At 38.3% G+C, this 121,896-nt stretch overlaps 3 protein-coding genes across 3 annotated transcripts; 2 read left to right on the forward strand and 1 right to left on the reverse strand.

The window, feature by feature from the left end:
* Nucleotides 1-31,573: 31,573 nt before the first annotated feature.
* On the forward strand, nt 31,574-35,848 carry LOC127657356 (potassium channel subfamily K member 13-like). Its single transcript, XM_052146100.1, has 2 exons — nt 31,574-31,910; nt 34,947-35,848. Exons 1-2 carry the CDS (start codon nt 31,574-31,576, stop codon nt 35,846-35,848), a joined length of 1,239 nt encoding a protein of 412 aa, XP_052002060.1.
* A 4,867-nt stretch (nt 35,849-40,715) lies between these two features.
* On the forward strand, nt 40,716-58,690 carry LOC127657354 (homeobox-containing protein 1-like). The gene is made up of 10 exons (XM_052146097.1): nt 40,716-40,842; nt 49,742-50,284; nt 50,428-50,513; nt 51,495-51,605; nt 53,773-53,929; nt 54,980-55,062; nt 55,166-55,261; nt 56,348-56,469; nt 56,666-56,722; nt 57,833-58,690. The coding sequence occupies exons 2-10, from the start codon at nt 49,743-49,745 to the stop codon at nt 57,974-57,976; spliced, it is 1,398 nt and encodes a 465-aa protein (XP_052002057.1). The 5' UTR covers nt 40,716-40,842; nt 49,742; the 3' UTR covers nt 57,977-58,690.
* A 12,245-nt stretch (nt 58,691-70,935) lies between these two features.
* LOC127657351 (kinesin-like protein KIF13B) lies at nt 70,936-121,361 on the reverse strand. Its single transcript, XM_052146095.1, has 40 exons — nt 121,130-121,361; nt 115,852-115,936; nt 102,565-102,580; nt 102,389-102,449; nt 100,875-100,967; nt 99,433-99,613; nt 99,253-99,340; nt 98,986-99,120; nt 92,864-92,976; nt 92,108-92,219; nt 91,526-91,738; nt 91,315-91,425; nt 91,079-91,213; nt 90,539-90,669; nt 90,153-90,239; nt 89,847-90,034; nt 89,260-89,518; nt 88,911-89,073; nt 88,685-88,831; nt 86,842-86,991; nt 86,449-86,574; nt 85,903-86,076; nt 85,596-85,753; nt 84,960-85,092; nt 84,514-84,660; nt 84,391-84,420; nt 83,901-84,000; nt 83,543-83,669; nt 83,180-83,235; nt 82,727-82,851; nt 82,438-82,614; nt 81,744-81,836; nt 80,414-80,566; nt 79,382-79,459; nt 79,216-79,269; nt 79,004-79,124; nt 77,245-77,342; nt 75,743-75,793; nt 74,744-75,473; nt 70,936-73,238 (listed from the first exon to the last, which is right to left on the reverse strand). Exons 1-40 carry the CDS (start codon nt 121,197-121,199, stop codon nt 73,030-73,032), a joined length of 5,478 nt encoding a protein of 1,825 aa, XP_052002055.1. The 5' UTR covers nt 121,200-121,361; the 3' UTR covers nt 70,936-73,029.
* Nucleotides 121,362-121,896: the final 535 nt, after the last annotated feature.

A 121,896-nucleotide genomic window follows, 5' to 3' on the forward strand; every position in this document is an offset into this window, starting at 1 on the left:
TGTAAGTCCATTCTATGCCCTTTTGTTGCAGAGCAACTTGGAGTTTGTTGCTTTGGTTCCATTCCTTTATGGCATTCTTTAGTTCACAATCAGCTGAAGTCAGGTTAGTTCCATTGTCGGATCTTATTTGCCGTAATTGCCCTCGTCTGCTTATAAATCTGCGGATAGCGTTGATACAGGAATCAGTGTCAAGTGAATTGGCTATTTCCAAATGTATTGCTCGAGTTGTGAAACATGTAAAAATGACACCATATCTTTTCGCTTCACTGCGTCCTCTTTTTACTATAATTGGACCGAAGAAGTCTACACCAACAAAGGTAAATGGTGGTAAATCTGGTGTTATTCTTTCCTTTGGCAAGTCTGCCATTTTTTGTTCTCCTAAATTTGAATGTAGGCGTCTACAGAACACACACTCAGACCGTATTTTTCTAGCAAGGGAAATTGCTGCTGGAATCCAGTATTGCTGTCGTAGTTTGGCCAACATATGGTTCCTTCCACAGTGACCTAGTTGTTCATGAATGTGTTTCAACACCAGTTTGGACACATGATGGTGTTTTGGAAGAATCATAGGATGTTTTCGATCCTCTGGCATAGCCATTCTGCTTAATCTCCCTCCTGTACGAAGTAATCCATTTTGCAGAATAGGATCAAGCCTACGAAGGTGGCTCTGATGACTGACATGAGCGTGTTCCTTTTGCAAGGTTTCGATTTCTTCTGGATATGCCTCCATTTGAGTGAAGCGTACAATTGCATTTTCTGCCTTTTTCACATCTTCTAAAGTAATCTGTTGTACGTTCATGCATTTTTTGACCGCTTGCATTTTTCTTTCCATCAGACGTTGTTTCTCTGCATTGGAGTTCTTAATACTCATGTTGGTAAGTATTTCCTTTCTTTTCAGACTTAATTGCAAGAGAACGTCTTTTAGCTTAAGTAGCCATGCTACTGCTCTGGTTAGATTATTCCAATTTGAGTGATAGTGTATGAATGTGTGAGTAGGATTTTGCTCTTCCTTTACAATTATGTTCATGATGAGAACATCCTTCTTCACTTCCACATCATCATCATCTTCTTCTTCATGTGTTTGTATGGCAATGTCAGAATTTGTCCATTCGGATTCCTGACATTTGAGAAATTCTGGACCATTCAGCCAAACCTTTGAATTCAGAAGAGCTCTGGCTTTGAGACCACGAGATGCGCAATCTGCTGGATTTTGTTTAGTGTTTATGTATCTCCATTGTTTTACTTTGCTCATTTCTCTGATGGTGTTCACCCTATTAGCCACGAATGTTTTAAATCTTTTGTTCTCATTCTGAATGTACTTCAACGTTGATGTACTATCAGTCCAGAAAATGGAGTTCTCGAGAGCAAGTTGTAACTCTGCTTTGATCAGTCTATCCATTCGTACTCGAGTACTGCTGCAGTGAGTTCCATTCTTGGCATTGTAGTTTGTTTCAGTGGTGCAACTCGTGATTTCCCCATTATAAATGAGGTGTGCACTTCATGTTCTAAATTTGTGAGACGAAGGTACGTGACACAGCCATAACCACTTTCGGACGCATCACTAAAGTGGTGTAGCTCTGCCGATGTTATCAGATCAAATCCCTTTGGCTTGAGACATCTGTTGACACTGAGCTCTCTAATGCAACTTAGACGTGCCGTCCATTCATGCCACAGCTGTATGTAGGGGTCTGGTAAGGCTTTGTCCCAGGCATAATTCAGCTTGCAAAGATCTCGCAGAATGTTCTTAGCAGTAAGGACGAATGGAGAGATGAAACCAAGAGGATCGTATACTGAGGATATGATGGACAGTATTCCCCTTCGAGTACATGGCTGATGTTTCAGACTTACTGCAAAGCTGAGTTTGTCTCTTTCTATGTGCCATTGTATGCCAAGAGTTCTTTCTGTAGGAAGATCACTGTATTCCAAGTTAAGGTCTTTGACCTCCTTTGCTCTGGCTGCTTGTGGGATGGACATTAGGACTGTTCTGCTGTTACTTATCCATTTGTGCAAACGAAAGCCTCCCATTGAGTAAGCTCTTTCAAGCTCTTTGCACAACGTCACGGCATCAGCTTCAGTGGCCACCGATTTTAAGCAGTCATCTACATAGAAATTTTGCTTAATTGTTTCCACTGTTTCCGGCAAAAGGAGATCTTTGAAGTCTTGGGCAGTTTGTCTGAGGGCGAAACTAGCACAACTTGTTGAAGACGTTGCTCCAAATAAGTGCACTGTCATTCTGTGTTCTTTCAGTGGTTGACCTGTGTCACCATTTGGCCACCATAGAAAGCGCAAAAAATCTACGTGCTTCTCCATAATTCTCACCTGGTGAAACATGCTTTCCACGTCTGCCATAAGGGCGATTGGCTCCTGGCGGAAGCGCAACAGGACGCCTACCAATTTATTGGTGAGATTTGGACCTTGCATCAATTTGCTGTTAAAGGATAACCCCTGAAAGGATGCGGAGCAATCGAATACAACTCTCAGGGAGCCCTTCTTTGGATGGTGCACTCCATGGTGTGGAATGTACCACACCTTTCCGCTTTGTGTTTCAAGTTCATCAGATGGCACAGATTCTGCGTGGCCCTTTTCAAGCATTCCTTCTAAAAATTCAGTATATTCTCTATGATATTGTTCATTCCTTTTGAATTTTCTTTTCAGAGACATAACACGTTGTTGTGCCTGTTGGTAATTGTTTGGCATCATTACATCATTTTCTTTAAAAGGTAACGGTAAGTAATAATGACCATTTCTTAGTTCCTTTGAACTTTCCATCATAGACATGAACTGTTTGTCTTCGACTGACATCTCTGATTTCTCCTCAGCTGCCAGTTCTGGAAAATCTTGATGATACTGTTTAATAAACAAGTCATTCAAATCTGCTACAGATATGCGATTAACTACAGTACATGAGTGACTTCCGTGCATTTGACATGTTGTTTCTTTCATGAGCCCGTTGACAACCCATCCCAAGGGTGTTCTAACAGCATATGGCCCATTACCTCTACTGTTTATTACCTTCCAAGGCTCCATAAGCTTTGCAGCATTTGTGCCTATTAACAACTCAATGTCAGCATCCAATTGTGGAATTTTCACCTCACGTAAGTATTTCCATTTGTCTATTGATTCTTGTATTGGTATGTGTCGTTTTGAAACTGGTAATTTTGTTTGAGTATAGACTTCTGGGAGTTTATGATACAGCAGGCCTTCCATACTGCTGACTTCAAGACCAGAGACTTTACTGCTGCGGACATTTTTCTCCTGTCCCATTGTGCACAAGTGTATTGTAGTGTTTTTTCCAGTGATGTTTAACTTTCTTTTCAATGAGTCCGTGCAAAATGTAGCTGAGCTACCTGGATCCAAAAATGCATGGGTACTTATGACTTTATCTGAATTTGAGATTTTTACTTTGACTGGCACAGTAGCAAGAGTGCATTGTTTTGGTTGACTGAATCCCATTAGGTCATCATCTTCTACAGAAACCATAGCACTACTCAATGGTTTGTTTCCAGTTATGACGCAGTCATCTTTAATTCCATCTTTTTCTTTGCCAGTGAGAATGTGAAGGATGGTTGGATGAGACAGAGAACATTTTTCACATTTCATTCTGTTTTTGCAGGTTTTGCTAACATGTCCCTTTGTTAAACATCCAAAACACATCCCGTTTAGTTTCAGAAATTCTATTTTCTCACTATTTGGTTTAGACTTAAACTTTTCACAATTTTCGAATGTGTGATTTCTTTCACAAAATAAGCAAGGCCTTCCAAGCGCACACTTATTTATATTCGGTTTGTGTACATATTGTGACTCTTTCTTTTTTATTTCAGGTGCCTGAGCAACTGTAGTGGCAAAGCTGGTCCTCCCACTAAGTTTGGTGAATGTTTTTTGTGGTTTAGGTCTTTTCGTTAATTTGCTCTCTGTTGTGTTGTGTATGTCACCGAAAATTGGATCAAGCATTGCTCTGGACTGTCTTTCAATAAAGTCTATCAAGTCCTTGAATGTTGCTCTGTGTTTGTTATCTTGCATGCTACACACATTTGCTCGCCATCTATCTCGCAGCCTAAATGGAAGTTTAGACATGATGAGTCTTAAGTTGGTGGAACTTTCAAGCTCTTTTAGGCCATCAATGTCTTGCATTGTATTGTAGCAGGTATGTAAAAAGAGAGCATATGATCGCAACCCATTGCCATCCTCTGGCTTGATGGTTGGCCAGTTCAAGGCTTTGTTCATGTAAGCAGATGCTATTTTATAGCTGTTTCCAAAGTTGTATTCTAGTTGCCCTTTAGCTTCTTTATACGCAGTGGAGGAATCCATATGCATAAAGCTACTGATGAGGTTTCTGGGTTGGTCTCTTGTATACTGTTGTAAGTAGTACAGCCGGTCATCCATATTAGTAGTTTTATTCTCAATACATTGCTCAAATGCTTTGATGAACGTCCTATATTGAAGAGCATCACCATTAAATATGGGGATTTCTCTATCTGGCAGAAGAGAGAGTGTTTGCTGTTTCACTAACATTTCAGTGATTTCAGTTTGTCTTTTTAATACGTCAGTGACGCTTGTATCGTTGCCATTTGGGTGGATCGCCCTTCCTATTGGCACTGAGACACTTTGATTTGCACTTTGTTGTGCACCTACAGTTTGCCTAGGGTCAGTTCGAGGAGCTGATTCTTCTCTCTGTGTTCTCACTGGTCTTTGTACTGTTGCAGGGGCATCGTACTTCCTTGATGTCCCGTATTTGTATATGCCCGACACTGAACGTTGTTTTTCAGCTTCTCTGAATACTCTAACCTTTGCCTCTGCAGCAGCAAGTTCAGAATTTATGACCAATTTTTATTTTTTTTTGCTTTTAATTTTGCAATGATATTTGCTTCTTCGATATCAAGATCAATTTTTTCATTCAAAGCCTGCGCCTTTGCTCTAATAGCCGCGCATTCTGCTTCAGCCTTTAAATGAGTGAAAGATTCTCGTGACGCGCAACTGAGAGCGCTTGTTGCTTTGCAGCTATGCGTGACACTGTGCGCTACTTGAGATGCGTTATCTTGGGGCTGAACCGAACCAATATCGTCCTGCTCCTCTTCTTCTTTTTCACCATCTTGATCAACCTCGAGCCAGTTCATGACACCTTCTAAGAAGCGTTTGAAAAGTTGGTACTTGGGTTGGTACCAGTCTAATTTATCGGCCTCGTTTTCGTATGCATCTTTCGTCAATTTTTGTACGGTGGCTTGTAAACTAATAAACTCGGCAAAAAATCCGTCAAACAAGTTAACTTGTTTCCTAACAGTTTCTTTGTCCAGTCCAGCTTCAATAAGACTATTGATTTCATTTTGTTTGCGTGTTAAAACACCAAGCTTCCCCCTACGTGTTGCAATTAACTTAAACAGTTCTTTTTCCTCATACAAATCCTGCTCTTCAGGCTCTTCGTCTGCCATTTTTCAAAGATTAACTCAAAAGTTCAACACACAAAATGAAACGAAACGAAAAATGAAATCAGTTTGTGGTGTAAGCACGGCGGCTCACGTTCAAAGTCATTGTATGAGCGCAGCGGCTCACTCCAATTCAGCGTTTTACTCACGAACGTCCAAGGAGATAAAGGTTAAATCCTCACATATTTCCAGCGGGAAACATGTATAATCCACATACTTCAGAGAATGCAGCTCCCATTCTTCCAAGTGTCCTATGGGAAATCCGTAAATCAAACTTTCCAAACGCAGGTGACTTCCAAATGTTCCAATGCAGCGGTTTTCAACTATGTAGTGTCTTCCAGTAAGTCACTTCGGACGCCTCAGGGGTTTCAATAGATTGTTAGTTTTATTCCAGTATAGCATTTGATTATCTCGATAAATAAACCGACAAGTAAATAAATTGAAAACCAAAAGGCTGCTGGCGTCAATGCATTTCCAACGTTCAATTCCAAAAAACTGTTCAACACATGGATTCCTCCTTTGTCTACCTTTATGCCACTAATTGGCACAGGTGTGCAAATTTAACTCCTTCTGTTCCAAGGCCTTCCAAGGCCGCAAGATCATGATTCACCAGCAGGGGTCATTAAATTAACTTCAACATAAATGTCACAAATGGCTCCTACAATCATTCTTTGGAGTCGCGGCGGGGCTGCAGCTAGTGGCTTTTTCATCACGGCTTCAAGCGTCTTGTGATCAGACTCCACTATGACTTTTCGGCCATATACGTACTGATGAAAGCGTTTACAGCCGAATAAGACCGCGTAGAGCTCCTTCTCTATCTGAGCATAGCTAACTTCACATTCGGTCAGTGATCTTGAAGCATAGCTGAGCGGCTTTCCGTCCTGCAGCAAGACTGCACCAAGGCCATATTTCGATGCATCCACTTGAAGGTGTAGTTCTTTCTGTGGGTCATAGTATGCAAGTACTGGTCCGGGTTCCTTAGTTATGAGATCTTTCATTTTTTTGAATGCGGTGTCATGCTGGGAATCCCATATGAACTCGCTGGACTGTTTTAGCTGGCGAAGTGGTGCATTAATGTCCGATAAACAGGGTGCAAACTTAGACAGGTAATTTACCATTCCCAGGACTGTTTCGAGCTCCGCTTTGCTCTTTGGTGGCTCCATGTGCTTGATCGCTGAGACCTTTTCAGGGTCTGGCCTGACTCCCTCAGCGGATAAGCAGTGGCCGAAGTAGCGAACTTCAGAGGCACTCACAATGCTTTTCTCTTGATTGAGCTTCACCCCTTTCTCACGAGACCTTTGCAACATTGCGTGCAAGTTGTCGTCATGTTCCTTTTGGGTTCGTCCGTAAACGAGGATATCATCGACAATTGCAACAACACCATTTAGACCTTCATATGTCTCATCGATTTTGCGTTGAAATTCATCCTGAGCTGAAATTATGCCAAATGGAAGACGACGAAATCTGTATCGTCCTACTATAGTGTTGAATGTCGTCAGCTTGGATGATTCCTCTGTTAGTTTTATTGCCCAGTACCCTGAACGGGCATCTAAAACACTGAAGTGTTTTGCACCCGTTAGTTTGAGCATGATGTCTTCTATCGTTGGCAAAGGGTAATGTGGACGCTTGATAGCTTTATTGAGGTCGCGGGGATCTAGGCATATTCTGAGTTTGCCGGTTCTCGGTTTTTCCACGACCACAAGTGCGTTCACCCAATCGGTGGGCTCTGTTACCTTGACTATGACTCCTTGTTTTTCCATATTTTGCAGCTCTTCTTTCAGTCTGCCACGTAGAGCCAGAGGAATCCTTCTCGGTGGATAAACAACTGGAGTTGCATTGGGTTTTAGATGGATTGTGCACTCCCCTGGAAATAATCCAATGCCATCGAATACATCAGCATAATCCTCCATGATGGACTTGTCTTTTTTTAGTGCGTTAACTGAGAGCACTAGCTTGATTAAGTTCAGGTCCAGGCATGCTTTTAGACCTAACACAGGCGGTGCTTGAGTGTTGACTATGTAAAAGTTCATCAGTGTTTCTCTGTTTTTGTATCTGCACTGCAACACACAGGTCCCTTTTACTGTGAGCATTTGACCACCATATCCAGTGAGGCTGTGCTTAGTCGGTGTGAGCTTGCACTGAACTTTTAGCATATTAAATGTGTCCAGTGGAATGACATTCACCTGTGCTCCGGTGTCCAACTTGAATCTAACTTCAGTTTTTTTATCTCCCAGCAGTATGTCCGCAAACGCTTGTTCCGTGTCACATGACATTTTCAATACTGCATCCACGAAAAACTCTGCATGTGGGTCTTCTTCATCATGAGAAGCTTCTTGGCTCACTGCATGAACATTCCTTTTGTACACCGAACGACACACTTTGGCGAAGTGGTTGGGTTTCCCGCATTTGCCACATTGTTTACCTTTTGCGGGGCATTTACCAGAAGTACCGTGAGCCTGGTTGCCACAGTAACCGCAATTTCTGCCGCGCTCCGCGACATCACTGTTCGCTTCTGTGACTCTTTCTGCGAGATAACTGCGTGCACTGCTTGATCGCGGGGGTTGTATGCGCTGTTTGCGAACGTTTTGAGCTGAGCTTGTGCAAGTTCATGTGATCTGGCTATATCCATGGCCTTGTCTAACGTTAACTCCGAGCCGACGCTCAACAGTTTCTCCCGCACTCGCGGAGAGTGAATTCCAAACACGACGCGGTCTCTAACCATTTCCTCGCTGTCTGCATAAGCACAGTCTTTCACCAATAGTCTTAGTTCAGTCAGAAATTGCTCAAAACTTTTGTTGGCTCCTTGAATTCGCCATGAAATTTATATCTGGCGAAAATTGTGTTTGTTTTGGGCATCACATATGCTTTGTACTTGTCGTAATATGTTTTTAGTACCTTTGCTTCATCTGTCGTCAGCGCCCAGGTGTTGAAGATATCTCTTCCTTTTTCTCCTATCCACAGGAGTAAATAACTGCACTTTTCGTCTTCACCTCGTGTCTTCAACGGACCCGCGAACATGAGCTCTGCATGCTGTCTGAACTTACGCCATGCATCTGGTAAGTTAGACGATTCCCAATTCATGTGCGGCGACGGTACTGCTGCAAAATCCATTTTAATTACTTTTCTTCTGACACCATGTCTTGTTCTCTTTTGCTATGTTATATTGCACAGGGCGTGCAGTCATAAATAAGGAGACGTACAGCGAGTACCAAACAAACTTGGAACCTTTTATTCGTTCACCTGCCTCAATCTTTTACATGTGTTACAATACCCACAATCATCAGCAACCCACACCTGGCGCCGTAAAACAGTGTCGCAAATATTCAGTGCTTACCAGAATATTACAATTAGCACTGATAAATATAACAATTTAAGTTAGCCTAAATACAAATGAACACAAATCAAATTGCCATTTTATAAAGTACTACCTTTTAGTTGCACATTTAATAAATATTAATTATTAAATTAGTATATTTATTTGCAGTAAAAAAAAAAATTTAGGTACTCTTGCTTATGCAGCATATAGTGTACACTGATTACTTACTTAATTTGCCAAAATGTGCAGTATACTTAAAAACGGTATTCTTTTATAGAATGCACTGAAGTCGACTTGACCTTCCATCTCCAGTGTGATAAGTGAGCCGTAATAAGAAGTACTATTCTCCACAATTAATAAATTTTTCTGGACTTTTTATTTCTTTAGACTGCCAAGAGTTGAGGTGTTTTTGTATTTTTTTACACAAAATTGGATTCACATTTCACAATAACTGCTGCTTTTATTTCCGAGATGATAGCCAGACACCACTCATGAAATAATACTTGCGGGTCATGTGACAAACATAATATAGTCATGTTGCATCACTGTTGCATACTACATACTATATTTGTTGCATATTGCAAACTGTTTTGCCATCAGTTTTTTAAACTACAGTAGGCAGTATTTATTTAATACTGAGCAATAAGCAGTCCATTCTGATTATATTACACTTCTTTAGCACCATCTAGGGATGCTGCGGTGTGAGTTTTTGACAGTTAGATTGCCTGTATGAGAAAAAAACGTATTTAACTGCTTTTATGATTATTTGCAAATTAGCACTGATGCAACAAAATACATATCACAATTGACCATCTAAGTGGACGTATTTCTGGTGGATATGTGAATGCAAAAGCAGCCCAATAATAAGAAAACTGATAAATCCACAAAAAATAAATAGGTGTATAATTAGAGACTCTACAATCTAGGGCACGACAAATGCTTATGTACATCCCGAGCTGAGTGATGTGCTAATGTAACCGGAGTTCAGAAGTGTACATATAAGATTACTGTGGGTGCGCAACATGTAGTTCACAGCATCCAACAATTTGTTTCTTCTTCAACAGTTTATTAAAGCAATCCGTTGTCTGTCAGACACATCTTTTAATTCATCACTTTAAAATCACCACAGCAAAAAATGGTTAAACATATTAGTTTGTTGTTGGATGACTAGTGGAGGATCCTGTCCCATTTGTAGGATGTTTATCTTTCTATGACTTGTGTCTGCATGTTTACACCCGTCGTGTCCCAAACAGGATATGAGTCTGGTAGATCAAATTCCTGTTATATTTTGGAGTTTGTGTGTAACCCTGGTTTCATGTGAATTTAAAGTTCATGTTCAGCCCGCGACACCTGGCCATCAAGCACCACGTGGCCACCATCCGTAACCATAGCAACAGCTCCAGTACCCACACATGCACAAGATTTATTTCACATGTAGTCTCACAAAATCTTCTGAATAACTCTTACGTTATATATTTATATCTTATATATAATATTTTTGCCCTGTGTAAATAAAGCATTTCACAGTTTTTAACCGTTGATTCTAAATTCTTACGGTTAAATTCATCGTGACATTTATAATTGCAGTTCATAGTAAAAACCATTTAATCATGGCATCCTTAGCATCATCTAGAGATCTGCACATGTGTGAAGACCTTCACATGATCGTGCCTAGAGACTCCAGTAACAAGTTGTACATTGAAAAAGGAGTTACATTTTGGTCTGTTCTCACCCAAAACAAACTGGATCACTTCAGAGGACATTAATTAAACTACTGGAGTCTTATGGAGTACTTTTGTGCTGACTTGAGCTTTTGGAGTTCTGATCACCATTCACTTGCATTGTATGGACCTACAGAGCTGAGATATTCTTCTAAAAGTCCTTGTTTGTGTTCAGCAGAAGAAAGTCATATACACCTAGGATAACATAAGGATGAGTAAATGATGAGTGGGTGAATGGGGTCATGTCATGAGGAATCACATTTTCCTTTATCTTTTTTATACTATAAAAACATACAGTAAGTTTCAGAACTCAAAACTTCCTCTCTAAAAAAAAAAGAGCATTTATTGGCACCAAGCTGCAAAGACGGCTTGTTCTCTACTTCCACAACTTCTTTACATCACTTGGGAGCTTTCATTAATGCATGACTGGCTCCACAGCAAGAGATCAGTGCCTCCTTTCTACATTATCGCCTCTTTGGTCCACCCACTGGTGTGCAGTCAGAGTGAATGATGAGAGCTGGACAAGTACAGCCATTGCTTTACACCCAGAGGGACCATTGCTGTAATTATTTAACTAACAGAGAGATTGTGATGTCGGGGAAGATTCGAAAGCTTTGTGCCTTTCCTGGCTGTGGAAATTTAGTGTCTCTGCATAGCCTTCTGAAGGATAACAACATAAGGAAAGAGTAGCTGATGTTTATATTTGAACAAAGTTCCTGATTAATCAATGTGGGATTATTGATTTTGTTTGGCACATTTGTCTAAGGATTCTTTTGAGAACTATTATGATTCAGACTTAGCAAAGAAACTTACATTGAAAAATGGAGCAGTGCCAAAAATGTATTATCCTATTATAAACCTATATATATAAACCTATTATCAGGACAAGATCAAAAGCACCATACACACTCACAGCCTATTTAGAACATTCAACACACTTTTCTGTCCTCCCCCTCCACTGCCTGACACCTCACTGACAGCAGATGTCTTTGCCAATTTTTTTCTAATAAGGTTACATCCATCATTAATACATTCTCAGCACCACACACTCTCAAACACCTGCCTCCTGTATGCAGCTCTTCTATCTCCATGTTCTCTCCTCTGAATGATACTGATGTCTCTAAACTCCTCTCCAACCACACCACCACCTGTCCCCTTGACCCCATTCCTTCCCACCTTCTCCAAGCCATCTCTCAGTCAGCCCTAACTGCACTCACACACATAATTAACACATCTCTACTTACAGGCATTTTCCCACTACATTTAAGCAGGTTTGATTAACCCTGTTGATTAAAAATCCTGCACTTAACCCCACACAAGTAGAACATTGCAGACCAGTCTCACTCATCCCATTCATGGTGAAAACACTTAAAAGGGCAGTTTTCAATCAGATCTCTGCCTATCTCTCACAGAACAATCTGCTGGATGACAATCAGTCAGGCATCAAAAGTGGACATTCCACCAAGATTACCCTGCTGTCGGTCGCTGAGACAGGCGAGAGCTGGATCCAGATCATTCATCCTGATTCTACTGGACCTTTCTGCAGCCTTTGATACAATCAACCATCAGATTATATTGTCCAACCTCTCCACATTGGGTATCACAGGAACTGTGCTTGGCTGTCCAATCTCTCAGGTAAGTCCTTCAAGGTAGCCTGGAGAGGTGAGGTGTCCAAGTCACATCAGCTACTTACTGGGGTACCTCAGGGCTCAGTTCTTGGGCCACTTCTCTTCTCTATATGCACAACATTACTGGGACCCATCATTTAAGCACATGGGTTCTCTTACCACTGCTACGCCGATGACACACAGCTCTACTTGCCTTTCCAGCCCAACGACACCACAATGACCTCTCAAATCTCTGACTGTTTGGCAGACATCTCGGCCTGGATGAAGGAAAACCACCTGCAACTTAAACTAGTGAAGACTGAGCTCCTCGTCTTTCCAGCCAACCCTGCCGTTGAACACAACATCACCGTTCAGCTGGGTTCAACTACAATAACTCCTTCCAAAATTGTCATAAATCTAGGGGTAACTATCAGTAACCAACTCAGTTTCACAGACACCATCTCAAAGACAGCACAATCATGTAGATTTACAGTATCAGGAAAATAAGACCCTTCCTCTCTGAACATGCCACACAACTTCTTGTCTAGTCACTTGTCATAACTAGACTGACTTCTGTAATGCTTTTATTGCAGGCCTCCCTGCATGCATAATTAGGCCCCTGCAAATAATCTAGAATGCAGCTGTAGCACGTCTGGTCTTCAATGAAACAAAGAGAGCGCATGATACACCACTCTTTCACTGGCTGCCGGTTGATGCACATATCAAGTTCAAGGCTCTGATGCTGGCATATATAACAGTCACTGGGTCTGCTCCAGCATATCTTAAATAATTTCTGCAGAGCTACGTTCCTACCAGAAGACTGCAGTCTGCAAATCAGCAGTGCTTTGTACCAACACAAAGAGGCACCAAAACACTTTTCTGGACTTTCGGCTTCACTGTACCTAGTTGGTGAAATTACCTTCCCAACTCCATCCATGAAGCAGACACATCTTCAAAAAGCACTTAAAAACACACATTTTCCATGGGCACTTAATCATGCACTCATAAGAAAGGAAAAAAAACAATATATATTGTTGTTGCACTCTAATCTGTCTTGATACTACTATTCTGATGCTAGTGAAACTTTGTAATGCAGCAATTTTCGTATTGCTGTCTCCTTAACATGAATCGCTTATGATGTATTATTCCTATTTTGTATTATTTGCTTTTTTGGAAAAAAGCGTCTGCTAAATGAATGAATGTAAATGTAATTATATTGGACACAACATTAATGCCAGTGAGTAACCAATTTAATACTAATGTTTCTGTCTGTTTGTTTGATTTGTAAGGTATTGTATTGTCAGCCGTTTTTAATGCAAAATGAATCATGGTCAGGACTCCAACGCGGATCATACTTAATACATGGCTATTTACCATAGAAATACATAGCTCAGAGTGCATCGAAAGACAATGTTGAAAGATACGCTAGTGGTTGCCATCACATGTATATCCAAGACTTCGGGACACGCGTTATCCTGTATTTAAGCAGAAAACAGTCGAGGCTGATCCCCTCTCCCGGTTGACAGGTAAAATGATCAGGGGTGTGACCTCCTACCTGGCGAACATCCCGTATTTCCCTAAAAAACAGTTCCACGAGTGTTGGCTGTAGCTCTTTGCACTTCAAAGATGTTCATCTTCAGCCAATCATAACACAGTGGGCATGTATATTGAAGTCGTAAAGGGGAGAGCACAGAAAACCATGTGACAGAGGGCCAGAGAAAGGGTGGGAAAAGGTCAATTAATACTATATTATGACTAACGTTTTAAGTGAACCTCAAGGAAATAAATAAAAGTTAATTGACCCCTTTATAAGTCTGACTGAATTGCTTGATTTGTTACCTGTTCTATATATAAAATAAATAAATAATGTGTTTTGAAGTGGGCACAGGTGGAAGATAGAACTGTATCATGGCTCTCTGTTCTCCTTCTCAAAGAGTCACGACCAGGATTGACAGCACTCACTAAAAGCTTGGCTGAAAGTTATTACCACCAAGGCCTTTCACCTCAGACTCACACAGAACCCACTGTGCCTCTGATATTAGTGAACAAAAGCTGACTTTGAACAGACTGTATGTTTGTTTAAAAATATGGCATGTCGCTGTCCTTGTTTATACTCTCGTGTAATATTCAGTTTATAACTGGGCCAGTTCCAGTGTCATATGTTTACATAACTGTGCATCAGAGAGTCAGCTGTAATAGTCACACAAACGTTTCTGCATTTTAAAGTCAGGAGTGCATTATATTTGTGCACCTCCACTGTAAGACAAACTTCATCACTCAGAGGGTTGTTTAAGACTCATAATTAAAGCTTTTGGGAAACAGACAGATAACACTGGGCTTTACAAAGCAAATGTGCAGTGATCGCTAGCTTCTTCTGCGCCAAGGCAACCACTCTTCCATATCTTACCTTCTGTACACAAAAGGAAATACTGGAAGTGTTCTGTCAAGGTAAAGAGTCTTTCTTTTGCTTACTCAAGAAGATTGCGTTTTTGTATAAATGCTCATTTGAAAATAATCAGGATGTGTCACGTTGTGGCTGTTGTAACAAAACAGTTTTTAGAAGCCGTTATTTCCATTAGTTATTCCACTTGCATGAACACCAGCAGGGGATTAATTAATAGTCATTGTAATGAATCATTCCAAATGCAAGATCCAAACAAACCCAGGGCAAAATGTAATGTTTTGAAAGGCAGCTGTTTTTGAAATAACAAAACAACTTGAAAACGCTTTTGGGTGAATCTCACAAAACGTTTGTAGAACACGTCCAGCTCATATTTCACCTCGAAAATTTAAAATAAAGAATTATTGTTATTATTTATTTTATTTTATTTTTGCTTAAAGAAAATTAAGTCTGTTTTTAGGACCATTATGATTTATTACATTGCAACATTTTCAAGTCAATTAAGCACTTTTTACCCACAATCTTCATTGCTTTAAATGAGAAAAAATTATTAAAGTATTTATATACATTATATATTTGTTGTACTACCTTTAATTTATGCTAAATGAAATTAAAAGTGTAGTATTACCGTATTTTTCTATGTATCAGCAATGTCACACTCAGAAAAAATATTTTGTATGCATTTAAATTATATAAATAATTTAAATCAAACTGAATTGAGAAGTGATTTAATTAAAAAAGAAAAGAAAAAAAGATCACAATTCAATTTTATTGAAATTTGTGAAATTGAAATGTGTCAATCTTATAATTAGGCTTAAAAATGTGTGAAAAAAAAATCCAATAACAATCTTAAAAATTGCCTTCGGAATATGCTTCTATGAAGTTCACCTTTTCAACATGAGTGTGTCATTTTAAATAAGTAGATTTCTTCATTACAAGTTGTTCACTAATTTCTTGAATTGTTGTCATGAGAAACATGGAACCATGGATGTGATAGCATTTTAATTTTCGATCTAATAAGAGTTTTTAAATGTGACATGTCTTAGACTGTAGGTGCCAGGTGATATGTACCTTATTATGGTTTCTTTAATAAGAGCATCAGTCATGCTCAATCTCACAGTTTATCTCATTTCACCCCCTGCTTTCATCCTGTGATGACCTGGGCATAACAAAAACTTCAAGTCATATCTCACTGGCAGACCGTTCAAGGTCTCCTGGAGAGGAGAGGTGTCCAAGACACGCTAACTGAAAACTGGGGTTGCTCATGGATCAGTGCTTGGACCCCTCTTCTCAATGTACACAACATCACTTGGACCAGTCATTGTGGTACATTGCTTTTCCTACCAATGCTACACAGATGATATGCAGCTCTACCTGTCGTTCCAGTCTCATGACCCTACTGTCTCAGCTCATATCTCTGCCTGCCTCTCTGATATTTCAGCCTGGGTGAAGGAATGACACCTTCAGCTCAACCTTGCCAAGACAGAACTCCTTGTGATCCCAGCCAACCCATCTGTTGACCACAACCTCACTATTCATCTTTGTTCAACTACACTATCACCAACCAGAACAGCCCAGAACCTGGGTGTGGTGGTAGATGACCAGCTTAATTTCACTGCATACATCTCATCAATTGACCAATATTGCAGGTTCGCCCTTTACAAAATCAGGAATCGGACCATTCCAGTCTGAATATGCTACACAGCTCCTGGTCTAAGTTCTGGTCATTTCAAGACTGGATTACTGCAATGCTCTGTTGGCTGGCCTTCCAGCTAACACAACTAAGTCACTGCAGATGGTCCAGAATGTAGCAGCGTGTCTGATCTTCAATCAGCCAAAAAGGGCTCATGTCACCCACTATTGTTTTCACTCCAAATTCACATCAAATTCAAGGCTTTGACTCTGGTTTTTAGGATAGCCAATGTAACCACACCCTCTAAACTTAAATTCACTTTTTCAGGTCTATGCTCCAACTCGCTCTCTGCAGTCAATCAATGAGCAATGCCTGGCGGTCCCATCACATAGAGGCTCAAAGTCTATGTCATGATCGTTTGCATTCTCTGCTCCTCTGTGTTGGAATGAACTTCCAACCTCCACACGATCTGTTTTTACCTTCTCAACATTCATGAACCAGCTGAAAACACATCTGTTCCATGAGCACTTAACCAACCCACACTAACTTACTACTGCAATTAATGTAAAAAAAATTATAATATTTTTTTGTCTTCATCTGAGCTAGCATTTTTACTACTCCACCCACTGTGAGAAATTGGCAGTCCTATTCTGCAGATGTTGTTAAACTGTGTATGACAAATTGCTATGTGTGTATGCATTTGTTCAAACATTTTGCAGCATTTGTGCAAGGGTATGGATGATACATCAAATCGTGTGACTTTTTGAGAACAGGTGTTCTATCACTTTTCAAAGAATTCAGACTTGCGATTTTTGTCTGGCGGACTATAAAACAAATGAAAAAAATGATATAGACTTACATTGAATGAAGGATCCAAACACTATTTAGACACCTGAATATCATGCAGACTTGGGTTGCTTTACATTTCTTTAATTATGCCTCCTTGTTTCCTTGCTCCTCCATCCTCAAGCCAGTGACCCAGAAACCTATCAAAGTCTATCATAAAGGACGTATCGGTTCTCTAAATGCGCCGCAAAAGGCAAGGACTGAGTTGGGAAGAAGCTTCCTGAGGACGCTTGAGAAAGGAAGCACAGGAGTATCCTATGTGGAAGATTTTTTTTGTTGAAACACCAAATGCATGCATGCATACATTCTCCACTACAGTTTCAACTTTGCAGTTTAAATAAACCATAATTGTCACATACTTTTGAATACATTAATAAATCAAGTTTCAACAACATTACAGCAAGCAGAGACGGTGCACTTTAGTGATGCTTGAGTGAGCAAGGACATTTTATTTTGCAAAAACATCTTGCCTCGATTCCTGTGTCCTTGTTTTCTTTCCTTGCATCTCTTCCTTGTTTCCTAAGATTGTGGAGCTAGAAAGCAAGGAAAGGAAACAAGGATGCACAATTTCAGAAATGAGAAGCACCCCTGGGGATGGGCTTTTCTGACTTTGGCCAATAAGAAACCACCCAGCAAACCTAAGCAATCCTAGCATTGTGTCGGTGACTTATGCACCGCTTTTCTTTAAAAATTCACAAATGTTGTTGTTATTACTGCTGCTCATATGCTCAGATCTTTTTTTTTTTTGTAACCTCGTGTCCACATGTGTGGACGTTGTAATTTTACTTCGCTAAATTTTGCAGCACATAATTTAAATGAATTTAAACCGATTTAATACCGTTTATAAGATTCTAGACTAATTTAAGGCTTAAACTTCTGGCGCACCAGAAGTTGAGAGGGGCAATTATTTTCTACGGGCGCAGAGCTGTAACCCGCACAAGAAGAGACAGTCACAATGTAAGTCAAAACTGCGTTTTATTGCAGGCAGGCAAAAGTACAGAAAAAGGGCAAATCCAGTGAAGAGTAGTCAAAGGGAGCGTGAGGTCGAAAGCCGGGGAATCAAGAGGAAAATGACGAGACTAGTTGGAGCAAAAGACAGGGGAACAAGGGGAGCTGGCAAGCTAAGAGGTAAACGAGAGGAGTCCAAAACTAGACGAGACTAGCGGGGGGCAAAGATACGGGAAACTAAACACAATAACCAACACCCGTGAAACGGATGTGCTGTGGTATTTATAGGGGAAGGTGCAGGTGTAAACAATGAAAGGTGATGAGACGAGTGCAGGTGAAACTAATGTGCAGGAGTGCAGATGACGCGAGTGCAGGTGGTCATAATGTTCTGGGGATTGGGAGCGGGAAGCGAGCGAGGAGGGAGACCTGCTAATGAGCATGGGAGCTCGTAATAGCAAAACGAGTGTGCAATCTCGAACGAGCAAAACGGCCGTGGAAGCCCGAGGGAGGAAAAAGAGCGTACGAGGTCAAGGGGGCGGAGCGAGGGAGTGTGTGTGTGTGTGTGCTAGACGATGCGGGGAGAAGCAGAGGAGCGGGGTTCGTGACAGTACTCCCCCCTCTGAATAGGACGGCTCCTGACGGCCGTGGGAGGCGGCGCAGGATGATTGGGGGACAGACAAAGGGAAGTGAGACAGTCCATGGGCAGTTCAAGGTAAGGTCAGGGGGAACATAGTGGACAGGCGGGATGTCGGGAGATCTAGGGGGCAGCCATAGGGCAGAGACTGGGTCAGGGGGTCTGGAAGGCGACTGGAGGACAGGGACTGGGTCCGGGGGTCTGGAAGGTGACCACCGGACAGGAACAGGGTCAGGAGGCCAGGGAAGAGGCCACAGGACAGGGAGAGTGTCAGGGGGCCACCGGACAGGGTCAGGGGGCCAGGGAAGAGCCGTGAAAGGCGGAGCCGTGGAGGACTTGGAAGACGGAGCCGCGAGAGACTCAGCAGGCGGGGTACTGAGAGGCTGAGGAGGCGGCGCCGTGGGGAGCCCAAGAGACAGGGCAGAGGGAGGTGGTGCCGCAGGAGGCTCTAGAGGCGGAGGCCTGGAAGGCTCTGGAGGTGGAGCCGAAGGAGGCTTTAGGGGCGAAGGCCTGGAAGGCTCAGGAGGCAGAGCCAATGACGGTGGCGCCGTGGGCGGCTCCAGCGAGGTAGGCCTGGAAGGCTCAGGAGGTGGAGCCGATGACGGTGGTGCCGTGGGAGGCTCTAGCGAGGTAGGCCTGGAAGGCTCTGGAGGTGGAGCCAAGGGAGATGGCGCCGTGGGAGGTCCCCGAGGCGACGACCTGGCAGGCTCTGTAGTCTCGGGGGGTAGAGCTGTAGCAGGCTCGAGGGGTGGAGCTCTAGAAAGCTCTGGAGTCTTTGGGATAAGAGCCGTGAGAGGCTCGGGAGGTGGAGCCGTTGGAGGCTCTGGAGGGGGAGCCGTAGGAGGCCCGAGAGGCGGAGCCGTAGAAAGCTCTGGAGTCTTTGGGAGCAGAGCTGTGAGAGGCTCGGGAGGTGGAGCCGTGGGAGGCTCTGGAGGGGGAGCCGTAGGAGGCCCGGGAGGCAGAGCCGTAGGAGGCTCGGGAGGCGGATTCATAGGAGGCTCAAGAGGCGGATTCGTAGGAGGCTCGAGAGGCGGAGCCGTAGGAGGCTCGAGAGGCGGAGCCGTAGGAAGCTCTGGAGTCTCTGGGAGTAGAGCTGTGAGAGGCTCAGGGAAAAAGGTCGTGGAAGACTCGGGAGGCTCTAGAGGTGGGGCCCTGGAAGGCTTGAGAGGCTCGAGGGGGGGAGCCATGAAAGACTCGAGAGACGAAGCCCTGAGAGGCTTGGAAGGGGGTGGAGCCCTGAAAGACTCGAGAGAAGCCTTGAGAGGCTTGAGAGGGGGAGGAGCCCTGAGAGACTTGAGAGGTGAAGCCTTGAGGGGTGGAGCCATGAAAGACTCGAGGGATGGAGGAGCCCTGAGAGGCTCGAGGGGAGGAGGAGCCCTGAGAGGCTCGAGGGGAGGAGGAGCCCTGAGAGGCTCGAGAGGGGGAGGAGCCCTGAGAGACTCGAGAGGCAAAGCCGTGAGAGGCTTGAGGGGTGGAGCCATGAAAGACTCGTGAGGAGAAGCCCTGGGAGGCTTGAGGGGAGGAGGAGCCCTGAAAGACTCGAGGGGCGGAGCCCTGAGAGGCTCGAGGGGAGGAGGAGCCCTGAAAGACTCGAGAGGCGAAGCCGTGAGAGGCTTGAGGGATGGAGCCGTGAAAGACTCGTGAGGCGAAGCCCTGAGAGGCTTGGAAGGAGGGGGAGGAGCCCTGAGAGACTCGAGAGGCAAAGCCGTGAGAGGCTTGAGGGGTGGAGCCATGAAAGACTTGTGAGGAGAAGCTCTGGGAGGCTTGAGGGGTGGAGCCATGAAAGACTCGAGGGACGGAGCCCTGAGAGGCTCGAGGGGAGGAGGAGCCCTGAAAGACTCGAGAGGGGAAGTCCTGAGAGGCTTGAGAGGGGGAGGAGCCCTGAAAGACTCGAGAGGAGGAGCCCTGGGGGGCTTGAGAGGTGGAGCCCGGGGGCGCTCGAGAGGAGGAGCCCGCGAGGGCTCTGAGGGGCGAGCAGAGGCTGGCAGAGCCGTGGAAGACTCTGGGGCGGAGCAGAATCCGGCAGAGCCATGGAAGACTCTGGGGCGGAGCAGAACCCGGCAGAGCCGTGGAAGACTCTGGGGCGGAGCAGAACCCGGCAGAGCTGTGGAAGACTATGGGGGCGGAGCAGAACCCGGCAGAGCCGTGGAAGACTCTGAGGGAACCTCTGCGGTCTTGAGCACAAGACGAGACTGGGGAGAAGGGGCCCTCTTCTTTCTCTTACGTCTTCGGCCAACAGGGGACGTGGCCATGGGGACGGTCGAGGCTACAGGCGCTGGCTCTGGGGCGGTCGAGGCTACAGGCGCTGGCTCGCTGACCGTGGCAGACATGGGCGCTGGCTCGCCGGCCGTGGCGGGCATGGGCGCTGGCTCGTTGGCCGTGGCGGGCATGGGCGCTGGCTCGTTGGCCGTGGCAGGCATGGGCGCTGGCTCATGGGCCGTGGGCGCTGGCTCATTGGCCGTGGCAGGCATGGGCGTTGACTCGCTGGGCGTGCCAGGCTTCGAGGCTGGGGCCGTGACAGGCTTCGAGACGGGGGCCGTGGTAGGCCTCGAGACGGGGGCCGTGGTGTGGAGCGCTGGTTCAGTGTCTGCCTCCCCCACAGTAAACGAGGAACCAGCGTACAGTAGGGCGAGTTCAATAAACTGAGCCAGGTTGAGAGAGCAGCGACCACCAGGCATGAATGATGAGGTTGGCTCATTCAGTCCAAATTGAAAAATGGTTTTCAGAGCCACCTCATTAAAATTCACCTGGTTGGCCAGGGCACAAAAATCCACAACATAAACCTCCAAGGGTTGACTCCCTGACGCAACCCCACGAAGTCGGGCCGCTGGCTCCATAATGTCGAGGGCGGGGTTATGAGTTACACAACCGCTGCCTCGCATAAAAAACCCTTGGTCAGCGTCCGAAGAGCCATAAAACCTCTCCGGGGGTGGAGAGTGCACGGCGCTCAGAAATGCACTGGAGGCATAAACGGGCTCAAGGGCAGACACAGGTGAAATAGGGTGAAACAAATCAGAAAAAGAACATACCTGCTGCCCCTGGGCCGCGAGCGCTCGGTCCTGCCTCCAAACTGTAGCTCCTCGTGCCGAATGTGACGTGCACCTCTGCTCTAGTGAGCTGCGCGAATCCTTAGCGCGGGGCATTGTGACTGTCAACGGTGAGGTTGGTTATTCTGTAACCCGCACAAGAAGAGACAGTCACAATGTAAGTCAAAACTGCGTTTTATTGCAGGCAGGCAAAAGTACAGAAAAAGGGCAAATCCAGTGAAGAGTAGTCAAAGGGAGCGTGAGGTCGAAAGCCGGGGAATCAAGAGGAAAATGACGAGACTAGTGGGAGCAATAGACAGGGCAACATGGGGAGCTGGCAAGCTAAGAGGTAAACGAGAGGAGTACAAAACTAGACGAGACTAGCGGGGGGCAAAGATACGGGAAACTAAACACAATAACCAACACCCGTGAAACGGATGTGCTGTGGTATTTATAGGGGAAGGTGCAGGTGTAAACAATGAAAGGTGATGAGACGAGTACAGGTGAAACTAATGTGCAGGAGTGCAGATGACGCGAGTGCAGGTGGTCATAATGTTCTGGGGATTGGGAGCGGGAAGCGAGCAAGGAGGGAGACCTGCTAATGAGCATGGGAGCTCGTAATAGCAAAACGAGTGTGCAATCTCGAACGAGCAAAACGGGCGTGGAAGCCCGAGGGAGGAAAAAGAGCGTACGAGCTCAAGGGTGCGGAGCGAAGGAGTGTGCGTGTGTGTGCTAGACGATGCGGGGAGAAGCAGAGGAGCGGGGTTCGTGACAAGAGCCAACAAAAGTGCCTCTGGTAAGGAAACTTTTTGCATTTTTTTTATTAAAACTAGGGCTTTCAATCGATTAATTTTTATTCAAATTAATTACATGGTGTCCCGATTAATTAATCGTGATTAATCGCATTTAATCACATATAAAAATATTTGCTGAGAAAGCCCCTCGTATGACAATAATTCAATATATAATGATGAAATAATTATACATAGTTATCTCTAAAATAGAAAATGTTAAGATAATTAAAATGCATTATATTCTTGTGAATGTAAGAAGAGATGATCATTGATAAGACAATACAAAAAGCGGCTTTAGAATACAATGTATTGTTTACTACCATATTATTGATCATAGTCCAATCATTGGCATACAGTTCACAACAATCCATTTCACAAGTGAATTTGTCAATCAGTTGGAGATTTATTATGAGGGCTTGTTTAAGGACCCGTCACACCTGTGTCAGACATGCTTGTGTAGCGTCTCGGGTGCGTTGCGTCATAAACATACATTTTTAGGTCACTGTGTCAAGTTAAATATAGTTTAATACTAGAACACATCTTGAGATCTCTTTAGTTCAAATTTGCGCTCCATCAAGTGTTTTGAATGTACGCATGTTTGTGTTGTTCTGCTGCTGGATGGCTGCTTTGTTCACTGTATAAACTGCGTGTTGCCCACACAGCTGACGTTTCACTTAATGCCCTCTGGAGTAAACAGGTGGTACTGCAAGCTTGCATTTCTCAGGAATCTTCCTTATTACGTCCGGGGGCATTGCGATTAATTGCGTTATTTTTTTTTAACGCGTTATTTTTTATCAAATTAATTGCACTGAATTAACACATTAAATCGACAGCCCTAATTAAAACCTGTTTGGCTGTAAAGGGTAACGTCTCTGATATGCTGCTTTAAAAAAAATCAATTTGTGTTTTGTGTGTCAGTGTGCTGCTAAACATCATGTCCAGATATGTGGATTATGGGACATTATTCCCTTAAAAATTTAAAAAATATGTTAGTTATTTTGAATAACTTTCAACTTTAACACAAGTGTGATTCATTTCGCTTCATTTGATTATACATTTTGTTATATTTTATTTTGTTATCACTGTGCAATACGGTTCTATTCATTCACATTAGTAAATCAATTCCAATATTTACTGTGCATTGAGAATCAATGGGTTCTTACAAAAGCGTAAACAGTTTGGTTTCTTAGGCTTTATATGGAGTTAGGATGCATTTCTAATTGTTCTGAGACCAGTGCAGAGAGACAGCACACAGGGGGTTAAGTCATTCACTAAACAGGGATTAACTAAACCATTTCATTCAATCCAACTTCCTATCAAAAGCTGTTTCAGGCTGCAGATGATGTTTGGACCACTCAACATTTTTGGCAGACATGGGACAATGGTAATCAGTACTTGGATTCAGAATTTATCAGGAATAATTTTATTTTAACATGGTTGGCAGTGATTGGATGATGCTGGGCATTACTTCATAATGCTGGGAATCAGAATTAATTATGCTAATTTCTGATGTAATGTCTGTAATGTCAAAAACATAAATAAACAACACTACTGGAAACATAAACAATTTGATGACAAAAAAAGTTTTTTCTTTCTATAGCTTTGTATTTATTTCACAACTTAGTCCCACTGTCCACATATGTGGAAAAACATTTTTAAGGAAACTATTTGCTCTAGAAATGTTTTTTATTTTTTATTTTTTTTGCTTGTTTATTAGGTGCTAATAGTTACAAATCAAAAAAGGGAAATGGAAAAAAACACAGCAGTAGTGCTCGTGTTTTAGGAGGTTAAATGTTGAATGCTGTAATAAATCAGGATTTAAGGTGCAGCATAACGTGTTTTGTTTCTTAAATCTATATTTTCTATTTATTTATATTTCACATGAATAGGCTTTTACAAGACAGAATATTAGTGACAGAATACTCCCTGCATTATGCCCAATTATCTCAGGGTGAGAACTCCTTTGAGATAAGCGTCTCACATATTGTTTCTTGAATTTAAATAAAATATATGCTCCTTGATCTCATATTATGGGTATCATAATATCTAAGCTGTTCATCAATGAACCATTTGGCAAGTTTGCCTCAATGTTTTGTATAATGTGCTTTCAGAGGTATATTAACTGTTGGGTTTTGTTTCTGCAATTGAATCCAATTGTGTCATCCTATTACCATGGACACTGCTGTTCAAGCTTTGCCGTCCAGAAGTCTGCAGTATATCCTATAATTCATTATAAAGTAAACCATACTGGTATGTGCATGAGAATTTTTATCTTTGCTTTATATTGATAATGTTTACATCACTGAAGTTGTGCCGTAGGTGAGAATCTATCAAGAAAGGTCACCCAAGGGAAAGGTCGAAACCTTCTGTTCTGCGCATGCCCGGAATTTCTGATGGACTCAAGATAAAAATTCTCTCTCTCTCTCTCAATGCATTCTCAAAGATATCTCTCAATCATGAACATAGGCTTGGAAATGTAACTGCTCTGGGGGTTCCCAATAATGTATGCTTTATTATCTTCTCCTCACAGATCCAACTATGGATCTGGAGTATTCCATACAGTTAAGCCCCAGACACTCATGGAAATGTATGGATACAATCTTAATAGTTGAAGACCCTAGGATCATCTACATAAGGTGGAATAAACATGGAGGTCAGATCATCAGCGTTTCTGAGTCTGTTTTCAACTCAAGATGCCAGTTAATCTATTTGTTTGGAGAAATAACATTTGAAGGAACCTGAAATATCCCTGTACATGTTCTTTATTATATAGTTTGAGTAATTTTTCAATGTACACCATTAATACTGTATTGTAGTCCTGTTTTGTTGTGTTAGGAGAACGAATGTATAGAGATAATTAGCCTTGGAATCTTGCCTTAATTGTAAATGTTTTTTTGGAAATACCCAAAAATATATTTTTACAGCTAGGGAAACCACGAACTACAGTGAGGAAAATAAGTATTTGAACACCCTGCTATTTTGCAAGTTCTCCCACTTAGAAATCATGGAGGGGTCTGAAATTGTCATCGTAGGTTCATGTCCACTGTGAGAGACATAATCTAAAAAAAAAAATCCAGAAATCACAATGTATGATTTTTTAACTATTTATTTGTATGATACAGCTGCAAATAAGTATTTGAACACCTGAGAAAATCAATGTTAATATTTGGTACAGTAGCCTTTGTTTGCAATTACAGAGGTCAAACGTTTCCTGTAGTTTTTCACCAGGTTTGCACACACTGCAGGAGGGATTTTGGCCCACTCCTCTACACAGATCTTCTCTAGATCAGTCAGGTTTCTGGGCTGTTGCTGAGAAACACGGAGTTTGAGCTCCCTCCAAAGATTCTCTATTGGGTTTAGGTCTGGAGACTGGCTAGGCCACGCCAGAACCTTGATATGCTTCTTACAGAGCCACTCCTTGGTTATCCTGGCTGTGTGCTTCGGGTCATTGTCATGTTGGAAGACCCAGCCTCGACCCATCTTCAATGCTCTAACTGAGGGAAGGAGGTTGTTCCCCAAAATCTCGCAATACATGGCCCCGGTCATCCTCTCCTTAATACAGTGCAGTCACCCTGTCCCATGTGCAGAAAAACACCCCCAAAGCATGATGCTACCACCCCCATGCTTCACAGTAGGGATGGTGTTCTTGGGATGGTACTCATCATTCTTCTTCCTCCAAACACGGTTAGTGGAATTATGACCAAAAAGTTCTATTTTGGTCTCATCTGACCACATGACTTTCTCCCATGACTCCTCTGGATCATCCAAATGGTCATTGGCAAACTTAAGACGGGCCTTGACATGTGCTGGTTTAAGCAGGGGAACCTTCCGTGCCATGCATGATTTCAAACCATGACGTCTTAGTGTATTACCAACAGTAACCTTGGAAACGGTGGTCCCAGCTCTTTTCAGGTCATTGACCAGCTCCTCCCGTGTAGTTCTGGGCTGATTTCTCACCTTTCTTAGGATCATTGAGACCCCACGAGGTGAGATCTTGCATGGAGCCCCAGTCCGAGGGAGATTGACAGTCATGTTTAGCTTCTTCCATTTTCTAATGATTGCTCCAACAGTGGACCTTTTTTCACCAAGCTGCTTGGCAATTTCCCCATAGCCCTTTCCAGCCTTGTGGAGGTGTACAATTTTGTCTCTAGTGTCTTTGGACAGCTCTTTGGTCTTGGCCATGTTAGTAGTTGGATTCTTACTGATTGTATGGGGTGGACAGGTGTCTTTATGCAGCTAACGACCTCAAACAGGTGCATCTAATTTAGGATAATAAATGGAGTGGAGGTGGACATTTTAAAGGCAGACTAAAAGGTCTTTGAGGGTCAGAATTCTAGCTGATAGACAGGTGTTCAAATACTTATTTGCAGCTGTATCATACAAATAAATAGTTAAAAAATCATACATTGTGATTGCTGGATTTTTTTTTTTAGATTATGTCTCTCACAGTGGACATGCACCTACGATGACAATTTCAGACCCCTCCATGATTTCTAAGTGGGAGAACTTGCAAAATAGCAGGGTGTTCAAATACTTATTTTCCTCACTGTATGTAATAAATGTATTTTTTATTCATAGTGTCATCATATGTATTTTACAAGTAACTTACATAGGCAGTATGCTGTTATAAACCCAGTACTACCTGTAAAAAGAAACTCAAAGATGTTTTCTAAGAAACCCCCACGAACAGTGGTGTATTTCCAAATCATGTTCCAAACTCAAAAGCAGATAACATGTACCATTTATAAAAGGCAATTTCTCAAATCAATTTTCAGTGTGTTTCAGAGATTTGTCGTATAACCAATATAGTCCTGATAAAAAGAGAAATAAATGAAATGGTGAAAACATCTCAAATTGTCTTTTTCTTTTTTTTTTACTTTGATTATCGACGTGTCTACTGAAATCCAAGCAAGCATCAAGGGCAGATTTATTTTTTCATTCTCTGCTAGAGTAATGCAGTAATGTGTTTGTGGAGGACTATGCTCCCCTGGCATCAGTGATATATTGAATATATTCAAAATACAAAACCTTTAGAGCTGTTTCATCCTCATCCTGAAATTGTCATGTTGCTTAGCAACATTGGGAAAAAATAGCTGAACATTGATTAAGAAATTCCCTTAGTTTTGGCATAATTGTATGGGTCTATACTGTCCAGCACTTCTAGACAGAAAAGTTAGTTTGTGTGTTTTTCGGAATGTCTATTCTACATTGTGAAACAACAAATATTCAATGGGGAGAACGATCTGAATTATGTATCTCTTGCACAGCCGTTTATGACATTTGTCTGAACTTTTTTAGGCTTTGATCAGCTAAATATTAGACAGTTCTGCATTCTAAAAAGGTCTTTCAGCATTGATCTCAAAACTTTGGGACAATTCCTAACAAAGCACTGTGGCCTAAACTGTGATGATCATTATGTGTTTACTCTTGATTGCATTACAGCTGTGTTAACAATTCCATTTACAACTCTGCCATGATTCATGATTTTGCCCCTGTTTTTCCTAAACTCATAACTTAGAATTTAATTTTAATTATGTTTATGTTACTCTGAAGTGTTTTTGATGTGGCATTAGTCTTGTTTGACAAAGACATGTTTAAATATAAATATTAATGCAGGCTTTGAAATATTCAAATGAAGAAACACTTTACATTGTAGTGTTCTTGTTAAACATATTTCTATAGAAAATGTGTAATTACAGGCAGTTTTACAAGACAATTTCATAGTACGTGCATGTTGTTCGTAACAGTACTGTTGTTATTAGAAGAAAAACACAAATTAATAGGATAAAACTTTATTTGATGGTGTCTTTTACACATATTGCATGTTATTAAAATGAGAAACTATAGTTATAACTATATAACAATGTGTATTTACATGCAGATTATACAGTACGTACATGTAGTAAATTAATATGACTTTATATTACACAGATACTGACAAATAAATTGTGACCATGAACAGAGTTTTAGAAATGAGAGTGTAAAACTACAAGCACCAGTTGGCCCTTGATTTATTATTTTTTCTGGAGGCAATGACAAAAAATGAGGGAAAGTAATCCATTGTCTAGGACTAGGCAGAGTAGTACCATGGACAGCGAAACATTTAATAATGAATGGTCATCTAGATCAGAAAAACTAATCTGATGGTACATTTATTTGAAGTAAAGATAAGAGCAGTGGTGTAGTACTTTCTGAAGAGGTGGGCATACTGTGAATTTATGAAGGCCCCGCCATGGTATGGTAGCTTGATGTATTTAAATTAATAGGTGTTATTAATGTTCCTTTCATTAAGGTACTATGAAAATGTTCATTACTTAATAATTACTTTAATTAATAAACAAATACATACATAATATGCAATAACAACAGCATTGTATAGCATATATATGTGTAGCAGTGCATTAACATTTTTACCAAATAATGGTTATTTGTTTTATATATTTACATTTATACATTTGGCAGATGCTTTTATCCAAAGCGACTTATAGTGCACTTATTACAGGGACAATCCTCTTGGAACAACCTGGAGTTAAGAGCCTTGCTCAAGGACACAATGGTGGTGGCTGTGGGGATCGACACCCACTATGCACCACCACTCCTATGTAGCCTATGTAATATTATGTGCTTTTCTGTGTAAAGTGAAATTGTTTTCCTATAATAAAAAAAATATACATTTGATAACATGAAGAAAAGGACAAAAAAAGAGAGAAAACATTTGATATAATTAATCACATCCAGCATCTGTGAAGAGCATCATAAACTAGCACAGGTGCAATAACATGCAGTATTTTCACACATTTTAAATTCATAAATTACATTTAAATGGATATTCCGTTAAGCAGGAAAATAACGGAATTCATTTCCGCCCCTTACTGAAACGGAAAATATGATTGGTAAGCAAAAATCCATTCGCGTCTGAAATGAACGTTCTGATTGGTGGATCACTTATGTCTATCTTGTCTGTGCCATCAGTTGCGTTCCCGCAGCTCCGTGGGCATTTAGTGAGAATCTCTGTACACTTATTAAACACACACACACACACACAATTAAATCAACGGTGCTGCGGCATGGCGTTAGTAGATTGAAAAAGGTTCTGGGTCAAAAGCCTATTCGTTGTTCTGGCGACCATAGGTATCATCACTTATTTTAGGTGCATACGCAAATTCCTCAGAAAGATAGTGTGTGCCCTACTGGATAAAACCATCTACAGTGGCCCCAAAACGTAGTTGGACTCTTTCACTTTGCATTGCACTGCATTAGGTAAAATGTCAAACCAAGTTAGCTACATCTGCAAACAAATGATGTTCTCTTAAAACTTACTCCACTTGTCTTTGTCATTTCTGCATTTCTGCAACTGTTCCCAAGATAAATGTTAGTGAATGTGTAAAGTCAGTTCGCCTCATGTTCACAAAGGAGTCCTAGCAGAGTAGTTCATCACATTAAATATGAACATGTTCCTCAAGCATCACAGTTAGAAAGTGTCCTAATACTTGTCATCTTAATTTTGAACATGTCTAGTATCATTTAAAACTTAATTTTGTGAAATGTTTTGCTTGAATGTGTGTTTGTTTAGTGAAACTTTACAACACCCACACACTGTGTTAGCCCTAATGCTCAAAACAATGAATTGCGTTGAATAGAGACAAATCTTACAAATTAGTTCAAATAAAAATACTTTCTCTTTCTTTTGAGTTCACTGATCTGACACCTTTTTATTGATTTGATTGATTTGAGTTTAATAAACTTGTCTATTTAAATTAATAGGAACTACATTTAAAATCTTGAAATTTACAGAAACTTAAATTTAACTGATGCTGAGTTTGGAATTGCATACTACCATACTATACTAGTCTGCCATATGGCATGCCCCAAAATGCTTTGAATGGCACTCGACATGGGAGAGTAAATGTGAAAATTAAGTATAATGTATCTTTTTGCTAGATGAATGTATTGGGGGAGACTTCTTAGTATTTAATGTTTTGTTATATTATCTAGAAGAGTTTCTGTTATGTTTAATGTCGTGGTGGTTACCAATACGGTGAATAGTGGAGCTTGAATTTAGCTTGAGGGCATTGTAAAAATGATTAATACTATGTTGCGTTTTACACAAAGAGCAATTGCTATTACGAGTCAAAACATAGCATTTTCAAATAACATGCTAGTATTTACTGTACTAGCTAGTTACATTTTCTCAACTTGAATCATTTAAGTTGAGCTGACATGGTAAAAATAAAATCAGCCAAAGAAAGTTCAATGGTATTATGAATGAGTTAGCATACTCAAGATCTCAAGACAAGAGCAGTTAACATGCATGTGTAGTACAAAATAAAAAACGGAAAGTTCTATTAACTTAAACTTGGCAGTTTATAAACGTAAAAAAGTATGTAAATAATTGCCTCGATTTAAAAAAATATATTTTTTTAGTTCTGCTAACTTATTAGGGTTTCCAATATAGAAATGATAGTCTGCCTCGGTTTCCAATTCAGAATAAGTAAAGAAATACATCACTATGGTGCATTTTCATTCTAATAGGCTACACTTAATATCGGACTAAGGTCGATGTGACGTCAGCTAAGTATCAGTCTACACCTCGCGGGAAATTTTTATTCTGCATCCGACCACTGACCAAGTTGCGTGCGCAAAAGCTGATCGCGCTTTTATGCTAGAACAGATGTATTTTATTTTACACAAGTCTCAAAGTAAAAGGCGGTGTTTCTGTTACATGCTTGAGGCTTGGATACATAAACGCAGCAGTCGCATCTCTGGGAGTTTCATGCAATATGCACTTTTCCTTGCGACGTTTCTCTACAAACTTGAGGCACGGCGAGTTCTTCCGCGTTTTACATTAAACGTTTTGCCTAAATTGCTCTTAATTGCATATTTTAAGATCTTAAGCTTTTAACGCAAGCATCCACATACCTCTTGATGGTTATATCAGCGATTGAACTGGATTGTGAACCTCTGAAACAAGCTGAGACCCAGCGAGATGCATCACATGAGATGAGCTGAAGTACTGGATCCACCTACAATCTCATCTCAACTCGCAGAAACCCCATTCTCAGAGGATGGCATGAACATATCTCATCATTGTTTGTTTGCAGTACATTTTGTACATGCATTCCAAGGAAGATGGAAGACGGGGTAGTTTCTCGAAGTTGCATGCCCACCACCGTAAAATGTAAGATGTGGAGACTTTATTACCAGTCGTGTCCAGCAGTAGTCACATAATGGCATGCAGAAGCGTGTGCTGCTGTGGCTTTGGTCCTGTGAATGAAGATAATGCCAGGTTTATGATGTTAATGCTCCTCATCATCCTTTACCTCCTGTGTGGAGCCGCTGTCTTTTCAGCACTGGAACATCCCAAGGAGAAACAAGCGAAGGAAAGATGGGCTCAGAGGTTTGAGCTATTCAGCCAGAGGCACAATCTCAACAAAAGTGATCTGGAGAAGTTTTTGAGACATTACGAAGAGGCGAACATGGCAGGGATCCGGGTGGACACCCTCAGACCTCGGTGGGATTTTACAGGAGCGTTTTATTTTGTCGGAACTGTCGTTTCCACTATCGGTAAGGACGAAACAAATAAATAATTTAAAACGACTAATGCGAGTCTTAAGAACTATTCTTAAATATGTGATGTAAATCAATGTCTGTTCAAATTGAGTAAATGACAAAGCAAAATATTGGGTATGCATTGGAATAACAAAGCTATTACGAAAGCAAGTCAAATATATACATTTATATAGACTTAACATCAATAACAGTAATGTGCAGTAAGTGAACGGTATTCTTATCAATCTATTACTAATTCTTGATTAATGCAAGTCCACCAGGTCGTTATTCGAACTGCAGTGTTTATCTTACAGTATTATAGAATAAGTAACTTATTAATACAAATAAACCACATATTCTCAGTTAAAGGGATAGTTCACCCAAAAATAATAATTCTCTCATCCTTTACTCACCCTCATACCATTCCAGATGTATGACTTTCTTTCCTCTGCTGAACATGAATTAAGACTTTTAGAAGAATATTTCAGCTCTTTAGGTGCATTCAATGCAAGTGAACTTTGAAGGTTTATAAAGCACGAAAAGGCAGCAGAAAAGTTATCCATATGGATCCAGTGGTTAAATCTGCAGTATATCTTCAGAAGTGATATGATAGATGTGGGTGAGAAACAGATCCATATTTAAGTCCTTTTTTACTATCAATCTCCACTTTCATATACTTCTTTGTTTTTGCCAATTTGCATTCGTCATGCATATCACCACCTATTGGGAGGAGAATTTATAGTAAAATATAAATGTTAAATATTGATCTGTTTCTCACCCAAACCTAACATATATCTTCAGAAGACATGGGATAATCACTGAAATAAAATTTTTGGTATACATTTACTTGCATTTATGGACCTCTGACATAATTTTCTAAAAGTCAAACACATCTGGAATGGAATGAGGGTGAGTAAATTATTTTAATTTTTGGGTGAGCTATCCCTTTAAATCAACTTTCTTGTAGATACTTTATTAGGGTTAGCCTCTTATGGAATTGTATTATAACTGGGCTTTATATAACAAGTGGAATATGTGTGAATGAGTTATATTTAGGTTAGATGTGGTATGTAAAACATGGACATATCAGTGCAGCTCACTTTATTTCTAATACAGTCACATAGTGTAAAGTTATTGTTTATGTAGGCAACAGGCCCCTTGATCATTTATTATAAAGGATTTGGAGTGTGTAGGGCTTAGCCTCAAATCTGACAGCATTGAAAACGTTGTCTCCGGCACAATGTCAGATCTGGACACCACAAGAACTGACATTTATACAATGTGTTAAAAATTGTAAATACCGTCTCCCATTTGCAGGTTGTATATTCTATACATATATAATTTTGCAAATGAGATCAGCCCTAATACTTAATAAAGATGCTCTATATCCTCATTGATTGGTACAGGATATGCAATTAAACATTTATTTACACAATTGTACAGTTATCCTCTGCCTGTGTTCCTCACTAATTCCAAGACAATTGCCCAAGTGATTTACAACCCACAACCTCACAAATCCAAGAATGTTAGGTTTTTTTTCTCTCCAAATGAAGAACCATAAAAAACTAGCTTATTTTATCTTGTTATGTAGCACTTTAAATTCTTCTAAATTGTTGTTTATCGTTTGATTTTGTTGTATCTCTCATTTATCAAGTCTGGAAAAACGGATTACCAAAATAACTCAATTACTGGGTTGCTATTGAGCTGGATCTTAACATAGTCTACAGACCCATGTTGAGGAGATGCATACGCTGTTGTCTTTACGATGTCCTCTCCAATGATGGCTTTTATGTGGCTGATAAACATCCATGAGAATAATAATGACACGCTTGGTATTTGCATTTCAAACAGTGTAACAGAGGAAAGGTGGGAGATGGATCAGGATGTGTCACCAATGGCAACACTTTGTTCTCCAGCTTGGAGGAAGAAGAAAATAGTTTGTGGTGATTTCAGAGACAAACAACATTTGCACTGACCTCACTGAAGAGCCTTTGGCAAAGAATTCTTGCAATCAGGATTCTGTTATAGGGGAGACCAAGACATGTTGTCACACTTTTTACTTCAATAAAAGTTAAGCTCAATCGACACCATTTGTGGCATAATATCGATTACCATAAAAATTCCTTTCTACTCGTCCCTCCTTTTCTTTAAAAAAGCAAAAATCAAGGTTACAGTGTGGTACTAACAATGGAAGTGAAATGGAGCCAATTTTTGGAGGGTTTAAAGGCAGAAATGTGATGCTTATAATTGTATAAAAGCACTTTATTACATTACATTAATTCTTTTGTTAAAACAGATGTATTATTTGAGCTGTAAAGTTGTTTAAACTGTCACTTTTACAGTCATTTTAGGGATTGTTGTCATGACATCATCATGGCAACGAAGTTTTAAAATTGGCCATTACTTTACACAGAAAAGTTTAGTAAGCAATTTTCTCATACTAAAATCATGTTAACACGTATATTGTTTATGTGATTTGGCTGTACTTTTAAAACAGCGAGTTTTTTAACATTTACGCATTGGCCCATTCACATCCATTGTAAGATTTTTGCTTTTTTAAAGAAAAGGAGGGATGAGTCTAAATACATTTTTGAGCCAGTTTCAACATGCCACAAATGCTGTCGGTTGAGCTTAACTTGTATTAAACCCGAATATTACTTTAAGATCAGGGTTCAATCTTTCAATTCAAATCTGCCTTAATTATATAGTTTACCCTTTCCTGAATCAATGCTGGAGTGGTTTTATTGTGTACACTTGGCTACCTAAGAGCTATATTAGGAATATTTATGAATTTTAGTCTGGAGAATAAAAAATATTCTAATTCATGACCGTTTTGAATTAGGTCTTTGAAACCAACATACAAAACCACTGCTAGAGAGAAAACAAACATTTGTGTTATTTAAGTTTTGAATCAGAACCTTATATTTATTGAGATATAGCCTTTGAGACAACTTCCATCTAGCCTCAGTCTCCCCTACAGTATGTCTGTTTTGTGTTCCAGAGTGTAGACAACCTAATAAATGCGCTTGTTTCTTCTCATATTGCTTACAGGGTTTGGAATGACCACACCTGCCACTCTCGGTGGCAAAATCTTCCTCATGTTTTATGGCCTCATTGGCTGCGCAGCCACCATTTTATTTTTCAACCTTTTCTTGGAGAGAATAATAACCGTGTTGGCAGTTGTGCTCAAGTCCTGTCACAAAGTCCAACGTCGACGCAAAGGAGTTTCACCTCACGACAGCAGACAAGACTCAAGCAACGTAATTCTAAATCGTGGAGCAAGTCTTGCCGGATGGAAACCGTCAGTGTATTGTGTGATGCTGATCCTTTGCCTGGCTGCAATAATAATTTCCTGTTGTGCTTCAGCCATGTACTCCTCAATAGAGGGATGGAGCTACTTGGATTCTCTCTACTTCTGCTTTGTGGCTTTTAGCACCATTGGTTTTGGAGATATGGTCAGCAGTCAGCGAGCCAGCTACGAAAACCAACCGCTCTACCGAATTGGTAATTTCTTCTTCATTTTAATGGGCGTCTGCTGCATTTACTCGCTGTTCAACGTCATCTCAATTGTCATAAAGCAGGTGCTCAACTGGCTCCTGAAAAAGCTACAGATTACTTGCCGTCATTGCCCTGGGAGATCTCTCCGACCTCGAAGGAATGCAGTCATGCCAGGCCATCTCCGAACACGTGCTCGTAACATATCTATAGACACTGACGCAGTCAATGACAGTGAAACGGATGGACGTAGGATGTCTGGAGAGATGATCTCCATGAGAGACTTCCTGGCGGCTGATAAGGTCAACTTGGCGATCATGCAAAAACAGTTGTCTGAAACGGCCAATGGCCATCCCCGGCCATGCGGCTCAACTAATAGGCAGAATGGATTCTCTGGTGGGGTTGGAGCTCTGGGCATAATGAATAACAGACTTGCAGAAACCACTGTGGATAGATAAATATAACCTTTACAAACACATAAACCAACAAAATGACTTTAGCTATTTATTTAACTCACAAAACCTGTCAGGAACATGTCCAGTTCATATTTGACCCCATATTTCAAATGAAAGAAATAAGAAGAAACATTTTTCTTGATGAAAATGAAGCCTATTTTTAGAAGTTTTGCATTGTGACTTTATTCTTGTGACAATTAAGCACAACTTAACTTAGTTAAGCACAACTAATAACAAATTATATATATATATATATTAAGATAAGAATAGGGCTGCTCGTTGCATAACAGTCTTTGTCTTTTCAAACATATTTCTCAACACAACTTTTGTAAAGTGTAAGCAGCAGGGTTAATTAAAGGGAGTCGCACACAGGCCTGTTCTAAAATTCGTAACAATTATTTTCTACAAAGGTACGCACACACCGCCAATGCTCAGCATTAAAGTGCTGCAGTGCCACAGAGCACAACTTGCATAGTTTTCAATTAAATTCGACCCAAATCATTATCAAAGGACAAAGATTATTTACTCTAGCCATCACTGGATGATATATTGTTTATATGTATCTTTCATAGAGCCTATGCAATGTATTTTCTGTTACAAGTATGTATTTAGTGGTTTGACAGCTTGAATAAAATACCTATTCAAGTCTACATACAGAGAAATTGCATTATAAACGTCACCATTTCTAATGGTTCAGTTTAAGCCATTACACCAGTTTCATTCATTAATTGCAAATTAGTCAATGTCCCTAGGTTCATTCTTGAAGAAGTACAAAAACGTTTGTAACTTTGAACTGCCATCTGCTGTGCCGCATCAGCTCATCCTGTGTGTCTGTTGCTGTGTGTCTGTTGCTGTGTGTCTGTTGCTGTGTGTCTGTTGTCTGTGTGTGTGTGTGTGTGTGTGTGTGTGTGTGTGTGTGTGTGTGTGTGTGTGTGTGTGTGTGTGATACCTGTGCCTTTCTCAATTCTGAAGCATTGGGAATCGAGAATCGACTTGAAACATTGAAATCGACTCCAAAGCTGGAGTCGATTCCTTTCGGGGGAACCCGGTTGATATTTTCTGACTGTTTATTTTCTCGACCAATGAACTACTACACATTTTAGAAGCCTAACAGCACAAATCATTTTACAAAAGTATTATAAAATGACTGCATCTTAAAACAAAGGATTGTGGAGTCCAAAAGGGAAAAAATTAGGCTTACATGAATTTCCAAATTTCTTAGTATTTGGTATGTCCCCCTTTTCCTTTAATGACAGCATGCACTTGATCTGGTATGGACGCCACATGTTTAGGAAAATCTGATGATCCATGTTATCCTATTCTGATGATTTGAGAATCATGTGCTGATGAGCATATTGTGTGCTCCAATGGAAAATCTGACCTTTTGTACAAATCTGTTAACATGTTCAATGTCCCCAATTGCAATTTAAAAAAAAAACTAGAACTTTGTGTTCATTTCCAGATTTAACAAAAAAAAAAAAAAAAAAAACACATATTTTCAATGAGGTTCAAGATTTTTGGACCTCACTGTAATTCTATTGTTGTGACAAGGTGATGCAAATTAAATTCCCAGTAGCTTTTATCCTTTTCACTGCGCAGGTATGTAGATATGAACATGAGACAAAGGATGCAACCACCATATGAACTATAGACACCTCACATTCCATCTGTGTTATGATGCTAATGCTGCAGATACTTCAGAGTGTCTAACAGCTGTATAGAATTCATGGCTCAACAGCAAATCGATTGCTTGAATTGTTTATCAGGTATTTAAAACGTTTCTTACATAATTGGAAACCCACAGAAGCAAATGAGCAAGATCGTTTTGAACTCTTCATTAAAGCATTTGCAATGCCAAAATGGGTATGATGCAGGACATCAGATCATTTTCTCCAGCACTTTGAATATAGAACTTTGAAACCTGCTTACTTTATTTTGAGATGAATGACTTTGTGTAGAAATGTAATGCATGAATAATGAAAATATGCTTTGCCAGTTTTACTGGGAAATCTGACAGATGTCGTTGTGTCTGATGTTTTTGTGTTTCAAACGAGCAAGTGGTTTTACATTTAACATTTCTTTGATTTTGATTTATAATTATCATTTTTGAAAATGTATCTCTTGGTTTATACTAGAAATGCATGACACATCAACATATTTGTCACTATTGTTTATTGCTATTGGGCAATTTTGGGCATAATCTGCCTGATTTTGGCAATATTGGAAGAATATAATTTCAAGGCTTATTTTTTCAATTCAAACAGAATATTCTTTTCTATGCCTTTTCTATAAATGGGACAGTTTAGAATAAGGTTGTATTTGTTGACTACATTCGTTAACATTATCTAACAACGAACAATAATTTTATAGCACTTAATAATCTTGGTTAATTTTAATTTCAACAAATACTAATACAAATTTAAAATTACAAGTTTTATACTGTATTTTAATATTAGCTAATGCATTAAAAACTAACAATGAACAACCAACAAACGAGAAATATGTTATAGATATTGTCTATAGCACATTAGAAAGTTTGCATGTCCGATTTTATCTAAAATTCTTAAGTGGAGGATTTATTGTGTACATTATACATTATCTTTTTTCTCAAATGGTTATGTGTGGTTAGATTCAGTACATACCTGTATACGTATTTGCAATGTATTTTGTAACATAATTTTTATTTTCAAAATCTGCTACAAAAATGCTCTGAGATGATTATTGTTGTGCAAATCAATAACACTAAACAATGAAGGCAGTAAAGATTTTTTTCCGCCTGCAGGTACAATATCTACAGGGTGATTATGCCTCATGATTATATGTGTGTGTATCATGACATACCCTCTATAACTGTCACCACCAGACTTGTGGCCCTCACCAGCACTCACATCCACTTTTGTTGACAGTCAGCACCTGCTGTCACAACCAAGAGAGTGCTAAGTTCAGAGGCAGTGCAATTTTAAGGATTACCAGGGTAGTTTAGAAAGTGAGGTTTCTAAATTGACACTTTCTCTTTCTCTCTCTCTCTCTCTCTCTCTCTCTCTCTCTCTCTCTCTCATATATTATGTTTTTCCTCTGAAACTATACTGTAGATTCTTTCCACCCACACTGTTCAACCCTCATTATTTGCTCATTTGTGCATTATGTGCTTGTATTGTTAGTGAGTGGATCAATGCACAAAAAAAATTAATGATCCAAACCAAACATTGTGCCTTACTGTGATTTGCACAATTATAATAGAGCATATGGGGGGCAATTTGTCACACTTTTTAGTACAGTGAATATTTATCAAAGTAGTCTAAAGTTCATTTCTGCATAGGCACATACATTAAGGTTTAAAACAAAAATGGCCACACAAAAAAAAAGTTCACTAGAGGTAAAACTAATCACCCAAATGGTGACTTCAGACAAACCACAACTATCACATTTTTTAATAACAAGTATTTTATTTCTCCATAAGTTCCCTTATCTTGACCAAAAATACATACTTTATTCAAGCGGAAAGGCTTATGGATTTTCCACAGAGCTGCAATTTTGTACTTCTTACTTTTGTAAGTCCTCAAATATATACATTCTTTTAACGTTGGCTTTGAGTTATGATTCCAAAATGTGACATTTCAAGTTCTGTTTAATTAGGACCATTTGATTGTTTTTATTAATGACAACTTTAGGGTTTAGGTAACTTTAGGTATGGGTAACTTAATTACAACTAGTGAGAATAGTCAAACATAAAGCTAAAGAGTAAAAAAATAATAATAATCCAGTTAACTAGTATTTACAGTGTAGCAGGGCATGTTGTCACAATGGAGCCTGATATTAAATAGCATATTTTTTTCTTTACTTTTTTGGCAAAAATGAAAGAGTAAAACTATTATAAAATAAAAATAAGTATTTGTCTTCTTGGACTTTTGACTGAAAACCTTATAGTGACTGTGAAAATGTCCCCATGACACAACAAACACCAGTCCCATCTGTGGACGTGTATGTATCCTTTACAAAAATGTTTTACCATGGTACATATAGTTTCCTCCAAAATACAGTGGTTACTACATTTGTTGTCAATCGACTGTAGGAACTTGGAATTATAGCCACCACTCAAAAAAAGAAAAGCATATGACACTTTTTTTAAATTAATGTTTTATTATTTACAGTGCCAGCAAAACTGTAGCCTAGCACATTTGCTGTTTTGGTGGACAGTGGTTTCCATAAAAAAAAATGTTGTAAGGGAGTTTGATCAATGGTGATGATTGTGGTAGATGTCCACTAGAGAGCACCAACATCAAAGAAGACGCATTGAAATCCGCCCATTGTAAAAGGGTGCCTGGATTTGTTCCTGGCAGGCATCAGCCGGCCTAACACCGCTCCCGTCATAATCCTAGCCATGTAGAGCCTGCAAGGAGTAGCCTATCAGGAACAACGTCAGGCACCTTTCTCCCATCGCGGCAAAATTAAATAAAATAAAAAATATTTTTCTTTCGTTGTTTGAAATACGCAAAATGATTTATATTTAAATAAGATAATTTAATCTTATTAATAAGATTAATCTAGAATTGAATCCATTTTTAAATCAAATAAAATCCAACATTATGTCGTCAGCGAATAGGAACAGTCAGAAAATACATTTTTGTCTATGCAGCAGCTGGTGAAAAATGACCGAGGATGAAACTGTGCAATATTTCACTGGATTTGTAGTCCGGCGCTAGACGAACTCCCGTTCATTCCCAGGTTCCCGCCCGCTGTGGGGAACTACAACTCCCATGAAACCATAACAGCGCTTACTGTTAATATCAATATGGCTTCTGTCAGTCAGACAAAGGCGAATTAGTTTTTGCCTTGAAATGAAATCAAATTAGGGAAAGGTAGCGCAAGAGTCGGACGCCGTCCTGTTTTGCTAGTCCATGTCTGGTGACGGAGATTAAAGGCAATAGCTGCGGGACTCTGTCAGTTTAGTTGAATAAATGCTGTGGTGCACGGAGGCCCCGCACGCGCACAATCAGGTAAATCTGTAATGGCAAATTATAAGAAAGGCGTAATTTGTCCATATATGTCGGATCTTTTACGAAATTGAAACATGCATTTACATGCATATGACGTTTAATTTGGAAATAAGCTCGGTTCGATTTATACTTTGCATGCAAAGTATTATCTGCTCTCATTCTGTGGTGGGATAGGGATTTAGAAAAGAAATGCACGCGTGCAACAACTGAGACTGTTGACATAAGTGAAATGAACTATAGAGCATTTTTTAATTTGATTTTAACTTCTGTATTTATTAGCATTAATAATATTTTGCAATAACTGGAAGCTTTATTAATCGACTAAAGAGTCCATGTAATTCATTTTCTATATTACTCTAAATAATTCATTGCAATCACCATTTTATATGACTAAACTTGCTTATCAAGCATAATTATATGTATGTAACCTCTAAATCCATCATTCAGACTTGCATTCGTGGATATCATATAGTGACGTTATGGATGAAACTTTCATTTTGGAACCACTGTTTGTTTCGTTTAGTTTAAATGACATGTAAGGACTGTATTTTCATTGGTCAGTGGGCATGAAGGTCTTAACAATTACCTTCTGTCCATCAGAGGTACAATTATAGTTTAATGTACACCAGAAATTATAAATGAACCAAATGTATCTTTCTTTTGATGATGAAGAACAAGTGGGATATGGACAAAATCAGCTTTGATCATGGTGCTCTGCAAAACAGATGAGCTTCCCAAATATGTCTGCTCTGTAGAGTTTGGAAAATATTCAATTCTATAGCTTAGTTCTTATTTTTCTATAACTATATCGATGTTTCTGTGCTCCATTCATGCCAACTTATGAATGTGCTAGAAAAGACTCAAAACAAATAGACAATGAGTGACTTTTGAACTGGAACTCATAATTAAAATACTATCAATATAGAATGCATATTAGGAGACTTGCATTTTAATTATATATTAAAAACCTTGATATTGCAAGATTGCATGTTTTAGTGATTGTTATTTTAATAAAATAGTGATGAATTTTGCATTGTTAAACATTTAGTTACTTGTCTTCAAAACAAAAAGCATGCTAGTTGCAAACCTGCCAGTTTGCAGTTAACTGAGCTAATTTGTCATCTAGTGACAGTTTAATCTGAGGCTGTAGAGGCTCTTCTGCATGCATGTGGTTAAATATATCTCCATATGGGTGATTCAGAAATCCGGAGTGAGTAACTGTGGTTTATCAGCTAGCAGAGTAAATCTCAACTGGTTTTGGTTCAAATCTCAACAGGACCCAGATTTTACACTGTACATTGTGTGATGACCCAACACCATACCAAAATTGTTTATTGTACAAAAGTAAACAAACATTTCCTTAAAGTCCAACATTGAAATTAATATTAATATAAATTGCATAGGCCTTGCAATATGCAAAATTATTCAAATGACCTAGACTGAATAGGAAAATTGTTTAATTTAGAATTTGTTAGATGTATAAATGCACAGACAGCAGTAGAGTGAAAGTGCAGTTTTGTTCATGGTTTTCGAGGATGATGGCATTAGAGATCGACTGATTGTGGATTTTGCAGATACCGATAACTTAGGTGGTGGAAAAGGCAGATAACCTATTAATCGGCCGCTAGTTTTTAAAATTGATTCATAGAATGTTACAGCATTTTCTTAGTTAGCACAGGCATAGAGGTCAGAGTCCAAAATAAATACAATCCCAAACTAAGTTTATTTTTCAACCAAAATCCCAATGATAATCAGAAAAAAAAGTTAATAGGTTTTTCTGATCCACACAACACTATTCCGGCGTGCATGAATTTGGGGGTGACGCTTCTGAAGGAGCACTGAAGGAAGGGGTGTGTTTTTTTTTTTTTGTTTTTGAGTTCAAATATCAACAGTCTCAGGAAACGCTTACTCCACCTTTAAAGGTGCTCTCAGTAATTTGTTCCTCATTCAAAAAGTGTAACTCCTAAAGACATTAATTGTAATTTTGCAACCACTCAGATTAAAATAATCTCCAGTCCTATCATGACTTTATAAAAGCTGTTTTATTCTACATGGAGAGGGTCAAGACATGCTGGCTGCCATTTTAGAGTCACATGACCAGCCGAATACTACTCGCTTAATCTCAGTAACTGTCCTGTTATTTGACACTGTATTGGGTAAAGAATGGGCAAGGAGAAGACGGGAACTAGCAAAACAGTTTACGTAAACTTTAATGACAAACTCAACATAAAACAACAAAAAATACATACAGGGCTTTTCCTCTGCACAGTACAACTCGACCCGGCTCGCTTTTTGGGGGATTTCCATTGTGGATAGTACCTGGTTCCTGGTACTTTTTTTAGTGCCACCTCAAAACCCTGCAGATCACTGATTGGTCAGAGAGAATCGTCACTACCAGCGTCACTGGATTTTCAGCATGGGACATCAACCCACAAGTTTTAAAGTTAGCTACAGCGATAGCAGTATCATTTGTTCACGCGACTTTTGAATTGTAAAAAGAAATTGTGCGCAAAACCACGCCGTGGTCAAAAAACGAGGTGCAGACCAATAGACGCACACGCACACACACGTGTCTCTCTCTGTCGAACTGGCGCTCCTGGCTCGTCTTTATCCCCCTCCCAGCTGATTATGACAATTCAGCACTGGGCGTGCATCGTCATGGCCTGGCCACTCACTCCTCCTCCTCACAGACACTTTTACTAATTGATTAATGTAATCATTGTTGACTGTGAATTAGGGATGCACCGATCCGATACCTGGATCGGTATCGGCTTCGATACTGCCGTTTTTAGATGGATGGAGTATCGGTTCTGACTGAGTGCACCTTTAAACTGAAGCGAGGTAATGCAAAGAAAACTGTGACTTATTGGGATTTTGGGTTGAACAATAAACTACAAATGGGATTTTATTCATTTTGGACTTCTTTTTTCTTTTTATTTAAATTGAAGCGAGGGCATGCATCTCATATATATACAACTTCATATCTTGTGAATAGTAATAAACCATATTCCTCAGTAAACCTCATCTTGTGAAATATATATACAGTTCATTCAGTAAGCATTCAGACCTCTTAATTTTTTTTTTTCACATTTTATGTTGCAGCCTTATGGTAAAAGTTTTAAATATTTTTTATTAATTTTTTTCACATCAATTACACTCCATACCCCATAAAGACAAAGCAAAACCAGATTTTTTTATAACATTGCAAATTTATTAAAAAGATAAAACTGAAATATTACATTGACAGAAGTATTCAGAACCTTAACTCAGTACTTAGCTGAAGCAACTTTGGCAGAGATTGCAGCCTCAAGTCTTTTTAGTTATGATGTGACAAGCTTTGCACACCTGGTTTTGGGGATTTTCTGCCATTCTTGTCTGCAGATCCTCTCAAGCTCTGTCAGGTTGGATGGGGACCATTGGTGGACCACCATTTTCAAGTCTCTCCAGAGATGTTTGATTGGTTTCAAGTCTGGGTACTGGCTGGGCCACTCAAGACATTCACAGAGTTGTCTCTAAGCCACTCTTGGCTTTTTGTTATCTTAGCGGTTTTCTTAGGGTCATTGTATTGTTGGAAGGTAAACCTTTGGCACAGTCTGAGGTCCTGAGCGCTCTAACAGTTCAATCTTCATTTCAGCAGACCAGAAATTCTTGTTTCTCACTGTCTGAGAGCCCTTACAAGCAAGCTTTCAGTTGTCTTGCACTGAGGAGAGGCTTCCATCTGGCCACTCTGCCATAAAGCCCAGATCAGTGGAGTGTTGCAGTGATGGTTGCTCTTCAACAATTTCTCCCATCTCCACCAATGATCTTTGGAGCTCAACCAGAGTGGCCATCGGGTTCATGGTCACATCTATTACCAAGGCCCATCTCCCCTGATTGCTCAGTTTGGCCAGATGGCCAGCTCTAGGATGAAACCTGTTTTTTCCAAACTTCTTACATTTAAGAATTATGGAGGCGAATGTGCTGTTGGGAACCTTCAGTGCAGACAAAAAATGTTTTTTAGCCTTCCCAAATCTGTGCCTTGACACAATCCTGTCTCTGAACTCAGCAGGCACTTTCTTTGATCTCATGGCTTAGTTTTTGCTCTGATATGCATTTTCAGCTGTGAGACCTTATATAGACAGGTGTGTGCCTTTCCAAATCATGTCCAATCAATTGAATTTGCCACTGGTGGACTCCACTCAAAGAGCAGAAACATCTCAAAGATGATCCAGAGAAATGGGATGCACCTGAGCTAAATTTGATGTGTCATGGCAAAAGATCTAAATACTTATGTCAAGGTGAAATTTCAGTTTTTCTTTTTAATAAATTAGGTGTTTGCTTTGTCATTATGGGGTATGGAGTGCAAACTAATGCAAAACAATAAATATAATTAATTTCAAGCATTTTAGCATAAGGCTGCAACATATCAAAATGTGAAAACAAAATGAAGGGGTCTGAATGCACTGTATTAATCTGGTGATAGGCTATTAAAAGCTTCATATGGTTAAATAGAGAGCTTTGTTACGGAGCCAAGTATTTGTCATTTCAAAATAAAGAGTCCCACATGTGTTCTGGGCTTGTTTATAGTTAAATGTCCTGCATTATGCACCGATTTTGGGGGTTTTGGGCTAGCTGGACACACATGCACAAAATCTGTGTTGGGACAGCCGCATAGGATCTGTACAGAAAACAGAAATGTTTAGTTCACCTCCCGAGTCTTCGGGTTCGAGTCTTTTGTTAATTATTCATGTGAGAGCCAGACAGGATCTGTACGTGAAACAGAATTGATTAGTTCATGTCACGAATGGTTCTTTGGATCTGAGTCTTTCGTTCTTTTAACAAGTGACAGCTGTAACAAGCTCCATGTTGGAAACAGAATTTATTTCCAACTCCCAACCTTCCTTAAATTGCCAAGCGATTAGTTAGGTTTTATTTTTGTCCTTGCAGTTACACAAAGTGTTTCTGGTCTCAAATTTTAGCATCTTTATTTCTTGCAATTCATAACTTTGTGATGATACACAAATCATTATTTTTGTGATAGAAATTATATTTCTGTAATGATGGTTATTTTCCATAACATTGGATCTGGTAATAAAGTGTTATCAAAGCTTTACACTTTATCTATATGATAGGAAAATATAAGATGCTTTAAATTCAAGCCCAGTACTAAACTGTTTATAATGGATATACTACTTTTATCTTATCTTAGATTTCAAAAGCTATTAGAAAACCCCATATTATTTACTTGACTATTTAATTGATTTAATTTGAATTGACTGTAATTTATTTTCTCTCATGATGCATCCCCTTGTTGTAGGATTTATGTTTAACCTTATTGTGAACTGTAGACCCAAATCAAGTATGCATTAAAGAATTTCCCTTTGAATTAACTGATAGTCATCTAAGAATATTTTACTTTAATTTTACACTTGGCAGACAATATCTTGTAAACAATTCCTGCATTAAATACAGGAAAGTAATTCATCATGACAATTCTTGTGATTTTAAAATGTAATTTATTGTCACACTACATGTTTTGATCGTGATACAAACAACTGCAACCCAATGAAGCTGTAAAGAGAAAAATTAATGCAAGACCAGTAGACTAATTGACTCTTGTGAATGAATCGTTTGTTTTCTATGTGGAATCTAGTTGCGATCACGTAAATAATGAACGAAAGACTCAGACCTGAAGACCCATTTGTGAGGGGGAACTAATCAATTCTGTTTCCTGTACAGATCCTATGGGTACCATACGGCTGTCACGTAAAAAATGAACAAAATTACTTGAATAAATATTCAATAATTTTGCTGAAAGAGATTCAAAGATTCAAGTCAGTAAAAGGATCCGATCTTCCCATAACTACTACAGTAGCTATCCACGATTATGTGGGGTTTTATTATTTGCATTGTTTTTCCATGTGATCCAAGACCCTATCAGAACAGACCTTCAACCCATTTTTGGCTTGTGACCCAACAGTTGAGAATCACTGAGTTAGCCTGTTATATTTATTTTAATTGGCTATTATCTTTAGGGTGATTTGTCAAATTTAGGTTAAAATAGATTGACAACTTTGCCAGCAAATTGTACTGGATTCTAAGTTAATAAAGGCTCATTTTTTGTTCAGTTATAATGTATAGTTCCTCTCACAGTATGCATACCCAATAAATTCCTCACTTTCAGAATGAGGTTTTTTTTTTTGTACAGAGAACGCTCCTGGATTTATTGTTGTTCTTGCTGATTTACTGTATCTGATACCTCTGCACAATTAAACCTTTTGAAGCTTTTTAAGGATGCTTAAGTGAGCAGAAATTATTTTCACATTCTATATCCCGCACATTCCCTGGAGACAAAGCTGACTGAGACTTGCTCTTCAGCAGAATTTATTAATTATTTTAACTAAATATTGCAGGTAAGTTTATTCGGATGCTTAAAGTGAGTGCTTATCTTTTACGCTTGCTTTATTTTTATTTATTTTGTTCTGTTTTAACTCTAAGTAAATGGTAGGTTTATTCCCCTGGCTCAAAAGGTGGTATTAGGTGGAGGGGCATTCCTATTCTAGATAGCAATTGTTAGTACAAAAAATTGGTGCAGTGCATCATGAGTCATCAATAATTTGGTCAGTTTTCCCAAAGAGAAAGACTGTAATTTTGAAATGCGTATTTCTGCTAAAAGTTCATTTTGGCAACTTTTAGGAGTACACTAGCATATGGTTTCAAAGATAACAGACATGTACTTAAAGGTGCTGTAAGTGATTTTCTACTAGACTGTGCTGCTGAAATAGCCACGCACCCTCTTTCCAAAACCTTACACATCAAAAGTCTCTTTTCCTCTATCGGGTCGATGGGTTCTGAGCACGGTTAGAAATGGTTACAGTAGCTTTTCCACTTGGGCATGATTCGGCACGGTTAGAAATCGTTCTCGGCCCTGAATTCCCAGCACGGTTAGAGAGCCATGCTCAACTGTGCTGGTGGAATGCCTGTAGTGACGTCGTGACTCACGATTGGTCACTTGTCAGTTGCCAAGGTTACTCGGTTTTTTTCTCTGTAGCTGGCCAAACGCAATATTTGGGCAAAGTAAACCCAATTCTCACGTGGTCCTTAAACTCTTGCGTTACCAAGGTAACGACTGACGTATTTCTTATGTACATTCGAAGTCCGTTTTCAGCACCACAGTGGAAAAAAAAAATCTGTAACTGTGCTGGCTGGCCAAGATAGGCATATAATAGAACGGTTTCACAACAAGAACAGTTCGGCCACTTGGTGGAAAAGAGGCTAAAGATACAGTTGAGATAGTTACTGAACAAAAAAGTTGCATTAGTGCGTGTTCCCACCATTGTCAAACACACCAGCCGCAAAATAGCGCTCTCAACTGACAACTATTATGAATCTGAATATGGCATTAAGCCCCAATGATCCACTATAACTACAATACTAGTTTGAGAATGCGCAAAATGATTTACAGGCAAAATCGGTAAAGACTGTGGCACACGGACACATTTGTTTGCTTTTTACAGTCTAGTGCTATCACAAACACCAGTGAGATATCTCAGGACACTTGTTACATTGATAACTTTCAGGGAGAAGGAACATTTTCTGCATACCATTCCATAAAAAAATAGCTTGGAGCACTTTTAAAGCCACAAAACCTTTTTTGTTTTTTACTTCTGAAGTCTCTTCAACTTAATTGCATTGCTGGATTCCAGAATGCACATTGCATTGGCACAAGTTGAGTGTGTGTGTGCTTGTGCATTGTCTTTTATATTTAATATAAAACATAAAGGCAATATAAATGCACGCATGCACACACACTGTTACTGAAATGTTATACTTAAGCATGCCATTTAAAATTAATTTGGTCATTGCCTGACATTATAATGTAAACAACAACAATCAGTTTAAATTCTAAAGTGAGGCATTTACCAACTGAATTGTGAGCAGTATGCTCTGAGATTATTTAGCAGTGATGGGCCACTTCCATTTAAAATGAATGGGAGAAATTGGAATGCCCAACGGCAGCCAACAGTCAGTGGATGTAGAAAGGAAGTCCCACCTAATGGGTAAAAGAGCCAATCACTTAGACACTGACGTCACTGTCAATCAACTTGAGAATGTGCATGCGCATTAGCTATACAAGCTGGGAAAATTGCGTTTTTTAGCGTAATCTGAGGTAAAGAAACACAATTTATGATACCAGTGTTGTCAGATTTTACTGCTGATTTGAAATATGTTCTTTGATCGTAATCTTGACCGAAAGATTTCTGTCTTTCCCCATTCAAGTAGATAGGAGCTGTACTGTCATGACTAGAAATAGCTTCCCGAGAGCATTAAAACATGGCCGACAGTGGACTGACTTACTAGAAACACTTTGGTGTGCTTCAGTATAATAATTCAGCAATAGTGTGGGGGTGGGGGGAATATCTTGGCATTAATAGAACTATTCTCGGACAAAACACCCATACTAAGTGATTCATCCTCAGTCTCTTTTGACTGAAAGTAGGTTGGCTGCCTTGGATGGAATTTTTCTTGGCAGTTTTCCCTAAAGTTAACCTCCTTCCCCCCACCTCATGTGTTTCAGCTCTCTGCTGTTTAAAGTCTATTAAAAATTCTGTGGTAATGCATGCAGTGTCTTTGCATTGACCTCAGACTGGCTCCACTCTTCGATTTCAATGATTGGTCGATAAAGATCTGGTGACTTTTTTCCGGAGATTTACTTAGAAAAACATAGCTTTAATTACAGCTTCTTCACTGTAGCTTTCCTCTGCCTACAACATTCCTCTTTCTGTGTATCTCTTATTATTATTACTTCTGTATTAGTAATCACTGTGCAACTGTGTCATGTTTTATCAGAACGACTTTAAGGATTTTATCTGACATCAATTCACTAATGCGCTAGCTCTCTCTCTCTGTCTCTTGGCAGAATGTCCCATTATACAGATGAGCCTCGTTTTACCATTGAGCAAATCGACTTGCTGCAGCGGCTACGTAGAAGTGGGATGACAAAGCAAGAGATCTTGCATGCCCTGGACACCCTTGAACGGCTGGACCGCGAGCATGTCGAGAAGTTTGGGCACAGACATGCCCATGGTGGAAATGGGGGCGGGGCCACTACCATCGGCAACGGCAACAACGCGACCATCTCTTCCGACTCCTGCACTATCTCCTCAAATAACCTCTCAGCCTCATTTTCGAAGACCTCTACAGCCACACAGACAGGTTTCCGTGGCAACGGCCTCTCCCCATCCCCTATCAACAGCTATCCCTCTCCGCCCCCTACATTCCCTGCCCCCTTGCCTATAGTAGCTGCAATGGTGCAAAATGGGCAGGACGGCCTCGCTTCTATGCCCAATGGGAAGCTCTCTCCACCCCGTTACGCTGTTAGCAACGCCTCTTTGCGGACCTTCGGGTTCGAGCCCCCTGACGAGGAGATGGACATCGACGATAAAGTCGAGGAGCTTATGAGGTCAGTGAGGTCAATCTTTCAGGATGGATGATGTCACTGGGCTCTTGAGGTGGAGAGTAAATGAGACCAGTTGTCTTTCATTACATTGCTTTATTTCCTGTAATCTCTCACTTTTTCTTTCTCTCTACTGTCCTGCTTTGCAGAATGGACAGTGCTATAATTAAAGAAGAGATTAAAGCTTTCTTGGGGAACCGGCGGATATCACAAGCAGTAGTTGCCCAAGTTACAGGTTAGCATGCTCAAATTGACAGACTTTTTATGTTATAGATTGAAGAATTAAATGTCTGTCATTTCAATCAATGATGCCATATAATAGAAAATTAGAAAATGTAAAAATGTTAAGAGATTGTTCACCCAAAAATGAATATTAATTATTTTCGCCCTTAATTATTTTCAAACCCATTTGCAGTTAGGTTATTCCATGTCAAATCAATCACATTTCAGAAACTTCCCTGGTTGAAATTTTTTGATTTTATCAATACTTTTTATGATAAAAAATAAATGATGAATGATGAGATAAATGATGATAAAAGCCAAAATATTAGTAATCCATTACTTTAAATTTATACATTTATAATACATTTAGTCTCAACATTATTTGCACTTTAGACCTTTTGTTTTGTTGGATAAGATTAACTAGCTTCATACCATACCATGTGACTTGGTTTTCAATCATGGGAAATGAGTAAAATGTAGCAATTTATTCATAAAACCTCATTGAAAGCCCCGTATCTCTTGGAACTCCAACTTTGGAAAACATGAAAAAAGCAATACAATATTGACATCTAATGCAACAAGAGGCACTGAAGTCAACTGATTTTAGTAATAGACCTACCTATCTCTTCGAATAAATAATAAAATGACGTTGCCACTTCTGTAAGGTTATTTGTTTTTTATTATCTATAGCTTTGCCCAAAAATAATGGATTACTCAGAAAATAGTGATCCATTGCATTTATTATTTTGGCTTTCTTTATCATTTATGTTTATCTTTTACCTCTGGTTGAGTTGCCAAAATCACCATGCTATTTTTGTGTTATATTTTGTTCTTGCTAGCATGCAATATTTCAGTAACATTCTTACAGAAATGTCAGTTTTATGTCTGCCTTATCATTAAGGTTTGGGGATTTGGGATGCTAAGCCTTAGGAAGGACAATAAGGCATATCCAAGTCAAATATTGCCCTCATATGTAGTTTGTCATTCTCCGCAGGTATCAGTCAGAGCCGGATCTCTCATTGGCTGCTTCAGCAGGGCTCAGATCTCAGCGAGCAGAAGAAAAGAGCCTTCTACCGCTGGTACCAACTGGAGAAAACGACCCCCGGTAATTAACATATTGTATTTGGCAGACAGTTTTATCTAAAGTGTAGGAAATTTGGTTGATGTAGATGTACTCGGAACAGATTAAAGTGTTGCAATTATCCACCATTATATGTAGGAACAGTATGTGTGTGCAAGGAATTAATTTAAACCGTCCTTATTCTACATCTTTATGTAAGGAAATTAATAATGGAATTAGTCACGGTCGACAACCATTAAAAGCAAGATTATTGACAAACATTTAGAATATTTGTCTGAATAAAATTCTCCACCATTAAAATCGTAATACAAAGTCTCATTGTATCTGCTCATAATTTATATTGTAAGGGATTAGCTTTAATAAGGGAATTATGATTAATTAACTTACTGGAGGAATATTATTCTCATGGTTTATTGAAAATAATATTACACATATATAGGTACAGCTTTGAAGTGAAATTTGAGGATGAGATTATTTATCAGAATATACACAGTCAAATTGTCTTTGAATACAGACAAAATTTATTGCTATGCTAAACATAAAACTAATCTAACACATACAACATGAAACAGGTTGGTGAGTAGTGACAGATTGTGAAGTAAATTATCAATACAGTGAAAATTAACTTTTGAAAATGCCTTAAGAACAATTTATCCTTCTTTGAGTCTAAATCGATTTGCAATCGGATTACCCAAAGTATTTAAATAATTAATCAGCACTTTGAGCAAAAGTCTGCAGATGTACTTGCATGTCGTTGCGTTCTTTGTGTTGCTTGGTTCTTTGGCTCTTTGTCAAAAGTTCATTCCGTCGATGTTTTAGGACTCTGTTATGATCGCGGATAGTTATTGTCTGGATGGCTGATCAAGTGAGCTTTGAAGCGAAGCCTTCTGCAAGGAAGACTCACGACTCCCGTTGGGTGTCGGAAACTTAGAGCAGAGAGCGAGAGGCTTCCTCACGACTAGTGAGGTATTATACGTGAAAGCAGCAAAACATGAATATCCCTGGTTACAAATCATAGTGGTTAATTCATTAATTTTACAACATGGATAATACATTACACGTTATGAGAAACCTGATTGTCGGGGTATAATATCCAGTTGAATAGTTACCATTCTTATTAGAATTAGATGAATTGTACCAAATTAAAGATTATAATAATCGATTTGTCAGTTATAAGTGATTACCAATCACTACACATATTTTAAAAGATACATCGGCTATAATCATTAATTTGTCAGTTATAAAAGTGATCACAGGTCATAGTCATTTTCAGAATTATCTAGCAAGGCTAGGTATGGTATATATTTTATAGGGTTAAATCACAAGTACTGGGACTGGGATGAGGATCTCATGAGGATCTCAGAAGGAAACCTTTCAAAGAAAACCTGCTTTAGCTCTGTGTGGAAGTTCAGAAGGTCATGTTGAGGGTTTAAGTTTGTGGAACAAAGAAGGATCTTCTTTATTGGTCAGCTCTGTCATTTCAAATCCTAGTTTGAGATTAAGCAGGCATGGGAGAGATGGTCTCCTTTAGCAATTTAGGCACCATGGATTCCTTTTTATGACACTCTAATGGCTCGGTGGGGGATCTCTCTGATCTGTGTAATGTGATGTTGTTCATTTGATGGCTTTGTTCGTGGATAATCCTACAAAAGTGACATCAAGTGCATTCAAGATTCATATTATATCAGTATTTGAATTCAAATCCATTGCCGTAAACCTTAAATCTATCCTTAAAATTAGAAAAGACTGATTGGTTGAAGGAACCTTTAAGCGGTTGGTCATCAACTACTTGCAGTTGGTTTAATAATTAGGGTTACGGGTTTGGAACAAACCCTTACCAGAGTGTTTTACCAGAGTGTTGTGAATATTAATACAGTGCTTCCTTACAAGCACTGTAAAACATTGAGGTGGTAAATAGCTCATAAAATGTTTATTCATTTTGGCCAATATTATTTTGAGAATGGAGGGCAAAAGGAGAACTCAATGAACTTCATCTATGCTGGTCTAAGAGAAGATATCAGAATAAGTTCACTGAATAGATTATAAGGTAATGGCACAATCCCCAGAACTCCCATTTTCTCATCATCATTTTCTTCCACAGTGTACAGGCTTTGTTCTACCAGAAATAATTTTTGTCTTCAGAAGAACATAAACTGTTCCCCTGAGATGAAGAGATATTTTTGTGTCCCAGGTGCAACACTAGCAATGCGGCCCACACCGATGGCCCTGGAGGACATTGTAGAGTGGCAACAGACTCCCCCTCCCATTAGCAGCACCCCGGGCAGCTTCCGTCTGCGGCGCGGCAGCCGCTTCACCTGGAGGAAAGAATGTCTGGCAGTGATGGAGAGGTGAGAGTGAGTGGGTGCTCAAGGGGAGGGTGGGTGAATTGTGTGAATAGTAAAGATGGTTTACTTTGGGTAATTTTATGTATGAAACAGTGTTTTCTATTTTAAATTGGTGATTTAAAAAACAGATTTTAGATTTTCAATCTATCAGAGGAATCTATCAGAAGTTTTATTTATTTGCACTGTGCCTTCTCAAACTAAATTATGCAATACATTTAAGGAATGTTCTGTTTTCATTTTTGACAATGTTTAGTACCACAAAGAATCATTTTGGCTTGTTCCTCGTTTATTTAAAAAAAATAAAAATAAAAAATAAGCAAAACACATGGTCTTACAATGGAAGTGAATTGGGCCAGTCTAAAAAACACTGAAAAAATACACCATTTCAAATGTTTAGCCACTAAACTAACATTATATGTGTTAACATGATTTTAGTGTGATGAAATCAGGGAAATTCCACAGTTACAGCATTTTACCAGGTTACAGGGTTTACCACCATTATGTTGTCATGACATCAAAGATGTAATATTGGATGTAACTTTACACAGATAAGGTTAGTAAGAAATTTTATTACACTAAAATTATGTTCACATGTATAATGTTTGCATCCTGTGGCCCATGCAAGTGCCTTACTGCAACCACGATTTTTAGCTCTTTTGTTTTTTAAACGAGGGACGAGTCAAAATAATTTATCAACATTATGCCACAAATGTTGTCGTTTGAGATTAACTTGTATTGAACCCATAAAATTCCTTTTAATATACAGTGGGGTACAAACGTCTAAGTTCACATTGAAACTGTAAGGTTTACAATATGATTATTAAAGAATATTAAAGCTAAAAATAACAATAGAATTTCTTTTTTATTTGAAAGACAATATGAAATATGTAAGATTATGCACTTTTTCTTGTGTATAAGAATGTCTTATGTCTTATTATGTAACAAACTCAACAAATAAAGTGATAAAAAGAGGAGACATTTACTTTCCCTTGCAGAGATCACTTCCAGTTAGCTAACACATTTTCGTGCTGCCTGTTGATCTTTTTGCTTAAGTTATTTCAATGACAACCAGTATCCTGATGAAGCCAAACGTGAGGAAATTGCCAATGCCTGCAATGCAGTTATACAAAAACCAGGTAAGACGTTTAAACACTAACCCCATAAACAAACATAATGCACGTGTAATTGTCTGTTATCGTGGCCTCAGATATTATTGAGTGTGGCTGTTATTTGATTAAGGGAAGAAGCTGTCAGATCTTGAGAGGGTCACGTCACTGAAAGTTTACAACTGGTTTGCCAACAGACGGAAGGAAATTAAGAGAAGAGCCAACATAGGTAATGTTGAAGCCCTCTGGGGACAGAAAAAGCTCAAATTACATGCAACAATGCATTTTGAAAATAATTTCCATTGCATTGTTATTGTCTTATCCCAAAATGTAAAGAAAGTACTTTGTATTTGTAACTGAGTAAAACTCAATTCCATCATGTTGTGTACATTCAGGATTTCCACAGTTATGGAAAACAAATAAGACATATTTGGGAATTTTAAAATTGTGTTTACTAGACCAAATGATGTAATAATAGGTTAAAAAAATTATATTAAAAATCATGGACATTTCTATATAATGTATTGTATACATTAAAATATGCAAAAAATATTCGGAGTAAACTCTAGAGACTGTTATGCATGAAAATCCCAGGAGATCAGCAGTTACAGAAATACTCAAACCAGCCCATCTGGCACCAACAATCATGCCACGGTCGAAATCACTGAAATCACATTTTTCCCCATTCTGATAGTTGATGAGACATTAACTGAAGCTCCTGACCCATATCTGCATGATTTTATGCACTAATGCTGCCACACGATTGGCTGATTAGATAATCCCATGGATGATTGTTGGTGCCAGACAGGCTGGTTTGAGTATTTCTGTAACTGCTGATCTCCTGGGATTTTCACGCACAACAGTCTCTAGAATTTACTCAGAATGGTGCTAAAAACAAAAAACATCCAGTGAGCGACAGTTCTATGAATGGAAATGCCTTGTTGATGAGAGAGGTCAACAGAGAATGGCCAGACTGGTTCGAAATGACAAAGTCTATGGTAACTCAGATAGCTGCTCTGTATAACTGGGGTGAGAAGAATATCATCTCAGAATGCTATTCTGAGATGTGGGTGTATATGCTGTATATTTGAATTGTTCTTTTTTAATTTTGACAATTATTTTAACCAATTGCAACTTGGTCTGAATGATTCATTCAGCGAATCAGTCTGAATTTGATACATTTTTGTAAATCTTACACGGTTATCAAAAACAACTGATTAGGCTATGGAAATTCATTGGTCAGAAAGTTTGGAAAACCTGTACAATGTCTTCCTGGGCTCAGATATGTTATGGCAAGGTCTGTTTTTTTTCGAAGAAGCAGCAATCCTGGAGAGTCATGGGATTGATGTCCAAAGCCCGGGAGGTCATTCCAACAGTGATGAGATTGACGGCAATGACTACAGTGAGCAAGTACCTGCCGACCAAGCGTTGGGAATGGTAAGAAACCATGATCATTATAATTCTTATCATCAACTATCTCAAAGCACGTTTTTTTCTAGAATGGCCTAGCTTTTGATACATTGTGAGATGTTTAGGCAGGACCTTAGACCATTACTATAAATACCTTGCCTGAACACAAATGACTGCAAATTCAAACTATTACAGAGCTGTGATGTCATCTTTTTTTGAAAAGAGAGCAGTGGCCAGAACGTTTGGTTTCTGCAGAGGTGACCTGTCATCCACCATTCAGGTATGCAGACACATACAATTGACAATATAGACAGGGGTACAGTGTGTTAGTGTGAACAAGGCTTTTGGCACCCTCATGCCATCCCAGATGTGTACACTTTCTTCTGCAGAACACAAACAAAGATTTTTAGAAGAATTTTTCAGCTCTGTAGGTGCATACAATGAAATTGAATGGGTACCACAATTTTGAAACTCCAAAAGCATATTAAAAGTCAGCATAGAAGTAATCCATTCGACTCCAGTGGTTAAATCCACGTCTTCAGAAGTGATTTGATGGGTATGGGTGAGAAACAGATCTATAAGTCCTTTTTTCTATAAATTGCTTATTTTGTTTTTGGCAATTCGCATTCTTCGTGAATATTGCCACCTCCTGGGCAGGGAGGAGAATTTAAAGTAAAAAAATAACTTAAATATTTATCTGTTTCTCACCCACACATATATCGCTTCTGAAAATGTAGATTTAACCACTGGAGTCGAATGGATTACTTTTATGCTGCCTTTATGTGCTTTTTGGACCTTCAAAATGTTGGTACTTATTCGCTTTCATTGTATGGTCCAACAGAGCTGAAATATTCTTCATAAAATCTTTGTTTGTGTTCAGCAGAAGAAAGTCAGTCATACACATCTGACATGGCATAAGTGTGACTAATTGATGAGAGAATTTTCATTTTTGGGGGAACTATCCCTTTCAGCAGCAATTAATATGCACATGTGCAGTGTGCATGTTGTCTGATATGTTTGACATACTGTAGAAGGCAATTAAAGTATAATGACACAACATAATTTCAGAAGACATGCTTCTGTTTATACAAAGGTGGTCGTATACCTTTGTGGGTTGTGACAGCACACCACTGAGTTTCTAAACAGTTTTCAGCCAAAATACACAGCAAATATATATATTAGTTTGGAATTATGCAAGTTTAAAAGGATTGTTCAGCCAAAAAAGAACGCTCTGTCATAATTTACTCATGTTGTTCCAAACCCATATGACTTTCTTTCATCTGTGGAACACCAAAGGAGACATTTTTAAGAATGTTCACACTACTCATACTGCAAAAACACTGCAGAGAGCTTCAGACCAATCAGCTGTCCCCTTTTTTTTAACTTCTAGGATGACACGACCGGCCCAAGTGAACACCAGGACCCCATCGCTCTGGCTGTGGAGATGGCCGCTGTCAATCACAGCATCCTGGCGCTAGCACGGCAGGGCGGAGCCGCCAGTAACATTAAAACAGAGGTGCTGGATGACGAATGAGTATCCATCGTGGTGGAGCATGGAGGGAATCCGAAGGAGAAATGTGGGGTTACGAAAATAAAGCCAAACAGTTTGTGAACTGAGATTACAGAGGAATATTGCCAGGTCACATGACCAATGTGAATGCAGTGGTTAACCCAACATTCCCCCTTTCCACATCCCTCCTATATGTGACTCTCTCAATAGTCGTCATTAAAGGGATAGTTTTCCCAGAAATGAAAATACTGTCATCATCTGCTCACAAAAAGGAAATACAGAAGATACAGAATTTAAAGAGAGAAAGTCATATGGGTTTGGAACAACGTGAGGGAGATTATATGTTGACATAATTTTAATTTTTGGATGGACTATCCCTTTAACACAGTTCTCACACAGAGTTTGGGGGAGAAGCTGCATTTAAAGGTGCTGTAATTGATCTTAGCCATTCTGGAACTTCCACCAAACTAGCTGTTTAATTAGCTTGCCCTGTTTCTTGGGAGCAGGACACTGTACCGCCACTTATATGAGCATATTTGGGCTGCCCAGTGTCTTCTGATTGGCGAAACAAACTGACTGCAGCCTAGGGCGGGTGTGTTATTTCATGGGTCCTATTTCAGTGATATCTGACAGGTAATAGATATGTTTTCTGCATGTCATTTAATTTTTTTTAAATCACTTACAGCACCTTTTAAACTGTTGATGAAACATGTTCACTACAAACTCTGTGCATATACCATACAGTATCACTCTGCCATTTCACACTTGGATAAGGACCTTTGCCTCAGTTTTTCCTTCTTTCAGGAAGTCTTCTTTGCAGGATATAAGAGGTCAGTTTTATACTAAATGTTCACTGCCTCTTTCTCTCCAGGGAAAGTGTGTAGGGAAGCAGATTCTCTCTCACTTCTTAACTTATTTCTTTGTTATATAGGTGCAGACCAACATTGCAGAAATTTGCGTTTGAACTCTTACTGTCACCAGGGGCCAAAGTTAACATTCGCCAAGCGCTAAATCCTAGTAAAAATAGGCTTTTTGAGTAACTTGTCAGTTGGTAACTTTGTTAGAAACTGCAATATAATACATGTTTTAAGAACAACAGCCTTCCCCTTGCCTGATGAAAGCGATATTAGCTATTCCAATCAAAGCAATACAAATGGTAAAACATTGACGCACGTTATCAAAAAAAGTTTTCCTTAGTGTGAAATTTGTCGTAAAAATTGTAATCTGTCAGAACTTGTTCTAGGATGCCTAGTTAAAGGTTATTAGAAAAGTTACAAAGTTAGAATAGTTGCTTTATTTTAGAACTCCACATTGTGACATACACTGGCTGTCAATAGTTTGGAATAATGTACAGATTTTGCTATTTTGGAAGGAAATTGGTACTTTAATTCACCATAGTGGCATTCAACTGATCACAAAGTATACTCACGACATTACTGATGTAAAAAACAGCACCATCATTTTTGATATCTAGACAGGCCCCATTTCCAGCAGCCATCACTCCAACACCTGATCCTTGAGTAATTATGCTAAATTGCTAACTTAGTACTTGAAAATCACTTGTCATTAAATCAAACACTGCTTAAAGCTATTTGGTTTGTTAAATTAAGTTTAACATTGTCTTTGTGTTTGTTTGATTTGCCACAATATGCAATAGACTGGCATGTCTTAAGGTCAATATCAGGTAAAAAAATGGCAAAAAAGAAACGTCTTTCTCTAGAAACTCATCAGTCAATCATTGTTTTGAGGAATGAAGGCTATTCAATGCTTGAAATTGCCAAAAAACTGAAGATTTCATTCAAAGGTGTACACTACAGTCTTCAAAGACAAAGGACAGCTGGCTCTAACAAGGACAGTAAGAAAATGTAGAAGGCCCAGATGTACAACTAAATAAGAGGATAACTATATCAGAGTCTCTAGTTTGAGAAATAGATGCCTCACATGTTCTCAACTGACAGCTTCATTGAATTCTACCTGCTCAACACCAGTTTCATGTACAACAGTAAAGAGAAGACTCAGAGATAGAGGTCTTATGGGAAGAACTGCAAAGAAAAAGCCACTTTTGAAACAGAAAAACAAAAAGAAAAGGTTAGCTTGGGCAAAGAAACAGGCATTCATTGGAAAAGAGTGTTATGGATCTTAAACCCATTAAGCTTTTGTGTGATCAGCTAGACTGTAAGGTGTGTGAGAAGTGCCCGACAAGACAGCCACAACTATGGCAAGTACAACAGGAAGTGTGGGGTGAAATGTCACCTGAGTATCTGGATGAACTGACAGCTAGAATGCCAAGGATCTGCAAAGCTGTCATTGCTGCACATTTAGGATTTTTTTATGAGAACTCTTTGAAGTAGTTTCAGAAGTTCTGAAAAAAAAAATCATATTGTAATACAAAATTTTCACGTTATTAATGTCCTGACTATACATTGTGATCAGTTGTATGCCACTTTAGTAAAAATACCAATTTCTTTCCAAAAGAGCAAAATCTACATTTTCCCAAACCTTTGGCTGCCAGTGTATGCGAAATATATTCCTTGAATTATGCCTCCAAAATCTCCAAAATCACAATGTCTCTCAGGGTCCCCATGTTCATTGAAAACCTGGAAATATCAGAGAATTTTAAAATTGTGATTTCCATACCTGAAAGAGTCAGGAAATAAATAACATGTTGGTGTTTCTGCTACATAGTGATGTCCGATTTGTGAGCAATTTGCTATTTTGAGTCGATTCTTTTTGAGTTTATGGAATATCACGTATGATGGAATCGGCCACATATCGGTCTAAATGATGCATTGGCAAAACGATCTGAATTTGAATGACTTTTAAAAACCCTTAACTAGTAATCACAAACTATGCAGCCCCTTAGAGAAAAAGGCAGGAATTTATTTTCTGAAATAGTTTTGCATTCCCTCGCAATAGTTTTTGATTTCTCTTGCAATAAATGTAACATTTGAACCATCCGTATTGAAACCATGGTGACAATACTGGAAAACTAATACTATGGTAATAAAAATCCTAGTTTTGTAGTTATTATGGATTTGCTATACAAATACCATAGTTTAAAGGGATAGTTCACCCAAAAATGAAAATTCTCTCATTTACTCACCCTCATGCCATCCCATATGTGTGACTTTCTTTCTTCTGCTGAACACAAATTAAGATTTGTAGAAGAATATCTCAGCACTGATTATCCATTCAATCCAAGTGAATGGTGATCAGAGCTTTGTTACTACAAAAATCACATAAAGGAAACAAAGTAATCCATATGACTCCAGTGGTTAAATCTGTATCCTCAGAAGTGATTTGATAGATGTGGGTGGGAAACTTTAAGTCCATTTTTTTTTTTTTTAACTCAAAACGTCCACTTTCACGGTTTAGTTTCACTTTCACATCTGAAAGTGAAAGTGGAGATTTAGAGGAAAAAAAGGATGTACATTTTGATCTGTTTCTCAGTCACACTTTTCATATCACTTCTGAAGATATGGATTTAACCACTGGAGTTACTTTTATGTTCCCTTTATGTCATTTCTGGAGCTACAAAGGTCTGATCACCATTCACTTGCATTGTATGGACCAACAGAGTTGAAATATTCTTCTAAAAATCTTCATTTGTTTTCTACTGAAACAAGAAAGTCATATACATCTGGGATGGCATGTGGGTGAGTAATGAGAGAATTTTCTTTTTTGGGTGAACTATCCCTTTAAATAGGGTTTACTATAGTAATATGTAGACTGTGGTAACCATAGTTTTTGGCATACATCTTATTTCTTTAGTAATATTGTGAATAACTGTGAAATTTTAGTTAAGTAACCATGGTTTTAAAACAGTATACTGTATCCATATAGTAACCATGTATTTACTATAGATTAACCATGGTAATTATTGTGGTTTCCTTGGTTTTACTACAAATACCTTGATATTTGTAGTAAAACCATAATAACCACAAAATTATGATTTAAATAACCATTGTTTTCATTTCCTGTATTATTACTATGGTTTTACCATGAATATCAAGGTTAAAATTTGGTTACAGTAGTAAAACCATGGTATATTTATTGCAAGAGAACACAAAATTATTGCGAGGGCACGTAAAACTATTTCAGAAAAAAATTAATGCGCTGTCCTCTAAGGGGCTCCATAACAAATAGCTGGAAAAGTCATGGAAATGTATCGGTCAAAACGTTTTTGACATGGAGACTAATTCTTCTCTGCATTAAAAAAAATAATAAGTGCTTTTTGTCACATTTGCAAGATTTTTTTTTTTAATAAAGTAAATCAAAATGTAGTTTCATGACCGGTAGTACATACTCAAATAGATAATTTTAAGATTTACGTGTTTCAATTTCATAGCAAATTGAATTGAGTAATCTTTAATAAACTAAATTGATATTGTACGTTTTAAAAATTTTGTAAAATTTACACAATTTGGGGGCTTGGGTAGCTCAGTGAGTAAAGACGCTGAATACCACCCCTGGAGTCATGAGGTTGAATCCAGGGTGTGCTGAGTGACTCCAGCCATGTCTCCTAAGCAACCAAATTGGCCCGGTTGCTAGGGAGGGTAGAGTCACATGGGGTAACCTCCTCGTGGTCACTAAAATGTGGTTCTCGCTCTCAGTGGGGCACATGGTGTGTTGTGCATGGATGCCCCGGAGTATAGCGTGAAGCCTCCACACACGCTATGTCTTCGCGGTAACATGTCAACAATCCAGGTTATTCGGTCTCAGACACTGAGGCAAGATTCGTCCTCCACCACCCGGATTGAGGCGAGTCACTACGCCAGTGTTTCCCAACCAAGATTGTCAGGTGTGCCGTGGAAAATTATAAAATTCCACAAAAAATAAATAAATTCATGAAAAAAATTAAATATTTCAGGGATCCAAAAACTCACTTTTCTGAGAAATGCGCCGTTTGAAACCATAATTGGTGTTCTGTGATTGTGAAGAGCAATGATTAATGTGCAGAAGTGAGTGATATTTATACATGTTAAGGGTCTTTCACGCATCATTGCTGCAGAACACATTGAAGTCTATGATGTGACGCCACTCACCAAAGTGTTTTTCACACACACGTTTTTGCTTCACCAATAATGTCTTTGAGAGTAGGCTACTAAGCAACAAGAAATATTTAAAAACTGTCCAGATTTGTGAAGAGACATTGAATGTCTCATAATTTCTTTTAATTAAATATTACCTTATCGTTTACAAATATCGGAGACCCCAGTTATTAAACTAATTTAAATTCACCAAGAAAACTCTTAGACCGAAACATAAACGAGTCATTTTATTACTTTCTGCTGTCAAAGCAACTGCACGCTTTTTTCTCTCTTCCAAATACATGATTTCAATGTTTATTGTGCACATCTCCTTTTTACGTTCAAACTCTTAAAATCACCCCTCTGTGATGCTTTCTGCAACTCTTGTCATGTGGAGGGCAATGACGATGGGTTCAGCATCCAGAACCAAATTAAACTGCCACGAGAAGTCGTCTGTCCGAGACAAAGATGCAAAATCGAATGACAATTGCCTTCGCATCAGTCTCCCTTGATGCGTTTGATTAGGCACAGGCGAGCACCCGGTTTAAGTCGATGTGGACCAGGAGGACGGTCGAGTTGACGATTGTGTTTTGTTAAGGTCATTTTTTACGTGTTTTATTAATATTTTAATCGCATTTATGTTTTGTAATATTGCGTTGTTCATATGTCGTGTTTTAGTGGCCTCCACTGTCACATTCATCTGCTTCGTGTGGCGTCTCTGTTCATCTGTTCTGTTCATAAATAAATAAATGCATAATCTGCTACATGCTCGTCCTTGAAGTTCATGATTACAAATGAAAATGTGAACGAAAATAAAAGCTATTAGATGTCTCATTATCATTAAAATATGAACATTCAAATGACGGATAATAATAGATTATGACGGAATTTTTATGACCCTGTCCATCAAAATGACGGACGATGAGAAAGTCTAACGCAAGCACTGTATGTGACTTTTTTTTGTTGGTTTTTTGTATAGCCGAATTTCAAACATTACAAGTAAACATGCTACTAAGACAGACAGAAAACATGGACAAGTTCTTGAAAAGGAAAAATATTGACGATGGTTAGCCAATGTGGGATGCGTTCCGTATAATTTGTCTTGTCATAAGAAGTGTGCCGTAGCAGAAAAAAAGGTTGGGAAACACTGCACTACGCCACTTTGAGGACTTATTGGGAATTGGGCATTCCAAATTGGGGAGAATTTGTTTTTACACAATTCAATTGGATGGAAATTTGTTATGAAATTAAAATGCATAAATACCCCCCATATGTACAAATATGTAGTTAATTAAACAAAACAGTTATTGTTGCCACATTATTGCCATAGATTTGCAGCAAACCTTTGGCAACAATGGACAATTTCCCAAATACTTCTGTGGCAAACCTGTGACAACAATAAAGAATTTGGCACAAAGCACATTTGCATGTGAAAAATAATGAGTGGCACATTTGTAGCATGTTTGCCACAGTACTTTGCCAAGACTCTACTTTTTTTTGTAAGGGAAAGGGTTAATTTTGAACCTGGTATTTGCAGTATCAAAACTGGCCTGCTGGCTTCAAATCACTCTTTTAATTACTGGCAGCAGTAAATATATATCTTGTTCTTGCCTCAACACAACTGTGCATCTCTGCAGGGAGTGAAAAACTCGCTGAAAAGTTTTACTACTTGTGAAGATTGTGCCATTTATATTTCAGCATTAGCAGACTAGAAAATCAGTTTGGCTCTCCTGCAGTCCTTTCTAAAAGCAATCAGACAACGGAAGTCTCTTTGAACATGTATAACCTCATAATATTCTATTAAACCAGTTATTGTGCAAATGTGTTTAGCAGCACAGGGCTGGAAAATATAGTAGCATTGGCAAATTCTTAATCTCAGTGAATGGGAAAACACTTGACAATCAGGGTCAGAGTTTCCAGTACAAAAACCTGTTGGTGTTTGCCCGTGTCCAAATACAGCGGTTGTTCTGGAAAGTGATGCTAGTCATAAAGTCCTGTTCAGAGAGGTTAATGGCCTATAGTGGATTTAACCACTCTAATAAATATCCCATGTATTTTCTTATTTTGCGTACTTAATAAATAATTGTGTTAAGTCACTTTAGGGATGAGGGTTATGGTGCTTTGGGTTCTTTACCCCAACATTTATTTTTTTATATATGGTACAGTTTCAAAGAAAGACAAGACGGATGGACTAGTTCAGGTTCTTTTTATTTGTGCTTCGGGATTTAAAAGGAAAGGAGATACTAAATACATACCCTCTCCCACCTTTTAGTGTCTTTCATCTTCCTTTTAGGAAGCTTGTCTATGTGAAATGCACATCATTGCAGTCACAAATAAGCTTTTTATACTTTTGTTGTTATTGAAATTGCTATCAGATGACTGACAAGCTAATCTGTGAAAAGTATCTGCTGCTTCAAAAAAGTTATCTTGAAATGTCTTAAATTCTGAATTATATCTTTATTGACTAAATTTCAGTTAATGAGATTGCAATTAACAAACAAGATCATAATGAAAACATTGTCACAGCTGTAGGTGGATTTTTAATATATACCTGTGTTGATCAGGCTGCAGCCTATAATCTATATTTAGACCAACTTGTTAACGAGAAGTTGCAGAATGTGTCAAATCTGTCAACGCGTTATTTGTGTGAAATGTAATTATTGCTGACCATGTGGTTAAGTGCTTTATTCCAAAAATCTACATAAGCTCAACGTTAACACACCAGAGGTCTACTTGGTCAAATATATATCTTAATAAGAGAATATTATTCAGAAATATGAGAAATGTAATCTTGAAATTTCTTGCCTTAGAAATTCTGCCCAGCAGATAAACCCATCAAATGAGAACTTCATATCATTTTTTTCCAGCCATGCCTTGTATTTACTGTTTTTGTCTTTTGTTTTCTTAATTGAAAGAAATCCTATTTATCTCATAAAAAATACTGAAAAGACTGACTGCATAACTGTAGGGAATAAATGAATCTTCCATTGCAATTTCTGTAATTAAGAACAACTTAGTCTTGTATAAAGACAGTGTCAGTGTTTCAATTGGTCTCATCCAAATTAAATCATAAGGCATTAGATTAGATTTTATATTTAGAGGTTGTGTGGAAAGACACCTATTATAGCAAAACAATAAACGGTATTGCAAACTGCCACTCATAGTCATTTAGAAAGTATTCAGACCCCTATATATTTTTTTTCTTCCACGTTTTGTTAGATAAACGTTTTTATGCAAAGACGAAATTGACGATCAATTTGATATATGACTGATAAATGCCCCCTGTTTTTGACCAAACACCCTCCCCTCATCTAATTTGCTCTCAGCGCCCCCTGGCATCCTTTGAACGCTCCCTGGTGGGCGGTACAGCCCCTGTTGAGAACCCCTGCGTTGCAGCCTTATGCTAAAAAAATAAATAAAAAATACACTGCATCCCCCATAAAGACAAAGCAAAAAACAGATTTTAAAAAGAAAAAACTGAAATATCACATTGGTATAAGTATTCAGACCCTTTGCAACGACACTTGAAATTTTACTTTTTTTTTTTTTTAAGATTTTTAGCATAAGGCTGCAGCATAACAAAATGTGAAAAAATGAAGGGGTCTGACTATTTTCTGAATGTACTGTGTAGCTAAAAACTGTAGATTTGTCCCTGAAAACAAAACTAGTGTTTTTTTCCTTTGTCAACTGGTTTTGCCAAACAAAATGTTTGTGTATGGGTTATCACTCGGATATATGCCCCTGCACTGCAAACTTGTAGTCTGTATATTTTATTATAGAATACAGACAGTCCAATCTTGCCCCTCATTCAACTTTTTCTAACAGTATTAAGGTACAAAATAATGGATTAGTGCCCAGTAAATTAAGAATTCTTTCTTAAAGTAGTGTTGAAAGGATCAGATGTCGGCCTTGAGAATGAGGGAACAGTCTGACTGTGTTTTTAAATCTGTCCATGTTCAATATGTGAATATATGAAATATATATAAATATATTCTGTGAGTATAAAAAATATATCACTGTTGTATTAACTTAAAATAGTCTAATCATGTATCTCTTATTACAGAATTTAGTGCCTTTTTTGGACAGTAGACTGTTCTGTAATTAACATGTAGTATAAAACAGATATGCTTTGTTACTTTTTTAGGTTTTGTTTCAAGATTTTTGGTTGTTTTCAAACTTTATTTTTGACTGTACCTTCTAGAGAATAAAGGCTTAATGAGCAGAAACAACATTGGTTAATTGCACTGCTTTTTTTTATCCATTACTCAAGATCCATCTTGAAAGTGGCACAAATTTCTGCATATTAATAATACCAAAAATTATCTATTTAATTTTTTTTTTTACTCAAAATAAAAACCTTTTAAGACTTAACCAAGAACACTTATAAGAGATTAGTCATGTCTTGTACACTCTTAAAATTATTAATAAAAATAGAACTATTACAGATTTTCTTTTTTGTTTTAACAAGCACCTGCAAAGGATTTTTAATAAAAAAAACATTTGAATAATCATATTTTAATTTAGTACAATACTACTAAAATTATCTACATGGAAGGGATATGTTGTACAGAAAAAAAAATTAAGTCTGAATCCTGATTTCTGTACATCCAGTTATGGCCTTAGAAAATGACTCATGTACAGTAGTTAATGGATCAAGTAAACTTCCATTTGCAAGTTTAAACTGGTTGCACTTATGTTGATAATGATGTGCATTAGCATATTTTAATGAACCAAATTGAGCAAGTGGCAAAAATAATTTTTTAAATAACTATAATTGCAACAGTAACAAGACAAATGTGTACATCAGTTCACTTTGTATTTTTTCCTTTACAGCCAGATTATTGTACAGTCAATATAAAAGAAATTATAAATGAATTATTATACACGATTATTCTTTGGATATCAGCATATAATTGCAGATAATTAAATTATTCAAACCCAACCTTGTGCTCAGATTGAACTCTAAAGATGCGACTATATACAAAATACACACGCACACATATATACTCTGGTCCAAATGCTCCATATAATCAATAAGTAAGGACATTTTTAATAACATAAAATCATCAAAAGTCTAGGATGAGGCACAAACCATTGTTACTTAATGCAAAGATGAAGACCTCCACCAACTGCACAGAAAGAGGGAGAAAAATGAAACAAAACAGAAGTGAAGCAGCAACTTCCTGCCTAGAGCTTCTTCTGACATCTGTGTAAACAGTGACAGCAGGGCCCACAGATCCTTTCAAAACATTTTTCACCTTGCGCCCTGAACGGGAAGGCTTCCAAACAGGAGAAGAGCACCAAAATCCACACCTGTATTAAGTCAGAAGAGTCATGGTTCGAACAGACTTCAAAAAGGCCACTGTGTGGTTGCTCTGATATGGCTTTGGATCTATGCCACTTCAGGGATCCACATGACAGATAATGTTATCATTAACACTACTGAAGAACTACTGACATTGACCACAATGTGTGTTTGATGTATTGACATGTTAAGAGAAATTATAAATTGCCCTTGAATATTAAAAACACCTAGTACACCAGTATACATCTACAGTCGAAGTCAGAAGTTTACATACACTTAGGTTGAAGTCATTAAAATTCATTTATTAACCACTCCACAGATTTCATATTAGCAAACTACAGTTTTGACAAGTCGTTTAGGGCATCTACTTTGTGCATGGCACAAGTAATTTTTCCAAAAATTGTTTACAGACTGTTTCACTTTTAATTGACTATCACAATTCCAGTGGGTCAGAAGTTTACAAAGTTAACTGTGCCTTTAAGCAGCTTGGAAAATTCCAGAAAATGATGTCAAGCCTTTAGGCAATTCGCTTCTGATTGGAGGTGTAACTGTGGATGTAGTTTAAGGCCTACCTTTAAACTCAGTGCCTCTTTGCTTGACATCATGGGAAAATCCAAAGAAATTAGCCAAGTGACCACCACAATTCTGGTTCATTAAACCAGTAAAAAAGTATCTATATCCACAGTAAAACTATATCATCACTAGCCATTTTTTAAATCTTTAAAAGCATATTTTTATTCTGTAGCTTTTAAATAGACCATTGAATGGTTTAAAATGGATAAAAACATGATGTTGTTTTTAAAGGTTATTTATTTTATGTTTCATATTTAACTTTATTTATTTATTGTTTGATCTGTAATGACAGTGATATAAAAACAGATTGATTTAAAGAACTTCTGTTGTATTTAAATGTGCTCTATAAATAAAGCTTGACTTGATTATATCAACATAACTTGAAAGGCTGCTCAGTAAAGAAGCCACTGCCCCAAAACCGCCATAAAAATAAATAAAAAAACACACTACAGTTTGCAAGTGCTCATGGAGAAAAATATCTTACTTTTAGAGAAATGTCCTCTGGTCTGATGAAACAAATTTAGCCATAATGACCATCGTTATGTTTGGAGGAAAAAGTGTGTGGCTTGCAAGCCGAAGAACACCATCCCAACTATGAAGCATGTGGGTGGCAACATAATATCGTGGGGGTGCTTTGCTGCAAGAGGGACTGGTGCAAATTATGTGGATATTTTAAAGCAACATCTCAACACATCAGCTATTAAGTTACAGCTTGGTCGCAAATGGATCTTCCAAAAGGACAATGACCCTAAGCATACCTCCAAAGTTGTGGCAAAATGGCTTAAGGACAACAAAGTAAAGGTATTGGAGTGGCCATCACAAAGCCCTGACCTCAATCCGATAGAAACATTTTGGGCAGAACTGAAAAAGCTTGTGTGAGCAAGGAGGCGTACAAACTGGACTCCAGTTACACCAGTTCTGTCTGGATGAATGGGCCAAAATTCCAGCAACTTATTGTGAGAGGCTTGTGGAAGGCTACCCAAAACATTTGACTTAAGTTAAACAATTTAAAGGCAATGATACCAAATACTAACAACGTGTATGTAAACGTCTGACCCACTGGGAATGTGATGAAAGAAATAAAACCTGAAATATATAATTCTCTCTACTATTATTCTGACATTTTACATTCTTAAAATATATTTATCCTAACTGACCCAAGACAGGGAATGTTTTCTATGATTAAATGTCAGGAATTGCTCAAAACTGAGTTTAAATGTCTTTGGTTAAGTGTATGTGAACTTCTGACTTCAACTGTAGCTAATAGTATCTATTTTATGAAATGCAAGTGGAACAGCTCTTTGAAAATGTCTCAGATAAGTTCATTTCCCCTTTTATGGTGTCACAAGTAGTAGGTTCAAAGTTATAAACCAATGTTGTATGACTTACTACAAGCATTTAGAATCATTGCTACTACAGAAATGTATTACACCAATAAACAGACATCTTTTGAGACTTCTGAATCCAAATAAAACAACTCTTGAGCACTGGTATCATCGAGAATTCCTATGGATAGGAAAGTACCAAGAAAAGAGGACAAACAAGCAACCCAGAGCTCTTGTCTTACAAGAACAGTTTACCAAAAAATGAAAATTCTCTCATTATCTACTCACCCTTAAGTTATACCAGATGTGAATGATTTTCTATCTTATGCAGAGCACACAGATTTTTAGAAGAATATTTCAGCTCTGTAGGGTCATACAATGCAAATCATTGGAGGCCAGAACTTTAAAGCTCCAAAAAGCACATAAAGACAGCATAAAGGTAATTCATATGACTTTAGTGGTTAAATCTGTATCTTCAGAAGTGATAAGTGTGGGTGAGAAACAGATAAACATTCAAGTAATTTTTTACAAATCAATCTCCACTTTCACATTTTTCTTTTGTTTTTGCCAATTCATATTGTTAGTGCATATCGCCATCTTCTGGGCAGTGAGGAGAATTTATAGTAAAAAAAAAAAAAAAAAAAGGACATAAATATTGATCTGTTTCTCACCTACAACCATTATATCACTTCTGAAGACATGGATTTAACCACTGGAATCGTATGTATTACTTTTATGCTGCCTTTAAGTGTTTTTTGGAGCTTCACATTTTTGGTACCCCTTAACTTCCATTGTATGGACCTACAGAGCTGAAGTATTCTTCTAAAAAGAAGAAAGTCATTCATATCTGGGATGGCATGAGGGTGAGTAATTGATGAGATTTTTAATATTTTGGGTGAACCATCTCTTTAACTTTATTAGGACAAATAGTCACTAATATGACCAGCAGTCCTATCTTCTAGTCTGAAGCCATTGTGGTTGCAAATAACAGCAGCAATGGTGAAGTCGTGCTCCATGTGTGCGTTTCTTTTTTCCATGATGAATGAGGCACAGATCGAGATACATTACAAGATGGGAAGACCTCAACTCTACATCTGAACACTCACATCTAGACACTCTACAGGCTAACACAAATTAAAAGGCAACTTGAAACTCATTGTGCGGTTGTGGAAAAATGCATCTTTTCTTAGATCAAAATTCTTTTGACTTTTGAGCACCAAATCCAGTGAAATTAAGATTTACAGTGGATCATCAGTTAGTTTAAGTTAATTTACAATAAAATTACTGTAAGTACCCTTTGGGCACATAAGCTACTACAAATCAAATGTGCAAATTAATTTTCCATTCATGGGATTTGTTTTTTTTACACTTTATAAAATCAATATACATACCTACAACCATTAAAATATATTTTAAGAATTTGATATTGCATTAGATTTCAGAAATCACAAGAGGATTTCCACGAAAATAGAATATAAAAATGGAACGCGCCTTTTTTCCTCCATGAAGTTCAGAGCATTATTTGGAATCATGCTCCTTTTTAAAAACTCTATAAATGCACCCACTTTATGATTTACAGTATGCTAAAAAAAAAAAAATTATTATGAAATGACTTTAATATAAATTATAAGATGTGCGTATTGCCAGTAATTGTTTCAACACGTACTACTTTAGCTCCCAAGCCAAAATTAAATCTGGATTGTTTTGTTACTGTGACCTTGTCATGGAAGAACTTTCAAAACATATCAAACAATCGAATTGATCTACTTTTCGGTAAACTGCAGCACAAATAATTTTAATTTGGCCTTTGTTTTGAAGTAATTGCAATAACAAAATTCCAATTAAAAGGCTGCTTACTAAACTGCACCCCAATCCAACAGATTGCATTTCAGTGTTGTAAATAAACCCTTCTAAAATAAGTTTTTTTCAGTCCATCATCAGAACCATTAAGTGGGAGTTTAATTAAACTAGTTAATAAACCTTGAATGTGCCAATTCAGTCATGTCTAAAAATTCTCCCCATACAATGATGGATCCAATGGCCAGATCCATCTAGAATATAGTGTTCCAGTGATGCCATACTAATATAAAATATGCTGGCGTGTGGATTTTGTCCTCTAAATCACATTCCAAGTAATAGTAGCACTTCACAATATGAACAAACTGACATCACCAGCATTTACCTGCTCAGGGCAATGCCCATTTTTTAAAACCAGAAGGATGCACTTAAGTACATGCATACCCCCTCAATAGTGGCTTTGAGCTGAAAACCCCCCTGGACATCTAACACGTAACTTTTTCTGATCCCTGAGATAATCTCTTACACACAGAACATAACCTTCATCACTACATTCTTGCTAGAGTTACGAAGGACCGATGGGGGGAATGACAAAACGAGTTGGCTCAAAAGGCACATTCAGGAAACTTAAAATTGATAACCGACTAAGCAGAGAAGAGCATAATCAAGCATAATTTAAAATAACAGTCCAAAAATGGACTCTTGTTAAAACTAGGGCACAACAAGAATGATGGGTTGACCCCAAAGAAGAGGGAGCCTCATTCACTCTGAATGACTATATACGATCATCTCAAGATGACCCCTGATATGGCATAAAATGTATAACAGTCATACCCCTCCCGTATGCTACACATAGCACATAAAATATGTAAAGCCATAGAGGGGTGCGTAATGGAATGTTGTACCACTTCCATGCAAAGTTGGGTATCAGAAAAAAGATTAGCCCAAGCACAGTGATGAATTGAGGTCAACTCCTCCATTAGATGAAGATTCTGGAGTTGAAGCTCAACTAACATTGTAGTTGTATCCAGGTCAAATCATTGTCAATTAGCTGGTCCAAGATTTGCGATTCTCCCCTTTCTGAATGGCAGTGCTAGCACCTCCCCGAAGTTGTTGAGTGAATTCCCCACTGCGGCGATTTTCGGCATGCCTTTTGGAAGCTTCCCGTCGACTCAACCGATCTGGACGTACTAGCACTCCATAACTAGGGTTGCAACGGAAGTATTGGTGGCCCTCAATGGAACCATCATTTTTACCTGGTAGACAAAGGACACAAGGGGACAAGTTAGTCCTTCTTGTCTCACAAAACAAACATCTCAGAAAACTTAATATATAATGGACCATTTTCATATTTCGGTTTCCTTCGGATTAAAACAAGAATTTGTGTTTTTAAAATGTCATGTAAATGCTTTAGTTGGACTGAAATTGTACCAAATTTCCAATTTCTGCAAAGACTAACAGACCTATATAATGCGATAATAGCTTGGCTTCGTCCAGCATGTGTACACGTTAATCGGACTGCAAAAAGACTTGGCATTGTGCGCATACTGTACATGCTCCAAAAGACAGAGATTATATGCTATGTGTATTACCGGCACTTAAGCTGACGTCCTTCCACCAAATATTCAATTACACCTTGTGTCAAGTATACTTGGACAGACAAATGAAGACTGCAACTCGATTATGCGAAACCCCACTGTATCTAGATTATAAAATGTAAGTGTAAGGCCACATTAATCCAGATACATTTGTAAAATGCTTTTTCATTTTCGAAATGCTCTTCGTCCACATTGCTGTTTTCAATCGTTTTCCAAAGTTTCTTGTCCACACTGAAATGTATGAAAACCCTTAAACCCCCTTACTGTGCATGCGAAAAATCATTCCATGTACAGTCTGAAATGCAATTGTCCTCATGTTCTGTGCTGGACAGCAATTCTAAATAGATTCCAGTCGTCTTTGAAGGAATGCAATGTGAAGGTTGTACAAAGGAACATTCACCTTTTTCCTGTCCACACTACAATGCAAAGATGGCGTTTTCAAATTTAGCCAATTTATCCACTTGCGAGAGCATTTGAAAAGCTCCGATTTAGCTTCGTCTTAGTGTGGATGGAAGGCCGAGACGTAGAGAACAAGATGCATTTTCATTTTCATGCATTTAGTGTAGAAGTGGCCTAAATATACTGGCAGACTGTAATGTCGCATTTCCACCTTATTTAGCAGTGTAAATGTAGCAATTTTTTATATTAGTTATAATTATATTACGGAGTGCTTGTGGCATAGTGGGCTAAAGCATTAAACTGATAAGCAGAAGGTTGCCGGTTCGATCCCCACAGCCACCACCATTGTGTCATTGAGCAAGGCACTTAACTCCAGGTTGCTCCGGGGGATTGTCCCTGCCCCTCTGTAAGTCGCTTTGGATAAAAGCATCTGCCAAATGCATAAATGTAAAATATTAACAATGTTATTATTTAATGTAAAGTTCTAACATTCTTTGCGTTACATTACAATGATTTTTTTTTTTTTTTTAAAAAAAGGTCAACACAGCTGCAATAAGTTTTCAAATACAGCTGCCAAGGGAGGGATAGACTCTCTTGGCAACTCATGGAGCCACAAGTGTTTCTTTTGCTTTTGGAGCGAATTGGAACGCAAATGTAATACTTGCTTCACTCTCCCATTCACCGCTGTAATTTACTGTCACATTCCAAACTCTGAAATATGAAGACAGTCCATTGGAGATGTGACAAATATCAATGAGACTAACCTGACGGAGTGTCTAATTCCACCCCGACCCAGATGCCTTCTGAGAAGTGTGTCGGGCCGATGTAGCGGACAGTACCAGACTTGCTTGTTCCCACGATTACTCTTCCTCCTACCTTGAGCCAAGCCAGTTCCTTAGGTTCCAAATCCTCATCAGATGTTATCTCGAGCTTTTCCAGGCTGTTCGTTTGTGGACCTTGGGTTGTGGTCACATTTCCTCCACTGTCTCCTTGTTTCTGACCAAGAATGCTAGTGAAAGACCTGAGTTCACTGGTTTTGAACTTCTGGAAGGAGAAAGGGTTGTCCGTGGTTGTACTTAACACTTGGGGAGGGGTTGTATTTAGCTGTGCTTCTTGCTTTGAGGTGGTGACACCATTCCTGTGCGCTGCCTGGGTATCTTTAAGGCTTAGAAGATCCTCAACAGGGTCGTGTTTTAGCCCAGCTTCTACATGAGCAACAGAAGCATTAACAGGGGTTGGTAGATGTTCTTCATTGTCGTCACCTCTTTGTCTGGATGCTATAGTGCCCATTTGAGTATTGGGGGTAGGGGTAAGGTCCCCGCAAGCAATATAGACATCAGAAAGGGTGGCAGTGGAGACGCTAGTAGAGAAATAGCCACTGGAGGCCTCACTGATTGGGCTCAGGGGCAGGTCATGCGGATCATGCATAGAGGATTGGGCATCAGGGCCATCTTGGTGTCTGTCTGAAGCAGGACTCTTCCCTACTACTGTAACCTATGAGGAAAGGCATCCAAAACCACAAGGAACATTTAACTACACCTCAATCTACAATCAAACAGAGAACACATGCTTGGAAAACCACAGATTTAATAGCATGCAATTTACATCTCATGCAGGAAAGATAGACAGGGATCTCAAAATATCTTACAAGCCTATACTTTTGCAAAATAAGTAACACTTATTAGAAAGTTTGTAACATTTTATTCTTCATATTTATTTAAAGGGATAGTTAGATAGAGCATGTCAGTTTGAGATCTACTTACTCTTCCTTCTTCAGGGCTGTTGGCTATTTGCATCATTATTCGTGGCATATGCTGGAGAGATGAATGGAATGTATTAAATGAGTTTTTACGATTTTGGTAATGGTTTTTTATGTCGGGAGCCTTTGGATAGTGTTTCATCTAGAGTACTGACATGATCAAATGTGTACGTGCGGGGGGGGGGGTATACCTTGTGAAATATTACTGTAATATCCCCTCTACGCCTCTATAGAAAGCATGCTGGGAAATATGATGAAAGGATATGACTTGAAAATGAATCTTGGAGAAATTAAACACTGGAGTTTATGGACTCCTGCATAACATATAATCAGGTTTCCCTGACATGATTTATTTTGACACAATGAGGACACTGTTTTAACCATAGAAAACCAAAAAAGCCAGTTTTATCCTCACAAAAATCAACCAATAAGGCTTAAATTTAAGGTTTAATTTGCCTCATACGAGAGGGATAACATATCATGGATATATTGGCAACGTAGTATCATATGGAATTTCTGTCTATATGGAAATGAGGGAGCTAGGAGGCAGAACTACATTAAGCTTGTATCTAAAATTGACTGAAATTAAACAGGTCAAAAGCATTCGCATCCCTCTTCGATTACGTCGTATGATTTACACATCTTAAGCTAGCGCACTTCTTATAGGCTTTCCAGGCGCTAAATCTGTGGTATTTATAGCAGATGCTTCAAATCAATTTTTCTAATTTATGCATGAATCATCCTATTGAAGTACTGTCACTATGCTCCTTGGTAATTTACATACTGAAACATTTGCAAGCAAAGGTATTGCTCCTCTGTTGAATAATATTATTCATTCAAAAGCTTGTGGGAGCTTTTTAACAAATAAAGAGGGGAATAAATCGTACTTTTTCACCCCAAAATCAAGAAAATCATATTTTGCAATAAGAAAATTAAGGCAAATTTTAGGAACATTTAGATTTTCCATTAGAAACATTTAGAAAAAGCACAAATTTTTCCACCACATTCGCATTACTGTAATGCAAACTCTATCAAATTCTCATTACTCAAGTTAGAGTAATGAAAAACATCCTGTATAAATGTAAATCTGCATTAAAAAAATTGTTTTAATAAAAAGCAGTATGAATTAAAGTATAACAAACACTACAATAAATAATAATAAATTGTCTACATTAGTAGAAAAAATTATCTGTATTTCTTTCACCTTAAAGTAAAGAAAAACACTTTATTATTATTATTAATGCATTTAAGTAGGTTACTGATAATTGGAGGATGAGGGTTTCAATGTGTTTATTTTCATAATGTCACAGCTATTTTGCAACTAATCTTAATTTTAATTATCTTCATGCAAAATATACATTTCTCATTTCTGTTTCGTTGTGAACTTGGACCTGGACATTTCTTGCAATTTTCATGGGATTAACGCTAAGCAAGCTCCATCAACATTTAAACATTTGTATTTCTCATTGAAATGGTGACCAATAGAAGACTAATATGAAGCCAGACCTGTTGGGAGTGTGGAGAGACTCTCAGATCTTTCTTGTCCTCGCGCACTGGGAATAGGGACTTGAGCAGTTTAGGCATCTGAGGCACCAGGGCCTTGACTGGGGAGATATAAGAAGCAGCAAGCCCTGATAAACCTGTGGGTGGGTCAGGTAGGAGGCAAACAAGCAAAGTAAAGGTGTGGAGAGAGATGACAGACAGTGAGAAAGGAACAGATATGAAAGAGATGAAGCATGAAGTTGAAAGATAATGTCACACTGGCAAAAATGTCACATTGACATTTTTGATCAACCACAAAGAGACATGGTGGATAGAAGCTACAGTGAAGCAAGACTGGGAGAGTTTGCTTTTATTCCAATTTTATAGAGGTGCCAGATATAATCTTTTTTTAGATATGCTAGTTTGGCATCAGTAATAAACAGGAGTGAATTATATCAATTTGGAATTTTTTGGATTACGAAAAGTGGGTGTTCCATACCAGAACAGCTAACAGGGTGTGGCCTTTATAATAGTGTATTTAAAGGAATAGTTTACTCAAATTGTTTTCTAATCATTTAGACACCGTTGTGCAATCCCAGATGTGTATGACTTTCTTGCTTCTGCACAACACATACAAATATTTTTTAAATAACATTCCAGCTCTGTAGGTCCATACAATGCAAGAGAATGGTGACCAAAATGTTGAAGCTCCAAAAAGCACATAAAGGCAGCATAAAAGTAATCCATATGAGTCCAGTGTTTTAATCCATGTCTTCTGAAGCGATCCAATCGGTTTTTGGGTGAGACAGACCAAAATATAACTCCTTTTTAATTATAAATCTTGACATCTGCAGTCTCCATTTCGATCATAATTTTAAGCTCGATTACACTTCCTAGCTACATCTAGCGTAAGCGAGCTTGAAATAATGATCATGCCTAGAGACTAAAATTTAAAGATGTACAGAGAAAAAACAGGAGTTACATTTTGGTCTGTTCTCAACCAAAACCAATTGGATTGCTTCAGAAGACTTGGAATAAACCACTGGAGTCATATGGATTACTTTTGTGTTGCCTTTATGTGCTTTTTGGAGCTTCAAAGTTTGTCACCATTCACTTGCATTGAATGGACCTACTGAGCTGATATATTCTTTTAAAATCTTTGTTTTTGTTCTGCAGAAGATAGTATCATACAAATCTGGGATGGCATTAGGGTGAGTAAATGATGAGATTAAACAAATTTTTGGGTTAACTTTGACTTTTAATGATGTCAAAATGGTAAAAAGTTGTTTCAGAGGTGGAGCAAGTTATTGCATTTTGATATAAAAAAAAAATATGAAAACATACGCTTTTCTTTCAAATAATATGCAATAAAATGCACAAAAAGATCGAGAATGTTTGTTTAAAAATACATAATGTCAATTTTGATTTAATGTTTATAGTAAAGATCCATGGCTGGATATCAAAAAAAGAGGGTTCAAATCACGCAAGTGGCAATTCATGAACTAACAAGTTACATTGGGCAGCATCAGGTTAAGAGTACAGTACATCAATTCAGGTAAACAACTCATTAATAAACCAAATAAGAAACGACGACACAAAATTAGGCTGAAATGAATCCAACACATTTCTGTACATATGGCATATGCAGAAAAAAAACAGAAATTTGAAAGGATAGTTACAGTAAATAAAGAATGAGTCATACTGGAAATGGAAAATTATTTCATTGCAGATGAACCTGACCGCATCTTATATCACTCACTTTATGAATGCTATTGTGCCATACCTTGCTCAGCGTCTTGATTCTGACTCGGCATAGGAGGTGTGGGAGGTCTGGATGGTCGTGGCAGTGTTTTGCTGAACTGGGAGGACGTCATGAAGATATCTTGCTGACTTTCCCATTGATTCTTACATCAACAAATTGGATACAAGATGTTATGCAAAATGAACAGTTTCCTGTGGTGATCCATGTCTTGTCAGCTTTTTTTTTAGTCTTACCTTGTTGTCATCCAGTACAGAGTTTAGAGACAGATCCTGTCTGCTTCCAGTTAACTGCAAGTGGGAGGCATTTTGAGTTTAGAGAATGTGCCAGACTCTGATGTTAAATGTTCTTAACATTTCTCTCTCCTAAGATGAGCTTTTCAAAGTGTAGATGTAGACTTACACGGTGCACACTGGGAGAGCTGAGACTGCGTCTGCTGCCTTTGCCTTTACCTGCCAAATGCTCCTTCACTGCTACCTCCTGTAACGCATAATAATAATAAAAAATATGAATTATAAGATTTACTTTATTTTTTCTCCCCAATTTGTCCCAATTCCCAATGTGCTTTACGTCCTCATGGTGGCGTATTGACTCGCCTCTATCCGGGTGGCAGAGGATAGATCTCAATTGCCTCCAAGTCTGGAAACCATCAATCTGCACATCTTATCACATGGCTTGTTGAGCGCGTTACCGCGGAGACCTAGCGTGTGTGGAGGATCACGCTATCCTCTGCGGCATCCATGCACAACTCACCATGCGCCCCACCGAGAGCAAGAACCACATTATAGCGACCACGAGGAGGTTACCCCAACATGACTCTACCCACCCTAGCAACAGGGCCAATTGGTTGCTTAGGAAGCCTGACTGGAGTCACTCAGCATGCCCTGGATTCGAACTTGCAAATCCAGGTATGGTAGTCAGAGTCTTTACTTGCTGAGCTACCCAGGCCCAAGATTTACTTTATTTTACAGAATTACTATACAGAAAAAACATGGAGGAATGTGAAAAGCGAATTGAAGTGAGAAAGCTGTGCAAAAGCACGGGGAAGACCAATTTAGTCTGAATGTAGTGAATTTTGTATGGTTAGTTTTTTTGCTGTGAAATAAATTTTTAATTAAATGCTGCAGTTTAGCAATGTTTTCTATAGATTAACTTACAGTAAATGTCATGTTTATGGTTTTAACAAATCACCTACCTCAAACAAAGTTGAGTCTCCTTTACAGTTGAATGTTTAAAAACACTTTGTGTTTTCTGATTGAGTGAATCATTTAAAAGAACAGCTCAAAAGATCCGATATGGAACAAAAAAGTGTAACTAAAGAAGCTTCTGCCTTGACTAACATCCAAACAACAGTTTATTAAGCCCTTGCAAATACATTTTTAATAATAATAGCAAGCTTATAATAAACAATGTTAGTGGAGATAGCGGTGTGACCTGTCTCAGTCGATCCAGCGTGAGGATGTTCTCCACAGCCAAGACGCTCCGCAGGTACTTCTCTATAGCAGCTTCATTGTCCGAGGATTTGGGGTTCTCTGCACTGGCAGCCACACGAGCCAACATCTCTCTGTCCTCTGAACTCTGACTGTCCTGCTGACGAACACAAGACAGGTTGAGAGTAATCAGGACAGCTTTAGACAACAGTTGAGCAATCTTTACAAAAGCAAAAAGGCACTTTGGCTGGAAAAAGAGAATACATTTGAGTATACAGTACATAAATTATAATGATTACAAATTCTTGTTTAAAATGGCCTGCGATCAAGACTGTATGACAGTATCTTGTATGAGCTTTAACATGCATCACTTAGTGTCATAGACCCATAGTACTCAACAGGCGGCCTACGGGCCACATTCCGGCAAACAAACCATCTTTTTGTGGCCCGAGCGATCTTGTCATCACATAACATTTTTGAATGAATATTACTTTTGAGGTGTCATTTAGAGCATTTACAGCCATTCTCAGTATTTATAAACTGCTGAACCATTCTAGAGGAAAATAAATGGCAAACGGATAAAAACAATTAAACTACAAATTCACTTAAATAAATCTGATAAGCCAATTTATATAACATGACTGCAGCGGCAGTCTGCTAATGCACATTGATAACAGTTTGTGCCTGCTCTGTCACTTAGACATGCACGCACATAGTCTCTCTTCCACACCTGGTCTTCACTGCCATAGTTGTTGGGTGAAAAACCTTGTTGCAAACAGCAATAACAGGGAAAAAAAGGGGCAATCCTGCAGTAATGGTGTTGAGACGTCTTCTCCCAAATGCTTAACTTTTAGTAATTTGCATTACTTACCTAAAATTACTAGATGATGAGGTCTCAAAGTCCTTTTGGAGCTAGTATTGGATATAAATGTCTTGTTTTGAGGGCCCTGTATCTCTGGTGTGTGTGTGGTTTTGGGTGGCTTATGAGGACATATCATTAGGTTACAAACTGGTAATTACAGGGGTATTATGCTACAAATGTAGTTTATGAGGATATTTCTAGTGTCCCCATAGCTTAAGTAAAAATGCATAAAGTTTTTTGTGAGGGTTTGGTTTAGGGTTAGGGATAGAATCTATAGTTTGTACAGTATAAAAATAATTATGTCTATGGAGAGTCTTCATAAGAATAGCTGCACAACCGTGTGTGTGTGTGTGTGTGTGTGTGTGTGTGTGTGTGTGTGTATATGTGTATTCACTAGGTGGCCAGTGTCTTTCCAAAGAGGAGTACCCCTGACTTAGACTGTTGTTGTTACTGGCACATATTGCATGCTTACCCCTGCGATATTGGAGACCACCTCAAAGGTCACACCACAGCCAGGTATGGTGCTCCTGGTAGACATTCTCCTCAGGAAGTTTTGAGCAAATCCCTATGCAAGTTAAAAATATATAAAAATGTCATTTATTTTTTAAGGAAATACCAGCACAACAATTACAATTTAGTGTGCAAATATGATTATGTCCACTGACACAACTTACATATTGCATGACAAATATTCTGTCAGTATTAAGTAAAATTTGAGGATTTAAAAAAATGTCTTAAAAGAAGTTTGAATGGCTGAATGATTTTTGAAGTTTAAATAATTGCAGAAAAGTGTGAAGACAAAAAACACAAATGAGGTCTTTAAGTTTTTATGATAGTGTAGGTCAGTGACCCCCTTACAAATAATAAAGACTGCAGCCACCCCCATGCAAAGAATGTAAATCATCAAAAACAAAAAATTCTGACTTTGAATGTGAAAGTGGATAATTGTCATATCGCTTCTGAAGATATGTATTTAACCACTGATTTATGGATTCTTATGAGTCTTTATGGATTACTTTTATGCTGTCTTTTATATGCTTTTTGGACCTTCACATTTTTGACCACCATTCACTTATATGGACCAACAGAGCTGAAATATTTATATAAAAATCTTCATTTGGTTGGGAACCACTGGTATAAGTCCTATAGAACAGATAATGCTGCACCTGACGTCCACTGAGGTTCACACAGATGCGTTTGCGCAGGACTAGCTGCATCTCTGCAGGGTGGCTGAGCTGCACCACTGTGCGGATGATCAGGTATACCCTCTGATCTGGGGAGGCACCTCGACTCAGCTGCGGGCACTCATGAACGGTGGAGTCCCAAGAGGCTTCGGCTTTCACCTGGAAGAAAGAAGGTTTTAACAATTAATTCCTCTTTTACATGGTATTAGGCAGTGGATGAAGCCTACAAGAGCCCTGAGGATTATGGCTGGAGTGTGTGACACATTCTCACCTCTCCATCATAGTGTTTGACAATCTGAAGGTCAAAAAATTCATCCTCATCCTCTGCGCTAAGAGTGGCATCCCAGCCGCCTGCCTCTGGAACGTCCAGGTTATCCTGAGAGCTGAAGTCATCGGCTGGAGGAAGGAAAAATCAAAGGCCCTGTTTACACCTGGTATTAAAGGAATAGTTCATCCAAAAATAGACACAAAATGAAATATTCAGCAGATGGTTTTTCATACAAAAAAGGTGGATAGCGACCAGAGGTCACATTCACGTTTATTGTATGGAAATAAGCAACTTGAACATACTGCTAGATAACTCCTTCTGCAGATGTGCATACAGTATTTAAGATTGTGAAAATGAGCGTTAACAAGATAATTAGAAGAAATGCACAGGAGTCACAGAGGACATTGTATTTCTGCAGAGAACATTACTGTTCTTCAGCAGGCAGGGAAAACATACCGCTCAGGTCGAGGAAGAGCACAGGAATGTGAGTTTCCATCCCAGGCACTGGTACCCTGCCAAGAGACATATCAACCCATGACCCAAATACCTACAACTAAACATTTGTAATACTGTTTAACGGGTACTGGCATCAAGTAACAATGCCTCAAATCTAAATATCAATCCATCAAAACACATAATTAAAACATTATAACAACCTTCTTCACTTTAAACACAAACTACACAGAATTTGAGATTGAATTGAGATTACATTTCTTTAAAATCCTGCACAAGACATAGCTGGAATCTGTACCCTTAATTAACTCTTCAGATTAAATTGAAGTTAGCATTATTGTTATAGGTCTGTTAGAGGCTTCATACCACTCAGCAGGAGCTCCTGGTATTCCACTGCCAGCAGAGGGCACCATCACTGCATTTCTCTCCTCTGTGAGCGTCAGACGCCCCTCAAGCAGCTGTGCCTCCCTCTCCACGTCATCCTCTGACTTATCTAAGTGAAGAAAGCAGACTCATCACCATCACACAAACTATATTTCACAAAACATTTGTCTTAAGGTGGCTATTTATATCTTCAGCTTTATTGAGTCAAAATGAAATACATTTTAGACTCACAAACATTCCTTTTGCAAATAAAATAGAATAGAAGAACAGAGAGCCCAGCAACGGATTCCATTTCTTAATCTGAAGCTACAGAGCAGCAAATGGTCTGTTTGGGCTTTACCTGCTTTGCTGACCAAGGTCTGAAGATGCTGGTCCAGATACTCTTGTCTTTTAGTGAGAGCAGTGAGCCACTGATGCCTCAGACGCTCCAAATCTCGCTCCTACAAGATACATAAATCACAAAATTAGTTGACATTGACCAATCTAAAGCATTTGTTGTGCTTTTATTTAATTAGTTTCATTTATAGGCTTTAATGCCTTAAATTACAGGACAAAGGGGGGAATGGGATCGAGGATCAGAACTAAGAAGATTCAGGCCGGATTGATCTAAACCTGCAAGAGCACCATGAGTGCTGAATAGTTTTTTTGTTGTTTTTTTTTTTATTTCATACAAGAGAAATATAACAAAAGTAGTGATATAAAAGGTATATTAAATATTTGAAAATATCAGAAATATAAAAAAAGTTAAGCAGATTTGTCATCACAGTCTGTGAACGGAGTCCATTCAAAAAAACAATATCAGATCTATATTATGTTAAAATCAAACATACCTGATAACTATCCATTTCATCACCCTCAGGCTAAAAAAGAAAGACAATTGGAAAACTTTAGTTACAGACTCTCAACCATTGATGGACATTATCTCACATCATATAAATTCATTAAGTTTCTACCTCTTGTGGGTCATTGGCTTTGGTCATCTGCGCCTGTCTGATCTCCACACAGCCGATGGACACTCCAAGAATGATCTCTGAAATCAAAGGCATCGTGCCAGAGTCCTGCACAGAACGCACCTCTACCTGCACCCGCCGGGACTGGCCCTGTAACATACACCATAAATATACATACAATACCTAATTACAAAAACCTTAAGGTGAAATGTTAAATACACTGCTTTGATAGAATAGCATAGCACAAGGTGAAATACAAAGCTCACACAAGCCTAGGGGCCATTATTAAAGAAACAAAAAACAGCAGTCAAAAACATTACATTATCCATTCTTGTTAAGCATGTGAACAATTAGTCAAAACGTATTTTATGACATTTTAAGCCATCACACATGTGCAGTGGTCTAATTCATAACTGCACAGAAACATGAGGAATACATGCACTGCTCACCTGTTTAAGTTGGAAGATGCCTCCCGTTCGAACATCTCGCGCCGGTACAACTTCAACAGACATGTACTCTCCATTCTCATTCAGCTCCAGAATCTGCACCCACATTTCCAGCTTACGTGTGACCTCACTCCACCTGGGAAAGCATAAGAGTCAACAAAATATCAAATAATGCATCACTACTACAACTATGTGTGTAGCAATTTCAAAAATGACTTATGGAGTCTTCCCAGACATTTTTATCAAATGAGATCCATAACTTTTTCAGGAGTTTGTGATTAATGGAAAAGCAAATTTAAAAACATTTCTGACTGGATTATGAGTCATTCAGACTAATTTGTAAATCAGTTCATTGAAAAGAACCAGATCAAGGGAACAATTCATCACAAAACAGACATCAATATGGCTTGCCAACAAGTTTTACTGTATATAACAAGCAATATTTAGCCAATTAAATGGTTTAGCGCTGAGCATAACAAGAAAAATGTCTCCACAATTTCCCTGACCACACATTGAAAATGCATAATTCATATTTTAAATGCCTTGATATTTCTAGGTCTTATTTGCAGGTGGGAACCCTGGTTATATCAGGATAATAAGACGTTTGAAGAGGGTTGGGGGCTGGATTTTACTCTGCACCTATCACGTAATGTGCGTGTTTTGGCCTGGATGATGCTGAGATCCCACAGCGCAGGGTTCCTGCCAGGATCAGCCTGCCTGTGTCCGTACACCTCGATGGCCATTGCTCCTTCTGTCAGGTACTCGATAAACTCCTCTGTCACAGTCACAGCATACTCCTATCATAGAGTAATACCAATGTTAATGAACTGATCACTCATTGCAACCACCATTACATGTTCCTTGACTATCTTGATAGGAATGTTGTCCTACTTCACATTGTGTTAACTCACAATAAGATTGTAAGGACACATGGCTTGACTCGTACCTTACAGCTGTCAAACACCACCATGCAGAGAGGGTCTTTGCTGCTGGAGGAGGAGGCTGAGGGATCCACTTCTGGGGCGACAATGATGGGCTCTGGCTGATCCCAGAATGAGTACTGACAGAAGACAAAATTGGACAGGTACTGCGGGAGACCTGTAGCCTGTAAGATCTTAATCTGTTTGAGAGACATGAGAAAAAAAATTATATATTGTTAAAACATAACTACATCTAAGCCTAACAGAGCTGCTTAAGATGACGGAAACCTATTCCAAATATCACAAGCCAAAGCATTGCTTTTAAAAAAGTGGACAATTTATTGCCTCTCTGTGGAAGTCTGTATTAAAGAGTTATGTAAACGATTTCATTCTTGGGAACCTTTTTTTTGACATATTGTGAACACAGCAATGAATATTTTTCTTCCATTGTAGAAAATAACATGCCATTGTATTAATAGTAATAAACATACTTTAAATACGATAAAAGAATGAATACATAAAACTAATAAAATCATTGAATGTAGGTGGACCATTAAACTTCAAATCCTCACCATACAGACCAGCTTGCGTTCCTGCACTTCACCCTCTGGGCTTCCATCTCCGTCGTCTCCTCCAGCTATGCTGTCATCAAACCCCCCACCCACTCTCATCACCTCCACATGCAGTCTCCCGGCAACCTGACACCAGCAACAAATGAACACAACACTTCAGTGGACCACAGGAGATAAACTGTACATCTGTGCTTTACATCATGACTCTATTAGATCCTGTTTCAGGGGTCATATTGCACTTGATTTAATTTATGCACCATTTCATCACCATGAAATGGAATTTCCTTGAAGAATAAAATGAGTCAGTTATGAAAAACTCATACCTATCAAATATCAAAGCACTGATTTAATTTAGTAGACTGCTGCTGGCAAATCTGAATGTATCATTCTCACCTCTCCTTTCTGATTGATTATGGGAATGGCGTATTGCAGTTTTACGTCGTAGAAGAGGCAGGAGAGGAAAACGTTGGCCACGCCGATCAAACTGTGGTTCACTTGTTCATCGAAGAAAGGGTCTGCTCTCTTGAAGTATGACCGCATCACCTATGAGACAGAAAGTATGCATTTAGCAGCTCTTTTTCATCTCTTCCCTGATAAAAATGCCTAAGGAGTTTGCAGCCTGAAGACTGGCTTGGCCAGGCTGGGAAACATGCAAGACTAGTTAGACCAGTGTAAACTAGCTTGGCCAGGCAGGAAGACCTGCTTAAACCAGCTTTGTCAGGCTGGTAGACCAGACTGCAAGACCAGCTTAAACCAGCTTGTCCAGACTGATCTTACCCCCTCTCCACACACACTTACACCCACTTGGTGACACTAACACAGAGCATTTATTTTGTAATTTGTCAAAATTAAATCTATAATATCAGCCACAATGCAGAACACACATAAATGAGGGGTAAGACCATAACACACCCACAATGCAGCGCTCATACACACGTACACACATGCGCGCGCGCGCACACACATGCAGAGAAATACATTGGTGAGACTACAGCCCAAAGTATACTTCGATTTTGACGCGGATGCTCAGTGTCTGCGTACAGAAGAACACGAGCCTGTCAAAGTTTACGGCATTTGACGGTGCACACATAACAGGCGTTTGCCGCATGCGCGCTACGACTGCTTTGAGAAGCTGGACAATTTCTCCTCGGGAGTTTAGCCCCAAAAAGATTTATTTTTATTCCTTAAGACTCCAGTTACACAAATGTAGGTATCTCCTGACCTCCTCATACACACGCTCTTGACATGGATATCTATGTTGTTGTTTTAACCTTTATCCACTTATTCATGCAAATAATTCCAGGCGCATGCACAGTCTGCGCATTAAAAAAATGTTTGCCAAGAAAAATTGGGCTGCATGCGTTCAGTGCTCGAGCACTCTGTTGATGACGAGATTTGCGTCACACATCCTATACGCGATGATTTTCAAGTCATGTTATTTTAATTTTTACACCAGATGGCAGAAATCAGCCCTACAGGACACATTCTCATATTTTCTTCACTTTTTAACTAGGTTTGTATTGTTGTGAAGTTACATAAATCTGCACATTTTCATATACAAATTAATGGTGAAACTGAAAAACTTATATGTAAATAAGATCTAAAAAAAAAACAAAAAAAAAAAAAACATAAATCCCACAAGAACAGCATCATTTTTAAAGTTTTTGTTATTATCTTCCAAACAAAATGGAAAAATTAATAAATTACACCTGTACCGTGTCCCATCAAAAATGACCACAAACAGCAAAGAGGCCCTACTTAATCAGAATAGGAGGGTTAAACCAGCTTAAAAAGACCAGCTTGGCCAGACTGCAAGATCAGCTAAACCAGCTTGGCCAGGCTATGAGAACAGCTAAGCCAGCTTAAACTAGCTTGGCCAGGCTGGGAGAACAGCTAGGCCAGCTTAAACTAGCTTGGCCAGGCTGGAAGAACAGCTAGGCCAGCTTAAACTAGCTTTGGCCAGGCTGGGAGAACAGCTAGGCCAGCTTAAACTAGCTTGGCCAGGCTGGGAGAACAGCTAGGCCAGCTTAAACTAGCTTGGCCAGGCTGGGAGAACAGCTAGGCCAGCTTAAACTAGCTTGGCCAGGCTGGAAGACCAGCTAGACCAAACTGCAAGAACACCTAGACCAGCTTAAACCTGCTTGGCCAAAATGGGAAACAGCAGCCGCTGCTTTAAACGGTTTTATTTCAGTAGAGTTATTAAATAGTAAAGCATGTAAGATGAATAAGAGCTTACAGGGTTATCCTCGTCACAGTCCTTCCACTCCTGATAAAGCTCTCTCATGTCCACAAGCCGGTTTTCCATCTTCTCAAGGGCCCAGATCTGCTTCCCTTTGCCTTTCCTCCTCACTTGAATGGCAGGTTCGCTCAATACAGCATCTCGCTACACACACAAAACGTCAATGAACCACATGGTGGCTGATGCTGGGGACTGATTGTTATTGGTCTAAATAGTGACTTACCTTTCTGTTGGCGTTGAGGTTTGCAGCAGGTATCTGCAGGGTAACTCTGTACTCTGTCCTCTTGTCCAGCTCTTCAGCAATGAAACTCGCCTCCTGCACTATCATATTAGCCCTCACAATCTGCTCCTTCAGCTTCCTGAAACTCCGTGTCAACACTGCCTCTCTGGTGTCAAACAACAATTGTCATTTTCACAACGTACCATCAAAATTACTACTAAGATTTCACCTTTAGAGAATAATAAATTCTCTTATTTTCTATCTATGTATTCGTCTATCCATCAGGTAAACCCTGAGATATGCATAATTATTTCTCTTTCAGTGCTTCTTTTATCAGGGTAATATCCCTCACCTCTCCTCGCTCCACTGGCGCAGGCGATGCTGGGCACTGGGTGATGAAGACATCCCTCCCTGGCTCAGTCTCTCCATGCTGCGGTAGTGTGGCTGCAGGGGCTGTGACTGCGGTATCTGCATGCTCTGTCTATCTGGGGTGAGCTGTCTACGCAGCTGCTGCAGTTCCTGCTCGTACATGAGCCGCTGGCGCTCCAGAGCAGTCTTCTTCTCCTCCTCATGCTGCCGCTCCAGAGACTGAAGTACAGCTTGCATGGGGTCTGAAATAGGGTTAAAAAAAAAAAAAAAAAAGTTTGTTTCAGCAAAACAGTTCTCATTTAGATTTACATGTTTGTTTTTGTTACTGTGCCTTTAAGACATCAATATCCAAAACAGCTTTTATAATTAGCTAACTTATTTGAATATGAAATGAGTAACAAAACCTGGGCCAAGTTGCTGAATCCTGTATTCCATGCCATGTCGCCTTTGGCAACATGGAAAATGTTTTCTGATTATAAGAGCTAAACGAAATATTTTCCTTTTACATAAATGTATATATAATTTGTATTGTGTTTTTAATGCAGCAATGCTCATGTGTCTAAAACTCACCATTGTTCCCTAGAGCCTTCATCATGACTTCAGTCTGAGCAAACTCATAGCTGAAGCTGACCTCACTAGACACCTCACTGGCTGTGTCTCCCTCTCCATCCAGCTGCTCGCTGCTGTTACTATTCTTCATGTTCCCTCCCTCACCCTCCTCTTCCTCACCCCGCAAGCGCCGCTTTGGGAGGTTGATCCTGCATAAGACATGGTCTAAGAGTCATCATAAAAGCAGACCCACAATGCTCCTTCACAAGGAGCAAGTTTTGCTAAATGTAGATTTGCACAGATGTTCTTATACTCTGCAACACTGACCTGAAAAAGTGATTGTTTCCCCATAAAACACGATCACCATGGTGAAGCTGTTGCCTACTTGTGACTGGAGATCCATTAACACAAGTTCTACCACAACAGACACAACAGAAGGTTACTTTACCACACAGCTACAACTTAAAGGGATAGTTCACCAAAAAATTAAATGGATTTAATCATTTTCATCAAGAATTTAAATTTTTGGGTGAATTATCCCTTTAACAGTCTAGTTAAATAAAGAGGACTAATTAGATGATTTATATGTTATTGAACAGAAAGCTAATATCCAAAGTGATTTAAACTGCCCCCACTGGTATTTGAACCAAAGACCTTTAGATTACTAGCCCAGACCTTTAACCGTTATGCAACCACCACCACCATGGTATTACCTTGAGTTTCTGTAAGGGTTAAGAAATACAGCTCCCTCAGGAGTGATGTTAATTACACAATGCTCTGCCTGGATGCCCATCCCACAAAGCTGGATGTCCTGAGAATCTGCAGATCCAACCTTAGTGTGTTCCTGCAAAACATGCCAGCATTAACTGCTGTTAACACAATTCAAGGTGTATCCATACAGGCTTAACGGAATTACAAGCACTTAACACACGCCATATTGTCAAGCACTTAACATTTAGTAAATCTATCAAGACAGGCTGCATGTACATATTAAATTATAATGTTCATGACATCAGCAATTCATAAACAAATTAGTACATTTAGATTTCAGCCACTTTTGCCACTTTTATTGATCATAGAGGGAAGAAGATAGGAAATTATGGAAAGAGGATGAAATGTTGCAAGCCAGATTTGAACTTGCATTGCCCACATGCACACCAAATGTCAACCTGTTTGAGCATGTGCGCTAGTACACAGAACGGGCTCAAAACACATCCCATGAGCAAGCCTTGATATTTCTAGCTTAATGTTACCTTCAGGTAATAGACCAACAGTTCATTGAGAGCAGGGTCAGCGTTGAGGTTGACCAGGAAGCACTTATCTTCACCAACCCTGATGCCAGATGACTGCAGAGAGATGCCAAGACTCTCCAACTGTTTCTGCCTCCCCTGAACAATGAAGGAATTTATTGCATTATTTGTTTTTTTGACTGATGTTGTATTGTAAACAAATAAATATTCCAAGTGAAAAAAATGATAGCAGCTTTTACTTGTGCAATTTCCTCAGTCTTCCTCAATTTCTGTTCCCAGGTGACCGTCATCTCCTGGATCAATTTTTCAGACTCCTCTAACCTCTCCTTCAGCTCAGGCGCCTTCATAGACTACAGATGAACACAACGGTTTATTTATTGCACCTTTGACCATTTGCAAGGACACAATATCAATACAGCATTAGCCAGGAGTCTAATTTGTAATGTGTACCTCAGCCTGCGTCAGCTGATCTCGCAGTTTCTCCACTTCCTCCCGGAGTTCTCTGATAATTCTTGCATTGGGGTCTTCATTGACGACGGCATGGTTGACTATGCTCTTTGCTCGGTCTGCATAGCGCAACGTGGACAGCGTCTCATCGTAGTTATCTGCCGCCGGGCTCACAGTGGCAACCATGGCGGTCCGACTGTTTCCGCCTAAACTGTCCTACAGTTACACAGTTGGGAGATGTACATAAGCCATAAATGAGGTCATTTTCCAGAGAGCTGACAACTAAAAAGTCTGATAAATCCTCCATCTGAGGACATTCAGGGACATACTCAATTGAAAAAATTGTGCCCCTATTTATAAATGAAGCACAAACGGTTTGGGTTTGGGTTAGTCTATAGAAATAATCATTAGATTTATATAAAAACAATTAAATTCTATGGTATTTCCACAATTTAGATAGCCGAGTAAACATATACTGTATGTGTGAGTGGATAGAGGACTGGAAGAACTGTTTAAAAAAAAAAAAAAGAAACACTGTGGAAATTCCCCTTTCACATGTTTACTGGACAGAATGAGTGTCCGTACCTTGAGCAGCCATGTGAGCACTGAATCTCTGTAGGGCACAAACTTGTTCTTGTTCTTTCCAGCACCCTGGTCTGCCAACGCTGAGATCACCAAGCCCAGAGTGGTTAAAGATCTGTCAATGTGTGAGGGGAAGAAAGAGAGAACGGGAAAATTTAAATGGTGGAAAACAGACAGAAGAGGAAAGGGCAACACATCAAACAGAGAGGTATACAATGGCAGGCCAAAAGCCTTCACCAGATTTATAAAGCCTCTTAAAATCAAATTGTGCCCCTAGATTCTGTCTGATTTTCCACAACCTCTTCTAGCTTATAAATAGAAAGTAAAAAAAAACTTTTTACAGGAAAAGTTCACCCAAAAATTTAAATTCTGCTATCATTTATTCACGTTCAGGTTGTTCCAAAACAGCATTACATTCTTTCTTCTGTGGAACATAAAAGATGATGCTTGGCAGAATGCCTAGCCTCAGTCACCACTCACTTTCATTCCATATTTTTTCCATACAATGAAAGTAAATGGTGACTGAGGCTAACATTCTGCCTAGCAAGTCCTTTTGTCTTCCACAGAAAAGAGAAAGTCATATGGGTTGGGAAAGTCATGAGGGTCGGAGTTAAAAATGACAGAATTGACAGTTTTGGGTGAATATTCCTTTAAGATGCCTCTCTCACCACCCAAAAATAGGACTAGGACCAAAACATCAACACAAATGGAAGTACAGGGAGGAATTCATCATGCAAAAAGAGTTCAGAGATTGCATACTTGTTGATGTTACTGCCTTCCTTGAGCCGCTCGCCTGCAGCGCCAGTCTTAGCAGCTCGCTCACTTCCTGCCAGGTCCACCAAACTCAACTTACTAACCTTTTCCCCACTTGTCTGCAGAAAGAGAGTAAAAAGAAGAGAAATTAGAGACTACATTTGAAATTGAATACTAGCGTATTGCTTACTGAATAATGTACAGTATACAATGAATAATGCACAGTATACAATAAATAATTTTTTGTAAAAAAAAAAGTATGCAATATTTAAAAAAAAAAATGACAGAACAAACTATGCAACTAAAAACATTTAAAAAAGTATGGTAAACTGTGATGTCACATGACCCATAGCATGCATGTTTAAGTCCAAGAGTAGTTTCCAGGTTATTTAGCATTTTTTAACTTTTTTAACTCTTAGCAGTAGGGGTGGGTAAAAATATAGATTTTGTGATCTTGTATTGTGATCTTCATTTCAACGATCTCAATATGGATTCTTAAATCCCAAGACTGATCTTTTACTCCAAGCAGCAACCCTCTACAATGAGATTAAATCAATCTCATTTGCAACTAAATTTCGCACTATGCAACTAAAATGTATATATTTAAGCAACCGGCTAATGTTCAGATTTCACTCACCAGCAATTGTGTATTATAAAAGTGGATTATTCAGCAGCGAGATTTTCACTGCGTATAGGGTAATAGATGTTCAGTGCAATTTGTTTCCAAAGACGACATCCACACAACCCATTTGTCATTGAATAATGTCTCTTTTTATACCCTTACTGCTCTACAGTCAGTTGTTGATCAAAAACAACATGAGTCTCTCTTGTTAACACGCACTCATTTACAGACGCTCTTTACAGAAATGCTGGTTTACTTAAAGACATGGTATAGGTTTTTAAGCATGTGTTCAACAAATCAATGTAAATACTAATATAATATCATATTTATTGATTAAATACATGGATTTGTTCATTTTTAAAAAGCTAAAATGAGACCAAAATTATAAACATGTAATAAAATGTAATTAGTCAAATCTTTATTTTCCTAATGTACCTAGATAGATGGTCCCCTGTATAATTAAAATCATTAGCTGGGAGAAAATCTCTTTCATATGTAGGCAAAAGGGATATTATCCATATCGAATCGAGAGCTTGTGAATCAGAATCGAATCGGTGAAATGTATATCAATAACCAGCACTACTTAGCAGTCTGACAAAATAATGAGTTAAGAAAAAAAAAAAAAAACACAGCTGATATTATGTCCAGTTCATTGGAGACACAGGAAATGGAAGGTTACATCAAGCACATTGCATTGTGGGAAATGCAGAGGGAGGGTCTTACAGTATATATATTGGCAAAGTAAGTAAATTTAAGCACATTGTAAATATAAATAAATACACTGGCAAATGTAGAAGATCATCCGGGTGTTTCATGCCAAAATAATTAATATACTCTGCACAGTATACATGCAGAATTATTAATAGTATGAAGTATGCAATTCTGAACATAGCCAGAGAGGCAGCAAGGAAATGGATGCACCATCAAAAACATGGGCCACCCCAATTAGCCAGTGAACTAAAAGGAGCCATGAAAAAATTAGACGTAAAACCAGCATAATCTTCTCTCGCTTATGAACATTTCCATGGTTGTCAAGCCTGCCTGTGCTTGTCTTTAAAAACCCGGAAAATGGCTTTAAACTTTACATTTGTGTATGAATGACCATCCTTGACATATTCTAGTGGGCTGTCCTATATTACGAAGGAACAATGATAAGAGAGGCTATGGCAGGCCGTAGACAAGCATCCATTGTTCTCCTCTCTATTGCACAGCACCAGAACAGTATGTGGGGTGGGGCTCCTTTATAAGAACCAGCATCAGACCTTACTGTACACAATCCCCCTGTTTGAGCATCACATATTAGTTTTAATTGAGAGGAGAGGCAGAGAGATGCGAGCGAGGAGCGGAGAAGAGGATATGGAAAGACGTGTGTGGGGGGCAGGGGAGCTGGACTGAGATTACAGTGCATTAGAACAACAAAGAGAGCCCTTGTGCAGCAAAGGCTTCGGGCTCCACATGCACTATTGGTGAGAATACACAATCATATAGAGCCATAGTTAAATCTTAGCTTTTAAAAGGGGCATAATTAACACATAACAATAATACATTTTTTACCTAGAAACAAAAAATTCTGTCATTATTTACTCACCCTACTCTCTACATTCCAAGTTCTCTGAAGCTATACGCTCACTGTGCATTGAACAGAACGAAATTTAAGTAGATATTCACTCTCAAATCAAAAGATCAATAAAGTGCTTAAATCAAATGTGGTGGCTGCATTAATAACATCAAACCTACAATGACTTATGCACTATATTTCAAGTCTTCTGACACTATATGTGACCAAACGTCATGACATACTTTGATCACATATCGCTTCAAAAGACATGGTATATAGTGCACAAGTCGTACTGATTACTTTTACAGGGCTTTAATGTTTAGCTTTTATTTTACAATTTTTGAAGACCTGAACAAATAAAGTTAGAATATATACCTACAAAACCTTAAAATAAATCATGTATCACAGATTATTTTACTTTTACAAGGCCTTAGAACTTATAACACTATTTATCACACACAAACACACAAACACACACACACACACACACACACACACACACACACACACACACAAACACACAAACACACAAACACACAAACACACAAACACACAACCTTGAAATAATGTAAAAATGTTGCACTTATGGAAAGAAATTGGTACGTTTATTCACCAAATTTGCATTCAACTGATCACAATGTATAGACGGGACATTAATTACGTGAAAAATTATAATTTGAAGAAATTTTTTTTTTTTCAGAACTTCTTAAACTTCTAACGAACCAAATAGCTTTAAGCAGTGTTTGATATAATGGCAAGTGATTTTCTAGTACCAAATTAGCAAATTAGCATGATTACTCAAGGATAAGGTGTTGGAGTGATGGCTGCTGGAAATGGGGCCTGTCTAGATTTAATAAAAAATGACTTTTTCAAATAGTGATGTGCTGATTTTTTTACATCAGTAATGTTGTGATATATATATATATATATATATAAATAAACAGACCAAAATACCAATAATAACCAGATGAAAAATAGATGTCGTTACATGACTTTTAACGATAAACAAGCCTGAAACATTTGGGGACTCTTACTTTGAAATGTTTGTGCCCTCTCAGCTGCTTCCTTTTGCAGTGTAATACTAACATAAGACCATAGTGATTCATGTTTCTCTATAAGATCTTTTCAAATTACAATTAAGACTTTTGGTATACCATTTAAGTTATTTAAGACTTTTTAATGGCCTTAAATTTTGAAAACCGAATTTAAGACATTTTAAGGACCCGCGGACACCCTGCAGACCTGAGTCACTATTCACTTGCATTATGGAAAATAAACCCTATAAAGACTTTTTAAAAATGTTGTGTTCCATGGCAGAACAAAGTCCTATGGGCTAGAAGTGGCATTAGGATGGGTAAACAAAAAACAGAATTTTTGGGAGAACTGTTCCTTAAAGCTCCCTTTTAATGTTTAATTCTTGTACCAAAAACCCTTTTAATTAATTTTTACATTACCCTACATTTAGCATCTCCTCTCAAGAGTCTTTAGCAGTAAATGGGTGATTTTTGCTACTGTACCTTTAAGAATTGTACTATAGGTCAGTGACCACTGATTTGATTGGCTACCTTCTTCACATGTGAAATGAGCAAGGGAACACCACAGGAACATTTCTAAATACAGATTTGGTGTTGATATGTAAACATGGGCAGTTCTGACACCATAACCGTGACATGTTCCGAATAAGCTGTTTTGCAGTTTGGTTTGCATATATGAGCTGAGTAGACTAGAGGAAGCTTTGCGTTGTGAACTAGTATATTGAGAAAAAATATATATAATTTATTAAACGTATTTAATAAGGTCAGACTTACAAATGTATACCTTTACTACATACATACATACATACATGCATACATACATACATACATACATACATACATACATTGAATGAGGGACCTGAGGCATATCCAGGGACCTGAATATCATAGATTTAACAATGCCCTAGCAACCACACCGCAACACACTGACAACCACAGATAAAGCCCTAGAATTATGGAAGCCACTTTTGCAAAGGCAATACCTCCATTACCTTCAGAAAAAAATACAAACTCTACTTTCAAAAGAGTGGTTTTGCATAATTTATGGCAAAACACCCATCCACCACAATCCAACATAAAAAACAATGCAAGGAATATGGAAATCAGATGTAATCCAGTGCCCTTCCTACCTCTCCTACAGTCATATATCCCAAAAGAGCTGTTTGCATAAGAAACCATGACATGCAAAGGCAACACTGATCACTGCGCTGGAAACACACACCACTAATTATTGATGGCTGAGCTGGCAAACAGCACTTAGATGAGGCACATGAACTAAAACTTTATGATTGCTATGTTTTAAAGATTTCAATAGTCGGGTTCTGGAAATAAAAATCCCATTCATTTTTTATGATTAAAAGTTAGGTGATTAACTACACTACCCATAATCCCCAAGAGATCCACCAATCAGAGAAGTAGAAGCATTGCAGTCACTCCCTACACTTTCAAACTATATTTTTGCACATATCTGTATATTTTGCAATAATCTTAAAATGTATTGTTTTTATACTTATCAATGACTACATTTCAATAGTTTTACACTGTAACTCCATTTCTGATTTAAATAAGTAATTCACAATGCTTTATTTGACGATTAGTATGCAGCAGTACATAGTGTTGTATCTTTGCATATTTGTTACTTTCACATAATTTTCTGCATCAAATACAATTTCGTAATGTTATGATTAATCTGGTTGGTTTGGTTTATGGTTTAGAAATGGCTTCTTAAAATCCCTATGGAGAAACTGAATGGAAAATATACTTCCGGAACCAATTCAGCTGAAAAAGTGGGTGTTCACAGTTGTGCTCTATTTGACACTGTGTTAAGTTTAGATCTCTGTGGTAGTCTTGCATGATGCACCTGTTGAGTGACCAGCAAAGTCCTTGCAGTGGTGAATTATAGATAAGAAGCTGGACAAGAGCTGCGACAGGTGATTGGGATATTAGGCACAAAAGAAAGGCACAGTGACACCAGTACAGAGCGCAAGGAGATCAGCTGACGGCTAAACTTGAACACTCTATGATTTATTCATTCATTTTCCTGACATTTGCATGTGCACTCTCTGCATTCACGATGAAGCAGATAAGGGAAGGTTTCCGAGGCCAATAGGTTGCAATAAAGCAGTAGATCTCAACTAGTGGGTAGTGAGTGACCCAAAAAAAGGGTTAAAGGTCTGTTCATGGAAAAGCATAGAAAAAAACAAAGCTAAATGCAAATAATAAATAATTGAGATGCACGGAAAAAAAATTAAAAAAAGATTATTACAAATAGTTAATAACCTGTAATAGTCCAAATTGGATTAAACAAAATCACGGGTGGGCCAAAAAGACTAATAAGAACACTTGACTGAGCCAAAAACAGGGCAGAACAGGTTGACGGCAGCAGATAAAGGTATTCAAATACAATCCATCCATGAGATCATTAGGGCTGGACACTATGACTCATTCTAAGACTTCCCCCTCCAATTGTACTCCGCTTTCGTTCATGAAAACTCTGTAATGACTTCAGGAAGGACTGAGAATTATGGGCAAACAGCAGAAGCAGCACTTTTCCCAAATTAAACAACTGGTACACAGTTAAAGGAATTTGACAGAGAACAGGATTTGTCTTGCTCTTTTCAAATAAGAGTTTGATATGAGTACAAACTAAACAGAAAACATTTGTCATTAAAAATTATCAAGATATTAATGTAAGAACCATAAGCACATTAAAATGTAATCACCCACATTCACATATCAATGGCTATTCAGTATTCAGTACCTTGGCCAACCCTGATGAACGTCAGGGTGAACTGCGTTGGTACCAAAAGTTTCAAATGTGTCCCATTTAAGTGATTTTCCACTTTTCTATCTTGCATCAAAATATTAATCAATGAAAATGAGTTGAGTTTCAGAATGGCACGTGTGTCCTTACCCCTGACTGCAGGTCCTTCAGTGTGTGCGTGAGGATGATTTTGAAAACCGCATGGGAGCGACTGCTTTCTTCATTCATATTGGTGGCGGCAACGGTGCGGGATTTATTCCCCTCAGACATCAAGGACTCAATGTCCTTTAGGTTGGAAAAAGGACATGATTAGAAAATCCATCATGCTTTAAAGATCAGGACAACTACACACTCTTTCGGGGGGGTATCTCAATAAGTAAAATCTTTTTAGATATTTTGTTCTAAATGATTCCATACCTTGTAACTTTCTACTGCAAGCCTGGACAGTCCATCTACATAAGGTCCCAAAACATTATGCTCCCTCACTCTCAAGGCCTGCCGACTCCTGCAGAAACAAGGCAAAAAGGAGTTGTGTAAGATCAAAATCGTCGTTAGAGTACTGCTCAGAGATTAAACATAACACACAATAGGCTTCACCCTTTGGGGTCCAGCAGGTCCCGGACTTTCTCATTGTAGATTTCCATATAAGAGACTTCCACAGTGAAGCTCTCCTCCTCCCGTTGATGTTGTATGGTCCGATCAAATAGGGAGCTACAGAGGCGGGGAATCAGACCGGGCTGGTCCACCGAACCCATCATGGTGTACGACTTCCCAGAGCCTGGGAGAAATAACATCAAAACAAAGGAAATTATCTCATAATACAAAAAAATGACATCGACAAGTCACATTTAAAGTCAATATGAAATCAAAATGAACTAGGTTTGGGATAAATGCCATATTCACCTATTGATAATTGGAAACATTTTCCTGAGGAATATTGAAAATATATTTTCAGATATTAATAGGGTTGCTTGTTGGACAATAGTCTTCTTGTCTTTCAAAAATATTTCTCAACACAAATTTGGTAAAGTGTGAGCGACCGAGTTAATTAAATTGGGTCACACACGGACGTGTCTGGCAGACGACACGGCACGTTCTAAAATTTGAAACTATTATTTTCTATGAAGGTATGTACACAAACACCATGGCCTCACCATCTCCGGAGGGTGTTAAAAATACCAGTTTCAGTAAATGTTATGCCGGCCCCCTTGTGGTCTCCCAAAGCTATTACGTCAGACTACATTCAACAGAATGCAACTGGCATTGAATTGAAGGCACACAAATTAGACTTCTAATTTTAATGTCAGCTGATATTGATGCCTCAAATATGGATCAATAAAATAATGTGCAGGACATCACTCCTTTTTTTACCCTTCCCTTCCATTTACCCTTTTTACTTTCTTAATAAACATTCTTGGTCTTGTTATAAACAATTCATCAGTGCACATTATTCCAAAGAAAAACTAATATTTGTCTCTATCCAAATATAAAAACTCTCTGACCACCTCTGAAATTACTTTTATAGCTGACATCATCAAGCACTCTTATTTATTAACCCCTCCCATTCAACCACCAATCATATAAAGACCACATTTCAAAATCCAGTAAATTCCAAATGAATAAAATCAAGACCCATCTTGCATTTCTTTATTCAATCGGACATACATTGTTAATGATTGACTGATATTTGTAAAAACTACTATTTTAACAATCGTTACGATTAATTTTATGTTTAAATATCTGATACAGAAGCGATATTTAATAATTTTTTTATTTTTGCACAATGGTAACTAAATAACCAATAGATCATAATAGAATCGGCCTATGAATATTTGAATAATACCAATACAAGAAATAATATATTAGACAAGTATAATAAACTAATTAAAATAAAGAATAAAATTAAAACCGATTATCGGTTAATCTCTTTCCATTATCTCTATAAAATGGCTGTGAATGTAATTTTTAAGTTAACTTTTAAAAAACAATTGGACACCCTGAACATAACCAAAGGTCACTGTATACTAAGCATTACTTACCAGTCTGCCCATATGCAAAAATACAGGCGTTGTAACCCTGAAAAGCGTTGTGCAAAAGACTCTCCCCAAGGCACTGAAACACTACATCCTGACCTGCAGAAACACGATCGAAGGACAATTAATCTAGAAGTCTTGAAGTACTGCAACAGAAAACACAGTCGAGTCTGTCAAACAAAGCTTTGCTTACATGCTACAAGAATCCATTATAAGAATAAAATGGGTTTGCTTTTAGCAAACAAAATCATTTCAAGACAGAATTTTTGAAATCAATCACTTGTCCGAAAGACAATGTCACAACTTGTCGTTGTAAACATTAAAACCAGGGCTCGAGTTGAGGGGGGATGTGAGGGGATGGCATCCTCCTTGTTGCAAGAAATACGAAAAAGCATCCCCCTTGTAAAACCACCATCCCCCCCTTACCATCCTCTTTAGATTAATTGTATCATGTATAAATAAGAACTAATCATGCAAATAAAATATAAACATTTCTACGTTTGATAAATAACAGACTTTAAATAACAGCGATTTGCCAGTCAGAATTTGATTTTGACATGTGTAAGGTTGCCAGATTTCAAGAGGTGAAACACCCAATCAGATCTTGACACTTGTACAGTATGGAAATATTCTGCCAGGGTGACGCTTTAGTCACACAATCTGGCAACCTTGAGCGCGCAAGTTCTCTCTCCACTGCGAAAAGATGCCAGTTTTTCTGAAAACACTAGCAAACAGGTATATCAGAGTTTGATTTTGTGTGTAGAACAACTTTTCTACACCACTGTTTAAGCATCCTTCATAGAAACAGCCTAAACATCCTTTACTCATTCAGTTATAAGAGTAGAAAAAAAACATGTGTCTGTGACAGTGGGTGAGAGATAAAGGAAAAGACATTTTTCATGATTATATCGATTGTAAGAATTACGACGATTATAATTCTTTTCACAAGATTCATCATAAAATACAATTACAGAGGGTAACAGTTGCATATTATGGCCATGTGTCCTAAGAGTGAATGAAGTAGTGATTTTTGTCCAAATCTATTAAATGAAAAATAGGCCTACATTAAAAAAATGCAATTCACACATCTTCTATGATGAGTATATTTTCAATTTCTAAGTTTAAAGTCAAACAGATATTTTTTCTAGGGCTTAAAAGTGAAAATGTCATGTAGTGTCCAGAGACATAGTCTCACTAAAAGCTGAAATTCATGACAATTTTTTTTGGCATGACTAGTGCAGAATAAACTTTTATAATTATTAATTTAAAAAAACATTTTTTTTTTAAATATGATTCATAATTATTATTATTTTTTTTACAAATCGACCACTGATTACACAGCGCTCTTGACCTGAAAAATGTCTCTTTCTACAGTAGGTCTTGATTTGACAACAAAACCGTATCTTCACTAGCACCCCAAGCACAAGAACCACCATGACATTAATATACAGGTGGATACTTGGTACTGAACCAAGAAATAAACAAAAAGGTTGGTTATCAAAGTGCTTCCAGGAACTAACCAGCAAACTTCTTGGTTTCTGACTCATCCATGGTCCAAAAACAGTGATCGTAGGCAAATACCTTGACAAAACAGAAAGCAAAAGGTAAATACATTTCTGCTTTGCATTTAATATATTCCATTCAATAAAATAAAATTATTTTCATGATGAGAAAGTGGCAGAAATGAGTGCTGTACCTTTGGCTGACCCCTGCTACAAAAAGGAGGAAAAACAGAATTTGTTTAAAGCAGCAAATCACTGTTATGCATACAATTCATTAGAAACCAATGTACAAGATGAGAGGACATTCAAATACACAAATGCCATAATAATCACCATGGTTTTATAGTAATAGTACCATAGTAATACCATATTTTTAGACATCTACCATGGTAAAACCATTTTATTATATATATATATATTTTTTTTATGAACCACATTTTCTCAATTGGCTTTTACCTAAAGCAACAGTGTTTTCATGGTATCCATTTTATTAGTAAGTGTGACCTTGTTGCTAGCATCCTACTATACCGGTTTAGCCATAGGAACACTACACTGGTATTACTTGGCCATTGTTGTTTTTCTGGTCATATACCTTAATAATAATCACATATTTTAAGATATGGTACAGTGGTGAAATCGGATGGTAATACTGTGAAATTGTTAGGGTATGTTATGTACTTTTGAGTGCCATGTAAATACCATGGTATAAAAATATGCTAATAGTACCATGGTATTACCATCAGATCCCATCACTGTACCATGGTACTGCCACAGTATCTTTTGGTCTAAGGGAAGAAGCCTGTCAATTTCTCTTACATTAATTATTCCAGGCACTTTAGAGTTCATAAATGCTAATTGTACAAATTATGTGGACCCACTGACTCAAGGCAGACCAAAATAGCATGTCATCACCATGAACGCACTCAAATGGGAACTAGGAACTGCCAGCTCTGCACACAATCACATATCCTGAGTTCATGTCATCAGTTGTACTTTGCTCAGTGGACCTGAACACAAACACACCATCTCTCAGTGAGAAAGCCCTGCCGTTTACATGGTAAATATGCATTACGATGCCTAACTCAAAGTTGTGTTATCTGTAGAGGGCACCTCCATGGCTTTGCACGCCACTCTGTAAACACAATGACCTATATAAGCACTACTGACAGACTGTGGGAGCTTATTGAAGGATCCTAATCACTCAAAAAGGGATGACTTTCTAGACCCAATTAATTTGATTCGATTCCAAGTTTTTCTCTGAGTATTGAAAACAAACCCCGCTGCCTACATTGGTGGCTCAAGGAAAATGTCAATTTTTGTACTGAAAAGATGGCAGAAAATAACTATATCGAAGTAAAAATCAATTAGTCCACCCAGTATTTGTTTTTAATTCAGCATTGGCAACTCTTTCTCTATTACCAGTCAAGAAAATGTACATCGGTTAGAGCTTATGTAAGTCACTGAAGCGTATGTAGCATTGGCAGTGCACAGCGAGCAAACTAACAAGCAACAGAGGGAAAGCTGGGGCAAAATATGCCCAGATTCAGTTCTAATGACCCCGGGCTCAGCTTGTCTTTAAAATCAGGCCATGCCACACTTGTGGTATAATAAGTTGCATGATGACGTCCCCCGTTACACCACACAGAGAACTGGGGTAGATGTTGCCCCCGAAGGATGTGTCAAGCTGAGATTTATCTTGGTTTCCTGGAGGAGGTCTGGCACATGGTGTGGACACACACACACACATGGCCAATACACAGAAAGCTGCTTTGGAGGCAGCTATACAGCCACCGTTTTTGAGTGACAGTACTTAAATTTTGATATGCAAGCATAGATCAAGATAAAAATAAAAGTGGCAACTATTCTTAGAAAACAATCTTGCCTCTGTAAAATCTGTATTAATCGTTCCGGCAACTGCATCCAAAATCTGTCCACTCTATAATTTTTCCATCTCTACATGGCATAAAGTGTTTGTTACACCTTCCAGGGTATAACAAATCAGATTACAAGCATCGCGGGAACATAACGCATGGTTTCCTAGACACCTATGGGCAGATTTCTGATTCTTAAGGAGGCTTTCTCCAACAAAACTCAACACTTAAGGAGTCTAGCTTCGATAGTGCGTGTGAAAAGTGAGTGTAGTTATGTGTGTTCACTGGGTGGTGTTCTACACCCAGACAACTGCTCATGCTTGTAGCTCAAACTGGTGGAACCACCTTTCCCAAACAACTGTTCCAAGCCCTAGTGACTTTGACCTTGTACTATCTGGAATATCCTACAGCTAAACCTCTGGTCATCTCTTATCATATCTGACTCTCCTACATGACACACAATCTATGACAGATTCATTCTGAAATAAAGACATGGAGTAGCAACATTTTTGAAGGCTTGGCCATCGGAGGCATTCAAAACATTTTAAAAAGCCTGCAAAGCTTTTGCAAAGATTTCATACATTAGGTGCATATTTCGGGACTAAAAGTACTGATGCTACTAAGTTAATTACATTTAACTTATCTACATTTAATGGAACAAATATAACTTTTTTGTTAGTTGTGTAGCTGGCTCATTCTGTGTGAACTCAACCAGAGGTCCCTGGCTGAAAATATTGCTTTAAAGGTTTTATATAAATTATGATGAAAGGCAAATATGAAATGCCATAGATTAGTAGATTAATCCATTATTTTGTAGAATGGCATTCAAAAAAATAAAAATAGAGTATACCTTTGACTATAGTTTAAAAATAAATAAATAAATAAATAAATAAATAAAGTCATGCATCAGTATTTTTACACAGATAGTACATCCAAAAATGGGAAAACACACTGTGTTGTTTTTTCCAAAGTTGGATTGCCTACGACTTCCAAAGTATTAAAAATCCTTTTAGATTCTGGTTCAGAACTTTCCAGTTTTCAAATTTCCAACTATTGTTTGTTGGACAAGATAAACTAGCTCCATACAATGTTACCAACATTTGGTTTTCGCCTATTGAAAATGTGTAAAATTCAAGGATTTAGCTATATAGGGCCTTCAAAATAAAGAGATACCAAGTTTATTCTGAACCAGAATATTAAGATATCTTTAATACTTCAAGATTTATAGGCACTCCAACTTTGGAAAAACACCACACCCCCAAATTGTGGACCTCATTATTATATAATGCAACAAGTTGTGCAGTCAACTGATTTTTGTAATAGACATACTGTCTGTGTAACATGACACCGACACCTTTGTTAGGTTATTTATTGATGTGTAGTTTTGCTCCAAATCATAGATGAAATTTGTCATTGTGACCCCTTTCTACAAAATAATGGATTGCACTGTAAACATTGATCTGTGGCATTAAATATTTTGGATTTCATTATCATTTATGCTTATCTTTCTTCACAAAATCAAACATGTCAGCCAGGGATGTTTGTGAAATTTGGTAGATTTGACTTGGAATAACAAAGTTAATTACTTTTTCAAAAGTGAAGCTTGACTTGTTTAACTACATTAAATTGTTGGTTCAAAGTAGCTTCTTATAAGGTATTACACAATGTGTAAGCAGAGATGTTGTTTCAACTGTCCAAAGATGGAGGTCATGACAATAGAGTTACAACCTCAGGAAAGCTGGCAGCTGCTCCCTCTCCCACTCAAGATTTCCAAATATTACTCGATTAATCCCACAATGCATCACTGTGTTATTCTAGCAAGACAGTCTTGTACATCTGCGCAGGGAGAGATCATCCGAGCCAACTGTAAAAATGAAAAGTGTGTATCTCTACACCATCTGAGGCTGTGTTCCCAAAAGATTCTTATCATAAAACACGTTAATCCAAAGACACAGGCATGTGGTTATTACCCCCAAAATGCCTTAGTGACATGTGAGACCAATGGCTAAGAGATACCAGAGTGAGAACTGGGATCAGTATAGTGTTTTGGGTCTTGGCTTTGGGGGGCTTTTCAGTCCGTTAATCACACAAGCTCTCTCATGATGTCATTGTGTAGCCTCGCGAGTAATTCTGTATGTTACTTAATGACAGTGTTATTGTGGGTGTGAGTCAGAGGGCTTCCTGATATGAGGCTGACCTGGCAGAGCATAGTCCTCAGCTGCGGTGGCAGACACATACTCTCACTTTCTGTATCACTCTCAAAAGACAAAAACATTCATTTTGAGAGTGACCGTTTGGCAGTGGGTAACACAGACATAGCACACATTCCCTTCCCCCAAACCAGCTATATTAAGCAGCTCTTGTAGCACATTTAGCAAACCATTTACAACCAAACAAATGAACAAATCATTATGTAGCTATGTGACAATGTGCCATGATTATGTCACACTTCCAAATGAGCATTAAAATAAACTATATTTTAAAATTTTCTGAAGAAAATATGAGTGGTGCTTGCTCCTGCTAAACTCGTGGCCATGACGCTACGGTATTTTGCAGCTGGTTGCAACTCTGGTCCCTCTGTCTCCTAAATAAGCCACATCATCTGAGGCATCATTTGTTTCCTTCGCACAAACGGTATGGGAAAAGTTACATGCTTAAGTTTAATACACATTGCAAGGGGTTTATTTAAATCCCTAACCCAAAGTATGAGCAATAATAATAACAGTGATGCTTGCCTCACCAAAAACACTAATTATCTAGTAAAAAATAATTTTATGTTGTGGCAAAGTTGTGGCTGAACATCTCCACAAAGCTCATTCATATGTAAATATACAAGTTTGCAAATGGTTTTGTTTGCCACAAATTTACCACATAATAACTGCAAGTTTGTCACAAACAGGTTTCAAAGGGTATACATTTGTTTTATTTTTTTTTTTATTAGGAAACTTTAAAAAGATCTAGGCTTGAAGAGGAGAAGGCTCCTACAAAAGCATGTGTCAACAGTAAATTATTCTTTTTCTTACCAGGATCTTCCCTTCCCCCACTCACTCCACTGGCATTGCCAACAATGAGGAAATCACCAGTTTGGTTCAGTGCTATAATAGTACACAAATGAAACCGAGACTAAAGTGCCACTGGTGGAATATAAAAACCACAGTGTCACCATTGAGGGAAAAACCTTCCATACACAAGCTAAAAAGTGGTGGTTTATTTGAGACCGGGTTTGAGCTTGCAAATTTCAATCAAGCAAAACAAGCTACTGGCGTCAATCTGTCTTCTAACGACATCAAACGCACGTTTAATTCCATCACATTCAATCAAGCATTCATGCAAAGTCAGGAAGCATTCCAGAACAGTTAGGGAAAACATGCTTGCAATTCCATTTTGTGGTTGCTAATGGATTTGCTTGCTGCCTCATCTGCACAGACTATCCTAATATTCTTGATAAGCCTGGATGCTTTGAGAAAGTATTTCCTACAGAAAATCGTTTAAATCTCTTCTTCTAAAGAGTGTATCGACCACTTTGGGCCAAAAGTGTCGACTCAAGGCCATGAACGTAAATCCTTTGTCTGCATTCTTTGAGAAACTCAAGTCTGAGAATAAGGAGGGAGGAATGAACCTCGAGTCAATGTCAGTTTGCCGGTAAATACTGTTTTTTGACAAAGTCATGGCTCTATGTTTGAACTTACTGCTCTTAAACAGGCGGAGGGCAACCTCCTGCTCTCCAAGGCACATTTTTCACATGACGCGAAGCTGATTTTTCTCAGCTGAAGCTCCCCATGATTGACAGAATGCCCAGGTTATTTAAGGGGTCATGACATCCTTTTTTTATTTTTATAATGTTATTATCTTTCCCTGAGGTCCACTTAGAATGTTAGTAAAGTATTTTTGCACCAAACAGTCATAATTTAGTCATATTAATTTTCCACCCTGTCTCTGAACCTCTGTCTGAAACGCTCAGTTTTAAGCTGCCTGGCCCTTTAAGACTTCAATGTAAACACCCACTTTTGTGATTGGCTAACATCGTGCAGCTCTTCCAATACAGCCATATTTGAAACTCAATCTGAAAAACGCCACACAACATTAAAACTACATTTCAGGGTTAACACATAATGTACACCCAACACATTTCATCTGAATGTATCAAACTGTTCACTCAAGCAGCACCATAAACTATCAAACAGTCATGACATATGAAAAAATCATGAATGAAATTGGTTACTTACAATTTTTCATCCAATAGTCACATTTTAACTGCCCCATCTTTCAATAACAGTTCCTTTGCATTGCCGGAATCATGTTGTGACAGTTTCACAAGCAATTCACACTGATATCTTCTGAATACACAAAAGTAATTCAATCCACAGTGACGATTGGTGCTTCAAAATGGCTTCAACAGGCCAAAGCAGAGACACTGGTCTTCTCACATTTTCCCAGTTTGTTTACACACAGAAGGGCATGTGTTTTATCCCAGTCAGTGGCAGCAGCAGACTGAGACACGTTTTTATCTAGTCTAGAGTGCACATTTACAAAAGACCAACAACTAAAAATAGCATAGATGGGTGCAAAAAAAGGTCCAGGACATCTTCCAAAAAACACAACAGCAAGACCCAATGGGGGTCTCCATTTTAGAGTTATAACTTGACATTGCATCTTTTAAAAGCCGTTCATCTAGTGCAAGTTTATGTAGAAAAACATTTAAATCCAGACAGGCACATGAAGGTGTCCCTGTGTAAGTCCACTTTGGATGAATCTCCCATGACAGGCCCATCTCCTCTTCACCTGTGTGACTGACTGACTGAGCACCAATGGATGGGCCAAGGGTGCAATGACGAAAAATAGGCATTGTGTATGCAGGTGTATTTGGTCCTTGTGACGTCACAAGTTCCACGAATTCCAAATGAGCCGTTTTTGCTGCTTGGTTTAAAAAAATGCTCTTTTACTATTAAGGAGGATGTTTTCAGTTCTGAAACTTACAGTATGTTTTGTAGTACAATGACCTCTTATTAGTGTCCGATATTATCGGCCGATTTTATGCTTTCACAGTGCTAGTGATTTTTATTTAGCTATAATTTTTATTTATTCTTTATTTGAATGGTCAGCCATTTACTGACACCAAACATACAATAATGATTTTTATTTAGCTATTTATTGTATTTTTATTTATTCTTTATTTTCTCAGTGTAAAAATATTTAAGAAAGCAGTTTTCTGACTACATTTGCATAGTCATATCGGTCCAAAATTGGTGCACATTCCAGGTCTGATGTCATTCTAGCCAAAAACATTTACTATATTGGCCACCATATCGGGTAATCAGTGAATTTTCCCCATCTAAAATTGGTTTCGGTCTCAAAAACCCCAAATCGGTCAGGCTCAACCACTTATATGTCAATAGATCAAGGAAAATGTTATTCCTCACACCATGACCCCTTTAAAACAAAAAGTTATGTAAAATATTATTGTAACATTTTTAAAAGTCCCCCCAGTTATAATTGTTGCCACACACCTGTACTGTAATATTCAAGGGTCTTTTGACAAATAAGTATATAACATTTATAGACCCATTCCAGATAATGTGCTATTTCAGCTACACCTGAGAGTCTGAATTGTTTTATAGTATTTCATGTTATAAAGAATTGGTAATGGTAATATGTACAGGCTATTGAGAATAAGGCTTGTCTTCTTAGATACACTCATTCTGACTACAGTATGTCTCAATGTTTGGAACTTGTTTGGTGTTTTCAAGTGGGATGGTCATAGTCTGGATGTGTTGGCAACTCCTTAAATAACAAAAAAAAACATAATCTGTGAAAATTGAGCAAGCAAAAAAAATAAAAATAAAAACAAAAATCAACCATTTGAGTTTCATAAAAGGGCACATCTCTAAAATAATTTCAATGACATTATGGTGATGTGTGCATTTTTTCAATGCTGTTCTATAGCAGTTTAATGCAGAGACAATTATACATGCTCAACGAATGGCATGAGTTTGGGGCGGAATTAAGTTTGACCAACCAATGGCAGAAAACGGTCTTTATTTTAACTATGGAACTAGTGGCAAAGAAATTACACACTTCATTTTGCAAGGACATTTAAGGCGCGGTAACATTTACCTTTGCACTGCAAAATTCTGCAGGCAAAGAGGGCATGAGTGGATGTTGAGCACGTGTGATACCAGCAAAAAACGAATTGCCATGTAGGGCTGGGTGATAGGTCTTAAATTATATCTCAAAATTTGTCTGCATACTGATGATATTTGATAGATGTCTCTAATCATCTATTTGCTCTAAAATGCCTCAAGTGGTTTTTTGTTTTGTTTGTTTTATCAGAGGAACCATAATTTCATCCAAATTAGCCAAGTAGACTAAATATTTTAAAGACATTAAATAGAAATGTAATAATTTGTTTTTTTCATTACATAAACATGGGGAGAATGAAATTCAATCATTTTCATTGATATGCACTTTATATTATATTTTATACACATTGATACATAGTAGCTTAATAAAAAGCATTACCTACCTTCAAATGTTTTTACTGTGCAAAGCTACTTCACTGACTTATTTTTGAAACCCCCGTTAAACATGGCATAATACTAAATTATTACTGTGGAACACGTCAGGTTGATTACAACAATGCTGAATTATTATTATTATTCTGATTATTAGATTTGCGTTTTACGAAAGTAACATATTTATGTCCCATTTACTTCATCTTCACCTGAGGGCCTTTATTTTGACTCTTAAAAGTGCTGCAGTATTTACTTCAACTTCACAAGGAGCTTTTATTTCCACACAAAGGCAATAGACCTTTTTCACACACTGCAATTGTTTACTTCCACATTCCAAAACCCAGAGTAAACTTTGACAGCTCTTAATGGGAGAGAATGGGAGATCACAGCAAATACTGTATTATTTTCACTTACCCATTTGCTCCAAGACCAAAAGAAAAAATCCACTTACATTTGAATGGCTTTCCAGATGAAAAAAAAAAACTTTAAGTCAGATGGGAGAAGATGACAAATTTACTGACACTCAGCAGCTGTAATAGAAACCCCCTCGCAGCTGTGGCAATTCATTTTGTTAAACAGATTCCAGGGTAATACAACGCAAAGAATAATGTTATAAACTTACATTCAATATTTAAAAAAATTATCATAAAACATTTGCTAAATAAGGCAGAAACACGTCACAGTCTGTGAAAAAGGTCTATGTATTTGACAGTTTACAATGTTTTGCATTTCATGAAACGCTGTAATCTGCTCCTCTGTTATTCTGTGCCGCGTTTGTAGATTTGTATAATAACTTGTAACTTTTACTAATATTTGGAATTACGCAGATCCTTGAACCTGCATTACTTTTATTTCACAATGCATGTGAACTGATCTGAGAGCGCCGCCATGCACGTGCACAGATTTGTTCTCAATCACACAGATCGTGTTTATCTGTCCTTAAATCACAGCCTTTTGTGGATTAATAATCAGATATGACCAACTTGCCATTTTTATGTTATTTTAATTGTGCAGCCCTGAAGGATCGTGAAATGAGTCTACTGATGTGCTCTTTATGAAACTTAATGTCCAAATGAAAGCACATTAAAATCATTGCAAAATTGATACATATTAAATCGTCAGCAAAATTATCTCTATTATATCGTTAATATTCAATATATCACCCAGCCCTATTACCAAGCAGCCTCTTTTTAATGCTACACTTTATAATCTAAGTGAGTGAAGATATAAAGAAACTCGTGGATTAAATGAAATCCTTGTCCATTGTGAATATTCAGTGTAGCTGTGTACAAAGAACCGCTCAGAGGTCACTAACTAACTAAGTAACTTCCTATTGGTCACCGAACCAAGTTCACCGAACTTTAACTAAACACGAAATACACAAGGGGAAATTCTTCACCCCAGAAGACCATCATGCAAAATTCACGATCGCACGGATTCCCATTGAGATAACTGTATTTCACCCATAAGATTTCGCCATGCGAAGGTAAATGTGACTGCACCTTAATGACATGTTTCCTTTCTAAAGGTGCCATCCTGATAACAACATGGAAATTGTTTCAATTTAAAAACCTAAGATGTTTAGTCACCACTGAACCATTGTTGATATTTTCAAAGCACATCTGAGAATTTTTTTTTTAAGGTTACTTGTTACCAGATCTGGACTGGATCTGGAGAAATATTATCAAGGAACAACTAGCCCGATGATTCTGATGATTGAACAGTACAAGACCCACATCACAACATCTACTCCTTGAACAAAGACCTCCTGAAGGTGCGGTCACATTTAACCTCGCATGACGGGATTCTGCAGTACATCACAATGGGAATCCGCACAATCGTGAATTTTGCACGAAGAACAACCAGTGGTGAGAATTTCGCCTTGCGGATTTTGCGTGTTCACGTTTGGTGAACTTTAACAGGCCATTTACGTTGGCCAATACGATGTTGCTATTCCCACTGAGATGACTGTATTTCGGCTGTGGAATTTCAGCCTGCGAAAGTAAACGTGACTGCGCCTTTACAAACTTCTCAACAAGGCACACGATTTGAGGTTTCATTTATGTCTGTAGCACAAACTGTGTGGGCAAAATTAAATAAAAATTCTGTCATTATTTACTCACCCTTTATGTAGTTCCCCAAGCCTGTATGACTTTCGTTCGTAGAACACAAAAGGAAATGTTAGAATATGTTCTTTTTTTGTATGTAAAAAAGATGAGTGAAAGTGAATTGTCACTGAGCATAACATGTTCCCTAACATCTCTTTTTGTGTTTCACAGAAGAAAAATAAGTCACATGGGTTTAGAAAAATATGAGGGTGAGTAAATTGTGATAGAATTTTAGTTCTTTTTTAGTTGAACTACTACTTTAAGTATCGTAATTACAATATTAATAGTGATGCATGCCTTAGCAGACACCACTTAAAATAGACGTATTTTCACTGATTTGTCAGGCATCAACAAGCATCTGGTAAAGATGCATTTCATAAGCATCCGTATTGTGCAAGCCTGTGTGTTCAAATTAATTCCATTGAAAACACCCATAGGAGCTGCCTTGCAAACCTACCTTTCAAATGTCATTTTCACTCATTACAGTAAATGGACAGGCACTATGATTCATTCAGCCTTAGTATGTAATGCCATTAGACAAGCTGATAGTTGTAGAGCCACACAAGGACCGAAAGACAAGTATGCATTGGTATGTAAATATGCCATGTACACCTTCATTAAAATATTAAAGGGATAGTTCATAGTTTGAAAGGAAAATTATTGTCATTTATTCACACTCATGTTGTTCTAAAGCTGTATAACTTTCTTCCATGGAACACAAAAGTATGATAGTAGTATGATATGAGTATGATAGCCTCAGTCACCATTCACTATCATACATAAGTCAAATAGGTTTGGAACAACATGAGGGTGAGTAAATGACAGAATTTCCATTTTGGGTGAACTCTCTCTTTAGATATAATTTGGTCTGATAATATGAAATGCCTGCAATAATCTGCATAACTAGGTTTATTATCACTATGTGAACCTTGCCATTTGAAGCATCTGCGTTGCTGGGGCCATCAACGGGGCCGGCGATTCAGCACTGCGCGACACATGAACTCAACACTGCAATTAAACTGTCTGTTGTGAGAAGGCAGCAGGCGGTTCAACCATTCACTTCTATGTTTAAAACCTGTTCAACCTCTGTCTTTGTTTGCACTTCACAACGAGAGAAAAAGAGAAAAAAATTATAATTGTGCTCTCTTGTTTACCTGCCATTAAAGTCAGAGGAAATGTTTATGGCCGACAGATGCTAAAGCTAGCTTGTATTTTCCCCTTTTCCAGACACAAGAGTTCCTTCACTGTGGATGACCTAGGGTTAACCCTCCTTTTGCGTTTCCATGACAACAGAGGGCAGAGAGAAAGACAGGAAGTCAGACGGAGGAGAGTTATGCCCCGACACACGGCAGGATGGAATGAACAGCAGGCTGCGTTAAAGAGAACCGCACGTCCACATTCCACATTCAGCCCCCACTATACAATCCTATCGATAAAACAGACAAGGATACACAGGTTCTGCGAAAGACCCTCCTCTTTACAATCTTTTAAAGGGTCCAAAACATGTATCGTCTAACTCGAAACCTCTTTTATCCAAAACATTCCTTTACTGATTAAGAAACAACATGAAAATGAAATGCTGCCCTTCAGATGTTACTATGGGGTTCAAGATTACATTGTTGAGGCCCAGTTGCAAGACTGTAAGTAATAGACTATGTTCGGAAAAGAACACTGGTGCTTACTAAACAGTATAAACTTGCTTTTTTTTCTTGTTTGTGAAACAGTACACAGTTGAAACAATAAACATTTAAATTGATAGTATGCAACATTTTTGCTACATGAACTTATGACATTGTCACATTAAACACATGATTAATAGAGTGCAACTTCATGTTCCACTCAGGAGTTGATTTTTAATGATAAATATTAAACCTTTTAAAATAGACCAGTGAGCTCAGAGATTGTTAATCGACAGTAAATGCCATCAGTCCATGTTATTTCATCATCATTTTTTTAAAAATAGTCTTTAATAAAGGAATCTCTGGTAAAGAACTAAACTACCCATGATCCACTAATCAGAGAATCAGAAATAATCATGAAAAAAAAATATTTTGTATTTTTTAAATAAAATCCAATTTTAGGTTAAACTCTTTACAATCACATAATGCATCACGATCATTTTAAAATTGCAGTGCATATTAATTCCGGTTCATTAGCCACATTGGAAATTGAAGGTCAAGTGTATTTCAATGTGACATACAGTATCCAGCGCAGTATTCATTGTTGTATACTGCTCATTGTGGCAAATCGATCAGCCACTACATTAAAACAACCTGCCTAATATTGTGTAGGTCCACCTCTTGCTGCCAAAACAGCACCAACCAGCATCTCAGAATAGCATTCTGAGATTCTATTGTTCTCACCACTATTGTACAGTGCGGTAATCTGAGTTACCATAACTTTGTCAATTCTAACAAGTCTGGCCAACAAGGAATGCAGAATTGCCGCTCACTGGATGTTTTTTTTTATTTTGGCACCATTCTTAGTAAATTCTAAAAACTGTTGTTTGTGAAAATCCCAAGAGATGGCTGCCACACGATTGGTTGAATAGATAATCACATGGATGATTGTTGGTGCCAGACAGGCTGGTTTGAGTATTTTTGTAACTGCTGATCTCCTGGGATTTTCACATGCACAACAGTCTCTAGAATTTGCTCAGAATGGTCCCAAAAACAAAAAACATCCAGTGAGCAGCAGTTCTGCGGATGGAAATGCCTTGTTGATGAGACAGGTCAGAGAATGGCCAGATTGGTTAGAACTGACAAAGTCTACGGTAACTCAGATAACCACTCTGTACAATTGCTGTGAGAAGAATACCAACTCAAAATGCTATTCTGAGATGTGGGTTGGCACTTTTTTTGCAGCACTGCCTACACAATGTTAGGCAGGTGGGTTGTTAATGTTGAGGCTGATCAGTGCATGTCATCTGGTTATTCTATCCATACAGAGAGGTGTTCAAGCAATCCCAAAGTATATCAAATTCAACTTACCTGGAATCTTTTGCCAGGTTTGCCGGGTAAAGAAAAGTTTGATTCCCCTCCATTTCCACAACACATTTCGTGTTCAGGTCCTTTTCTGTTTGGGGGAGGAAAAAAAAACATTAGGGCAGTTTAAAGATTGTGTACTACATCACCTCCAAAGAAACAGGTTGAGATGCTCAAGAGGACCCAATAAGCACCAATGATATTTTGTTTTGTGACTCCAATATGTTTGACCTATGTCTGTCACTTAGACGGCTAAGGCAAGTCAATCTTTTGACCTATTGAGTTTCCACTTTTCCCCATTATAGAGAACAAAAGGGTTAAATCAATAGCAAGGGTTTATTTCACAGTAGGAGAGATGCTCAAGGACTGGAATCAAACCAACATTGACACTGAGGTCTTCTTGTGATTAGCCATCACTTTAACCATGGTTATGGAAAATGTTCAGAGCCAAAACCAGAGTTACAAGGCTCATGCACTCAGATGGGAATTTAAAGAAGTATTTCATGACAATCAAATTATAATCTCTCTTTACAGGCTGCAAGCAGCCATATCACACTGTAGCTCAAGACCAGTTGCCCACCGAAGCTAAGAATCTTAGCTCACTTAGCTCATCTTAACAAACTGTGTGGGCAAAATTAAATAAAAATTCTGTCATTATTTACTCACCCTTTATGTAGTTCCTCAAGCCTGTATGACTTTCGTTCTTAGAACACAAAAGGAAATGTTAGAATATGTTATTTTTTTGTATGTAAAAAAGATGAGTGAAAGTGAATGGTCACTGAGCATAACATGTTCACGCATAACTGCGCGGGCCACACTGCTGCTGTCAAAAAAACATTGGGAGTCAATGTTGGTTTGATTCCAGTCCTTGAGCATCTCTCCTACTGTGAAATAAACCCTTGCTATTGATTTAACCCTTTTGTTCTCTATAATGGGGAAAAGTGGAAACTCAATAGGTCAAAAGATTGACTTGCCTTAGCCGTCTAAGTGACAGACATAGGTCAAACATATTGGAGTCACAAAACAAAATATCATTTTGGCAAGGCTCAATTCCCATCAGGATTGAGCCTTGCCAGTACCTGGATGGGAGACCTCCTGGGGAAAACGGAGGTTGCTGCTGGAAGAGGTATTAGGGAGGCCAGCAGGGGGTGCTTACCCTGCAGTCTATGTGGTTCCTAATGCCCCAGTATAGTGATAGGGAGGGACACTATACTGTAAAAAGGCACCATCCTTCAGAGAAGATGTTAAACTGATGTCCTGACTCTCTGTAGTCATTAAAAATCCCAGGACACTTCTTGTAAAGAGTAGGGGTGTAACCATGGTGTCCTGGCCAAATTCCACCCCCATTGGCTATTCTCATTCATGACCTCCTAATAATCCCCATCCATTAATTGGCTCTATAACTCTACTCTTACCTCTCAACCAATAGCTGGTGTGTGGGGAGCGTGGCTGCTCTCACATCATCCAGTTGGATGCTGCACACTGATGGTGGTTGAGGAGAGTCTATTCACTGTGTGTAAAGTGCTTTGAATCTAGTGTCAGAAAATTGCTATATAAATATAACTTTCAATTCATTAGCAAACATCTGTTAAATTTAAGCAATGATTCAAGCTTGGCCTGCACCTGTTCGATGACATGTTGGCACAATTAATTGTGTTTGCCAGCTAACAAATCCAGAATCTAATAAAATTACTTCAATGTTTTGATTTGAACGTTTCAATCTAACTCATAAGCATGCCATGCACTTTTCTCATGTCACATTTTCAACGACAATAAGCAAACAAATGCCTTTAACAAATGTATGAGCCTATGCTGTCAAACTTGTCCATGATTTGTGGTTTATAATCTGTGTTAAACCATAATATACTTATATGTGATGAGACTTTTTGATCCAATGAAGGATATTCTGGCATTATAGAAGCTAAAGTTTGATAACATGTAGTAGAACAGACTGAAGTCGACTAGTCGCTCACTACGTGATTTATAAAACTTGTCTGAAGGAAATACAGCAGCTGTGAAGCCCGGTGGCTAAGCACTGAACAGGCGCAGTGACTCTAATATAGGCTGTGATGTTCTGTCAGAGTCACAATAAAAAAAAGATGCAAATACAGAATGAACTTCAGAACTAGAGTTTGTTTACAGTGTCGCTACGCTCAACAACATAACAATTTTACTAACATTGGTATGTATTGTGGCAATTTTTTTTTTGATTGTGCATTTGAATTCACAGGTTTTTTTTACAAAATGTGTCACTGATTAATTATAAATCAACCATAGACTTTTCATATCGCTGTTTTTATGCTTAAACGATATGCAGATGGTTTTAATTTGGTCAAAAAATATAGGCATCCATAATTTATTTACTTGGTAAAGAGCCGTGTAATAGCAGGAACATTTTTGGTCACCCTGTGAGGATTTACTTTGACATGCAGATTACTTTATTGTGCTTTTCATTGTATCATTCAATTCAAAACACTGACATTTTATTATCCTTATGAAATATCCATATTTTGACTGAGTAAGCAAACTGACTGTACATTATCCTTAACATTATTGCAGTGTATATTGCAGATGGAAAGTGACTGTGCAACATCCAAACAGATTGAACAGCTCATGTCTTAGCTTGGACAGAGCGGTCACCCTCAAAACAACAGAAAGGACCTGTGAAAGCACTCCCTCAAACACAGTGTCAGAAGTAGCCTGTTGCTAAAAGGACATCCTGTGCATACAATACAATTTCAAGGACGATAACTTTATGGTTCAGAGTCAGCTGAAAGTTTATGACAAACCGATGACAAACACAAGTCACACCTTTATTTTAACACTCCTAATACACTCCCAGAATCGAAGGCAGGCCAAAGCATGTCTGAAACCACCATAACAGTCCTGCTGGAAACGACAGGGAAGGGGAGAGCAGCTGACTCAGAAATCCTGGAAAGGATGTTCACTGAATCCACACTAGCTGGAACAACTTCCTGTTCAAGCAGGAAACAACTGGTTTCCTCAAACCATTGGCCAAGGTCTAATAAGGAGGCCCAGCTGGTTTTATAGGAGTGGTTAATCTAGCCATTTTCTGCATTATGTCACTAAGGTGATTAAAGGGATAGTTCGCCCATAAAAAAATATAATTCTCTCATTATTTACTCACCCTCATGTCATCCCAGATGTGTATGACTTTCTTCTGCAGAACACTGTCAAAGATTTTAAGAAGAATATTTCAGCTCTTAAGGTCCTTACAATGCAAGTGAATGGTGGCCAGAATTTTGAAGGTGCAAAAAGCACATAAAGGCAGCATAAAAGTAATCCATAAGACTCCAGTGGTTTCATATATGTCTTCTAAAGTGATGCAGTCACTTTGGGTGAGAAACCAATCCATATTTCCTTTTTTACTCTAAATCGCTGTGGTGGTGGCGTAGTGGACTAAAGCACATAACTGGTAATTAGAAGGTCGCTGGTTCGATCCCCACAGCCACCACCATTGTGTCCTTGAGCAAGACACTTTATACAGGTTGCTCCGGGGTATTGTCCCTGTAATAGGTGCACTGTAAGTCACTTTGGATAAAAGTGTCTGCCAAATACATAAATGTAAATCTTTTTTTTTAAGTTAAAGTTTTATAGTAAAAAAGGACTTAAATATTGATCTGTTTCAGACCATGATCACTACTGAAGACATGCATGTAACCACTGGAGTCATATAGACTTAACATATGGATTACTTTTAAACACTGGAGTCATATGGATTACTTTTAAACACTGGAGTCATATGGATTACTTTTATGCTGCCTTCATGTTATTTTTGGAGCTTGACCAGTCTGATCACAATTCACTTGCATTGTAAGGACATACAGAGCTGAGAATTTCAAACAATCTTTGTTCTTGTTCAGCAAAAAATGAAAGTCATACACATCTGATATGGCATGAGGGTGAGAAAATAATGAGAATTTTCATTTTTGGGTGAACTATCCCTTTAAGAGAAGCACGTGTAAACTTGTCAACAGTGACTGACTGAAATGATTGACAGAACCGTACATCTAATTCACACAAACAAAGATCAAGCATCACATGTTACACAGTGAACAAAATGTTGTTTCTATATAAATCTTTCAGTTTACGAAGGTAAAACAATCAATGCACGGTTCAGTTAGTAACATGAAACTATAGCCCTAACTGAATTGTTCATGCCATGCGAGAAGGGAATGAGGCAATAGGTGTTTACTGGTGCTCCACTTTACTGATGTGGAGCACAAGTAAATCATTAACTAGTTAAACTTTACCTCCCTTTATCCACCCATATGGTTTTACTTTATGAAGTCATAGGGAAAATATGAACACCTTCTTAGAAGGACTCAAACACATTCTGCCATGGGAACATGCTGTTATGCAATGCTGGCAAATAGTCCATTCAGACTCCCTTCCTGCCTTTGTCCAATAGAAAGGCAGACAGACAGGGGGGGACAGAAAGTGTCATTTAGAGTCTTGAACTCCATTTAAAATGCAAGTTCTCTCTGTCATATGTCATGGGACCACAAATGACGTCTCCAAAAATATAGCCTTATGGGTTTGGAATAATATAATAAAGAAGGGCTTATTAAACGACACCAACATTTAAAATGGAAACTGGGGGAAAAAATGTACAAGGATTAAAAGGATATTTAGAGACTTTAAAACAGAGTTCACACAGTGCGCGTGTCTTGTGACTAAACGTTTAGCTCCAGACAGACACGTGACCGCATCGCCCACAATGTAGCAAACATTTCGCGCTTCAGTGGCTTTACGAAGACACATGTTCTCATACGGCAAGTTCAGCTTTAATGTCATGTACTCATGTGAGAGACAACAAAGTAATCGTGGAAATAATCTATAACTCTAAGAAGATAAAGGGGGAAAAATTGTTAAGGTAAAACGAAAAACATTTAAACAGTAGTAGGCCTATGTATGACACTATGGTTTCCATAATGGATAGATGAAGCGGGTCTCTTTCTCCTCTTTACACGGTCCAAACGGCATTGAAAAGTATGGAAATATGAGGCAATTTTAGTTTCCAGGCCTGGACAAGTCGTGGTAATCAATAAGAAATTAAAAATTAATGGAAAAGTCAAATAAATTACATAGTTAATATAAATATATGCATGCTCAGCTGTACATCTACGATCGATATATAGAATTTTAGTCATCACCTGGACTGGTACAGTCAAACGCACCAATGATGTACAAAAACATACTTATGAGACACAGTCTAAATGTGCACTGTGATATAAAGTGTCAGATCTGGATTTAAACTTACCTCTCCGGTTCATGGGCCGAACCCGAACCGCCACCTTCACATTAGAGACGTTCAGATTAGTGTCGCCCATGATGAAGGTCGGTATATCCACCAAAATACGTGTTAAAAAGCGACAGAAATGCTTTCTGGCAGTCTTGAGTTTATAAAATAGGATGCATCTAGATATGCCTAATTTAGCAATCCCGGATATTTCGTGAAGTTTGAACCGTATCGTATCCAAAAATGTCCAGCATCGTCCTTATGCCGTTGTTTTTCTGTGATTGCACCATGAAGACATGTCCACTTACATAGTTCAAATAAAAGTTCAGTGCAGTCTCTTGACAGCTGGAGCTTTTAGATCAAAAACAGTGTCCCTCCTGGATTCTGGTCAAACACTCGCACTGGGTCACACTGCAAATGTCAAGACTTTTGTCCAGCAGGAAACCAAGTATCTAATAAGTACTCAAGGTTTAAATAATGAATGCCTGGTTGTGGCAGTCGAATTGCGTCTTGCATTTTAAAAGAACATCCCTGCTGGAAAGGATACACTAAATAACCATTTCACTTTTGGTTTAAAAATCTTATTTGACTCGAGAAATGAATGATTGCACTACATGCATGTGCTCTTCTGTAGTGTTTATCCAAATATAATAAGCAATTATTTTGTAAAACAAACCAATGTTTGCAATGCATAGGAATGTTAGGCTAATATTAGACAGATTTCAAATGCTGATCTGTCAATGCAGCACTTTCCCATGGAGGAAATGGCAAAAAAAAAAAAAAAGATT

Source organism: Xyrauchen texanus, chromosome 16, assembly GCF_025860055.1.
Source record: "Xyrauchen texanus isolate HMW12.3.18 chromosome 16, RBS_HiC_50CHRs, whole genome shotgun sequence".
NCBI classification, from domain to species: domain Eukaryota; kingdom Metazoa; phylum Chordata; class Actinopteri; order Cypriniformes; family Catostomidae; genus Xyrauchen; species Xyrauchen texanus.

Excerpts from the sequence above, each read along its gene's own strand:
- LOC127657356 (XM_052146100.1), top strand. The coding sequence starts at position 31,574 with ATGGCATGCAGAAGCGTGTGCTGCTGTGGCTTTGGTCCTGTGAATGAA. Across the intron at positions 31,911-34,946 it reads AACTGTCGTTTCCACTATCG|GGTTTGGAATGACCACACCT; the intron begins GTAAGGACGAAA and ends TATTGCTTACAG.
- LOC127657351 (XM_052146095.1), bottom strand. The coding sequence starts at position 121,199 with ATGGGCGACACTAATCTGAACGTCTCTAATGTGAAGGTGGCGGTTCGG. Across the intron at positions 91,214-91,314 it reads AGACTGAGGAAATTGCACAA|GGGAGGCAGAAACAGTTGGA; the intron begins GTAAAAGCTGCT and ends TTCATTGTTCAG. Across the intron at positions 89,074-89,259 it reads CGCCAGTGGAGCGAGGAGAG|AGAGGCAGTGTTGACACGGA; the intron begins GTGAGGGATATT and ends GTTTGACACCAG.
- LOC127657354 (XM_052146097.1), top strand. The coding sequence starts at position 49,743 with ATGTCCCATTATACAGATGAGCCTCGTTTTACCATTGAGCAAATCGAC. Across the intron at positions 55,063-55,165 it reads TGCAGTTATACAAAAACCAG|GGAAGAAGCTGTCAGATCTT; the intron begins GTAAGACGTTTA and ends TATTTGATTAAG. Across the intron at positions 55,262-56,347 it reads TAAGAGAAGAGCCAACATAG|AAGCAGCAATCCTGGAGAGT; the intron begins GTAATGTTGAAG and ends TTTTTTTCGAAG.